The 103,393-nt window shown below is 46.2% G+C and overlaps 1 protein-coding gene and 1 long non-coding RNA gene across 12 annotated transcripts; one reads left to right on the top strand and one right to left on the bottom strand.

Moving 5' to 3' along the window:
* Positions 1 to 7,882: 7,882 nt before the first annotated feature.
* On the bottom strand, positions 7,883 to 75,709 carry Fbxo34 (F-box protein 34). 11 transcript variants are annotated; one of them, XM_063274212.1, is made up of 6 exons: positions 74,926 to 75,369; positions 39,965 to 40,042; positions 34,057 to 34,250; positions 14,954 to 15,117; positions 13,776 to 14,005; positions 7,883 to 10,579 (listed from the first exon to the last, which is right to left on the bottom strand). In XM_063274212.1, the coding sequence occupies exon 6, from the start codon at positions 10,567 to 10,569 to the stop codon at positions 8,524 to 8,526; it is 2,046 nt and encodes a 681-aa protein (XP_063130282.1). In that variant the 5' UTR covers positions 10,570 to 10,579; positions 13,776 to 14,005; positions 14,954 to 15,117; positions 34,057 to 34,250; positions 39,965 to 40,042; positions 74,926 to 75,369; the 3' UTR covers positions 7,883 to 8,523. The 11 variants fall into 11 exon arrangements, with proteins under 11 accessions (XP_063130282.1, XP_063130281.1, XP_017455150.1 ...); XM_063274211.1 differs by having other exon boundaries at positions 74,940 to 75,369; XM_017599661.3 differs by lacking the exons at positions 34,057 to 34,250; positions 74,926 to 75,369 and adding an exon at positions 75,476 to 75,546.
* A 7,246-nt stretch (positions 75,710 to 82,955) lies between these two features.
* LOC120096955 (uncharacterized) lies at positions 82,956 to 102,634 on the top strand. Its single transcript, XR_005493913.2, has 3 exons — positions 82,956 to 83,235; positions 100,768 to 100,925; positions 101,017 to 102,634. It is a non-coding gene; the product is annotated as an uncharacterized LOC120096955 (long non-coding RNA).
* Positions 102,635 to 103,393: the final 759 nt, after the last annotated feature.

Below are 103,393 nucleotides of genomic sequence, written 5' to 3'. Positions count from 1 at the left end.
CAGGGAGTGACAGTGGGAAGGAAAGGACAACCTGCTTGTGGGTGGGTTGCTTCAGGACAGGCTCTGAACCTGGCTCGGGTGTGGCGTGATGTGTGAGTTCTCTGCTGTGAGCCATTGCCTCTCCCCAAGCATCTGGTGAGGACGTATCTGGAGAAGATGAGGTGAATTTTCTGTAAACATAAAACCCACCAGGGTAACAGTTTGAACATTATTTTCTGTGCTTGTATGTGTGGAGCAGGCACACAGGTGCATGTGTGGAGGTCAAATGGCAACTTAGGTAAGTCTGCCCTCCTGTGGCCAGGGATTGAAACAGCTCTGCAGTCTTGCTTGCAAGTGCTTTCACTCGCTCTTCTTCTCTTGGCAACCTGGGGCAAACTTAAAGAATTACAACAGTAAATCAGCAAGAGCTGATTGTCTGTCTGTCGTCTAGTATTTGTAGGGAGGAATACAGAGTACTTGGGTGTGACAGAGGGTCTGATAGAAACCTTAACACACTGAAACCTTAACATTGCTGAAGCGATGCCTTAGAGGTCAGGAGTGCTTGGTGCTCTCGAAAGGGACCTTAATACAGTCCCCAGCACCCATAGGGTGGCTCACAACTGTCCAAACTCTAGTCCAGAGGATCTGTCACTTCCTGGCTTCAAGGATGTCACTTCTGTGGCATCAAGGATGCATGTGCTGCAAATACACATGCAGGCAAAGCACATATACACATAAGTCATAAAAAAAAAAAAACTGTGCAGATTTGGCTAGTCTGAAACTCTGTGTAGACCGGGCTACCCTCAAACTCAGAGATCTGCCTGCTCTCCCTCCTGAGTGCTGGGAATAAAGGTATGTGTCACCGTGCCCAAGCTGTCTTTTTTTTTTTTTTTTTTTTCAAGAGCCACTAAATTGACTATAGGCTCAAGGTGAGTCATGACAGTGGGCTGGAGCCAGCTGACATCGGTGCTCCCAGCACCCATCTTCCATGCCTCTCCTACCTTTGAATGTGGTGGTCTAGCATTTCCTGTGACTTCCAGAGAGACCTGGGTATTGAGGAAAGTGCTCTCCTACACATGTTTAATAGCACATTTTTTTCTAAATTTAAAAAAGATTCTGAAGGTATCGTTGGCATAAACAAGCACATGGCTCTTGGGTTGGGTACTTGCTAATTGGTTTGGCCTCAGTAGCCAGAAGGCATCCCCGGTGTATGGTCAGTGTCGACGGGGCGGGGGCAAGGCATATGACCAGTAAGGAGGCCATCTGGTGTTGACAGGGAAATCCATGCTTTCTGGTGAGTGCTGCTGGTGACGGTTTCAGTGAATTCTGTCCTCCTGATGGCCTTAGAGAAGTTCCTAAGAGCTGAGAGCTTCCCCAACACCCAGCCATGCCCAAGCTACTTGCTCGTTCCCTGATTCCTGCTGGATGAGCCTCTAAGTACAGTGTGAGCATCACCTGGGAGCTTGGTAGAGCGTCTGCTCCCGGCGTACTGCTCAGGCCCACTGCATCAGCCTGCCTTTTACAGCTCTTCAGACCGACGATCATGAGGTAGAGCTGCACTGAAGAGGGGGATGATAGAACTTACACGTCACCTGTCCGTGCTTTCACTAAAAGAAACTGCCTATCTGAATTGGAAATAGATATATAGAATAGTACTGAAGGCCTCTGAAGAGCCTTAAGATTTAGACACTCGGTTCCTTCTTCTAGGTACCGAGGAGGGAATTCTCCAGTGCCCTCTAAGGAGCTTTAAGTTGGGGAAAGTATCTGGCACACAGACCACATCCCTGCTTTGTGTATTCTACACGAGGCATTCTTGGGCTGTCTCCTGCTTGCCCCTCCTTCCTGCTCTGTGGCCAGGATCCCGAGTGGGTTTCTTCCATTCCGTCTCAGGCCTGTGGACCCTCAGACCCATCACCATACTCACCTCTTGGTTCTGTCACAGCCTTTGTGAAGCAAGGCTTGGACTCACCTGGGGACTCCCACTTCCAGGATGAGCCTTGTGCTTTGTCCTCCACAGAGAAGAGCCTTAAATGTTTGGCTAGACATGGCAGCCTATACCTTTAATCCTAGCACTGGGAAGTGCATATCTGAGTTAGAGGAGAGCCTGGTGGTCTACATGGTGAGTTCCAGGACAGCCAAGGAGACTAGTGAGGCCTTGTCTCAACAAAACAAACCCCCTTGAGGTATTTGAAGGTGAGGCTCTGCAGAGGGCAAGAAAAGGAGCACAGGGGATCGGGGTGGGCTGAAGGTGGGTATTGTTCTTACCCTGGGCTTGGCAAATACTGGGGATGTTACATCCCCATGTCCACATCTGATATTGCACATATGCAATTGCTTATTTTCACAGTGTAGTCATTTCTTCAGAATCTGCTAGCAGATTCAAGGAGGCCAGAGCCAAGACTGATGGTCATGGAGATGCTCATACCATGGGTCCCAGTTCAGCCTGCCTCCCATCTCTGCTTGGGATGGAGAATAAGGCCAAAGCAGAGCCAAGGACTACACTCCCTGCAGCATGCAGGCTTCCAGAGGACGGGCCGAGTGTAGGCCAGCAGCTTGGCCAGAATAAGGAAGGCCGGGTGGGCCAGGCTCCCACCAAACTAGACAGGGCTGTGCAGACAGGTCATGTGATGCCACAGTAGAACTTTCCACTTTTTATCTGGCTACTTTTTCAAAAAAGAACATCAACTTTTCATACTACACAGTGGAGGCCAGTGTCAGATCATAGATTCAGTGCTGGTTCAGTGTGCAGAAGAGGAAGGGAAGTGAGTTAAAGAGCATGGCAGATCGTGTGCCCTGCTGTTCGGGAGGTGGACTCTGCTCTTCCTGGTGTCTGCACTGCTCACCGCCCTACCTCAGCAGCCAACCCTCCCTGGCCAGCACACAGCGTGCTGTCTTCTGCCAAGTGGTCGGCACCATATTCTCAGGAGTAATTTTGGGCATATGCCACTTTCTCTCAGTGCTTACTTGAGAAACCAGTTCCCACACACCATTTCAAAGAGGAAACATTCAGGGGCCTACTTGTTTTCATTTTTGTAAACCCAACTTAAAAAATCAATCTGTACTCTGTGTGATGGCACATCCCTGTTAATGTCAGTGCTTGGAAGGAGGCAGTACTCCACGTTCCATCATGAGAACCTGTCTGAAAACCCAGTGGGGAGCCAGCATGGTAGTTCACCCAGCACTGGAAAGGCTGAGGTAGAATGACCTCAAGGTCAACCTGAGACAGTTGAGACCCGTCTCTAAATTAGAACCCAACAAGGCAAGCTTTAAACCCAACAAGGCGAGCTTTAAAAGGGTGGGGGAACAGCTCAATGGGGAGCAGTCTGCCTAGCGTGGCCCTGGGTTGGACTCCACTACTAAAGCAGAAGAAAAACCAACCCTCTAGAACAGATGCCTTTGTAGAATCCCCTGTCTCTACTCAGAGACCTTAGGACAGCAGTTCTCAGCCTGGGGGACAGTCAGTGACCCTTTCACAGGGGTCACCTAAGACACAGATTTACATTACAATTCATAACTAGCGGGCTGGAGAGATGGCTCAGCGGTTAAGAGCACTGAGTGCTCTTCCAGAGGTCCTGAGTTCGATTCCCAGCAACCACATGGTGGCTCACAACCATCTGTAATGGGGTCTGATGCCCTCTTCTGGTGTAGCTGAAGACAGCTACAGTGTACTCATATAAATACATCTTTGGAAAAAACACAAACCCTTAAAAATAGAATTTAAAAACAATTCATAACTAGCAAAATTACAAAGCAGCAACAAAAAATATGGTTGGGAGGGGTTGGAGATTTAGCTCAGTGGTAGAGCGCTTGCCTAGGAAGCGCAAGGCCCTGGGTTCGGTCCCCAGCTCTGAAAAAAAAGAACCAAAAAAAAATATATATATATATATATATGGTTGGGGCTCACCACGACGTGAGAAAGTGTATTAGAGCTCCCAGCGATAGGAAGGTTGAGAACACTGGCTTAAGAGAAGGTGGGAAAGGTTTCATGGCTTCTTTTTTTTTTTGGAGCTGGGGACCGAACCCAGGGCCTTGCGCTTCCTAGGTAAGCGCTCTACCACTGAGCTAAATCCCCAGCCCCCAAATTACTCTTATTAGAGGGAGTGTGTGTGCTTTAACAAACATTGCAGCGATCAGAAGACAACTTTGTGGAGTTCATTCTCTGTTGGCCTTTCTGTGGATCCCAGGGATCAAACGCTGGTTGCCAGATTTGCATGGCAAACACCTTTACCAGATAGCAGGCTGTCGCCTCCCTGGCTTTTAGTGGGTTTCTTCCTCTATTCCATGAGGGCGCAGTCTCTGCCCCATTCCACTTCACTTCCCAGCTCCTAACCAGTGACCCTGTTCTCCACACGTAACAAGGCCGGCCACCTAGAGTGGGAGACTACAGCTTTAAGGTTCTGCGTCAACAACTAGACACAGATAAACTTGAGGCCCCCAAAGGTGCCTAACCACAATGTTTGCTCTTCCCACAAGCCTTTGCGAGTATCAGTTGTGGCCATGAACTTCCGTGAAGTTAGGAGTGGTGTGTCAGAAAGCATGGTGCACTTCCCACACCGGCACGTCATTAGTTCTGAGACTCTAACATGAGCCTGCATGAACCCCGAGGAAACAAATTTGAGGGGTACGATTCCACTGTGTGCTCAGCATTCGATTACAGGACTTCGTGTCTGGTAGACAGTTGGCAGCATCGACTCGTTATTGGCGGTGTTCAGTGTGAAGAAGGGTTTTGTGTCAAATGACATATGGCATATATGAAGCAGTCTGTGGATGAAGAAAGACAAAGCCAGTCTGTCAGAGAAATGGCGGCAGCTGAAGGTGTGGCAAAGAGCTGGGAGGACTTACATACAGACTGTCTGAATGGCTTCAAACGGCTAACAGGCACTCCAAGTCCGCATTGCAGAGATGACTAGGGCCAGACCGTAAGCATTTGCCCACAGCCTGCTGCTGGGTACTGCTGGCAGCAGCAGTGTCGAGCAGGCAGTGGTGCAGCCACAGCTCCTGTAGGAACTTCCCCAGACGCCTGGTTGCCCGGGATCAGCGATGTCCAGAGGCAAAGGTCCTTTAAGTTCCCTTCAGGTTTCTCATCCTTCATAGGCAATTATGGAACAAGCTAGAGCTGTCTAAACCTGCCAGCGGCACTCACTGAATTGGTACTCAACTCTTTTGTTGGGAATTTGGCTTAACTGTAGAGGGATTGCTGATCAAACATGGGACGCGATCATGGTGAGGGAATGATGGTAGGTGCTCAAACTAGCTATTCTGTGAGGCCAGGGGAACCCCGTCCCCCCGTGATACAGGGGCCACCACAGCAGAAGGATGGGATTGACTTCCAGTGTTGTAGTGGGGCCAACAGTGTCTAGAATGAACAGACACATCGGCAAGCACATGCTTAGTTTTGTTAAGAAGGCCTCAAAGAGGTGGTCCTACTGTGTGCTGGGATTACAAGTTATGTACTGTCATACATGTACAATGCCCGTGCCCTTGGTTCCTTCCCCAACTGGTACAGGAGAGTCTAATAGTCTCATGGACAGGATGGGGACCCAATTCCCAGATTCAGCAAAGGATGGACTGTAGGAGCTAAAGTGGGCGTTTTCTTTGACTGGGGTAGGGTGAGACCCCAGCAAAGGAGTGTTTGTGATGCTTTGGCAGTGCAGGGTGGGAAGGAACACATGGCAGGACAGGAGACTGGCCATTTCCCTGGGACTTCTGACAGGCAGGGTTAATACTGGCTGCTCTTCCAGGACTGGGATTCATTTCCAGCACCTACAGGACAGCTAACAGCCATCTTTAGGGGACTTTAGAGGACATATGCCCTCCTGACCTCCATAGAACAGCATGCGTGTGGTATACAGATATCTACACGCAAACTCTTAAAAGCGAGTGGATTATTTTTACATTCAACACTAGGGGGCCACAGAGTCTCAGAAAGCATTCTGGCTGAGGAGTCCATGGCTGTGGGATGGGGTTGGTGGTGGTCTGGGGCTGTTGCTACCAGCAGAAGCCTCTGTTCAGCACTGGGAAGCACGTCCTGCTCGGTGCAAACGGGCATCTATTTCTGAGGTAAGGCCAAGTGACCTGGGGCCATCCCGTGCCCCTGCTCAGTGAGCTCAGCTTCACACACAGCTGCAGGGCATGTGATAACCAGGTCAGGGATGCTGACTCATGAAGACCAGAGTTGTTTATCTCCCACATGGGAGAGCCACAGGCAGCAAGGGTTGAACACTGTGTGAGGCACGTCACAGCCCTGGTTGCCCTGTGTGTCCTCTCCTTTAATCCCGTGAGTCACACAAACTTACAGGACACTTAGATTGCCAGTTTGGCACACGCCAACAGCAGATGTCGTGAAGATGAGCTGTTCCCAGCCTCGTGTGTTGGTGTCTGAGTCTCCAGGCCAGCATGGCATGGTCCATTTGTCAGGGGGTGGCCTCCCTGGCATGGGATCACTGCAGTTTCCGCCTGCTCTCGGCAGTTACGGCGAAGGATGAAATAAAAACCCAAACTCAGAGAGATGGCTCAGCAGTTAAGAGCCACGGACCCGAGTTTGGCATTCAACACTCATAACTGCTTGTAATTCCAGATGCAGGGTATCTGACACCTTCTGGCTTACACGGATATACACTCACTTGTATACAAACACACAATTATAAAATCAGAATTAGATCCCAGTTTGGAAGTCACTGGCCTCGTGCCCCTCTCCCTTAACACAGACCAAGCTGGTTCTACCTAAATGCCACCCTGCCCTCTGCTCCCTGCAGGTCCTGGCCAAATGTGTGCCCCCCCAAAGTAACCACTGCCCTTCCCTGTCACTCACCCAAATTTGTCATCTGGCCTCCCTACCTGCAACTTGTGCTGATAAGGCGGCTTTCTGTTGTTTTTGTGTGTTTCATTTCAGACCAATCTGGCTTTTGGATTTTGTTTTTAGAGCTCTGGCTTTATGTCCACAAGCCTGAAGGCTCCCAGGGGCTCTAAGTCAATCTGAGGGGCGGGCTATGGGAATCTTTGAATATTACTTCCCTAGACAGGGAATATGGCAGGCACTGGTCAAATTCAAAATGTTAAAAGCCTAAAAGACTTTAAATACAATTTAAGGAAAGGTGATTCTGTACTATAAAATGCCAGCCACCCTTCTTCTGAATAGCCTTGTTACAGGGTGCATTTGAAGTGTCTCCTCTTGTAACCTAGGCGTGCCTCAGACTCCGCACTTCTCTCTGCCTTGTCAGAGCTCTGGGATCCCAGGCCTGAGTCACTACAAGTGTCTTTTTTTTCTTTCTTTTCTTTTTTTTTTTTCCGGAGCTGAGGACCGAACCCTGGGCCTTGCGCTTGCTAGGCAAGCGCTCTACCACTGAGCTAAATCCCCAACCCCTACAAGTGTCTTGAAGACAAAACTGTAACAGGTCTCTGACGAGGGGGCTGGAGAGGTGACTCTGCAGTTAAGAGCACTGCTGCTCCCCAGAGGACTGGGGCTTGGTTCCCGGCAAGCACACGAGGGCTTACACCCGCTCAGACTCCGGTTCAAAGGGATCGGATGCCCTCTTCTGCCTCTGCTGGCACAGACAAGCATGTGATTTGACATAAATGTAGGCAAAATACCCACACACACCAGGATCTGGACAGATGACTTAGGCAGGAGAATCTGGCTCAGTTCATTGGGGATCACACAGGCACTCAAGCTCCACACTGGTGATCTGCCACCCTAGTGAGCTCACACTCGAGCAAGCACACGCACATGCACAAAATAAACCTTTGGGTGCCAGCGGCTCAGCGGTGAGGAGAACCTGTTGCTCACCCAGATTAGATTCCCAGCACAGCTTCAGGGGGTCACACCCTCCTTTGCTCTCCTCTAACACCACCTACGTTTACACGAACATTCATAAAGTTAATAAACCTTATTTTAAGACCAGACCACATTTAAAATGTTTATTTTTTATTGAAGTTTTTTTAAAAAATTTTAACCAGATAAAAGGATGCACAACATTTTAATCTATTATATGATAGTCTTATTCTGTGGTGATTATGCTTAGTCAGCTGTTCATAATATACAATACTGAATTTTAATCACGTTATTTACAGAGGGCAAAGCACTCATCTACAGGTAAAGGCGCTCTGGTTTAATGTGCACGTCACAGCCCTGTGCAAACACCCATTATGTACACTGTAAACACCACAGGGCATACCCGTCTCCATCACCATTCTCACAGGAACAAGCACACAGGGGCTAGGCTAAGGTGCCTGCTTTTTCTTTTTTGAGGCATAAATTCTCAAAGGTTTGCTTTCCTTCTCACTCACTCCAGATACAGAGCCAGTGTTGGAGCCCTTCAGGGTCCCCTTGTGGAGACTGCCTGGTGACCTCTGAATGTCCTGGATGGAGGAAAGCAGGCAGGAGTCCTTCACAGCTGGATAGGTTAAAGTGAGGCACCACCATACAGTCATGGAGCTAATCTCCTGTATAGCTGGGAAACAGTTTAAAATGCCTGAGCAGTGGCAGTCAGATCTGAGCAGAGATCCAGAAGGGCTGGGCGAGGTCGCACCCCTGAAGGCTGGCCTTCAGTACTCTTCTTCCGTTTCACTCCCTCTTGATTTCTTATGGATTGCCCGATTAAAGCTGTGGCAGGCGGGTAACCAGTGATTGTCATGAAGGCCTAACTTACAGCCCGGAAAGCCCTTCTGAGACTGGTGGCAGCACATCCAGTACCCAGGCCCATACGGCAATGCCTGGCAGTAGGGTTTGGGGTGCCACCGGCACAGGGACACGTCCCCTTTCACATACTTTTTCTTGCACTGCTTGCAAGGGTCTTCTCTATAGCGCGGGTCTCGGACCCACCGAGAGTCCGCTGGCCTGATGTTGTAGTATTCAATGATGGACTTGAAGTAGCGGCAGGTACATTTAAGGATTGCTAAGCTCAGGGTCGGGAGTAACCTGAAGATTTTCACCATGATGTGGTGAGGCAGGCATGCCATGTACTGCTGAGGTTCCAGAAGTTGCTGGATTTTAAACCTGGTCTCCAGGAAGTCCTGAGACACCTGCTTCTTACACGTGGCTGCCTCAAGCCCCTGTGAGGTGCTTCCTTCCCCAGAGGCTGCTGGAACAAGCGGCTCCAGAGAGGCATCTTTCTCCTCACGGGCACTGCTGCCCTCAGCAGCATCTGGAGGCTGACTGGCCTCTGTCGCCTCTGGTGCTGGGTGTTCACTCAACTGGGGGTGCGCCTGCTGGTCCTGCCCAGGTGACAGAAAGAACAGCATCCCAGGAAGAGGCTCTTCAAGGGGGTCTAGCGCAGATGGCTGGGCTTTCTCCACTGTGCACACAGTGATGCTAACGCACAGAGGTTCTTGTCTCTGCTCAGGACTGTGGCTTGTGAGTGTTACAAGCTCTCTACAGCTGACAGCATCTGTAGGCAATTCATCAAATTCCTCTGCCATTTCTACATCATTGCGGCTGCAGTGTTTCACAGCTGTATGCAGAGCCGGCTCTGATTCGGTGCTGTCTGTGTGGAAGCTCACATCAGCCGGCAATGAGGGACAGCCCTGAGAAGTGCCATCCCAGGCCTGCTCCCCTGCAGAACGGTCAGTTGCAGGGGGTCCTTCACCCACAGATACCAGCTGCAAGGGGTGCACCTGAGTGCCGGGCGTGTCTGCAGAGCCCTCTCCGTTTTTGTCGCTGGCCTGAGAGCCGTTTGTGAGCAACACCCTGCCTACATTCCGACGGAAGCTGTTATTCCGTGACAAGCTCCCAGGTTCCCGCTGGCCCTGGTGCTTCAGGCACTCGGACTCCAACCTGGCTACCATGTCAAGGACACGGACTGGCTCACTCTGGGATCTGCCAATCTCAGGATTTTCTCTTTCCTTGGATTCTTCACAAGTGTCTGGAGCAGAGAAGGGCTCAGGTACAGGTGGCATACCTCGGGACTGGCCAGAAATCTTCACAATGGCAGGCGAATTTGTGCAGTTTTTTGTGCAGCTAGCTAGCAGAGCAGTGGCTCTCTGCTCGAGGAAGGCAACCATCTGTATCACTGACAGAGGCCTCGCAGCATAGACACCGTCCCCACTGTCACTCATGTAATGCACAGAACAGTGCTCGACACCACAGGCAAATGGCTCCGACTGGTAGCACTGGCTGTTGATCTCCCTCATCATTTCTAGCTGTAACTTGGCTTTCTTAAGATCCCCTGATTTTTTCCTTCGTTTAGTGGCTCTCCCATCGATATCCCAGGAGCTTTTTATTTTCATAGAGCCTATCCTATTGCTGCACTGGTGGGCTGCAAAGAACGCAATTTTCTCCTTGGTGTTTCCAGGTTTGACAATAGCCCAGCTCCCCGGCAGGCCTCCTTCAGTCTGCTGCACGGCTGCAGACGGCGCATTCCTTGTGGCTTTAACACTCAAGCTGTTCTCCACGGGGCTCTTCCCACTCATGCTGCACAGGACATTTGGAGAAAGGATCCCGAAAGGCTTCCTAGATGATGCTTTGACAGGAGAGGCGGAAGGGGAGGGGGTGGGTTTCATGCAGTTAGCTCTGCCCTTCGCATCACCGTCCGTGTTTCCGTGGCTCAGAGGCCGCTCTTTCTTCTGGAGCTTCCAGTATGGCTTAAGGTGCATAACAGATGCCCTGGAACAGGAGAGAACAGAGCGGACTTAGGCCCTGGCTGCTGCTTCTAGCAAGAGAAATGTATCTCCCCAGCGTCCAACATCTTTAACCGGAAAGTTGTCTTCTGGCTTGTTTCTAATACACTGGTCAAGAAGCACAGAAGCAAACCAACCGCTTCCCGTGGAGTCAGCAGCCAGAAAATAGGCTGGTTTTCAATGATACAATATAGAAAGGGCTTTTAATGTGAATTAATCCTCTAAAGCTGTTTCCTGAAATTGCTTTTTTAAAAATCACACCTTGGCATAGAGGTAGGAAATATTAAGGACGCTCCTCCATGTTCCCTGTTGTTCGTTTTGTTTGTTTTTAGGAGATAGGGTTTCTTGTAGGCCAGGTTGGCCTTGACAACCTCCTGATCCTCCTGCCCCACAGTCCTGAGGTTTTAAGCAGTGCTGGGAGTTGAACCCAGGACTCTACAGACGCTGCTGAGCAAGTACTCTACCAGCTCCTTTCCTCCCTAACTAGTTCTCACCACCTAACCCATGCTGGTTAAACTCGTGATCCCCCTGCCTCAGCTTCCCTCAGTGCTGGGACTCTGGGCATGCATGCATGCCATGTCTGACCCTAGTAGACTGTTTTGTTGTGTGGGTCTGTTTGTTTTAGAGAGAGTATGGTATGTAATCCTGGCTGGCCTGAAATTCACAAAAGTTCTGCCTGCCTCCCAGTTGCTAAGATTAAAGGTATGGCAGTAAGTCTCAGGCCCTAGTACATTTTTAATCTTTATCTTTCCAGTTAGCCACACTCACATTTTATTGGTTGCATATAAAACAACTGTTATTTCCTCAACCGTTCCCACAGTGTGGGCTACTCTGTCTTTAACTTGTCAACTTGTCTGCCATGTGCTCTGACTTTCTAAATAATCCATTCATATGAACTGTACATCCTTACCAACCTTTTGGCTAAGACCAAGTATCAAATCTTAGTTATTAAACAGTCTAGAGCTATGTTAAATAAACACAGAGGCCATACTCCTTATTCTAAGAAAGTTTGAACTAATTCAGACAAACAAAACAAAACAAGAATATGGTGCTTTTTCTTGTCTTTCCCAGTGGGGTGAGGACGGAGGCATTTTAGAGCATGACAGAAAAGGACTACTTGCTGCTGGCCTGTGTCCTGGTCTCTACGAGATGACTAATTAGATTAGCTAAAGAGGACACAACTTGGGCAAGGTACTTGGACTTGGTCTGAGTGGAAATGTTAACTGAAGGGTGAAACACCAGATATAATCCAATAATCCACAGACCCTTGCTAAAAAGCTCCTGGGGATTGAAGAGGGTATGTTTTCTGGAATGTGTGGTCCCCTGTAACATAACCCTACCATGTGACATAAGAGAGCTGTAGTCACACGCTTGTGGGAGTGAGGCCACAACACTTTCAGACCTATGCACAGGGGAGATCCCACTCTGGCTGAGATTACTGTGTAAGACGTGCATCCCGGGCCGACTAATTATCCTTCTCACAGGTTCCACATTTACGAGCGAGCGCCTGGGACAGGGCAGCCTTGAACTACATTCAGGTATCGGTGCTGACAGTGGAGAATGGATGCATGGTCCTTACTTTTCATTTTAACTTCTAGGGTTCTCCAGCCCAGTCTCAGCTCTCTTCAAACTATGGGAACAGAAACTCTGCATTTACCGTACATGAAGTGCCTTTCAAGCATTTTTGTACATTTGTTTCTATATAAGCACACTACAAGCTGTGCAGTGCATACGGAGAACAACAGGCAGGAATTGTTTCTCCTTTCCCCATGTCATTTCCAGGGATCAGCTCAGGTCTCAGGTTTGGGGGACAGCACCTCTACCCAGAAGCCATCTTCCACATCCTGGAGTAGATCTTAAGACCATTGTGATTGGTCTCTGACACCATAGAACCTCAGTGTGGTAGAGAGCGTTCTCTTTTCTGCACCGTCAGAGTTTAACAGCTTTCTATCATATGTAATAATTTAGTCTTCCCAAAAGAACTGCCAGAATTCCTCAGGACCAAGGTGACCCATAAAGAAGAGTCACATCGAGTGCTGCCTCTGAGCCAACTACGTGCTGGGTTCTCATAGCCTCCTGTAAGTGAAATGAAGACAATGCAGGCTGGGGACACAGTGACTTATCGCAGTGACCTCACCTCAGAGCACCCGGGAAGAAACGTAAGCTTCAGCAGTGGGCGCAGCTTTGCCCTGCAGATTCCTTGCCTCCCTCGCCCACACAGTACTTTAGGTGCTGTTTGTTATGCTGCCCAGTTTTCTGTCAGCTTGACGCAAGCTGTGTCATCTGAGAGGAGGGAACCTCACCTGAGAACAAGCCCCGTAAGGTCAGGCTGTGTGCAGACAAGCCTGTGAGGCATTCCCGTACTTAGTTATCAATGGGGAGGCCACAACCCACTGTGGGGGGCACCATCTCTCGGCCGGTGGTCCTGGGTTCTATAAGAAAGCAGGCTCAGCCAGCCCCCAGGAGCGAGCCAGTAAGCAGCCCCCCTCCATGGCCTGTGCCTCGGCTCCTGCCTCCAGGTTCCTGCCCTGACTTCCTTTGATGATGGACAGTGCTGTGGAGGTGTAAGCCAAAGAAGCCCTTTGCTCCCCAACTTGCTTTTGGCCACAGGGTTTCATCCCAGTAATAGTAACCATAACTAGAACAGGTCAGTTATCAACAGACAATAATTATTAACTCAAATTTGAGAACAAATTAGTATAACTAGGGAAGGTTTTTGTTTGCATATAATCTGTAAAGTCTGCCCCACTGACAGGAACTGAATGAACAGCTTCAGTGAGGTAAACTGGAGGGATCTCAAAGGAGGAAAAGAGGAGTAACGGTGACTCTGGGGGTGGAGGCCTAGGAAGAGCCGCTGAGGTGTCTGTGGCTGCCTGTCTCTCATTGCTTATCAGAACCCTGCAAGCACTCGTCACGGAGCCACATGCCCAGTCCTCAAAATTCTACTATAGAAGGCTGCTGTGATTAGCCAGGCGTGATGGCACAGTCCTGCACCTCACGTGGATAGAGGCAGGAGGATGAGGACTGACAGGCTTGAGGACAGTGTCAGCTGGTGGACACCGTCAGCCATGGCGATTGAGAGCAGCGTGGGCTACACAGCCCTGTTTTAAACAAAGTCTGTTATTCCCCAGCCCTCCTCTCGGTACTAAGACAAAATGCAAACCAACACAGCACTTACTCACCAGCTTCTCAGGCTCTTGGAAAGGCCCTAGAAATTCATCCGCTTTCCTGGGATTAGGCCCAGATTCTGTTTTAAACCTCATACTAGGGTTAGCGAGAGCCTCGGTAACTGTGTCTGTGGCACCCAGCAAAGGGAACTGGGGGGCTTCGGCTTGGAGCTGAGGAGGTGAGTGAGGCAGACCCGTGTAACAGGAAGCCAGGGAGGCAGTCTGTGCTGAAGCATCTGTCCTAACTGGGTAAAAAATAAAAAAGATGTAGCTCCTTGTCCTTCTCCTTGGAACAAACTTAAGTGAACAGGCTTTTTAGTGCCCCAGTCTTCAACCTGCACAGATTATTTTCTTTCCTAGCTCTTACATAGTAGAGGCCTCAAGGTCCATTCTCTTTACAGACCATGAGTCCTTCCGGTGATGCCTAGATGACCACTCCTAGCTCTAATTAGCTCCCCCACATGGTGACTCTCATCCTGCCATTTCCTGTGGCATACGCTCTACCTCCAGATTCTGCTGTGTGGCAGACAAGCTCACCTGGATGTGTCACTAAAAGCCTCAAAACCCAACACTAAACAGCCTCAGGTACCCACATGAACAAACAGAAACTAAGTCACTTAGATTCCTCCTCCCTGGTCCCTACCTCGTCACTAAAACATGCCTCCTCTGCATGCTGGCACAGCTGCTAGCGAGCGTCCATCTTGTCCCTGCTGTACCAGATGGCCACAGTCTGTCAGCCTCACTCCTGCTCTGTCCTGCCACACTTCTCACTCTGGAAGCTCCTTCATAGAACGATTAGGATGGGGCCAGAACGATGGCAGCCAATCACATCACAGGTCAGAGGTAAAGCAATGAGGTTCAAACACAGACCTTATCTCCTTCTAACTACCTAGCATGAGTAATCTGTCTGGACTAGAAGACAGACACAGTGACTGCTACGAAGACACGCAGAACCAAACGTTACAACAGGCCATGACAGGTTCCACAGGGTGGTACAGGTGCTGTAAGGAGAGGAGGAGTGGGCATCTCAGAGGTGAGGCTCCTGGCACTGAGCTGAGGTGAAGCAGGTCTGAGAGGCTTTACTTTCTAAGCTAAACCCCGAAGGAAGACATACAAAGTAGATGTTTTGAGGAAATGCAAGTAAGAGAGAAGAATAAGAACTAAGAAAACAGGCAAGACTCTAATTTCATTACAGTTAGAAGGTGGAGAAGCATCAAGGATCCTCGAGTTTATGGCTTCAACAACTGCATGAAGAACGGTTCCTCTCGGTGGATGGCAGCGAGCTGGCTGGTCAGATCCGCACAAGGGGAGGAGGCGGCAGTGAGCTCAAGTTCTCAGAAACGTGCAGCTCCCGTGCCTGCAAACAGTAGATAGGAGGTCAGGGAGCCCAGAGCAAAGGAAGACGAAGACAGTGACACTGAAGCATTTCAATGAGACGTAGGCCGTCTGGACAGAAGTGTCCCAAGAGTCTTCAAGACAAACATGTATATAACCTTTATAATAGAGAAAATGTGTACATGTAACATGCTAGTGCATGCTTATCCATGCAGCCGTCGGTAAGCTGAGGCAGAAGGATGAATTTCACGAACACACACACACACACACACACACACACACACACACACACACACACAGTTTTCATCTCAAAAAGCCAAAACAAACAGGACGAGTCACTGACAAATTCTAAAACAGCACATAGTCCCTCACTCACAGGCTGGAGAATAAATGTTCAATAATCAATTAACAGGTGGACTGTGGCTGTGGTAGGAGATGAGAACGGCCCCCATGATGCTGCCCCTGTGAGGAGCCGCAGTGCAGAAAGCGGACAGTCCCATCAGAGCAGCTTTCGGAAGCTCAGCCGGGAGGGACACCCTTCACACTCCGTTTCCAGAATGTGAGATTATCTGTTTGGCACCTCAAACCCAGACAACTTCACACAGCAATGGCCAAAATCTAGTTTTCAAAAGCTCCACATATTTTGGTCAGACATGCTATATAATATATAAGTCCAGCTCTAGAAATCTGGGAGGACGCAGGAGAGATGTCAGGATTTGCACAGGGTTTGCTTCCCAGCACCACAGCCACGGCTCACAACCATATCTATCAGCAATTCCAGGGCATCCAATGCCAACAAACCTGTGTGGGCAGCAGGTATGCATACGGTCCTCACATACATACATACACACATACATGTAGGCAAACACTAATACACATACATAAAAGTAAACACATAAAAAGTAGGAGAACTGTCATCTAAAGATAGATAGTGTGCAATCATAAAGTTAAGTCGCAAGGATTAAATTTATGTTAGAAGATGGGTGGAGCGTGGCAGGTCACTCGTTGATCCTGGCTTTCAGGAAGGGTGAGGCAGGATGGATGAGCTCGAAGTCAGCCTGGCTGGGTCACATTCCATGCCGGCCTAGGCTATGATATGAGACCTACCTCACACACGCCATAACCCCAACCCCACTGAAAATTGTGTATGAACACCAAACTGTGAAAAAGCCAAAGTAATTTCTCATGTGTGTGGTGCTGAGACGCAGATCCAGAGCCTTGCCACTCAAGGTGACAATGACTGACGAGCTGTCCTGTCAGCCCCTGTGCCTGTCTCAGCCTCACATGCTAGGGCTGCAGGCGTTTACTGCCGCCAGTAACTACGAAGAGGGATAAACCTGATCCGTAAGGAATTCAAGGGAAATACATGATGAGAATAGGAAAAAAGACAGTTTCTGAGGACCCTGTCTCAAATGTTCAATAAACGCTCCCAGAAAATACGGACTTCATCTTCTTCACCAGAGCATCACACAAATGGCTAGCAATCTCAGCAACATACTTGTGTCGTGTGTGTGTGTGTGTGTGTGTGTGTGTGTGTGTGTGTGGTTCAGTTAGAGGAGGCAAGTGATTTGCATTAATTCTGATTGTCAACTTGATGGGATTTAGAATCAGTCTGCAAGGAACTTCTAAACAACGTTAACTGAGGTGGGAGAGCGACTCTGATGTGAGGTCTCAACTGCGTGAGAAGGACAAAGAAAGACAGTTCCGTAGTCACTGCTCTGCCTCGGCTCTTGGCTGTGCAGTACTAAGAGGCGTCTTCTGCTCCCCCATCCATGTGCACCGTCAACTGGAGCCTCTGCAACTGAGGATCAGAGCAAATCTACACCCTTCCTTACGATGCTCTCGTCAGGTTGTCTTATCACGATAACAAGACAGATATTTACTACACGGACTTCTCGGAACATGGCATTCATCATGACTTCTAGGTCATGATAAAATTAAGATTACATTGGGAATAAAGCTGCAAGTTGAGGACTGGAAAGATGGCTCAGTAGGTAAGAGTGCTTGGAGCCCTTACAAAACATGAGAGTTGGGTTCTGTAATTGCAATTCCATTGGATCCACCAACACCCTCTTCAAGCCTCTAAGGACACCAGGCACAAATGTGGAGCACACTCAAACAAGCAAACATTCACACACACACATACATACACACAGACACACACACACACACACACACACACACACATACACAGAGAGAGAGAGAGAGAGAGAGAGAGAGAGAGAGAGAGAGAGAGAGAAAGAGACTCTTTTACATTATGTCCCCCTCTTAAAAAAAAAAAAGAAGGCAACTTGGTATGGTGGCTCAAACCTGTAAATCACACATTTAGGAGGCTAAGCAAGAGAATCAAGAATTTAGAGGCTAGCCTGGACTATAAAGTAACAAAACAAAAATTAAAAATGCTACCACAGGTGGCTGCTGGGCATGCTAGCACTCACCTGAAGTCTCAGCCTCTCAGGAGGATGAGGTAAGATTATGTTAGCTCTGGAGCCCAGGGCCAGCCTGGACACCACGTCAGGCATCCATAAACAAACACCAAAGTAACAACAAAAGCATCTGGGCTCATGTGCAGTGCAAACAAAACCACGCAGGACGACGAGGGCTCAAGGCAGCCCTGCCTCACACGATGTCAGTTCCTCTTCTGCATACACTGGAAGAGTGATGCGCTGACATCATCGCATCAGCTAGTCTCAAAGAAAGCACGAGACACCCACTCCACCACTACTAAGTGGAAAAGGTGCCAGGACCAGGAGGGTAGGAACATAGACGCAAGAGCAGGGGAGGGTGTCGTGGGGACGTCGGCTGTAGCCTGGGTTATCCATTCTCACAGGGCTTTAAAGGAACAGTCACCAAAGCCTTTAGGCTGAACTTGTCCTGGGATGGGTAAGGGTTTAATAATGCATAGTGAGAAAATAATTAGTTATCTTTTTAAAAACAAAACCAAAAACCAACCAAACAAGAAATCAGGGAGAATGGCCTTTTGAAACATGCAGCTCTAAAGAGTTTGGTGTTCCCAGCTACCACCTTAGAACTGTCTCAAGGATGCTGTATACATTTTATACCATAAGATAAAACAAACTAAATGCCAAAACTAAGTCATTTATGGTGACTCCATGGGACAATGGGATAGCTGAGCACAGGATTTCTCTAGATTACCACACAGCCTCATTTTAAGTCATTACTCCTCTGCAAAGGCCCTCTTTTTAAATTTAGTCAAATTCTGAGGAACTGGACAATGGGCAACAGACAATGGTGGGAGCACAACTCCTAATACTAAGGTATGATATTTAAACTTGCCAGGTTTAATGTGCCTTGAAATCACACAACAAATGGTGCACCTGTGGCGCTCGCCTTCAGTCATGGCATGGGGAGGTGCAGAGAGATCCCTGAGGGAGGCCAGCCTGGTCTACAGTGATAGAAGAGACAAGCCAGAGAGGAGAGAATGGGCGGGATGGAGGGGGAAAGCAGGCAGGAAAGCTAACCAGAGACTGTATAGCCCAAGAGGACTCAGGAGCTCCCTGCTGGGATAGCGCAGGCAGGTGCCTAACTCACTGGAAAACACATATGGAAAGGAGAACATGCTATCATTCATGTTAATTAAAGTGTCTTTCCTATCAAGTACTATGATCATCTGACCTTTGAAATGCCGACCAAAGAAAGCAGACTGCTCCTGAGGAAATGGAGCATATGTCCCAAGCCTGTCACTGTTTCATGAGAGCCACAAACCACCCCTCCACAGGTCACCAGGGTCCAGACCTACATCACGGGTGCTGCTTACAGACCCTTGTTTGGGCTGTGACTCACTTGGCATAGCTCGTTAGTGTGCAGGAGGCCCTGGGCTTGATCTCTGGTACTGCAGACTGGGACGTGGCAGTGCAGCTGGGAGGGGAAGGCAGTCAGACATTCAGGATGGCCCGCAGATGCACGGCAAGTCTGAGGCCAGCCTGGACTACAGGGGACCCTCTCTCAAACACACACACACACACACACACACACACAGACAAAAAGCCTCTTAAAAACCGAGTGAGTGTGATAACTTGAGTTTGAGCCCAGGACCCACTGTGGAAGCAGAGAGTCCGTTGTTCCCTGACAGCATGTTGTGCTATATATAGCATGTGTGTTCTTATATGTACTCATAAACACACACTCAAGATTAAGAATTTAAATGCTTGTAACTGAGACTGCCTTGAAAATTACAGACAAGTAGCAACATTTAGTTACTTCTCCAAAGCACAATCATCGATTCAGTAATGAATTCTAAATAGTAGCATGACTACGGGGTAAGAGGGTTAGTCTTCAAAAAATCTAATCTAGGGTTGGAGAGATGGCTCTGTTGGTAAAGTGTGCTGGTCTTACAGCCAAAGGCTCAGGTCCAGGGTCCATATAAAAAGCTGGGCACAGCAACATGCACCCACAGTTCAGCACTGGGGGCGTAGAAACGGCGGACTATGGGGCTCACTACCAATCAGCCTTGCCTACTTGGCAAGTTCTAGGCCACTCAGAAAGCCTGTCTTCAAAGACAAGGTAGATGGAACAACACCTATCATAGCTGTTCTCAGGCCTCTACACATATGCATACATACATAAACAAGTAAATGCTCACGTGTGTGTGCACACACACATACAGCAAAGCTGGCTGTGGAGGCCAGGATAAAGAGAAAGTGTGCACTGGAGTCACTGACAGGTTATAATTTCAGCATACCAAACTCACAGCCAACAAAGACACTCTGCTGTGAAATCCTAGGAACTGGCTTGTATTCCTGCTTGAATTCCTTTAAAAGGAGTTCTAGATGTGTTCAGGAGCTGAGTCTGACAAGTTTAAAAGCTACTGCCCCAGAGCCTTGCTCTTACACTGTTTAATTTGAGTGAATGTATTTTAGTACAGAAAGGGGTACAAATGTGATGTCCATCTGCACTGTCCAAAGTGGTTCGACCAACTCACTCTGGCTTTGTATCAGACCCAAAGCATTAGACTAGCACAATGAAGCACAGAACTAAAAAGGACCACTCCACATGTACGCACACATGCGTGCACATGTACACACACATGCGTGCACACACTAATATTCAGGGCTGGAGAGAGAGAGAGCCCGATGTTTAAGAACACTGGCTGCTGTTCCAGAAGACCCAGGTTAGAATCCTAGACTCCATATGGTGGCTCACAAACATCTTGTAGCTCCAGGTCCAGAGGCTCCCATGCCACCTGTGGTGCACAAACAGGCAGGTAAAATACACACACACACCACACACACACACACACACACATCACACATACCACACACACACACACACACCACACACACCACACCCACACCACACACACCACATACCACACACACACACACACCACATACCACACACACACACAACACACACACAACACACACACCACACCCACACCACACACCACACACACCACACCCACACCACACACACCACATACCACATACCACATACCACACACACACACACACACACACACACCACATACCACACACACACCACACACACACACACCACTCTTAAGAATGTTTAAAAAAAAACACCGTAGGTTTTGTCTCAGCTTAATGTCCGCTGTGTCCTCACCAACAGCCTCATCATGTAGGCCTCAGGTGGCTCTGAGGCTAAACGAGCTCCAAAGAAGAGCATCGAGAACCGGAGGGGCGATGTGTCAGACAGCTGGCTGCTTTTACACCTCCTCAGGAAAACCTCCCCTCCGTCTCATTACACATTCTCACTGAGCTGGACAACCTCTACTTCCCCAGCTATCTGCTTGGAATAAAACCTTTAAGAGGTGAGCAGGATTCAGGACTATTCTTTCAAACACTAGAAAGGTATCATCATGGTATAAACATTAACAGGACTGTGGCAAGACCCTAGAAGTTACCAAAGGAGCCCTAGAGGCTTTAGGAAATCCAAATGGAAAATGGGCAGTTTGTTTTTTTTTTTTTTTTTTCTTCTTTTTTTCGGAGCTGGGGACCGAACCCAGGGCCTTGTGCTTGCTAGGCAAGCGCTCTACCACTGAGCTAAATCCCCAACCCCAGGAAAATGGGCAGTTATGAAGGGAAACCTTACTATAAACTAGAAAGCCTCCTTTCTCAAAGGGGGGAAGGGTGCACACACTTGTGAATCCTAGCACATGAGAGAACAAGCCGGGAAGATTGGCAGGAGTCTGAGGCCAGCCAGGGTACAACACACGGACTAAAAGCAAGTCTGCATCTTGAGAGACTAACAACAAAAACAAACAAACTCACTGTCTTCAATAAGCTGCCTATACTAACAGTCTAGACATATCTTAGACTTTACTGTTCAAACTGATTATGACAGAGCACTTGACCAGCCCCCACAGAAGAAGAACCCCAACACCATAGAAAAAGAAAACAAGAAAAAGCAAGAAGGTAAGGCCTTAAAGCAGCTAAATGTAGTATCCAGGTAAAGAAATACATGTTAATCTGAACACAACTAAACCCTATCAAGCTGAGAGGTGACTATGTAGTCCAAGACAGCGCCCTAACTGGATGAACTACAGGGACTTTGCAGTTTAACTGTTAACAACCACTCAGTATATATTATACTGAAAATCTCAACATCAAATCCTGTCACTGCTAACCAGTGTCATAAAGGATATTAACTCCAACGAGAATACAGTTGAAGACAGCAGATTCTTTAGATGAAAACGTCTTTCCTCATAGGCCGTGGTTCAGTCAGCTGGAATGACAGACTCAGTTATCTCTGTTTTGCAGCTTTTACTAAGTTAAGGACTCTAGTACAGATAAGTCACTACTAGTATTACAAACAGAAACACAATCAGACCCTAGAGGGACTCCTGATGAGAAAGAAAAGAACGCTTTCAAAAATAAAACCTACCAGTTCTAATCTGGTCAGTCCTGGAGAACCAGCCACTAATTTACAGAAACTATGGCAGAATGGGAATTAAATCTTGATTTTTTTTCATCTTCCAACTTCAAACAGAAAAGGTTGGGAGGGATCTATGCCATAAGAGACGCAGTGAACATGCAATCCTGGGGGTTGGAAGGTACAAACAGGGGATCAGGAGACTGAGCCAACCCTGAGCCATGTGGGTAATAAATGGCTGACACTCCAGTACTATTCTGTGTCTGTGCAAACAAACAGGCAGAAGCATCTGGAAAACACGAACAGACAAGCGCTGAAGTACCCGTCATGTACACAGTCCGCAGCTACAGTATGACTGACTGGGAGAGAGGGAGGTTTGGGGTGAGTCCACTCTCGGCCGCCTCACTCCTTCCCGGTTCAGACAAGGGGCAAACGTTCTTACTCCACTCCACACCCATTACTGAAAACTGAACAGGAAACAAATCAGGAAGCAATTTAAAAAGAAAGAGAAGGAGGCACACTAAGAAATCAAGTAATAAAAAGAACTGGACTGAAGGTTACAATGGCAAATGGCAACCAATTTCTGTCTGTCTGTCTGTCTTTCTCTCTCTCTCTCTCTTTCTTTCTTTCTTCCCTTCTTTCTTTCTTTCTTTCCTTCTTTCTTTCTTTCAAAGAAAGCTCAAGATGTGCTGTTTGGAGAAGAGGTCTCCCCGCTGTAGTCTAGGCTGTCCTTGAACTTGAGTCTCTCAAGTGCTTTAATTACAAGCATGAACCAACAAAGCTGGTTCAATCAACCACTTCTTAAATATGTATGGTTTTCCTTTTTTTTAAAGTAAGTGTATGTATGCATGGGGGAGGGGCATGCATGCCGCAGCACATGTGGGGGTGGGGGGTCAGAGGACAACTTGCAGGAGTCCATTCTCCCCCGCTACAATGTGGGATCTGTGCAGTCATTAAGCTTGGGAGCAAGCACTCTGTGAGCCCTCTTGCTGGCCCTACACAGGCATGACTTTCAACCCCTCGGTACACAGGCATGACTTTCAACCCCTCGGTACACAGGCATGACTTTCAACCCCTCGGCACACAGGCATGACTTCCAACCCCTCGGCACACAGGCATGACTTCCAACCCCTCGGCACACAGGCATGACTTCCAACCCCTCGGCACACAGGCATGACTTTCAACCCCTCGGCACACAGGCATGACTTCCAACCCCTCGGCACACAGGCATGACTTTCAACCCCTCGGCACACAGGCATGACTTCCAACCCCTCGGCACACAGGCATGACTTCCAACCCCTCGGCACACAGGCATGACTTTCAACCCCTCGGCACACAGGCATGACTTCCAACCCCTCGGCACACAGGCATGACTTCCAACCCCTCGGCACACAGGCATGACTTCCAACCCCTCGGCACACAGGCATGACTTCCAACCCCTCGGCACACAGGCATGACTTCCAACCCCTCGGCACACAGGCATGACTTCCAACCCCTCGGCACACAGGCATGACTTTCAACCCCTCGGCACACAGGCATGACTTCCAACCCCTCGGCACACAGGCATGACTTCCAACCCCTCGGTACACAGGCATGACTTCCAACCCCTCGGCACACAGGCATGACTTCCAACCCCTTGGCACACAGGCATGACTTTCGACCCCTCGGCACACAGGCATGACTTTCAACCCCTCGGTACACAGGCATGACTTCCAACCCCTCGGCACACAGGCATGACTTTCGACCCCTCGGCACACAGGCATGACTTTCGACCCCTCGGCACACAGGCATGACTTCCAACCTCTCGGCACACAGGCATGACTTCCAACCCCTCGGCACACAGGCATGACTTTCAACCCCTCGGTACACAGGCATGACTTCCAACCCCTCGGCACACAGGCATGACTTCCAACCCCTCGGCACACAGGCATGACTTTCGACCCCTCGGCACACAGGCATGACTTTCGACCCCTCGGCACACAGGCATGACTTCCAACCCCTCGGCACACAGGCATGACTTCCAACCCCTCGGCACACAGGCATGACTTCCAACCCCTCGGCACACAGGCATGACTTCCGACCCCTCGGCACACAGGCATGACTTCCAACCCCTCGGCACACAGGCATGACTTCCAACCCCTCGGCACACAGGCATGACTTCCAACCCCTCGGCACACAGGCATGACTTCCAACCCCTCGGCACACAGGCATGACTTCCGACCCCTCGGCACACAGGCATGACTTCCAACCCCTCGGCACACAGGCATGACTTCCAACCCCTCGGCACACAGGCATGACTTCCGACCCCTCGGCGTGTAGCATAAGCAAACAGCCTGTGGAAGTACCTAGCCTAGTTTCACCAACTTTAATGAAAGGTATATGTAAGGATTTGAATAACCCCAAAATCCACTATTTTAAACAAGAATCAAAACTGCCTGCATTTACTTAAGTGGGGACAGAGAAAAGACATTTTTATGTAAATATCATAGCAATGTAGTCACTAGTATTTACTGACCACTGACTACTTGGCGAGATACAATCAATATTCTCATTTCACAAATGTGAAACTTATCAAATTAAATTTTATGGCTCTTGGGGGCTAGAAAGACGGCTTAGCATTTAAGAGCACTGGCTGTTCTTTCAAAGGACCCAGGTTTGAGTCCCAGCATCATATGATGGCTTGCTACTGTCCGTAACTGATGGAATCTGACTCCTCCAGCAGGTGTGATTGGGGTGCACAGACATACACACACATGCAAATAAATTTTAAATAATAAAATGAAGTCACAGTCAACAAATGTCAAATGAATTATGCAATAAGGCACAGAGGCCCCTCCTGTCGTAAGCACACGCATTTGATGGATTTGATGGCTTTCCTTTAATCTACTTCTGCACTCCCTGAAAAGAGAGAGAGAAATCACAGATCAAAGTTACTGAAAGTTCATTTTAATAGAAAATAGTTCTTATCTGGATTTGGTGGTGCAGACTTGCAATTCCAGTGTGGTGGTTTGAGTGGGAATGGCCACCATAGGCTCATGTGCTTGAATGCCTGGTCCCCAGTTAGGAGAAATGTATGGGAAGGATTAGCAGGCATGGCCTTGCTGGGGGAGGTGTGTCACTGGGGGTGAGCTTTGAGATTTCAAGAGCCCATGCTAGGCCCAGTCTTGTCTGCCTTCTACTTGTGGATCAGATGGGAGCTCTTGGCTACTTCTCCAGTTCTACACTATGACTGCCTGTCTGCCTGCCACCATCCCCCCAACATGACGATCATGGACTAACCCTCTGAAACAACAAGTATTTAACCCCACTTAAATTTCCTTTTCTAAGCAGCCTTGATTACAGTGTCTCCTTACAGCAAGTGAACGAGTAACTAAGACCCCAGCTAGTGGGAAGACAGAATGATGCAGTTAGCACAGAAGTGTTCAAGTTCAATGCCTAGCCAGGCAATTTAGTAAGCCAAACATGGTGGCTTATCTCTTGTAATCACAGCACTTGGGAGACTAAAGCAAAAAGATTTGTGTCTTCTAGGCCATTGGATAAGTGCTTTTAGTTTGAGTGATAAAGATATTACAGAAAACCCAAAGGGTCAGGAACAGACCATCACTAATGTGAACTACGGGAGGAGCTAAAGCAGGTTACCCCTAATTAGAAGCCCTAATGTTTATCCAAAGTCTTGTCAGAGCTTTTGGCCTTTTTTGTTTGTTTTAATTATTTTAAGTTAAGAGTCTTAACTCTGTAACCTAGATGGCCTGGAGCTTGTTATGTAGACCAGGCTGGCCTTGAAGTCACTTGCCTGTCCTTCCTAAGCACAGGATTAATGGCGTAGGACAGCATGCCTAGCTCCTCAGAGCCATTATGTATGTGCCTGAGTGTTCTGCAAAGGGCCTGTGACTGACAAGTGATGGCTACTGCTATTCCCACCCTTCCTTGCCCAGGTCTCATTCACTGTCCTGTCCTCAACCATCACAATTACTGACCTGCATCTGTCTCTTTTAAACTGCTAGAACTGTGCTTTTCCTGGGGGCAGTTACCCCACCTGATAGCAGGATAATCCTAATTCTTTTCTGTATTCTTCAGAGTATGCACCACAATGGCTTATACACAGGAAACATGTGAAATCAATGCCAAGTGTAAGGACTTGAGCCAATAAACAGAAATCTCTTAAATGGAGCATCATAAGGATCATATTAGTCAGTACTTGAGCAGCCTCTGAAGTTGAGAAAGTTAAGCAACTTGTGCAGTTAGTTCCCCCTCGCAGGCATGAGGTGGACAAGCAAAGAAACAGAGGATGCTGTGTGGCTGCAGTCTCCCAACCTCAGTTACATGCTTGCAGAGCAGACATGTACACTAAGTGGCAGCTTTTCCCAGCATTCTAGTTACTGCAAATATTCCTATGCAATGTCAGATTGTAAAGAAAATTCGGACACTAGCTTTATGAAAACAGTCACTTTTACAATAAAGTCATATTAGTTTTTAATATTGTCAAATTAGATAGACAAAAACCCCGTCTTTGAGGCCAGGCATGGTGACACATACCTTTAATCCCAGCACTCAGAGGCAGACAGACTCTGAGTTCGAGGCCAGCCTGGTCTACAAAGCCAGTTCAGGACAGCCAGGGCTATTACACAGAGAAACCTTGTCTCAAAAAACCAAACTAAACCAAACAAAAACCCCAACTTTCACATTGCTAATAGCTTCTGGGACAGAACACTCTAGATATGTAGGCATTCAGCAACCCCCCTCCCACTTTCAAAAGCCACAAATCCTGTTTTTTAAAGTATAAAGACACCAAATTTTAACTAGAAACATTTCTTCACTATGCCAAACAGAGGTGTCTAGAGGCGTGTCTACATAGGTTCCTTTTAAAAATAAAAAACACCAGACTATTATCAGCACTGATAAACTCTAATAAACAGACTACTAAACACCAAGACTAGAAGGAAGAAAATACCAAGAAACATAAAGGACTTTGAGGCTTACATTATAAAATATAATTATTTCTGTATAGGAATCTTATAACATATAATTAACTTCAACAGGAAACCCCAGCTTCCCTGACTCTGACCACTGGAGCGCATGCCAAGATCATGCGAGCCCTTCGGTCTCTCTCGCTAGTACAATGACCGGGAGAGAGGCTGAGACAGCACAGGCCACCTCCACTGCCCGCCTACAGCAGAGCCCACTGTCACGGCTGCTCGAGAAAAGTCCCCACAGCCTCCCCCGCTGAACACCTGGTTCCAGTCGGTGGCTGTCTTGGGATGTTATGGAACCTTTTGGTCATGGGAATTAACATCAAAATGTAGGGACATGGGGCTGGAGAGTTGGCTCAATGGTGAAGAGCACTTGTTGTTACGAAAGACCTGGGTTCAATTCCCAGCACCCACACGGAGGCTCACGACCTCTTGGGTACCAGGTTCACATGTGGTAAGTGGATGTACCTGCAGCCACAACACTCGTACGCATGAAATAATAAAAATAAATCTTTTTTTTTTTTCGGAGCTGGGGACCGAACCCAGGGCCTTGTGCTTGCTAGGCAAGTGCTCTACCACTGAGCTAAATCCCCAACCCCATAAAAGTAAATCTTAAAAAATAAATGTAGGGACATGGAGACAGGGTGCCCAGGAACAGCCCAGGGCTCTTCTGAGTCTCTTTCCAGGACCTAGGAGATGTGGGCTCGCAAGCTAAGTTGCTTCTTTCAAGGATTTTGCCATGGATAGCACAGACACAGGAAGAAAAGCCAGAGACAAAAGTAACAGAAATGCGCTGAGAGGTGACTACTGCTCCTTCCGTATTGCCAATCTTACAGAAAATAGAACCATAATCGCAGCTCACAAACTTCACAAACTGCTGGGATCTGTGATGCATGGTTCCGACCTTTCCCTTCCGCACTCAAAACAGGATGCTACTTCCTTGCACTGTTTGGTGGCCAATCACAGGCCACTGGAAAAAGTAAGGAAGCAACACAGATACAACCCCATCCACCTTCCCTAAAAGTTTTCTGGTGCTGAATCACTTCTACGTGGGCGCCACTGTTAGAGGTTCTCTGTCAGCCTCTCAACATCTGTATTCATAACCTGCAGTCATTATGCAAAAAAGGAGGTGAGCATTCAGAGAACGATGCCAGCTCAAAACCACTGTGCTGGTGCATTCTGTCACCTTGACACAAGCTGCAGACTGGAGGGTGAGAGGGAACTCGATGAGGAACTGTCCCAAACACAGTTGGCCCCCAGGGCTTATCTGTGGGACCTTTTCTTGATTAATGGGCCAGCGGGCAGCCAATCATGGGTGGTCCCACCTTTGGACTGGTGGTCCAAAGATTGTAAGCAGTATTCCTCCATGGTTTCTACTTCAGTTCTTACTCTGATGTCCCCCTTAGTGATAGGCTATGCTTTGGAAGTCAAATAACCTCTTTCCTCCCCAAGTTGCTTCTGGTCTGTGTTTTTTATCACAGCAACAGAAACCTAAGACCCTCCCAATGGACAGACATAGTCACTACATCATAAACCAACATTCCTGATACACTGAAACAAGATGCAACATGTTTTGTAAACCTTTTTAAAAAAATGTAAATAACTAAAGATATACTAAACCCCTACTGTAAAAACATTCAGCATTATGGGTTTACTTCAGGAACTAATACTCAGTCCTACCAAATACCAAACAGTACTTATCTCTCAGTTTTTGACAGCTTATTATCAGATAATCTGAAAAAAAAAAACCTTACATTGATTAACAAATAAAAATTACTGGAAAGCAAAACTGAAGCCAACCTTCACTGCCTGAGGTGCTGTGAAGAAATGAAGGGCTAGCCTAGTTTACATTCAAGCAGACCCCTAAAAAGCCAGGTCTTTCTGCCAGGCACTCCGAGTGCCATGTGCCTGTAATCTCAGCATTCAGAAAAAGGCTCGAGAGTCTAAGGTCCTCTTCAACTAATAGCAAATTCAAGCCAGCCTGGGCCACATGAGATGCTGCCAAGAGAGAGACAAAGAAAGAAAAAGGAGAGAAGAAAGGGGAGGGGAGAGAGGGAGGAGAGGGACAGAGAAGAAAAAGAGAAAGGAAGAGAAAAAAAAGAAAGAAAAAGTCAGTTCTTACAGTGAAAGCAACATCATTTTGCTTCGAACAGACTGTACAGTTAAGAAAAATACTGAACACCACTAGGAACACCACATCACTAGGAAAATATTGTAACACCTAAAGATACCTAAGTCTCGATATACTAGAAGAATCTTCATTCTTCAAGGTAAAAATGGAAGCTAACAACACCCAGTGAAGGGCTCGGCAGCAGGTCCTGCCAACCGCAGCCAGACCTGAAGGCACATGATGTGCCCTGAGCCTTCTGAGGAATGTTCATGGGTCTGAGCCTAACCTGGCCAAGAGAGAGAGAGGGAGGGAGGAAGGAGAGAAGAAGCAAGGGAGGGGGTGGGGTGCTCAAGCGTGCACCACAGCACCACCCCAAACGATAAAATCCTAAGAAGAAACTGGGACCCGCACTCAGACTGCATCTGTCAACCTCAGTTTCAAGCCAGTTTGTTATAAAATCCACACACAGGCCTCAGGGAGGCAGGGGCAGGTGGATCTCTGGGTTCGAGGCCAGCCTGGTCTACAAAGCTGGGGCTATTACACAAAGAAAGCTCATCTTGAAAACTCAAACCAAACTCCACGAAAACAAAAACAAACAAAAACAAAACAAAACAAAAACCCCAAAAGCAAACATATGATCATAAAACATAAAACTAGAAAACTGTGTATGTGGGAGGATATGGCAAAAGGCACTCTAGTTTATACCATATGACTTTAGATCAGAAGTCATCAGTGCAGAAGGTGATGAGAACAATGGAGGGAAAGCTAGGAACAGATATAAACCAGGGACTTCAGAAAAACACAAGGAAGGCAACAATTTCCAAGGCACACCTCCACATCTGTGACACTGTTGTGTTAAAGCTGAAGACATCTGGCAGAGTCTGCAGAGACTAGGCGTTAGAACGCTTAACTCTGTGGGACTTTCTCCTATTTCATAGAACAAGTATAGGACAACCACAGCCTCTGATCTGGACAGTAAGTAAACTGTTTGTCCTCTGCAAACACCACAGTTCCAGCCTCAGGTTCCTGAGACCTGCCCGGTTCTTCTCTTCTTCTTTTTTTGAAGTTTTTGTTTCTCTCTCTCTCTTTTTTTAAAAATATTTATTTATTAAATATGAGTACACTGTAACTGTCTTCAGACACACCAGAAGAGGGCATCAGATCCCATGACAGATGGTTGTGAGCCACCATGTGGTTGCTGGGATTTGAACTCAGGACCTCTGGAAGAGCAGCCAGTGCTCTTAACCCACTGAGCCATCTCTCCAGCTCCAACTTGCCTAGGTTCTAATCGTACTCAGAGGCTAGCACAGCGGTAAGCAGACTCCATCGTCTTCCATGGACATGGATTTAAAAAGTACACAGAACATAAGACTGTGGGCAGCAGGGAAGCACAGTGAGAATACACACACACACACACACACACACACACACACACACACACACACACACACACGAGAGAGAGAGAGAGAGAGAGAGAGAGAGAGAGAGAGAGAGAGAGAGAGAGAGACAGACATACTTAGTCCAAAGACCTCAGAAAGCTACTGCAGAGTCAACCAGATCACAAAACAAAGTGGTGCTGTTAACACAGAACTCATGAAGACAACATGGACACTCGGTTAGATGACAAACAGAAATGGGAGGATAAGAGAGAGCCTCATGCTACCAGAGAAATAAACCAACAAGAACACCTTAGGTCTTAGACTGATCCTGGCATGCAGTCCAATCGGTTCTTAAAGTCTCAGATTTGAAGCAAATTTTAGGAAAACATGTATGGAGACCTCCAAATACTATTAGGGAGGATCAAATAATAGAGAAAGAACTCCCCCAGAGCACGTTATAAATCTGAAAATTTAAAGTTACTCATAGTAATAAAGGCAGAGAGGAACTGCAGAGTTTATTACCCTGAAACTAAATTTATATAGAAAAAGTGACATCATGGCTCTATGCTACCACTCAGAGCATGGGGATTACGAACGCGAACCACCACACCCAGCTCTTCGCTATCAATGTCTGCCTCAGTTATGGGAAAGCTGAAGTCTGAGACCACGCATACTGTCCTCCACAGGCGCTCGTTTGGGGGAAGGCAGGAGGAGAAGGCAGGAATATGGGAATTAAGGAGCAAAACCCATGAAAGGCAAGCGGTACAAACAGGTACTTTTAATTTACTGTGGGAAGAAATCAATAAAGAAAACGTCTCCAAAACCAACATGTTTCTTAATACAGATCTACTGAGAAACAGAAGAAATAAGAAATAAGATATAAGAAAGCCAAGAGAAGAATCTTTTGTTTTGAGATGGGATCTCCCACAGCCTAGGTCAGCCTCCAACTGCTCTTGTGACTAGATAACCAAGGATGGCCTTGAACTCCTGACCCTCCTACCTCTGCTTCTCAGTGTTGGGATTACAACCAGGCATCACCATGCCTGACAAAAATCTTAGATATGCTAAATTTTAAGAAATATCACATAATTGTGAATTTCCCTTTTGGTGTTTATATTTACAAAAACAGTTGGTTATAAAACACTCCTCCCTCCCCCGAGAGTGGGCAATACAGCTGGACACGGTGGGGGTTTTGGAACGGGGAGGGCACCAGGGAGGAGGGTGGACCTGGGAGGAATGGGAATCCAGTGTGAAGGGGTGCACATCAAGAAGCCTAGTTAAGGGGCTGGGGATTTAGCTCAGTGGTAGAGCGCTTGCCTAGGAAGCGCAAGGCCCTGGGTTCGGTCCCCAGCTCCGAAAAAAAGAACCAAAAAAAAAAAAAAAAAGAAGCCTAGTTAAGTGGCCTTCATCGAGCTGGTTTACTGTCCTCTTTAGGAGATGCACCTGAGTAACCTTAACATGCTGGTGCCCACACTGCTGTGAAGGGGAGAGAGTTTTCTTGACTGCCCTAAAGCTTTCTAGGTGCTCATTTAGTGAGTTATGTTTCTCCCAAAGATGCCTGATTGGCTAGGGAGTTAAGATAACCCCCAGAGCTCCAAAGCTGGCCAGTCTAGTCCAATAGTGACTGGAGAAATTCTGTCCCCAAAAAATAAGCTGGGGGAGGGGTTTGTCCACGCAGCCCGTCAGCCTTTGAAATAAATGCTATCCCACTGACTTAGTTTGTAGTGCTTTTAAACCTAACAACAGGGTATGGTTGGGAGGCAGCTTTGTTGACTCAGTACTTACCATGCACAAAGCTCTGGGTTGGTCTCCAGAGCACATAACCTGGGCATGGGGTGCAGCCTACAATCCTCGCTAGCATTTGCGAGGCACAGAACCCACACAGAAATACACAAGATGCACGCAGCACACAGCCCTATTATGCGTGTGGGCCAAGCAGACACCCTGCCACAGTGTTTTCAAGAACACTCTGCGTTGTCAGGAGGGCAGCTAAGCAGGCGGGGCCTACTCTCCTTCAGTCCACTGACGTTCTCAATGGCACCCTATGCCTCACCAAGTCACCAACCCAAACCTCGCTCCCGTTACTACACTAGCCGTCTTAATTCTCCATGTGCATGTCTGTAAAACCAGCATCTCGAACTCGGCAGTCCCCAGTGAAAAGCCTCGTCCCTTCGCACGTTCCACTCACGCGCTGAAATCTTCCCCATTTTAGCAAACAGAAACATTAGTTTTCCAGCTGTTATCGCCCAAGCCCTGCCTTGTTCTTGACTCCCCTCCCCCTCACACATCCCCCTAGGTCTGCCCTCAAACTTTAACAAGAGTCAGCCACTGTTCGCCACTGTCCACTGCTGCCACCCTGCTCTATAAGCCACGGTTACTTCATTTTGTTCCTTTATCTACTCTTGTACTGGAACGAAACAGTGCTAAGCTCTAAGAAACACACTTCAAAATCTCAACCACCATGTTTAGATGAAAGACTGTGGTGCCCACCAACATGGGCAATGCGGCCCAAGTAAAATTATTTTTTACGTTTGTCTGATGTGATTCTCTATTCTCCTAAACCGCGGCCAGTTACAGGGAGGGTAATGATACTGAACAGGAGGTTGTCAGGTGATCCTCAGGTACCTGTAAGAAGCCCACCACAGTCTGTTTTGAAGTCCTCACAAGGTGACAGAATCTCAATTCAAGGGACTGTCCCTCTCTTCTAATATACCTTAGCTGGGCTGCCATATTTGTAAGCTAAGGCTATTTAGATATATCCTGAACAGGCCACACTGTCAAGTATACAAGAAGGTATTTGGATCGGTTTTTTAAATATTCTCCCAAAAGCAAGAGAACAGAGAACCCTGACTCAGAATAAGCAGATTCCTTGTCACCATGGTAACAAGCCACTTTGCTGAAAGTGTGGAACATTCTGGGGCTTTGTTCTTATTAGGAATAAGATAGGACCAAGAGAGCCAATTTTAGAGTATATCTATAAACATAAAATGGTATTTTTGACTCTTACATAACAACATTTTAATATTTTTCATTAATTTTTATTTATATGAGTACACTGTAGCTGTCTATAAACATACCAGAAGAGGGCATCAGATCCCATTACAGATGGTCGTGAGCCACCATGTGGTTGCTGGGATTTGAACTCAGGACCTCTGGAAGGGCAGTCAGTGCCCTTAACCACTGAGCCATCTCTCCAGCCCCCCAAATTTTTAAACTGTCTGGTCTACAGGAAACAAGAGTAAGTAAGAAGACCAAAGAAAACACAAGTACCATCATGGAACTAAGTGTCCCAGATGCTCAGACTGGGCAAAACCCAAAGCTACCAGGAAATCTAAAAGGTTCCCATGCAAACAAGGATCCACTAGGGTTAGATATGGAAGCAGGGAGAGCAAAGGGCAGTGTGCAGTGCGTTGGTGCCGAGACAGTGTTGAGAAGCTGTCCTACAACTTCTTATGCAACATTTCGCACTGGTGTACGGTCACACTGTGTGTCTTATGCTGAACCCCTAGTCTTTAGGGTCATTGTATTTAGAATGAGACCTAAGGGATCATTAGATAAAGAAAATGGAGACCTCGTGAACAGACCTGTGCCCTTGTAAAAACACTTAGGTCCCTCCCTTTTTCCTGCTGACAAAACCATCCGCTCACCAGGAAGCTGCTTCCCGCTGGGCTCAGTCAGGTCTCAGGCATGAAATGCTGGAAGCAACCTCAAGAGAACATCTGTGTGCCTACTGTGGCCATTCCTCCTGCCATGACTGGGAAGTCTGTCGTTGAGACATCTGGGGATAATCTGGGAGGACAACCAGGTATTCCCGACAAGTGCAATCCTTTCTGACCAGTCACTGAGGAGAAAGCAAAGGTTCCCATCAGCTCCTACAAGCAAATGTCTCAAGACTCTTTTACTTCCCAACGTTCATGCCCTAAAATTCACCAGTGGAGAAACGCTAAGGCCATGCCTGGTTAATTCCTTTTGTCTGCTTTATTTTATTTAGAAAATACCATATGCTATGGTGGGCGTGTGGAGGTTAGGACAGTTCTCCTTCCCAACGGGATCAAACTCAGGTCAGCAGGCCCGTAAACTACTGAGCCATCTTGCCAGGCTGCTCTGTCTACTTCGTATTTGGTTTTCCTCAAAGATGAATAAAACAAGATTACAGCATTAGCAAGCTGACCCACATGAAAACTATTTCAGTGAATCACAGAGATATTTTTAATGACTCAGCCCACGCTGGTTTCTTTTTCGTTGCTTTGTTCCCGTTTTATATGACCATCTGCCACATCAACAGCCCTCCAGCTTTCACAGAAGTTTTCACAAAACTATGACTGTGCATTAAAGACGACAAACTCTCTCACCTGACAGCTTTCAAGACTGGAGCTTAGAGACAAGGGCTCAGTCTGCTACCTGAGCTAGACTCAAACCTCATCTTCCTGCCTTAGTTCCAGGACAGCCAGGGCTACACAGAGGAACCCTCAGGGGAAGATAAAGGAAGAGAAAAGCATCTACTGCCTGTGAACAGAACAAACCAACCAACCAACAAAACCATGCTGGCACAGTCCTCGCCGCACCCGTCTTTTGGAATCTCTGTGAAAAGCAACAGCAGCAGCCTCAGGTCCTCCCACCACCGCTGCCCACCTCACTCCTCAGGCCAAGATAAGCACTTGCTGAGGGCTCTGCTCAACCACACACTTGCTGTCACTTCCACAAGGCCCAGGTCCTGAAGAAGCTTTTCAAAACCTACAGTACTGGCTCAATGGTAGACTGCTCTCCTGGCACGCACAAGGCCTCGAGCTCAATCCTCACTGCAGCAAAAGTAAAATAATAAAAACCCCATGTAACTCTCTCTAGACCATGTTCTGAAAGGTCTCTCATCATTTGTAGATTCTGTATTTCAAATGTATGTTGTAGGCAATGCCAGGGCAAATGCAGGTCAGTTTCTGAGGAAAGCCTAAGGTAACCAAGAATATCTACTGTCTCACTGACTGTAATCTGCTGAACATGCAATTCAAGGTGATTTTCATATGAACGAAGTCCTGGAGAAGGGCCTTCCAGATACCACGGCATTGGTCTTAAACATAAGCTTATAAAGAAACCTGGCCCAATTCCCTTGCCACCCCTTCCTTCCTTCCAAAAAGAGGAGCGCATCTGAGGGAGTCACTGGGAATTACAATTAACTGACAACAGCAGTCAGCCACGTCTGACCTAGAGTCCATCCCGTCAACTAGGGGCAAGAACAACAACCACAAACCTCCTGCCTGCAAGAGACGACAGTGACAGTGACAGGAAAGAGGAAGAGACTCAGCTTGTGTAGATGCTTAATAAACCAGCAACTAGACCTCCAGACAATGACCGCCGTAGCGACCGACTTAAGGGGCAATGCCCCCCAAAATGGCTCACAGATTTGAATGCTTCTTTTCCTGGCTGTAAAACTGTTTGGGAAGGTTAGGAGGTGTGGCCTCATTGGAGGAAGAGTGTCACCGGAGACCTTTCTCTCTCAGGTAAGGATGTACGTACGTCCTCAGCAACTGCGCCAGTGCCATGCCTGCCTGTCTGCTGCCATGTTCCCCACCATGAAGGGCATGGATTCGCCCTCTGAAACTACAAGCCCCAGTAAGAAAAGCCCTTCTTTATAAGTTGCCTTTGTCACGGTGTCTCCTCAGAGCCAAACAACGGTAATTCACACAGCCCGTGCTGAAGGGCCTTGCAGGACTTTATGCACTTTAGTTACAACAGTTCCTGTCTTGAACCACAAATGTCTTCTGAAAAATTAAGCACGGGCACTTAGCGCAGTGGTAAAGAACATGCCGAATGTGCAGGACCCTGGGTTCAATATTCAGCCCAGAAACAACCAACCAAAAAAGAAAGAAAAGAGGTAAGAGATACCCCTCAATAGAGGAGGCTGAGAGTCTGAATCACCCAGAAGCTTACACCCGCACTTCTCCTCACCCCTTCCTTTTCAAGCTTGTTCTGAATCTGTATGATTCTCTTGCCTCCGTCTCTCATGTCTGGTTCACTTTAAAGTATCACCTTGTTTCCCATGACATTTCTTCCCTGGTCACACATGGATCTGTCAGCAAAAACAAGGCAGGAGAACGAGGAGTGGCAGACTATGAAATGGCCTGCCTGCCTGCTCTGAAATGAAGGGTACTGATAGTCTCAGCAGGCCATTCCCATGACACCTAAGACCCAAACTCTCACTAGCGTAGGCACAGTTTCTGCCTACCAGAGTGGATGTGAGTGACCGGGTCACTACAGCCAGCCACTGACGGATGACGAACTGCTAGGAATCCACAACAATGGATTGTGACTGTTCCGGTTCCTCTGAGGAGCAGGCCATGTGATCTGATGATGCTCCACCTTCCCAACATTCATAAGCAACCTAGCAACCACAGGTCATGCAGTGTCAACCACGACAGACACATGTCAGGAAAATGAAAATCTTCCTCCCAAAATAAGCAAAATCTTTTCCTGACTTACAAACCAGTTGGAGATTGGCCAGGCTTATTTCAAAATCCCTTTAATAGTTGAAATCAGTTACCGATTTTATCAAGAGTCCTAAGTAGTCATGCATACACGGATGACAGCCAGAAACTTCTGGAAACAAAAACCTGAGGTAAAAGACTCAGATGCTGAAGAACACTGAGTTGTAAGGTAAACATCAGGGAACATCATCCCAAAGACAGAGAAACAGGAAGTTAAGGGCTGGGAGCTGCTTCAGTGGATGCCCAGCCTCAATTAGGTAAACGCTAGGCAGGTGTGGGCAGCTGCCTAGCATCTCAGCACTTGGGAGGCAGAGACACGCAGACTCCTGGGGCAAGCTGGAAGGCTAGGCTAGCCAGAATTGGTGAGCTCTGGGCTCAGTGAGAGATTCTGCATCACTAACTAGGAAGTGATGAAAGATACCTCCATACACACATGTGGCGTGCTCACATGCAAGCACACACACACGCCACACACCTAACAATCAAACAAGCAAACAGCAGAAGCAGGGCTAGAAATGGAAACATTATCTGATTTCTCACTGTTTCAGGTATATCGCTGTCTGCCCTTCTCCCTTCCCCCACTTCCATAATGTTGTGGGTCCTCTGAGAGCGTTAAGACAGATGGTTCTCTAGACTTCCGTATCCCAGTCAAGGTTTGAGGTGGTGAGAGGTAACACTGCAAAGTTCGGCATGCTGACATGCTGAACAATCTTAAGCTATAAAAGCAACCTCAAGACCAAGGTCTCTAACTTTCTCGCATCCTCCGTCTCCCTCCAAGCACAGGAGGGATGCTCGCTGGAGTTCCTTATCTAAAGCTCTTCCGTGAGGAATGGCAGTCCTAAGTTCTCCTCACCTGTAGAACAGGAAAGAGTGATTTCAGGAAAAGATGGCCGGGAAAACACTATGTCCAGAACCCAGATGAACTCTGCCCCATACTGTTATCGTTTGTTCGCCGTGGCTCTTAATCTCCCCTTAAAACCATTTACTCAAAATACTCCAAAGCCACGTGTATCCCACTTCCCGCTTCTGTAGGAAGACAAGAATGCGCATGTCTTTTCTGTCATGTCACCAGAACTCAAATTTGGAGCCTTCAGGGGAAAAAGGAAGTTCCTTTAACACCTGCAAAGTGATCAATACACACAGACCCAGGTCTGTGATGTAGAAACCGTAAGAGAGCAGATGCCCTGGACTGGAGTTACACTGTGCTGCGTTCTATGTGGATGCTGGGAATTGAGCTCTTACCTGCTGAGCCATCTTTCCATCTCAAGTAAATGTTTCTGTCACATGAGCCACCTTTAAATATCACTGACCATATTTCCATCTACCAATACTCTACCCAAAAGGCTATCAGATATTCACTGTGAGGGGAATTGGAAGTCTCTGGGGAATCCAATTACAGAAAAAATGTAAGATGCTTCCAGACGCTCCCAGACCAAATCTGGCAAGTTACCCAACATGGGTGCTTAACATTCGCTGCTAAGTCCTCTATGTGTAGTTAGAACTTTCCTACCAAACTCCACCATGAAATGAGAAATCACCAAGAATTTAGACATCTCTAGCATAAAAGACTAAACAAGGAAACAGGGGAGGGAGGCGTGACTCTAATCTCAGCACTTGGGAGGCAAAGGCAGGAGGATCATCGAGGTCAAAGTCAGTCTGTGTAGCACAGCGAGCCGCCACGGAAGGAGACAGAGGGAAGACAGGATCTATGAGAAAAACTGAGGCACGGGAATCTCATGAGCCAGAAATGGGACAGGAGTACAGAGGAAAGGAAAAAGAAACTAAATCCTCAATAGAAAAATAAAAACATTGCATGGTATGTTCAGAAAATCTAAAACTAATCTTACTAAACTAAACTTTACTTAGTTCAAAGTAAAACTAAGAGAAAATGAGAAAAAAGAAGGAAAGTCAACAAAATTATCAGAAAACAGTTCCCAGATGACAGAGGCTCATCAGATCCTCGGCATCGATGCCCTCGGCACTGTAGGACTCAAACATTTCAGACACAGAGATCAGGAACTCAGGTAGGCAGGGCAGCTGAGGTCTGTGACCCTGGCACTCAGGAGACTCAAGCAGGAGAAGCCCAAACACGAAGTCAGTTCCATCAAAGAGAGCTTGAGATTGCCTAAGATCCAGAAAGAAGCTGTCTAAACAGCAACAAAATAAATCCAAATGGCTTCGGGCTTCTAGCAACGAGAAAGCAGGAGAAAAACATGAGACAAACTCAAAACTTCAAATTCGAGTCCATCCAGCTAACAAGAAGGATGGGATAAGCCATCTTCAGACATTACGGTCATGGAGAAGTAACTGTCATGTGAAGACACTTTCCGAAAGGTTTGAGCAAGTGAAGACCTGCCTGGGTTGTGTGTGGACCACGCCGTCCACAGTCCTGATCAAATGAAAAGGAACAAAAGAGCTCAACAGCATCCTTCACCCCCACTCCCCACCCTGCTTCCCGCCCGCCCGTGGGCGCAGTGGCAGCTGCCTGAGCTCTGCTGCTATGCCTTCCCTGCCGGGATCTAAAGTCAACCTTTGCTTCCTAAGTCAGGCGCTGCCACCGTGGTGAAGGGCAGCTCACACACCGTGCACACAGCAATGGCTCTGAAAAGCTCCTCCTCTACAAAAGACACTTACGCTTCGCTCACAGACCGTGCTCGGTACAGGTGCAGCTGTTTCTGGTAGATCTCTCGTTTTGTCCTTTCTGTCTATCAAGAGACCCTGGACAGAGGGAGATTACCCCAGAGGCTGCTGCAACTCTTGCTCCATGCTTACACTGAACTTCCACAGTCTGCTCCATTTTCCCTTCCCCAGAAGCCCAAGCCCCTAGCCCTCTGTCTGCTCAGCTCCACACACTCCTCAGCCCTCTTGCCTCATTTTGGGTTCCACACCCAAATACGTAAGGTTCCTCTACTTAGGTGTGTAATAAAGTTCTAGGTTCTTCGTGTTATCTACCAGTTGTCAGTATATTTGATAGACTAAAATACATCAAGTGTCTACAAAGTTTAACTAGGAGAGTAAGTTCTACTATAATCAAAGACTAAACTCGGCTGGGGAACATGGGAAAGAGTTCACCTACCATGCAGAGTCTCGGGTTCGATTTCCATCGATGGGACGGTGTCAAGAGCATGGAGGAGGACAGCTGGAGTCATGGGATCTAAACCAAGATAAAGAAGACAGAAGATCTAAACAAGAAGTCCAGCACAAGCAGACAGTGCTACCTTCACGATGCCGGGGGCAGGACATTGGTGAGTGGCACAACAGCAGATGCTCCAAACGAAAGTGCACATTCGAGAATACAGCGCGTCAGAATCCCTCAGGAGTACTGCTCCTGTGAAGAAGCTAGAAAAGCTGCACTAGCTCAGCGGACTCTCAGTCTTAATACATAAAACCACGGACAACGTAAGCAGACTCCTAATTACCTACGTTAAAAAAAACAAAGAACAAAAACATTTCTGGGGATGAGGAAAACGTTAACTCCTCACAGCTAAGGCTCTACACTCAGAATACAGGAGTGCTAGTAATGGTCAAACATGTCCGCAAAAGCTTGGGACCTCAGCGGCCAGGAGGGAGGCTGACGAGAGGTCATGAAAGGAGGTTGTGACACAGGGTGCTAATGCCCACATCTCAGGCCCTTTCCTCGGAGGCTGAGGAAAGAAGGCTGCGGGAGCTTGAGTCAGGCCAAGCTACAGAGCAGGGCCCAGAAGGCTAAGCTGCCGCGCTGCCTCCAGGGAAAGCTGGCAATGAAAGGCACAGTGGCTCACAGTGAGATGCCGTTTTCAAAGCAGCCCTTACAGACTGCTGCTGCTAAGCTGAATGCACTTAATATTCAAATTAGAAATGCAAAACACCAATGTAACAAGCATTTAACCAGTGAAGTCAGATTCCTCTCCAAAGACTTTTAGTTTTAACTGTGTATGTAGCTCTGTGTGTGTGTGTGTGTGTCTATGTGTGTGTCTATGTGTGTGTGTGTATGTGTGTGGATGGCTGTGTGTGAGTGTGTGTATGTGTGTGTGTGTGGCTGTGTGTGTGGCTGTGTTGCTGTGTGTGTGTGGCTGTGTGTGTGTGTGGCTGTGTGTGTGTGTGTGTGTGTGGCTGTGTATGTGGCTGTGTGTGTGGCTCTGTGTGTGTGTGTGTGTCTATGTGTGTGTCTATGTGTGTGTGTATGTGTGTGGATGGCTGTGTGTGAGTGTGTGTATGTGTGTGTGTGTGGCTGTGTTGCTGTCTGTGTGTGTGGCTGTGTGTGTGTGTGGCTGTGTGTGTGTGTGTGTGTGGCTGTGTATGTGGCTGTGTGTGTGGCTCTGTGTGTGTGTGTGTGTGGCTGTGTATGTATGGCTGTGTGTGTGGCTGTGTGTGTGTGTGTGTGTGTGTGGCTGTGTGTGTGTGTGTGTGTGGCTGTGTGTGTGGCTGTGTGTGTGTGACTGCGTGGGTGTGCGCTGAGAACCACACTCCATCCTCTGCAAGAGTGCAGTGTTCTTACCCACTGCCACCTCCCTCGCCCTACCTTCATGACTCCCTTTTCACATTAATAATCAAGAATTTCCCCTAAAATAATTTTTCTTTTCTTTATAATAATCTAAATTTCTACAACAAAAAAGTATTACCTGGATAAAACTAGAGCTGTCTGATCCTGTGTGATATTCCAAATTATCTGTAACTCCAGGTTGTTTTTAACAGTTTCATTCCCGTCACATGGCATACCTAATTCACCTCAGGAACAGAGGAAGTTACCTCAATAGTTCACAAATCTGGTGACACTTTAGTTCCTTCAAGACAATATTCAAAGCACTATGAGGGGCTATTTTGTCTTAATATTGTACAAGAAGTTAAAATGATCAATTCAGTAAATTCTCAAATATCCCCTAAGATGGCCACAACTTCGATCTTCTTTTCTTTTTCTTTTTCATTCTTTCTTTTTCTTTTTCAAGACAGGGTTTCTCTGTGTATCCCTGGCTGGCCTGTCGAGGCTGGCCTCAAACTCCAGCTTCTGCCTCTGGAGTGCTGGATCAAAGGTGTGTGGTCCACTGCCCAGCTAACTCTGATCTTTCATACTGTCATTATTTCCAACCCCGAGGGTAACATTGTTAGTATGTAAATATAACCTGAAATATGAAATACACTGTTTTAACTGAGACACCTTTATATAACTTCTAAACAAGTTTATTTGTATTAGTATTTCTGAGTATGTATATTAAGGCACACGGGTGGGGTCAAAAGACATCGTTTTTTTTGAAGTCAATTCGCTCTTCGACCATGGATTCCAGGGATCAAACTAAGGTCATCAGAGTTGTGCAGCAAGGGCTTTTATCCGCTGAGCCAACCTCTTTATGTAGCTTTAAAGTGGACTCCTACTTAGCTAGAAACATTACACTGGCCTGAGTTTTCTAATCACAATTCAGACAGTACCGCTGTTTCCAGACTGGATGACAGGGACCATGATGTCATCATCTTTACAGAGAAATTAGCAGAGACAGCTGCGACGAGATGCGGACTAGTCCGAGGCAGGCCCGTGTGTGCATGTATTCCCTTAAGAGTGACTCCATTTGCTTTAATCTGGATTTAAGGAAAGCTGGCTCCCTAGCTGATACGCTGGTAGGCAGGCAGCCGTAGTTAATTTAAAGCCCTAACATCGAAAACTGCTTTTGTTCTTAGCACAGAAGTAAGATAAACATAAGGGCAGCCTACCCTTCTCATCCTCTTTTTGCCTAACAATGGTAAGTAACCAGTACCCAGCGACATTACTAAGTACATTACTACTCCTGGTGTTAAAGAGTAGTGTCTGTAAGTTCATCAACCCGACCCACCCACCCCACTTTTACTCTTAACACAGAAGAATAATCCCACGGCATGAAATGCCACTTAAATTTTCTTTCAAAAGGCTGCCAGCAGGGCCTGGAAAGAGGCTCAGAGAGTCTGGTGCTCTACCAGAGAATGTGAGCTCAGTTCGGGGCACCCACGTCAGGTGGTTCCCAACAGGATAGAACTCCATCGCCCGGAAGGCAGGTGCCCTCTCTGGCTTCCTTGGGCACCTGTGCACGTGTGGTATACACTCACACAGACGCACTCACACACAAATAAGAACAGATCTTTTTATTTAAAAGAAAGCTGCTACAAGATTCTTTTTTTTTTTTTTTTTTTTTTGAGACAGGATTTTTCTGTGTAGCCCTAACTGTCCTGCCCAAGCTGGCTTTGAACTCAGAAATCCGTCTGCCTCTGTCTCCAGAGTGCTGGGATCGAAGGTGTGTGCCACCACACCCAGCTTAAATATTTTTTCTATGTAAAATTAGGTTTTCCAGTTTCTACAAAGCCTACCTCTGGCTTAGCAACTGTTATCCTTTCAGCCTTACTCAAAGCTTCCTGTTGAGCCTGCAGTATTTTGGTAAGGAGCCCTGATCTCTGGTTGCTGGGAAGCCCACTGTTTCCCTGGATAAGAGGTGGACGCCACTTCCCTCAGATCTACCTCGCCGTCCTGAGGGGAAAACAGTTTGCTTTTTTCCATCCTGAGTTTTCCCAAACTATTTCAGGGCTCTGACAACCCTGCCAGTGACTAAGTCCCCTCCTGGGAACAGCTGCCCCATTATCAATCACCATGGAAACAGTCACTCCTAACACTTGGCTGATAAGGATCTGGAAACTGTTGTAACCTGGGCAGTGCGAATCCCACCCTCCCCAGGCTAAAGATAAACTCCTTATGTTTGGAATAATGGCCTCTACCCGACAACTCCAGCAGGACTTGTGTTCCAAGCAAGCTTTTCAGTTTTCCGTATATTCTTACTAATGTTAAGATTTTTATTGCTATTTCCTTCCTTTCAAACCAGTTAATCAGGAACCACTGCCACTCCCTGGTCCCTCTCTCATTCAGGAACAAGTGCCCTGGTACTTTTAGGGTAAAGCAACTTGCCAACTGGCCTCCTGTTTCAGAAATACTTTGTATAGTACATGTGTTATGCGGTGACTTTTGTTCTTGGCAAGCTAGTCCTCCTGTCTGGAAAACCAACGGGAGATAACCTCAAGAGTCCTTTTCCTACACCCATCAAAACTACTTACCTACTTACGACTACTTACAAACTGAATTCTTCCAGAAAATGTATCCCAAATAGGGATAAATAAAATCAATGAAAAGAAACAGGAGAAAAGTGGATAGTCCCAGGCACACCTTCCTCTTTAATCCTTTGCCTTATATTAACTCAGTTCTTATAGGGAAATGTGACATAGGATAGATTATCCTTCTGGAACCCCTAAATTCACTCTGCTAGAGGGAACTCCATAATCCATTCACAGAACACTACCCCTAAACCAGAATTAACCTGAGCCATTTAACCCCTAATCTTTAATCCAGAGGAGTGCAATAAATTCCTCCGGCTGAGCCTTCAGCTCCTCTCAGCGTACTGTAAGGAAATCAATTATCGCGACGGAGGAGCTCAGTCATGCCAGCAAGCAGTCTAGTACCGAATCACAGGGCCGGCTCAGTCTCCCACTCTCCTCCCCAGACAGGGTCCACTGAATAATCCTGACTGGCCCAAAAGTCAGAGATCCTGCTGTCTCTGCGTCTGCTTTCCCTTTTTTTAACAAATTAACCAGCAGGCTCTAGTAAGAGTTTATTACGTTAATTTTTTTTTTTTTTTTTGGTTCTTTTTTTCGGAGCTGGGGACCGAACCCAGGGCCTTGCGCTTCCTAGGTAAGCGCTGTACCACTGAGTAAATCCCCAGCCCCTACGTTAATTTCTAATTTGTGACTAACATAAATATCCATAAGGTACTGTAGCAAGCAGATGTGACGAGAGATTACTGCTGCTCACCAAGAGGGAGCCATGACCAGTACTGGAAACCTAGCTAGCTACTCAGTCCTAGTGAAGTCACTGGTACCAGAGAGAACCCACTACCTTACTAAACCAACATGATCCTACCAACAACCGAAACAGCTGTCCTTATACCCACAAGGAAGTATAGTTTTCCCCCCTCATCAAGCAAACTTCTCTTTACAACAGATAGGAGACGACCACAGAAAACTAGAACCAATCCAAAGGCACAGTGGTAGAGCACAGTTCTCACGGATACGCTATAGAACACTCCCAACACCTAAGACTAAGCCAACATTGCAGAAGAGGAGGTGGAGAGACTGTCACAAGCTAGGTCAGGGCGTCTACTGTGAGACTGTGTCTGCAGTGATATCAGAAGCCACATCCGTAACTCTCGCCAACATGACTGCCTAAATGTGAGCTGAAAAGGGACACCAAAAGAAAGGACAAACTGGGGGAGGGTGGTGGCCCACAAAGCCTCAACCCCACACAAAGAACTGTAGGCAACTAGAGAAAGCCGGAGTGGTCGTCCCCAGTGAAGAGCATAGGAACTGGTTAACCAATATCACACACCTGGTCAGCCCTGAAACATACATGCAAGTAACATTGTACAGACCGTTTTATGTTATATTTAGGAATATATATGCTCATGCATATACATATATGCATGGAACAATTAGTAAAAATACACCATGGATTTGAAAGACGGCAAGGAGCTCTGCATATATGGCAGGTTTGAAGGGAGAAAAATGAAGGGAGAAATACAATTACATTATCTCAAAAATAAATTTTTAAAAGGAAATAATTATACTTTCTATTGGTGACAATGTCAAATGTATTTCTAATACTGTTAAGAGTTGGAAGAAAATACAGTTTTGTTAAAAATTAGTGAAAGCAACTACTGTTTTGTACTGATTTTCACCATCCAAATACAGGCACCTCCACCCCACCCCTGCCAGCTCTTAAAATACACTCAGCAGGCCAGCAAGATGGCTCACTAAGTCAACGAGAGCTCACCTGATACCCAAATTCACTTCAGAAAAGCTTGGGGAGCAGAAGAGAACTGGATCCTGAAAGTTGTCTTCTGAGCCCTGCATGTGCTGGCGCAGGTACACACACACACACACACACACACACACACACACACACACACACACACACACACACAGTAAATGCAGTAAGATTTAAAAATCCCTCGTCGGCGTGTCACATTTAAGGAGACAATGGATCATCGTCCAGGCTCTTCACTCAAACATTGGTGAACTAAGCTAGAGTGTCTGACACTGACTGCCTCAAGTATTTCAGCCCCTAAGTACTGGATGTGTTTTTATAGTAAACCATCATTTATGTCTGAAAGTCTGATCCTCAAATCTAGTAATAATACATACATTTGACACAGTGTAAAAAGCAATATACTTAAGCTGAAAAAAAAGTCTTAGCTTGCACCTTAATTCCATACATATAAAATGAAGATAATTATCAGATTGTAATTTGAAATGTACACTGTAAAATCTGATTATTACACAGTGCTGCTCTCTCTCTCCATCTTCCCCCCCACCCCCCAGTTTCTCTGTGTAGCCCTGGCTGTCCTAGAACTGTAGACCAGTGTCTCAGTTAGGGTTTTACTGCTGTGAACAGACACCATGACCAAGGCAACTCTTATAAGGACAACATTTAATTGGGGCTGGCTTGGGGCTGGGGATTTAGCTCAGTGGTAGAGCGCTTACCTAGGAAGCGCAAGGCCCTGGGTTCGGTCCCCAGCTCCGAAAAAAAAAAAAAAAGAACCAAAAAAAAAAAAAGATATAATTGGGGCTGGCTTACCGGTTCAGAGGTTCAGTTCATTATCATCAGGCAGGAGCATGACAGCATCCAGGAAGGCATGGTGCAGTAGGAGCTGAGAGTTCTACATATTCAATCTGAAGGCTGCTAGGAGAAGACTGGCTTCCAGGCAGCTAGGACTAGGGTATTAAGTGACACACCTACTCCAACAAGGCCACACCTCCTAATAGTGCCACTCCCTGGTCCAAGCATATACAAACCATCGAATTCTACTCCCTGGCCCCCATAGACTTGTTCAAACATAGGAGTCTATGGGGGCCATACCTAAACTCAGCGTAATGCAAAATACATTCAGTCCAACTTCACAAGTCCTCATCGTCTATAGCAGTCTCAACAAAGATAAAAGTCCTAAGTTCAAGGTATCTTCTGAGATTCATCCAATCACTTAACTGCCATCTCCAAAGCAAGACAGGAAACCAGCTGGGCAAACTCCAAACTCTGCATCTCCATGGCTGATGTCAAAGCGGTCTTCAGATCTCCAACTCCTTTTTCCCTTTTAGCAGCTTTCCTCAACAGATAGCACATGGCTCTGGCACCTCAAACAGCTTGGGGTCTCCAAAGCAACTTTAATGTTACAGCTTCTTGTTTCAATGTCTGGGATCCACACCTGATCTTCTGGGCTCCACCAAAGTGCCGTTGTCACTTCTCCAGCTCTGCCCTCTGCAGCACTCTAAGCTCAGATTGATCCCCTCCACTGCGGCTGCTGTTCTTGGTGATCATCCCATGGTACAGGCATCTCCAATACACTGGGGTCTTCCACTGCAACTAAGCTTCACCAACAGCCTCTCACAGGTTCTCTTCATGGTTCCAAGCCTCAAATCCTTTGCATGACCCCTTCAGTCCTGGGCCATCAACTGCAACTGAGGCTGCACCTTCACCAATGGCCTTCCATGGCCTCTCACAGTGCCCAGCCTCAGCTGCTCTTCATGACCCCTTCATGGCTGCAAAGCCAGTACCACCTGTGTACTCTCACACATTACCAAGTCCAGCTGCAGCATAAGGTACAACCTTGGCTATCTCTGGAACACAGCTTCTTTGTGCTCTCAGAAAACACCTCCCAGAAGATTTCACCTCAATGATGCTGGTCTCCTTATCACCACTAATTTCTTAGCTCCAGCTGACCAGCATTAATTGTCCTAGTAGCCCCTTCTATTCTTAAGTCTAAAGCCGGCGCCACGTGGCTTTCTGGGGCTAGAACGTCCCCACCCCTTTATTCTCTCACCAGCTTTCTGTTTTCTGACTCTCTCTCTCTGGCTAAGCTTGGCTTTTCCCTAACTTGCTCTGTACATTGACCTGAACTCAAGAGATCAGCATGGCTCAATCGCCTGAATGCTGGATTAAAGGTGTTAACCACCATGCCTGGATCTAAATTTAGCTGGGTAGGATCTTACCCCAACATCCCCATCCCTTAATCTATTATCTCCTAGAACACAGGATTCGGCTCCATTTCACTTCCTGGTGCCCCTTTAATACTCAAGCCATGTATTTTATACTTTTCCTGTCTAAGCTCGCTGCACTTGTTCAAATGCTCTTGAAGACACCTTAGCCAGAGAACAAAGTCTCTGCTGCGCCTTTAGAGACTTCCTTTGTCAACGCAATTAATATCTCTTCACCTTAGCCTCAGGCGGACTCCAGACAAGGGCAAAAAACAGCCACGTTCTTCACAAAAATACTACAAAAACAGTCTCTAGGCCACATATTGAAATTTTTCACTAAAACCTCTTGGGCCAGGTCCGCACAATTCCTATCAGTCTCAGTCCTACTAGGAGAGTCCCACTAAGCCCCACTTGAAGCAGTCCAGTTCTTTCCAAATCCAAAGTCCCAAAATCCACATTCTTCCAAACAAATCATGGCCAGCCCCTCACAGCAATACCCAGCCTCTGGTACCAACTTCTTTCTTAGTTAGGGTTTTACTGCTGTGAACAGACACCATGACTAAGGCAACTCTTATAAAGGACAACATTTAATTGGGGCTGGCTTACAGGTTCAGAGGTTCAGTCCATTATCATCAAGGCGGGAACATGGCAGCATCCAGGCAGGCCTGGTGCAGGAGGAGCTGAGAGTTCTACATCTTCCTCTGAAGGCTGCTAGCAGAAGACTGGCTTCCAGGGAGCTAGGATGAGGGTATTAAGCAGACCCCCACAGTGACACATCACCTCCTAATAGTGCCACTCACTGGCCCAAGCATATACAGACTGTGACAGCCAGGCTAGTCTCAAACTCTGAGAACTGCCTGCCTCTGCCTCCCCAGTGCTGAGTAGCCTAGCAAGTGCCACCACACCCCTATGCTACATTCCCAAGCCACCGTTATTATAGTGTGTCTCCTGAGAAACCAAAGGTGATACTCTTTCTATGTGTATTAAGTCATCAAATTCTGGTTTGCCTCATATATTCAATATTTTGTCATCCAGTGATTTCCCTAGAAATCAAACTGACCCTAGGAATCAGTTTCTTAAAGTTAAGAAGGGAGAGAGGCTGGGACTTAGCACCTCAGTAGCAAAGCTGGCCTAGCAAGTGCAAAGCCCTGGCTCTCACGCTCAGACGACAGAACCCTATAAACAGAGCACATGAAGGTAATCTGATGAAATACATGAATATATGGATGAACTGCCTTTATGTGCCTGCAACTCTAAGCAAAATATGTTTGCTCTGACTCTCTGCCTGTCAGTCAATAAGATGGGAATAAATACAGCTACAAGGGTGCCATGAAGGACTCCTGCCTAAAGGGGCCGGGAGCTATGCATTATGGAAGTAACCTAAAGCAATAAGGAGGCTTTCCTGCGCTCGACACTGTAGATGCTTACCTTGTTTTTCTTCATCATTTACTAGATATAATAAAGGGTCAGGTGCTGTGCCACATGCCAGTAATCCTAGCTTAGCAAAGGCAAGAATATCACCACAGGCTTCAAGCCAGCCTGGTCTACACAGTGAGTCGTCCCCTAACAGAAGTTTAAGAGAAAACAGAACTATAATAAAATATGGCATAATTGTCTCATGTCACCAACAAATGTCTCCATAACTTAAATTCAGTAAACGATAATTACTTTTCCATAGAGTCTGATGTCTTTCCATTTTTATGTGTATGAGTGTATTGTCTTCATACATGTCTGCTCCACACGCATGCCTTGTGCCTGTAGAGGCCACAAGGTGTTAAAACCCCTGTGTACCAGAGTGACAAGTGGGCTGAGTTGCCCACTGAGTCCTGCGGTCCTGGGCCCTTGGGAAAGCAGCTGGACCTCTTCCCTGCTAAGCCAGCTCTCCAGTGAATAACCACTGGGCACGGCGGGCGGCACACATCTGTGAGCCCAGCCCTCAGGGCCTACGGTGGAAAGACCCTGACTCAAGGCCTGCCTAGGTGTACCAAGCCAGCCAGGGCTAAGTGCAGTTACCCCTCCCCCGCTCTGACTGATTGATTATCAAGTAGGGATGTACACCAATGAGGGAAATCACTAGTCTAGTGTGTTGACGAATGCCTAATCCTGGCACTCAAGGCTGAGGCAGGAGTTCTGGGCTACAGAGGATGTGGGTTTGAGTCAGAATGGTCCCTACGGGCACATAAATTTGAATGCTTAATTCTTAGTTGGTGGAACTCTTTTGGGAAGGATTAGAATGGGGGTTCTCAATCTGTGGGTTGTGACTTCCATGGCAAACCTCTGTCTCCAAGAGTTACATTAGGATTCGGGGATCGTCACATCATGAGGACTGTATTAAAAGGCTGCAGCGTTAGGAAGGTTGAGAAGCACTGGGTTAGGAGATGCGGCCATGTTGGAGGAATAGCATTACAGGGCGGGCACTGAGTTTCAAAAGCTACTATGCTCTCAGTCACACGGTCATGGACTCACCCTCCGACTGTAGGGTCTCCGACTAAATACTTTTAAAAGTTGCCTTGGAGGAGAGGGGATGGGATAGGGGGTTTATGGATGGGAAACCGGGAAAGGGGATAACATTTGAAATGTAAATAAAAAATATCCAATAAAAAAAGAAATGTAAATAAAGAAAATAAGCACTGCAAAAACAAAAAGCAAAGAATCATTTAGGGGTTGCCTTCATAAGTTAGCTATGTTATTGATATATTAATAATAAAGCTTCCAATCAACTGATTTCTACTGCATGATTCTACTTAACATGCCATTTCTAATGCCCTACATGTTTCAAGTTCACAGAAAGAAAATATAGACGGGGTGATTCCCCGTGGCTGAAAGAAGACAGGATGGCCAGCTGATTTATACACGATAAAGGCTGGGGCTTCTGAAGATCCCTATATACAATTATGTTTAATACTTGGAAGGTAAAGTTATTGTTAAGTAGCTTTTGGTATACTAAAAAAGTGCCAATAAAATAATTTTGATTGATGGGTTAATAGTCAAAAGTGTATCTTTTAAAAAAAAATGGTTAAAAAGGAAGTTGCCTTGGTCTTGGTGTCTCTTCACAGCAATAGAAAAGTAACTCAGAGAGCTACACAGAAAAACTGTCTCAAACAAAAGAAAGCAAACACAACAACAATAAAATCGAAAAATAAGCAGCACACAAAGGGGTTGGATTCTAAACCAGAAAAATAAACAAACACTGGAAGGACAGGAGTCACACCCAATTACTCAGTGCTGAAGTATTTAAACACACATTAAATTCCCACAAGTAAGGCCATTTAAGTGCCACACATTTGCTTTGCTTGTCACTCTGAAAAGAATTCAAAGAGAGACTAAAGCCAGCCAGGGCAACACAGGAAGACCTCATCTTACAAAAAAAGGCTAGAAGTAGTATACAGGTTAAAGTTTGAGTGACGACACAAACACATTTTAGTTGACAGAAAACGCAACAGGTCGCTCAAGGAACACACCAGAAGTGCAGGACAGTTTTTATTAAGCCCTGGGAGCAGAGCTTTGACCTCCCACATCTCCTGCTGGGCCGTGTTATTCGTGGTAGTAACTACAAGCTGTTTAAAAGACAACAGGCAGTTGTTATTAGGGGGACCTTCACGGAGTGCCAAAGCACACACACACTGCAGTTCTGAATAATCAGTCTTCCTTTCATGAGAGCAGAGGCTGTGGCTAAACGAAATGGGTGTGGAGATCAAATTTAACAATTAACTAATGACAGAAGAAAAACTGACCCTGCTGCAGACAAAGTGCCCTTCCCCTTTACACACACAGTAAACATTCTACCACCTGAAAAGCAGTATCAGTGAAAGGCTTTCTTTTTCAAAGCTGTAAGTCCTGTTTCTAAACACAGAGAGCTGAAAGATCATATATTACTTCCTTATATAATTTGTACACTTAAATTACATACATTGAATGGTACATGTGAGATAGAATTTTCAAAAGGATGCTTTGCAGATGCTAGCAAATGCCTTTCAAAATATTCAGGTGCTCGATTCTACCTCCGTTCTCACAGCGAGATGAGGCTTACAACATTGAGCAACTGCTTCTATGCTATTCACAGAACTCAGCTCGATGGGGAAAAAAGATGACCCTGGGGTAAAAAGCACTGGCTGCTTTTCCAGTTTCAATTCCCAGCACCCACAAGGAAGCTCACACACTCTAACTTTGGTTCCCCCTGTAACCCTCTTTTGACCTGCATAGGCACCAGATGCCCAATTGATGCACAGACATAAATATGCAGGCAAAACAACCATGTTGGGACATGGTCTGTTGATATACATACAAATGCTAAATCCTGAACCCCAAGATCAGGTTGCCCTCTATACAGTGCATCTTCACATGCACTGGCCTTTGTTGTGTAAAACCTTGCTCCTCAAGTGAGTGAGTGGTCTCAAGACTGCCCACAGGAAAAAAGAACAAAGAAGACAGTGGGAGCAGGAGGTTTCCATTAGGCCAGAAGGACCAGAGAGAGCCCAGGCGAGATGCAAACAGCAAGTAATTTGGAGAGTGCTGCTGGGAAATGGCCAGTCTAGGGTGGGAAAATACCTTAGGGGTAGTCGCCCTGTGACTGTGCTAAGCTGATTAAATGAGTGGGTAAGACTCTGCCTCAATTATTGGGGGCTGGCTGGGGCATTAGAGAGCTAGTAAATAACTTACGACAACACACCAAACACATAAAGTTTTAAAGATTTTAAAAGAAAAGGCCCCACATGCTTACCAATCTGAGGCTCATTCTTCCCAGATGACTTTAGCTTGTGTCAAGTTGACAGAAAACTGACCACAGCAGCACTGCCAGTTCTAAGGTCTCATCAAAGGCAGCAGCAGGCACAACTTTAACTGTGCCCCCTCTTCAGAAGCCACAAGAGTTACCATCAGGTAATCAGTGTACGTTGTGTGCACACATGCATTCAGAAGCCAGGGGTCACTTCCTTCCTTTCACTGTGCTCTTGGATCCTAGGGATGACCCTTAGGTTGTCAGGCCTGGTGGCAAGTACCTTTCTCCACTCACTGAGCCCTAAACAATGACTTCTTTGTTCAATGGACCTGTCCTTATGACAGCCAGCAATGGATGCTCTAAACATCTCACAGCCACCTGGAAAGACTCGTGATCCTTTTCAACAGCTACTGTAACCACATAACCATAAACCATGCCTCAGCCACACTCATTCCCAATGTGCTGCCAGACTCCTAGGAAACTGCCCCCCGCCCCCACTCGTCAGCCCCCATAAAAGCCTCTACTCCTCCCTGTACCTCCGACTCACAGGCGACAGGATAGGCAAACTAGCACTCCTGTGCAGCCTATGCACTCTACATAGTGTGATTCTGCAAAAGCTTGTGGTTAGCAGATCTAAGACTAACGCACGGATGGCTATACAGTCAGCCTTCCCCTCAGACGGTCCAGTCCAGGAGACATCCCACGTGTGCACTGCCTCCCTGTGCTGTAAAACAGGCCCCCAAAAGACTGAGTTCAGTGACCTGACTGGTTTCACTGGCTCATGACCTTTCACTGTGGTTAGAGCAGGCTGAGCTGGCTGCATGGAGAACAGATGACACCAGAGGCTGTTGGCTCTAAGCACATCCACCTGCTAGAGTGGCCCTGAGAGCAGCCGGGAGAGACCACACAGTGGAGCAGCTGAGGGACTGGAAACTGAGCTGAGCGAAAGCCTGCAGACAGCGAAAGGATCGTGACTACACTACAGGGTTCCACTGATAAACAGTCACCACCGTGGCACTCGGGACACAGTAACACTCAGAGCTTCCAACACTAAACAAACTTCACTTTGCCTATCAGAGATGTCTACTAAACTTGATCAACAACCCCTCCCTACTGGTGACTGACTACCTCCGGATTCCTCTTCCAGCCCCATGTTTCTAACCTCTCTCAACAACGTCTGCGTGTTTGTGCACATGTGAAAGCAATGAGCAACCTTGGAAAAGAGTCACCAACTATCTTTCTTTCCAGATAAGGCCACTTATTGGCCTGGAACTCATCATCTGCCCGCCTCTGCCCCCCAGCACTAGGACCCCAAGCGTGTGCCACAGTGAGCAGCTTTGAAGCAAACGAACAAAAGACCACATGTTCTAGGACTGAGTGCAGGTCCTCATGCTTGCAAGACAAGTACTTTATCTAATGAGTCATCTTCCCAGCATCTTCAAAAACATTTTGAAAAAAAAAATCACTTTACACACACAGTCAGGAGAGATGATTACAACAAAAATGAAGAGGCCCCCAATTATCTGGTATTTATGGTGACTTAAGAGGGAAAAGCCAACATGAGAACGAGCCTGCTAATAAGCCTGGAGAAGTAGAAAGTGAGAACAAATCAAGCTTCATCAGACACGAGAAGTGAGTGGGAGCGTTTGCTTTACGAGTTTTCACTCAGGGTCTCACTGTGCCCCAAGTTAGCCTGTAACTCATCCATATAGCAGGCTGGCCCAAAACTCACTCAATCCCCTTGCCGAATCCTCCCAGGTCCTGGGAGTGCGGGTGTGAGCCATCAGGCCAGGCTTGGAAGTAATTCATCCTAGAATAACAAAATAAGTAACTTAAAAAAAAAATCAGTAGTCTACACATTTAAGACCAATTCAATGGTCTAAAAGGCAGCTTAACTGACAGAACACAGCACACAAAAGACTAACCATTTCAACCAACGCCCACCACACACATGCACTGTGAAGAACAGAAACTGCTATTCTCTGGACACCAGGGAAGCTGCGGCTTGCATATTTTGTAGTTGACTTCTATGAATCAAAGAACACTTATAATGTCTAATTAGCACCTCCAAATAGTCTTGGGAATATTTCCACACATTAGAGCAACAGTAATTGTGCCGGTGCCCAGGAGGACTCCCGCTTCCACTCTTGAACACACTCCACTACCGACAGCATGAACGTGCGACACTCAAATGCAACAGCTTTTTAGTTTTTTCTAAGAAGGAAACCCACAGCACACACTTCAATTACAAGCATAACCATACGCCTGGAGCCAGTTCCATTAGAATGAAGGCGTTCATTAAGCCTCCGTGTCACAATAACTCAGCAATAAATCTAAACATTCTTCTGGCAGAAAAAAAATCACTTATATAATTTTCTTCGAATCCTAAGTTTAATACATGTAGTCTTTTAAAAAGATGTTTCAAGGCCTTTAAATTTTGGATTTTGAAATATACATGTGCATATATTAAATGAGGGCATCTATTTCTCTATGATTTAGCTTAATCCTAGAATCCTTAAGTCCTCTAATGACTCCATGTTTAAAACCCGGCAGTGTACCTGCATTAGCTTGGTTAACGCATTCATTAAGTTACTTTATAATACCAGTCTACTGATCACCACCATCACAGCAATGCCCCTGCCCCTCCACTTGAGTCCCAGGCAGGACCTGACCTATGAGATTATTTATCAGCATGAGAATTCTCCTCCTCCAAAGATTAAGGATGCAGATTTGTGTGACAAACCCTATATCATTGTAGGGGTGGTTCTGATGCTAAGGTCCTATTCCCAATTGGTTCTTGATCTATCAGTAAAGATGCCATTGGCAAATTGCTGGGTGGAAGGAATACGCAGGACTTTTGGTCCCTCAGGCAAGCTGGCAGATTCAGGGAAGAAGAAAGGTGTTTGCCATGCTTCGGAGGGAGAAAAGCTAACCAGCCATGTGATATCCTGGCTGAGCAGCCATGGACCACTTCTCTAGGCGGAGGTTGGGGATGTTGAGCTGGAACTGAAGGTGGCTGAGTGCAGATTTAGGGTGCTGAGCTGGGAGTTCTAAGAAGGGCACACTAGCCAAGGTAGATTGGAGGTGCCCAGCAGTTGAGCCAATAAGGCAAGCAGAAATTAAACAGCTGTGTGTGTCTGTGTTTTTCATTCGAGGATCCAATACTCTCTGGGTAGGGGGTGGTAGCGCAGCCCATGCCCAGAGGTTAGGCTGGTAGCAAAGCTACCCACTACACATCATTCTTATTTCATTACAGTAGTCAGAGGCAAAAGGAAAAATCTTTCAAATTCTACTGACATAAACTGTATCACTGCAGAACAAAGAATGGTAGCATGCTAGGGAATGCAAGCTCTCTCCTAGTGAAATATAATTAGAAAGCTATCTCTTGGTACTGAATGGTGGTGATGCCCAGTGGCCTAAAAGTTGGTGATAGTTTGATTTCTCAGAAGGGAACACAGAAGCCTGTAAACATGGGATTTTTCCAACTGCCTCACACATTAATAATCTGGGCAAAGAGTAACAAACTCTCCAAGTCTGAAAGTAAGCACATTAAAACACACAGCTACAAAGTGCAGTCATGTAAACCCAAAGAGACCAAGTTCTAAGGCCTGAGAAAGACAATGATAATATTCACATTTAAAGTCCCATCATTAAGCTATAATTAACTCACGGCAAAATTCATATTTTAGTGCCTACCTTTAAAACTAGAAAGTGTGTTCAAATAGGTGTTTAACCATTCTCCGTTTCATATGAAGGCTCTCTCTTAAGTTCTCAGACTTGTTTCTTGTTATCTCCTTCAAGTCTGCCTTTCTCTTTGTTCTACCTGAACTGGACAGGCTTTGAATATGGGTCCCAAGTGTTACAAGTGTGATCCTACTCCAGCACCTTGGAAAGTGACATGGACTATGAAGAGGTGCTCCTGGGTGGCTTTGCCTCTGGAAGGATTAAGACAGTTCTCTAGCAGTAAGTTATTTGTGGGGGAAAAAAGCAAGCCCAATCCATTCCCCATTCCTGTCTCCAAAAGAAATCCCTCCCTCCCAAGCCTTCCTACTGTTGTAAAGCATTGACCAGGTGGTCCTCACCAGAGCTAAGCCATGTCCAGAACCGTGCTCTGAACTCCAGAACTCGGAGCAAAATAAACATTTCTGAAGTCTTAGAGCTGAACCTGGTGTACATGTTTCTAATTCCAGCACTCAGAAGGTGGGCCAGGAAGTCAGACGTTCAAGGCTTGCCTGGGCTACTTAGGACCACTGCAAACAAAGGTACTAAGGTACTAAGGTGCTTACAATCAAGTTGGCAGAGTACTCACCTATCACTCTTTTCTCCCCCTTTCAGGGGAGAGCGTGAAAGCAGTCCCCCACTACCACAAATTATGCAGTCCGGTTCCCACATTCGGGAAAACCCTAGAGGTCAGCATATCTGGAATCCAATGGGTAAGTCTCACCCTGGGAAAAGCACCTCTGTGATCATCAGTTAGGTATGGCTTTCTATTCTCAAGCCTTTGGTTTGATCCCCTGCACCATACCAACCAGAAGTAGTGTCACACCTTTAACCCCAGCACTTATGAAGAAGTAAGAATATTGGAAGTTCAATGCCATCTTCCTCTTCACAGTGAGTTCAAGGACAGCCTGGGCTACATGAGATCATGTCTCAATGAAACGAAGTATAAATAAATGTTACCTAGTCTCAGTTATTTCATGACAGCAATGATGACAAACTAAGAAACAGTGTTCTAGGCCTTACCCTGGCTTAGGACAAGTGAACACCAACATCATCCCAGATGAGTCTATGTAACCTTGCCCAAGTTATCCCTGATGGTAAATAAAGATGTGTGCAGCCTATAGCTGGGCAGAAGAGAGAGAGGCCGAGGCTGGGTTCCTGGGCTTGGGGTTGGAGCAGAACCACGAGGAAGGCAAAGATGGAGAGAGGACAAGACTACGACGGAGTAGGAATCATGAAAACATGGCTGAGGGCTGGCCAGCTGAAATGAAGAGCTGCCCAGGAGGACCACAGCATAACTGGGGTTACTGTGGGAAAGTAAGTTGTAACAGCTTCGAGGGCAGATATCTGCCCAGCTCTGGTGCATTAGAGACTTATTACAAATACACAAGTTGTGCGTCTTTTATCTGGGAACGGAATGATCTAAGGTGGTATAGGAATCCCCAACTGAAATTAAATAAACCTGACGACAGAAAGCCACCACAGTAACCATCGAGACCCTGTTTCACAACTTAAGATGATTTAAAACGCTGAGGGAGGATGCAGCTGAGAGACAGACAACGGCCTGGCTTGCGCGAGGCCGAGGAGCTGCTGCACTAGGGGAAAGGTCTTCAACACACGGGGCCTGGGGCATTCAGACTTAACGCACGGCTCTGGGGAGTTACTCACACGGTCACCGTCACCATCACCGCTGTTAAAGCTGCAGGGCTCCGAGAGGAGATGCTCATTTGTACACTGGGACAACTGAAACCTAGGGAGCTTTTCCTCACTGTCCCGTTAAACTGAAAAGATGCCACACTAGGCGCAAGGCAGATTTTATATATGTATGCATGCATATGTATGTATGTATATGTGTATATGTGTATGTATGCATATATTTGTTTTTTCAGCTTTGTGTGTGTGTAAATGGTACATGTTTACACATACACACGTCTGAGGCCAGAAGTATCATTTTTTTGAGACCAGAGTCTCTCACAGAACCTCAAGATTCAGCCAGGCTGCCTAACGGGCAAGCTCTACCCGCCTCCCTAATGCCGGGGTCACAGCACTGCAGGGCCCAGCTTTTGTGTGAGTGCTTGGAGTCTGAACTGAGCCATCAAACTAAAATTCAGTCCTGCTAGGCGAGGCCGCACACACCTTCGATCCCAGCACTGGGAGAAGCAGGCAGATCTGTGTGAGTCTGAGGCCACCTCAGTCTACAAATCAAGTCCAGGACAACCAGGGCTACCTTTCAGAGAAAAAAAAAGCTGTCGCAAACACACACAAAAACAACAACAAAAACTGCCCAGTACCTTGTTTACCAATGGTCTTTGCTGGGGATGTAGTCTAGTGGAGGAACACTTGCCCAAATGTGCAATCCTCCGGCTTCAGTACTCAGCAGTGCAAAGTGAGAGGAAACAGAATCCACCGTCACAGTCCTAAGCGAGCACGGCCTGTCTGCCTTGCTATCATTAAAGAACACAGTGGTTTCCAAAATAGTCTTTTTTATTATACTAAGCTCCTAAACTAAATTTTAATTGATGAAAATACTTTTGAGCACAAATATTTTTATATAAGCTATTTTATTACTAACATTTCTTTCGTCAGATGACAAGTATCTTCTGAGCATCTATCAAGTACTTAGAATGCGGACAACAAACTGGCAAACGCTCTCAGGGGCTGCCACACAGAGTGAGAAGGCAATGGGCAGCACACACATAAACATCAAGACACTCTAGGCTGGGCACAGGGCTCCATCTTCAGCTCCAGCACTCAGCGCTGGGAGCTAACTGCTAGAGAAAATGGAGCACAGACCTTCCCTTTCCTCTTCCACTTAACTTCCACTTGTTATACACACTTGTGGCGTTTGCAGGCTCAAAGAGCAATCAACAGTGGCAACCTAAAGAGTGTGGTCAGCACGGCCTTTCTTGAGGTGATGTATGAGGAAAGAGCGTAAACAAGTCAGACTTATCTAAGCACCGAGACACACCACAGGGCAAGTGCTGGCTGCTCTGATCAGTCAGGTAGTGGCGGATGTTAACAAATGACTGAAACATCAGGTGCTCCCATTAGCCTCTTCTATCTCGTTTCCCTAAGAAGTATGTGCTAGCGAAACAAGTCACATGCATTCGTTTGATCTGACACAGAGGCTTGTGCCACCATCAGTGTAGCATTCATGGCCACAGAAAACCTCTGGAAGGTCTTAAATTTAACTACAAAGTCCACTGGTGGAGAGAATGCTTTCTGACTTTTGTTGTTGTTCTTAAAGAAAGAAATACATAGAAATTCGGCCTGCAGCCCAGTGACATTAAAGTCGAAGCATTCTGAAATCCCCGTTTGGGGTCCTAGGCCAGGCTCTCATTAAAGCTGCTTTGCGGTCCTGGTACCGTAATAGCTAAGTTCTTCCTGACTCAGACCCCAAGTAGCTGGGGCTATAGAGCACTTTCCATTAACTGCCCCAATCCTGTGTCAGGAGTAAAGATAGCTTATAACACTCTATACGGTATTAGCTGGAATAACACTATGAAACTCTTCCTCCCAGTCCAAAATCCCTATTTTAATATATATGTATAACACACACACACACACACACACACATATATATATATACATATACATGTACATTTGGTGTTTGGTGTCTTGTGAGGGTGTTGGATTCACTGGAAGTTGAGTTACAGAGCTGCCATGTGGGTGCTGGAATTGAACCTGGGTCCTCTGGAAGAGCGGTCAATACTTTTAACCATTGAGCAATCTCCCAGTCTCTGCACTTTTTTAAGTTAAAAAACAAAAACCCAAACCAAAATCAAACAAAAAACTACCACCAACAGCAGTTATGACACGCTCCATTAATCCTAGCTCTTGGGAGGCAGAGGCAGGCAGATCTCTGAGTTTGAGGTCAGCCTGGTCTACAGAGTGAGTTCCAGGACAGCCAGGGCTACACACAGAAACCTCACTGGCCCAAACTGACCCCAAATTACAATTTCCTGCCTCATCACCTGAGAGCCAAAATGACAGGCATCCACGACACCCAGCAGAGCACCCAGCAGATCACCCAGTACGCCTGGAATGCTCATATTTTATGATACCTGGATCCCTCTGACTGGAGAGGAAAAAGAAAACTTAGAGAATCACGACAAATATAATTATATAGAAATATGCATGTCTGTAAGAGAAAGCCAAAGCGAACGTGTGTCTGTTACTGTGACTTTCCCCTGTGGGCTGAGAACAATGACAAGTCACACCCAGGGAGCTGAAGAGGTGGACGGACCGTGAGTCATGTTTCCACAGGGGAAGAAGGTACACGGGGGAAAAACAGACAAAATAGCAGTAACGATAAACGAACCTGACGGCCTAATCTAGTTTTCATTTCTCTGACAGAGGCCTCCAGCTCCTGGTCTCCTCTCACCCTCCTCTGTAGCTGGAACGACAGGCACACGGACACTAAGTTTACTTTACTCTTCAACCAAGGTACTGATTCCTGGAAACTCTTCCTTCCCATCTTCCCACCAGCCCAGTGTGAGGTGCTTAGTCTTTCTGCGTTTGTATGGCCCAGTGGCGTCCGTCCTGTTAGGACTGAGTACAGCACAAGTGAGCCGCGTGTATCATCCGACTGAGCACGACATCCGCTTCACGCAGTTTGCATTCTCAAGGTATTGTCAATACACCGGGGCGTTAGGATAAAATTACTTGTCTACCTATCTTATTGGGCAACTAGAGCTGGCCTTGGCCATAATTCTTTTGTACTTATGGGAATGGTAAATAATAAAAACTGTGACAGCAAGGAAAAAGCAGGCGTGCTCTCCGGCTGCCGCTACTTTGACTGAGTAGCTCAACTTCTAGGGATTCATCTACAAAACAGCACTGAAGCAAGGGCTCACTGTGGCACTGTTTGCAATAAAGAAAGATGGTAATGCCTACACCTCCCAGCATCCTTTTCTTCTGATATGGCCACAACATTCTACCTAACAAGACCGCTGTGGATGGAAACTTCTAGAAACCGTCCTGTTAAACTAGGTTAGCACACAGCCTTTGCTCTTTGACCCACACTGCCTGGAGTGAGTCCACCTGAAGATTCAGACAGGTCACTGAGGACTTGGTCAACCCTGGAAGAGAAAAAGCCTACACAACTTGAAAGGTGAGGGCTGGGGAGGACAGACGGACAGACTCGACGCCTCTTCTCACGACTGCAGCACTTGTTACGTGACAAGAGAGAGCGCTGAGCCATGCATGCGTGTATGTGCATCTTCTGTGTTATACCTTCTCTTGCAGACAGGGAAGAGCAGGCATTACAAATACTTCCCCAGGCCTACATGCTCCCGAACTCCCACGTCAGAAGTATTTGTTTTTAACCCGCTGGTCAGGCTTCCTATCTCACAAATACTTTGTGTAAAGATTGACAAAAATGTTAAAGGAAGAAAACCTAAGAAAAGCAAAGTGCCATCTATTTCTCTAAGAATTTTTTGGTTTTATTTTCCTCTTACGTGTATGAATACTTTGCCTGCATGAGCGTGTGAGCATCACGTGCACGCCAATTAGAACCTCTGGAACTGGATTGGTAGACCTAGTACATGGATGCCGGAAACTGAACACAGGTCTTCTGAAAGAGCAACAAGTGAGTACAGGAGTGACAGGAGCAAGGACGAGGGAGGCGTCCTCTGACAGAGCACTGGGAAGTGCTGACTCAGCACTGTGAGTGTGGCCCAGCACTTACCCCTCACAACAAGCCCATAAGCCATACTGAGGCCCGCCCAGCCAGCCAGCCCCTGCTGCAGACAGGCAGTGTACGCCCAGGCTCTGCTGACACATGAAGGACAGCCATCGAGAGATGGAAGTAAAACACAGGCTAATGGTGGGTGGGGAGATAATGAAGGCTACAGTGTTTAAGGAGAAGAAGAACAGACTGTGTATTGAAAGAACAGGCAAGACACAAGCAGTCCTGCTGTTCCTACAGAGGGGATGGGCACCCGACAGCCAAAGGAGGAAATGTACAGTTGGCATTCAACCATTTAAGCACAGGACCTAGCCAAAAAACGTTTTCTCAAAAGCCATACTTTTAGATAATTCTGCATGGAGCTTAAGAGCCACTATGTCTTAGCCAGTGTTCTATTACTGTGAACACCATGACCATGGCAACTCTTTCTTTAGAAAGCATTTGATTGGGGCTGGCTTACGGTTTCAGGGGTGTAGTCCACTATCATCACGGTGTGGCAGTGTGCAGGCAGACCAGGTGCTGGAGAAGAAGCTGAGAGGTCTACATCCAGATCCACAGGCAGCAGGAAGAAAGAAAGCCCTGAGGCCTGGCTTTAGTTTCTGAAACCTCAAAGCCCAGCCCCAGTGACACACTTCCTCCAACAAGGCCACACCTTCTACCCCCTGGTGACTGGGCCGTGGGGGCCATTCTCATTCAAGCCACCACACACCAGATAAAGGGATTCACAGTGTTGGAGAGGACAAGGGGGTGGGTGGCACTGCCATGTCTGTTCTCATGATACGAGGGAGGCAAGAGCACATGGCCTGCTCAGCGATAAAATGCATCCTGTCTCTCATCACCTGCTCTGAATAGAGATAAACAAAACAACCACATACAGCTAAACAGCCAAGAGGGGGCTGAAGAAATGGCTCGGCAGTTGAGAACACCTGATGCTTTTCCAGATGACCCCGGATCCAAATCCTAGTGCCTACATGGCAGCTAACAACTATGTGTACCTAACGCCAAAGGATCTGACCGACGCCCTCTTCTGCATTCTGTGGGCACCGCATGCATATGCTGCATAAACATACAGACAGGAAACTCACTGTGGAAGGCAGGCTGTCTTCAAACTCCTGGTGATCCTGCTGCCTCAGCCATTAAGTATATATACTTATTGTCACTGTCTTAATGCAAGGTTTTACTGTGTAGCTTATGCTGGCTTGGAGCACAGATTCCCCCTACTCCAGCCCCCACGAGGTTAGGCTCGCAGATAAGCACCATCATACACGTCTAAACTAACTATTCTTACATCATCTAAGACTGGGTCTATTTTTGAATATATAATTTCAGACTTCATTTCCTACATATTTCTATGTAATAATTATAATTATACTACATGAAATGTTCCTTTACTTTAAAAATATACATAAAATGTAGGATCTCTGGCACCAAAGACTACTGGAGGCTTGCAAAGGCTATGCACACGGAGAACTACAGCAGCAGCAAACCCTGGTTTTTGGCACCAGTACCAGGATGACAACTAAGACACAGAACTCCACTCAAGTATGGATCCACCCAAGATACAAACGACCTTTTAAGCTAAACATAAATACTTTTCAACCCAAAGGAGACGTCATCTATCATTTCAGGTTGTCGGGAGCAAATACTACATGCTGGGCTAAAACTGTAGCTCAGAGAGTCCACCCAGCATTTGTGAGCCTCCAGTACTACAGAACAAAACAGAGCTGAACGTCGCACTGCTTCTCATAGGCTCGAGAAGTTACAGTCAACCATCGACTACTTAGAAGTCCTTAATAAGCAGTGGGTCGTCTGGACTACAGATTGGCATAGACAATAATCACCAACCTTTTCAAAGTAAACACTCTCAAAGACAAGGCTGTACTTTCCAATATATTATCATCTTATAAACCAGAATCTCAGCAACAGAGAATAACGGGACATTCAGGTACAGAAGGATCAAAGCAGTCAGTCACACATTTGGTGAGTGCAATGAGCAGAAACAGTTTAGAAATAAACACACCAAGCCAACAGAATCAAGCTAAAATCTCTAAGATGTCTATACTAACAGCCACATAATACCAATGGGAAATGTAAAGAAAACTGAACAGTCACACAATTACTGCAATTCTAGGCCAGCCAGGGTTACAGAGTTAAGACCCTGTTTTGGATGAAGAAATGAACAAGCAAATAAACAAATGAATAGGTAAGAACAGAAGCAGTTAAATGGAAGGATTCAAGAGTTCAGTCCAGCCAGAGGAAGGTCAGAAAGCACTCGAGACTCATGAACAGATCTTTACCAAACAAAGTATATAATTTTTATTTATGTATTTACCACATTTTTATTTCATGTGCATTTATGGGCCACAGCATGGCTGTGGGTCTGATGACAACATGTGGAAGCATATTTTCTCTTCCTCCATGTGGGTTCTGGGAATTAAACTTAGGTTGTTAGGCTTGATGGAAGGTACCCACTGAGGTATCTTACCAAACAAATTATCATATCCTTTTCTTCCCTATTTCTTTTTCTGAAGTAGATCTTACCATGTAGTCCAGGCTGTCCTCAAACTCAAAAATCCTCTAGTCTTGGGCTTTCGAGTGTTGAAATTACAAGCATGGGGTACCGTGTCAGGCCGATAACATCTTCCAGAAATATGTACTTCACTTCACGTGCCTCTTAAAGCAGGTTGGGGTAGGGCAAATCTCATTCCCAATGGTAAATAAAATTCAAGGGCTGGGAAAATGAATCATCAGGGTAAAGTGTTTCTTACCCAAGCTAAGGAACAGAGTTCAAATCCCCAGCACACCCATAAAAGCAAGCATTGCAGACTAAGCCTGTAATCCCAGCGATGGGGGTAGGGAGGGCTGGGCGAGGCAGACAGGAGGCTCTGAGAGTGCCTAGTCAATGGATGAGGCCAGGTTCACCATGAGACCTTGTCTCAGAATGTAAGGTGGACGGAGGTAGAGAGAAAGCTTAGCCCTTAAGAGCACTTCGTGTTCAGGTAACCCATGTTCAGTTCCCAGCCCCTACATGGGAGCTCACAACCATCCTTAACTCCAGGTCCATAGGGATCCAAAGCCTTCTTCTGGCCTCCACAGGCACTGTATACACATGGTACACAGACATACTTCTAGGCAAAATAAATCTTTAAGAGTAAATAAGGTGAAAAATGACCAAGAAAACACTGGTGTAGATCTCTAGCCTCCCCTATGTGGGCATTCAACCACACACCACACACAAACACATTTCAAGCAACACAGGCAAGATAAACATTTCCAAAGTCATACAACTACAGTAAAAACAAGTGATTTTTCTAATAGCTTATACAATAAATACTGAGTTCATCCATAATACACTCTTTAAATCAAGAGATTTTACAATAATTCATCTTTTAGAGACCATCAGACTGTTGTTTTGAAAAGTCCTAAGCCCTTTTATTGAAAGATTTAGGGTAACAATATGCCACTAAAATGTCAAGTTGCACATTAATTTGAAGCAAAGTTTTAGCTAACCAGCTTACAGAACAAAAATGTAAGCCCTCCAGTAAAAGGAACCATTTATCTGGCTGTTGACAATAAATTTTGAAAATTTATAACCATCCATATGTATTTAGCAAAGGAAGTGTTACATAAGGTATTCAGGGGAAACAACAGCAGAACACAGGAGAATTCTTAAAGTCTTGCACTTGTCTAAGAACAGGAAGTCTATAAACCTGAAGTAAGAGAAGAGAGACAGAGCACAGCCAGGTCTGACCGGTATGCCTGCCATGCAAGCTTTAGAACAGGGCAGGGGCTCACGGTTTAGGCCAGCCTGGGCTACATAGGAAGCTACTGTCTCAGACAAACAACCAATGCACTTAGCATCAATGCACTTAGCATCAATGTGTACTTTACAGTCCCAGGAAATAATTAATGGGTCTTAAAATTCCACAAATTAAAAATGGCAATGTATTTCTATTGCACCAAGCTAATCATTAGCACATGCTAAAGAAACTGGGTGGGAAGGGATGGTTCCTTAGAAAGCTTCAAGTCCTCAGAGCCTCTCTGAACCACTCTCCAAGGGTTCTTCACCTAGAACAGCAGGCAGCCTGTGACAGAAACTCACACCCTACAACTAAAGCGAGTGGGGCCGGGAAGGTCCTAAGAACCCAGAGACTGAGCCTGAGGCCTGAGCTTGAAATAAGATCTCCTGCCCTCCTTTGGAAACTGGCCTGCCTCTCCTGGTTCTTCAGCAAGAAAGTGAATGGGTCCTCTGAGCTATCCTTATCACACACAGATTTCATCTTAAGAAACTCCAGCTAATCAATACTTACCTCTGTAGTTCCTAGAGTGGTTTTATGGCTTCAAATAAGCAATTACATAAACATAATTGTTTTAACTTTTAAAGCACACTCTCCTAGCACATGTGAAACCCTGGGTTTAGTTCCCAGCAACTAACACTCACTCACTCACTCTCTCTCTCTCTCTCTCTCTCTCTCTCTCACTCTCTCTCGCTCTCTCTTACACACACACACACACACACACTCTCTCTCTCCCTCTCCCTCTCTCTCTCTCACACACACACACACTCTCTCTCTCTCCCTCTCTCTCTCTCTCTCTCTCTCTCTCACACACACACACACACACACACACACACACACACACACACACACACTGTCCTATCCACACTTGTAAAGGTCCGTATGGTCCACAATGTGTTCTTATAGGACAGTACTACCTACCCTACCGAGCTACCCCAGCTCATTCTGTTAATCACTCATGAAATGAAGGAGTTTTCTTTCTTCAATCCAACTATCCTTATTCCTCAATTAGAGGGTCAGGACAGTAGCAAAGATTAAACTGGAAAAGGTAAATTCACTAAAGGGAACAATGGGAGCAAGGAAAGGTGGACTAGAAGTGCACAATAATTCGCATATGCTGTTTGCATCTACTGCCCCTGGCCTCAGGAACGCCCTCTCCATCAATGCTGTGTAGGTGCTAGTTAAGTTCTTCCCAAGAGAAAGGGTCTCAGGCTTCATGCTGCCAAAGGTATTTGTGGAATGGCCTAGGAGCCCTCCCATAGCCTCTCCACAATTCCCTCCCTCTGCATGTCCTCATGTAGTCACATGACACGAGGACATGATCTGAATGATGACAAATGTACTATGACCACAACGGGGCGAAAGGTATAAAAGCTGAGCTCAGTAATGAAGGAAAGAAGCAAGCAGAAAAGGAGGTCAGACACATAAGGACTCAGTCAAACTTCATCTTTAGATTCCTCAATTGTGCTAGCCTGTGAATGACTTAGTTTTCCGTTTTAACAACATTTAAAAAATTAATGTTACCATTGACTTCATAGACTCACTCAGAAAACTACAATCCATGGGTTTGTTGAGAAGCAACAAAATTAGAAAGGCTTTATCGTCACACAGAAGACAATCTGAGAAAATGAGCTCAGATCTTCACCCAGTGCACTGCACACAGACTCCATCCATGGCCTCACATGAAAGCAAAGATCTCACAGAGACAGAAATAACATGACATTTCTCAAAGCACTGCCATCAAATACAGTGGCATCAGCTTCTGGTTCAAACGTTGGGCGTACGGTCTGAGCTGGCAGTAGGCACTTGGCAGGCAAGTTCTGCACTGTCATTCCGGTGTTTGTTCCCTGAAGCTCAATTTAACATAGGTAGTCACCCCAACATTCACAAGTCCATTCTCATTAAATCCCATTTGGTACCACTCCTACTGAGAATGCCACACGTCCTTAGCAGTGATCTGAATCAAAGATCCACAGAAGATGCTCTCCTAACAAATTAGGGTCTACGGGGTACAGATAGAAGCCATGTCTTCTCAGAGATTACAGCTAAGAAGCCCCCAGAGTGTCAGAGACACAGGACAGTCTGGATCTGGAACAGAGAGAGCCACTGGCAAAGGTGAGAAGGCAGAGGCAAGCAGAGGGAGGAGCGAAGTCAGCCAAACCTTTGACTGACAACAGATAGGACAAGATTTCCCTGGCAGGTTAGTCTTTCCTCAAATCATGTCAGTACAGGAGGCTGGAGAGAAGGCTCCAGGAGTCAAGTCACTGGCTACTCTTCTGTTCTCAGCACCCACATGGCAGCTCTAACCCTCTCGAACTCCAGTTCTGGGGTTTCCGGCATCCTCTTTCAGCCTCAGCAGGCACCACACACAGTACACAAGCACACAACAGGAAAACAGTCAAATACTTGGAAACTAGATAATTTTTTTTAAAAATTCTCATTAAATTCTGGCCCTAAAGTCCTTTCTAATACTTACTTTATAGCAAAACTTCCAGCCTTTAAAAAAAGCAAACAGAAGTTCTTTCTTTTGTCTGATGATGACTAGAGTGAACAAGTCAGCTGAGGCTGGGGAACTATAACCGGCAGTAAGTGCAGGGACAGAGCACTTACTATGTTCTCAAGCTGTGGAAGGGTCAGGGATTCCTGTGAGACTTGTCTAAAGGCACGAGCCTCTTCATGAGGGCACACCTAACCACATCCTGAAGCTCCTACAGTCTCCACTGGAGCTTAGGATTCATCCCAGAACCTAGGGGGACATTCACACCTCGTCTTCCCAAGGTCAGACAAAATACCTTCTCTCCTTTCTAGCAACAGCCCCATATATCTTAACTGCAGCAACGGCTCCAGAATCTAAAGTCCAGACTTTCATCTACATGGGTATGGATGAGAATCAAAGGTGAGCTTCGTCATGAAGCAAACTGCTGACTCGACAGGGGCCTGTAAAACCGAATAGCTCACATGCTTCCAAAAAACAAGGGTGGGTCAGGCACAAGTCCAAAGGGAGTAGAACATGCATTAAAATCAAATCTCCCGGGGCTGCGGATTTAGCTCAGTGGTAGAGCGCTTACCTAGGAAGCGCAAGGCCCTGGGTTCGGTCCCCAGCTCCGGAAAAAAAAAGAAAAATAAAATCTCCCCTTAAAACAGTCACTTAGGACAGAATCTCCCACGAGCATGTTAAACCTTAAAGTTCCACAGTCTCTCTGACTTGAAAGTCTGCTTTCCAAACTATGCTGGGAACTGGGAGCCTAAGGGGCCAAGCAGTAGCCACTCCCATGGCTTTTCTGGACACAGCCCAAGCCACAAATCTCTTCAACCTAGACTTGTTAGCTAAAGGCTCTACAGGTCTTAGGGGTAACCCCATCCCTAAAACTCCACTGAACTTTGCCTGGTGAGGGCACTCTCCATCATGGCCACCTCCTGGGGATGGGGGAGGGGCCTGTCTGGACTCCAGAGTTCTCCAGAGCATCTGAAATATAGGCGAATAGTGAATATCTTCACAGAACCCACTAGTGTTCATGACTTCACTCCTCTCCCCAGCCCCCACAGGCACACAGAGTCTGCTCTGAAGGAGCCTGAGCCACACGGATCAAGCCAAAGTTTAAGACCTCCAGAGAGATGGTCATTGTGACTTAGACTGCACCTGGGTTACTTAGACACGGGGATGTGAGGACCAGAACGTTGAAGCCACACAGGGCCCATGATGGGCAGGGCAGCTGTAAAGCTCTGGCATGCCTTAGGGACTACTGTCTTGATGAACAGCACCTGGCATCATCGACCTGCGCTAATCTCTTCAGCCAAAGTTCACCTGGCTACACCCTGCATGCTCTCTACTGAATCTCCTCATTTAGAAAATGGCCAGTCTGAACCGTGCTCCACTCTTCTTCCCCTTCTGTCCCTTTAAGTATCAACTGTGTGACTGCTTTTGTCCCCTCATGTTACTACGGGCCGTTCAGAGGCCCTGTGCACGACAGTGCTTGCTTCTGCCACATGCTTACTGCTCGGAAGGTGTTTCTGGAAAAGCACGGCACACAGCATAAGTCTACCCAGTTCTGTCTCTACAATTCCCCTCACCCCCGTTTCCAACACACTCCTCACTTCCGCCTGAGTCCACAGCTGTCCTTACAGTTCCTTTCCTAGCAGCCCACTCCCAAACCAGTTCTGTTCTCTACCTCTCCCCCAACTCCAAAGCCAGCCCGCATTTTCAGCCACTGCTTCTAGGTGCCTCTCTCTGCCCTCACTGCTGAACTGCTGAAGCAAAGCACCCTGCCTGGGTTCTGTACAAACAGGAGTTAATACTGAGCTCTGGAGGCTGGGAAGCTCAGGGTGCCTGACACCTTGAGGAGTCACAAGATGACAAGGTCAGACAGCTCTCAAAGCCTCTCTCAGGAGCACTCTGCTCCCATCACCTCTGACAGACCACATCTTTATATTCTTCTCTCCCAGCGGGGTCCTGCCCAAGTGTGCTCTAACACGGGTAAGTGGTCTGTTGAACAGGTTTACAAGAAACTAATGAATGTAAATACAGCAAAAGATTAAAAACCACTTACACTGACTAGAAACATTCTGTGATCTTGACTGGATACATGAATATGTACACATAACATTTTTACATTTTACTATAAATGTTACCTAAAATTAAGTAAATAAGTAATGATATTCTGGTGTGTGTGTGTGTGTGTGTGTGTGTGTGTGTGTGTGTGTGTTATAGTCACTATAAACTACAACAAAAATTAAGATTGGCCGATACAAGGGAGGGAGGAAATATGCAGGTAGTAAAATAAACGCAGCTAACTATTTCACAGAACATTATACATTATGGAACTATAGAATCTACATGGTGGGTATGTAGGTATTCAATGTTCCAATATTTTCCTGTAATGATTAACGATTTCCACATAAAACATCAGGAAAAGAGAAGACTAAAAATGAAGGCCACAAACCAAGAGAGCACACACCAATAAAAGGCACAGGTCTGAGAGTGAAAACAGGCAGGCATGGCGAAGCATGCCTAGAATCTCGGACCTCAGAAGGCTGTGGCAGGGAGACTGAGTTTAAGGCCAGCCTGAACCATTTGATAATATCCTGCCTCAGAAAGTCAAAGCTTGAAGGGGAAGAATGAAGGGGAAGAGGGCAGACAGCTGATGCCTCTTCATCTACGGAATCTGATCGCCTCCACACACAAGCTGTGGCCTGAGGCATGCATCCGTTCATGTCCATTCATTCTGGGACAACACAGCTCAGTAACATATTGGTGCACATCCTGGTCTGAGGCTATAAGTACCTGAGTTCCTAATTCCTCCTTAAACTAACATCTGGACGAAACCTCTGCCCAGCCAGTGTAGCCACAGTCGTCATCAGTCTGACTAATCCTGCAGACACTGTGCTCTACAGTCACGTCAATGTTAAACAAAGGTGAAGGGGCAGGGTCACAGCTCACAGATGAGTAAAAGAATCTGCTACACAAGTGTGAGGACTGAGGGCGGATCCCCAGAACCCATGCAAAGTTGTGCACAGTGGCACATGTCTGCATGCCTGCTACTGGGAGAGGTACGGATCCCATGGACTCACTGGTCACAAAAGTCTAGATAAAGTAGTGACCTCAGTTCTAATGACACTCCGTCTCAAAGATTAGAGTGTGGAAGTGACTAATGGAGGCATCTTGATATCGACACCAGGTCTGCACACATCTTCCCATGCAGGAGGGTACATTAGGGTGCTTACACACACACACACACACACACACACAGAGAGAGAGAGAGAGAGAGAGAGAGAGAGAGAGAGAGAGAGAGAGAGAATATGCAGTAGGCATCATCACATCATGCACCAGTCCCTGCTCGCTGGCCGACAGTGTTACACAGCACACTAGCACAGGTTTGCACTCACAGACTTACATTGTGACTGAGGTAGGAAATGGACAAGACAGGTTGCGAAGCTAAGTATTTAGACAGCACGCACTAGAGCAAGGGTTCTCAATCTGTGGGGTGCTGCCCCTTTGGAATCAACCAACCTTTTCACAGGGGTCACCCTAAGACCACCAAAAACAGACGTTTATTTTATGATTCGTAACAGTAGTAATAACATAACATAGCAGGTGACAGTTATGAGGTAGCAGCAATAATTTTATGGCCAGGAGTCCCCACAACATGAAGAACTGTGTGAAAGGGTTCCAATATTAGGAAGGCTGAGAAACACGGCTCTGCGGTCTCCTGTGAAGCAGTAACTAGAGGGTGAAGCTGAAAATGAACAATTACGTAGTTTAATAAACACCAAGGATCGGGCATGTGTGAATTATTAACACCGTCCTGGATGATTATACGGTAGGCTCATCTGCTTCAAAATCCCATAAACATAAAGAGAAGTGGGAAGATAAATTAGACAGAGGACTGTAGGCACCCGTGTCCAATGCCCTGTAGTGCCTCGGAGCTTATCCATCCCTTTCTGTTGTTGCTCCCAGAGGACTGCACGCAGATTATGCACCTACTGAATTCTGCCTGACAAGGGAGGCGTTCATCACGTCCTAGGCACTTCCTCCAACTACCTGGTTTGAAGCAGCCGCAACTTCTGGAAAGTAGCACTAAATGAAGCCTCTCGAGATAAGCATGTCCCACCAACAAATACTGAGACAAGAGTAAAATCTGCCGGAACTTCAATACTATGGAAATTAAACTAAGTGAGCATAAACTAAGTTTAAAATTAAAGTAGAAAATGCTTATAGGACATTAAATTATGCATGTTGGTGAGATATCTGACACAGCACACGTATCCTAAAGTCTTATCCATCAGAAAGATGCCATGTTACCAATGACCGCTTCAGTCCCTTCAAGTGCATAAATGAACGACAGATGTCTCAAAATTCACTTCACCTCAAATCTCCCTAAAACCATTTAAGAAGTAAAGGCTGCTTCCTAGACCCAAAACTGCAAAGCGTGGGTGAAAGGCAACCTGCTAAAAGTAGAAACAGATCAGACAATGTTCCCTAGAGTTATGCCTGGTTATGCAATGGCACACAGTAAGTAGGCTTCCTCATGCCCACCAGCATGCCTTAGTAACAGCACAACACAGGAAGGCTTTTATTCCCACCCATTAACTCTTTTTCCACATAAACATAAAAAATAACACCTTAACAAGATAGGCAGTGAGGTGGGCAAGCACTGCCAAGCATAGCTACTGCCATCACCGACAGGGTTTTCAAGTCCCGCTTATGGCTCAGCAGTTAAGAGCACTGACTGCTCTTCCAGAGGTCATGAGTTCAAATCCCAGCAACCACCTGGTGGCTCACGACCTTCTTCACCATCTGTGATGGGATTCGATGCCCTCTTCTGGTGTGACTGTAGGGCAGCAGTTCTCAGTCCATTTGAAGATGAGGATGCAGACCAGAGATTTATTTACGTTACAGTTCATCACAGGAGCAATATTACAGTTATGAAGTGGCATCGACATGGTTGGTAAGGAACCATATTAAGGGACACAGCATCAGGAAGGTGGAGAGCCATGCACACAGAGCCATGAAGGGGCTACTGTCCAGCAGTGACCCCCTTGGGTATCTATTTTATATAATGTTCAACTTTAGGACATAGTTCCTGTAGGTTGATTGACACCCACTCATCCCACCCCCACAACAGCAGCTTCCCCTTGCTTGATCACTGTGTTCTGGAGGCTCAAATTTTATTGTAGGAGCCTTAACACTGTTACCATACAGTTTCTAATTCCCTTAAAGGGAAAAATCCTGCTCAAAGGTTCGCACAATGACTGCTGAATTACCACGGTTTGGTGAACACAAAATGTAAGGTTTATGAGAAAGTCTCATCTTAGGAACTTCCAGTCCAATCCAACAATAAGGGCCTGGGGAAAGTGGCTCGGGGCCAACACATGCAGAAGACCCTGGCCTTGAGTCTCAGGACACACACCCCCAAACCAGCAATAACAGAGATGATCTCTGCTTCGTTTCCTTTCCTGTGTTGTTGACATTCCGTCTGCAAACTGAGGCAAAATCCAGAGTCACTGAAAGTCTTCAAGGAGCCAAGTGTAATGGCACACACAGGCGGTGACTACCGGGCTGCACACCAAGTACTACATCACTCAGTTACTGTGAGACCTTGTCGGAAAAACAAAGTTATTAAACAAAGATATATTTGCATTTTAAGAATGCAAATATTTGAAGAACAAATGACAAGTAGAAGGTTGTGTGTGTGTGTGTGTGTGTGTGTGTGTGTGTGTGTGTGTGTGTGTGTCTGTGGGGGGGAGGGGGTTCAAGTAACTGTCCCTGAGGAAGCAAGGACCAAAGCTCCCTATCAAAGCTTCCTGCTGAAAACCCTAACTGTAACTATGCTTCAGTTTCAAGTCCTCTCCCTATCTTTTTGAACCAGATTCTAGAAGGAAGAAAGGATGAGAGGACCTTCTGAATGTCCCCAGCAGGTTAGCACACCACCTTCTACGCAGGTCAACCATCCTTTCAAAGCCAGGGAGAAAGCAACATTCACAAAATCACCTGCTAAAATTTATAATTTCACATTCGGAAGCACTACCGACAAAATTTAGTCACCTGACCTGGAAAGTAGTCTTCAGACGTGTTATTATATTAAGTTACAGCCCAGTCTTGGGGGGTGGGGGTGGGGCGTTGCAAAGAAAAGGCTTATCGCTGAGTTATAATCACAAAAAACCAAATGTCCCTGATGAAACGGGGGGGGGGGTGTGTGTGTGCAAAAAACACCTGGATAAATTACATCATCAGGTGATTATTATTTAAGGAGAATTTGGATTAATTCAAGTTCCCCCTCTTTGCAAGACAAAGTTCATTCAAGATCTGCTTGCCTTGGCCATTCGCTAACAAAAAGGCTAAGCAGCAGATCACTGCACCCCCCCCCCCAAGATAAAGCCAACAGAATTATCAGCCCTCCAGTTGGTTCAGCCCCCGCGCACCGCTCCCCAGCAACTGCTACATCAACCCATCAAACTGAGTTTAGCTTCCTGAAGGCACTTAACAGTGAACACCCCAATACCCTTTCCACGCCCCACCCCCCAAGGTCTCCCCGTGATTTCTCTATTTCTAAGCTGAACGTCCTTAAACTGTACTATAGATGCTTTCCGAAACGAAGTTTAAGCACCTGACAATTATTACATTCAAACTGTACGAAGCTGAGATCCCACGATTTCGGTTCAAATCTGCAAGGACCGAACTTCCTTTTTCTCCCCGCGGGTCCTCCCAGCCCTTCCGCGCGCCAAGGTCGCCACTCGGGGCCTGCGGTGACATCACGGTCTATCTCGGTAGAGCCCTGACATCACCCGCACGCCGAGCCTCGGTACTGTGACCTCACCGCCGCAGGCTCGCACGCCAGGGCCCCCCGGGGAGGGAGGAAGAGACGCGCCGCTCACCTGAGCGAGGACCCCCCCCCTTCCTGCCCCGCGCCCCGCACGCAGCCCACCCGCGGCGGCCTAGCTCCGGTCGCCCGACTCCGGGCCCAGGGAGCCGCCGGGCGCACGACCTCGGGGCCAGGCCGCGCGGACGGCTCTCCGGAGGACGCGGCGGCGGCACCCCGAGCGCGGCGAGCCACGGTCCCCGCCCCCAACGCCCGGCCCCGCCGCGGGAAGCAGCGGGAGCCGCCACGGTGTCCGCCCGCCCCGCGCCCCGCAGCCCCGCGCCCCCGCCTGGCCCACCTGTGCGTCTGCCCGGCCGGGGCCTGGCCCGGGGCTGCGGCAGCCCGATGAGGCGGCGGCAGGCCTGACTCGCTCCCCGAGACTGAGACGGACCAGGAGCTCAGCGCTGGGCGGCGGAGCCCAACGCTCGCCCCGAAACCCATTTGTTTGGCTAAACCGGCGTGACATCACGCGCCGGCCCAATCGACGGTTGCCCGGGGGCGGGGCGGCGGAGCCTGAGTGCGCCAGCGCCCCCTGCCGGCGGCCGTGAGCGCTGTGGGGAGAGGTGGGAGCTGCCGGGACAAGCGCCTGTGAGCCCTGAGAAGCATTGCGGGAGTTGGAATGTCACCACATGGCAAGGACCCTAACCCTAGAGCACGATTAGAGTGACAAGTTCATTAATGCTCCCAGGTAGTCCAGAAGCCTTAATATATTTGACACTGTTAGATATCCGACATGCCTGCTCCTAAACTTGGTCTAACCACTAGCATATGGCTCTATTTCAAATTTGTAAAATGTACTACTTAGCAAGCCCATGGCCTTGAGTTTGATCCCTGGTGTCATTTATACACTGGACATGAACCCAGAGTTTGGGAGGTAATTGTAGGTGGACCACAAGTTCATGGTCATCCTCAAAGCAAAGCAAGTTTGAGATTAGCGGGGGCTCCTCTGTTAAGAGCACGGACTGCTCTTCCAGAGGAACTCGCTTCAGTTCCCAGCACCCTCAAGACTGATCGCAACTTGTCTGGTAACTCGAATCTCAAGGAATCAGATGCCTTTTTCTGGCCTCCACAAATGCAAGCACGTAGTGTGCAAACATAGGCAGACAAAACACTATATACATAAAAAATTTTAAAACTACAAAAGAATATATTTTCCATGAAATTATGGCAGAAGTACCTACCAGAAAGTACATAAACTTTGAAGTTGAACTGCTAATCTACAAGAGCCCTGTAAGCTTATCAATGAATTAAAAGAGGCTTTAACTACTTCAAGCCGCTGAATCAATAAATGGCCTTTTAATCTTTAAAAAATATTGTTTCCTTTGAATAATTTTAACCACATTGGACAATGTGCTGGCTAGTTTTATGTCAACTTGACACAAGCTAAAGTAATATGAGAGGAGGGAACAGTGGGCATTTTCTTAGTTGTTGATGGGGGAGGGCCTAGCCCATGGGGGATGGTGCTATCCATGGGCTACCAGTTCTGGGTCAGATGAGAAAGCAGGCTGAGCAAGCCGGAGGGGCTAGCCTCTGCATCAGCTCCTGCCTCTAGGGGTGCAGTGTGTGTGTGTGTGTGTGTGTGTGTGTGTGTGTGTGTGTGTGTGTGTGTTGTGTCTGTCTGTCTGTGTCACATGCGTGGGTTCCTGAAGAAACAGGAAAGTGTCAGGTACCCTGGATCTGAAGTTACTGGTCACTATGAGCCTTTCAGGGGTGTTGCTGAAGGGTTGAGCACAAGTTATCAAGTGAAAGGCCATGGGTTCAAATCCTAGCATCAGAAACGTGGGTTGGGAGGTGTGGTTTTATCTAGCCCTTTATGAAAAGGAGGGGCTGGAGAAATGGCTCAGCAGTTAAGAGCACTGGCTGCTCTTCCAAAGAACCCAGGTTCGATTCTCAGCACTCTCACAGTGGTTCACAATTATCTGTCACTTTAGTCCCAGGGGATCCAATGCCCTCTTTGGTCACCAGACACAGATCTGGTACACACACGTGCAGGCAAAACACCTATGCACATAAAATAATTTTTTTAACAACCTGAGAAACAGGAGAAAAAAAACTTTTGTGAAACATATATGTACGGCATGTACGAGAAGTCTTAAAGAATCAAAATGTAGGAATAGGACCAGTGAGATGCTACAGCAGATGGAGGTGGTGGACATCAAACCTGACAACCTGAGTTCAATTCCCACGACCCACCTCACGCTGTGAGAGAACTGACTCCTGGTCCTTTGCATGTGGGCTGGGATATATGACTACACACACACACACACACACACACACACACACACACACTTACAATTTCTAAATATAAAAATAAGCCAAGCGTGGTAGCTTATGTAATCCCTGAATCTGAGAGGCTGAGACAAGAGGTTGCTGGCAGTTCAAAGCCACTCTGGGCTACGTAGCATATACCAGGCCTACTGGGCTGCATCGGTTACTTTCTTACTGTGGTGATCAAAATACTTGATTAAGAAATGAAGGGCTTGGGGCTGGGGATTTGGCTCAGTGGTAGAGCGCTTGCCTAGGAAGCGCAAGGCCCTGGGTTCGGTCCCCAGCTCCGGAAAAAAAAGAAATTAAAAAAAAAAAAAAGAAAAAGAAATGAAGGGCTTATTCTGTGGGACTGGGGAGATGGCTCAGTGGTTAAGAGCACTTGCTGCTCTCACAGAGGACCTGAGTTTGATTGACTCCCAGCACCCACCACCGCAGCTCACACCCTGCTGTAACCTACAGCTTCGGGGGCTCTGGCACCTTCTTCTGGCCTCCTACGGCACGAGGCAGATGTGATGCGCAGATACAGATGCAGGCAAAGCACTCATAAAATATACAACAAAATGAATAAAGCAAGATGTTTTCATTAAAGGGGGTGGGGCTTATGGCAGTGAATGAGGTAGCTGGCAACTACAACCAGGAAGTAGACCGGAAGTTCAGGTGGATGATGGTTTTCAGCACCTTTGCATCCGGAGCCCCAGCACATCCAACGGTGCCGCCTGGCGTTTGGGATGAGCCTTTCCCACTGAGGCGGAGTCTTCGGTTGGTTCAGTCGCTCAGCAGCACAAGGCTTTGTGTGTAGGAGTGTAGGCTTCAGGGATGGAACTCGGGTCATGAGACTTCTGCAGCAAGATGTTTTACCCACTTAGCCATCTCCCTAGATGCAGTATCAGATTCTTAAAAGAAAAACAAAGCCCTATGTTTGTTTGTTTTTTTAAACCACAGATACTGCACTACAGCCCAGGAAACCAAGAACATTTGATAACGCTACCAATGTGTAAGCCATTGTCGTCTCAGTACAGCGGCATCTATGCTGTGCTTCGAAGTGTCAATTCTCTAATGCACGAAACTCCCAGAAACAGCACAGTAAGGTGGGGTGGCGCATGCCCATTAAATATTTATATTAGTGAGACTGAGGCAGGAGGACTTCGGTGAGTCCAGGTCATCCTGAACTATACAGTGAAGCCTTCTCCCAAAAATCACAGACCGGATTAAACTAATACTATATGTAAATGTCTGTAATATCTAAATATAAATGCGATAAATGTTGGATCTTAAACTGCAAGGCTAAGGCATGTGCACCTAGGCAGGCATTTAGAAGACAAAGGCTCGATTGCTGCAAGTTCCAGGCCAACCTGGTCTACATAGCAAGATTCTGTCTGAAAACAAACCAACAAGCCAAAACAACAAAATCTCTAAACTGAATGCAAAGCTGGGGAGATAGCTCAGTTGATGCTTTGCAAACATGAGAACCTGAACTCAAGCCATGGAACTCACATTAAAAAACAAACAAACAAACAAACAAAAAAGTGAAGTGTGGTGGCCTGGGCTATAATCCCAGAGCTGAGGAGACAGACAGATCCCCAGGGCTCACTGGCCAGCCAGTCAAGCATACTTGGCAAGTCCCAAGCCTGTGAGAGACCCTGTCAAAAAAGTTTAAAAAGGAGAAGCAAAATTTAAATCTGTCATCCAACCTTCCCATGCCTGTATGTCCATAAATGTTGAAAACATTTAAGGAGGACTGGAGAGAGGGCTGAGCCGTTAAGAGTGTCTGTTGCTCTTACAGAGGGCCCGGGTTTGATTGTTAACATCTAGGTGGTCGTTTGTGACCATCCATAACCCCAGTTCCAGGGGATCCAACACCATCTTTTGACCTCTGAGGTCACCAAGCCTGTATGCAGTACATGCAGGCAAAACATATACAATGAAATGAATAAATCATCTATTTAAATTTTTAAAATTTAAATAAGGTAGAGAATGATTGAGAAAGATACCTGACATAAGTACACATGTATGTGCACACAAACACACACACACACATGCACAAACACACACACATAGAGATCATCATGGACACATACTTCCACACACACAGAGACAATCATGGACACACACGCACAAACACACACAATCATGGACACACACAAACTTTGCAAATGGTCTGGCATGGTGATGGCCACCTTTAACTAAGTCCTCAGGAGGCAGAGGTAGGAATATTACAAGTAACAGGTCAACTCAAGCTTCATGAAACCCTATCACAAAAAAGGTGGGAGTTATATTTTTTAAAAATAATTTTGTTTTTTAAGACTATCTTTTGGGCCAACAACTTAGTTTATTTAGTTCATACCCACTTGCAAATATTTAGTTTCAAATATTTAGTAAAGAACATATGGAACTGTGACTGACAAGATCATGGAGGAGCTAGTCAAGCATCTGGGTCTCCATATTCCTATGACATCACCCTCAGAAGAGCATCCCTCTGACATCACTCTCAGAAAGCTTCCCTGTGACATCACTCTAAGAAGTGTTCATTGCCATTGATGCACTAAGTCAAACCTCCCAGTGTAGCTTTACCCTAAAATATAAGTCATGACTTCAGTGCCAAAATAATGTTGTGGTTAACCAGGTATAGGGAGGAACCTTCCAGGCTTAGGAATAAAGATGGGTTTTAAGCGTGAATAGAGATGGTTCAACTTGCAAGAGGCAGAAAGAAAGAAAGAAAGAAAGAAAGAAAGAAAGAAAGAAAAAAAGATGGCTTCATTGATTTCTGCTGTGCTACCCTTACTTAAACTTGGCTAGGTAAACAATTTCGTTCATTAATATATTTAAAGACAAGGTGTCATGTACCTCAAACTGGCCTTGAACTCACCAGATGCTGAGCACAATGCCACAGACCTGAAACCACAGGACTGTAGACCAAAGCAGGAGGATCTTGCACTCCAGTCCATTCTGAGCTGCAGTGGGAAACCTGTCACAGCAAACAGACAGACAGGGAGATAGAGGCAGGGGATTGGTCATGGAAGGCCAGTGTCTCAAAATCAAACCAAATAGTATGAGACTGGCAAGACTGAAGATTTCTGCCTAAGCCTAGGATTCTAGTTAAAAGTCAAATGTGAAGGGACAGGATTGGAAAGTGCTGTATTCTGTTATCAGAACCCGCGCCGATGCTAATTTTGATGATAGGATAAGTCTCTGTTCTAATTCTTGCATGGAATTCTGTAGCAGAAGGAGGCATGGAGACACAGCTAAAGCCTCGAGTCAAGACCTACTTAGTCTCCCGGAAATATGTTCTTTCACAAAACTGTAGAGTGGAATTCACAACACAAATTCCACTCACGTCGATATATCATTTCCTGTGGCAAGACTGCTCAAAGAGGTGGGGAACTGAGTTTTAGTCATTATCATATCGTGTAACTAACCTCAAGTTCCGAAGCTTAGAAGCTACTCGGTAAGCAAAGGTTGAAGGGGAGGATTTTAAGGATTTTTTTCTGTAAGAATAACTGTGAGTTATACGAAGAAGTATTTAGTCTCTGCAGTCACGAGAAGTGGGGGTTATTTGAGAAACAGATGGGAAGGCGAGAGGCATCTTTTAGATCCAAAGAATCCTCCTCAAACTTCCCAGATGGCCTCAGACAGTGAGGTCAGATGGGAAAAGTCTGTGAAGACATGGACCCTGAGGTCTGAAGTCGATCTAGTAGAAACCCAGAAGTGAGGACTTCTTACAGCAAAGGGCCTAAGAGTTGCACCTAGAAAACCAGGATAACAATGCTGCCTTAAGAATTAGAGGAAGGGATTGGGGATTTAGCTCAGTGGTAGAACGCTTGCCTAGCAAGCGCAGGGCCCTGGGTTCGGTTCCCAGCTCCAAAAAAGAGAAAAGAAAAAAAAAAAAAGAATTAGAGGAAGAGGGGCTGGAGAGATGGCTCAGCGGTTAAGAGCACCGACGGCTCTTCCAGAGGTCCTGAGTTCAATTCCCAGCAACCACATGGTGGCTCACAAACATCTGTAAAGAGATCTGATGCCCTCTTCTGGTGTATCTGAAGACAGCTACAGTGTACTTATATATAATAAATGAATAAATCTTTAAAATAAAAAGAATTAGGGGAAGAAAATCACAAAAGGTGAATGCAACCTTGTGTATCCTGATAAATAAATTATTATAGCACACAAAGAATTAAAGCCACTCCTATTCCAAGGACAAAAATATATCAGGTCCAAGGTAGTGGACTCACCATCATCATCACCACCACTGCTATCATCACCATCATCACCGTCTTCATCATCACTGTCATCATCACCACCACTATCCTCATTATCACCATCACTACTACCATCATCATCACTGTCATCATCAAACCCATCACCATCATCACCGTCTCCATTGGTGTTCCCAAGCTCTGTGACTCTTCAGTCTGCTCTCAGAAGTGTGACCTATCCATGCCAGACAAACTTCTCATATCTTAGCTAGAATGTCTCTCCTCGGAGAGCTTTCCCTAACTCTCAATTCTAGTAATTTAGCCTGGTCATTTTCCTTTATAATACACATCCCCAGATCATGTCAGGTACCCAATACATAGTTGTTAAATTAATTAAACTATTCATACTTTTTCTCATTAAAAAATAGTTGACTCTAGGACATAAGTACTAATCCCCAGCAGATGGTTGACAGAAGTCACAAGAATTGAGAAGCTTTGGATGTTACACAGAAGACGGCCTTAACAAAGGCAGATCCTGAATGACTGCAGAGACCCACAGATGGTAGGGACACCAGAATCTCCTAAAGTAAGGGTGTTGTTTTGATACAAGATATACTACATTAAATATTCTCCACCGACGGATCACAAAACCATGTGTTCTACTCAGCGAGCATTTAGACAGACTAGCATTAGTTGGGAAACCACAGGTAATTCCTCTCTGCTTGCCTTCCTGGGCTCCAGCGACAGTGGATCTGCAACCACAGGGTAAATAATGATTAACCTAAACCAACGAAGACTTTCCTTCCACAGAAGACTCATTTCACCTCCAAAAGACAGACCATTTCTAGAGACCAATGCCTAAGGGGAGAGCTAAACAGTGCTGGCCAAGCTCCCTGTGAATGACTGGCTCCAGTGTGTGAGACTCAAATCATAGCAATAAAATTTAAAGAGAAGTTTGCTGAGACATTGTTGGAAGGGGGGTTTTGTTTTGTTTTGTTCAGACAAATCTTGTAGTATAGCCCGGGCTAGCCTGGTACCACTGTATATCTCAGTCTATCTGCAAATTCCCAGCAATCCTGGCTCAGCGTCCTAACAGGCACATAGCTCCATGCTGAGGTGGAAGGACTTTGCTCACCTTAAAGAAGATTGATAAAATGCATTACACACTTTCCTGCTTGGGGAAAGAGGAAGAGGGGGGAATTAAAAATGGGAGAGGAGGGGGAGAGGGAGGGGAGAGGGAGGGGAGGAGGAAGGGAAGAGGGAGGGAGGGGAAGGGGGAGAGAAAGGGGAGGGAAGGGAGAGAAGGAGAGGAGGGAGAGGGGAGGAGGAGAGGGAGGGAAGGGGGAGGAAAGGAGAGAGGAGAGGAGGGAGACGGGGTAGGATATAAGTCACAGATGTAGGTTCCAGCTCAGCTGTGAGATGCATGTCTGAGGTGGTGATGTCTAGAACAGTGCTTGTCAGGAATCTTGGGACCTCAGCGTGGTTAGCAAAAGAAACTTAGTGAGGATAGATAGCAAAGCAGAAAAGGGAAGTTACCTGCGTCCTTCGTGGGATCCATGAAGCTCTAATTGCCCACCCTTGAGACTTCTTGTCATCTGAGGTAATAAATACATCCTTTTATTATTATTACTATTAAAGACTTTGTGGAGCTTAAGAAACTATGACTGAAAACATCCTAATGTACGTGTTGTACATTTTTATTTTGTTTAATAATGTCGAATAGGAAATAAAATATGGGGAGAAAGATTCTGGCCTATTCTTTTGGGAACAAGTCTGATGGTTGCCTAATAACAGAGTAGTTTTTATTTTTGTTGCTTCCAGAACATTGCTGAATTAATTATAACAAGGGCTAATAAAAAACAGTGAGGAGGAGAACTTTTTCTATTTACGCGTAAGGCAGTATTCTCTAAATAAACCATCAGGAGCCAGTGTGCTATTTTGAAATCACTAAAAAGATGCTGGCATTTCCTAATGTTTACAGTTTAACAGGAGGAGCCTTCTGCATTAGCGGGAGGCCAGCCAGCCTGCCCTCACTCCTATTTAAGCTCTTGCACACCTAATTAGCAGGCACCTGCCCCAGCAAGAAGTTGTCTGGCTAGAATAACCTAGTTGTGTAGCTCGATAAGATAGTTCAGAGAGTGGATTTTATGCAGAATTGAGTTCTTTGAAAACGCTAGCAACTTCTGGTGCAGTTTCCGAGTTTGCTGACATTTTTTTTAGCAGCCATAATGATGGTTTTAATGCCAAATCTTGCTTTGAAAACATCACCAACAGTTTTCAAAAAACTCACACAGTCAAGAGCACACGCGCGCACACACACACACATACACACACACACACACACACACACACACACACACACACACTGAATAAATGTGACAAAAATCAAAATGAATTTACAAAGACCTATGCCAAAGGCAGTGCTCAGCATAAAGAAGCCATTCTCTCACCATGTTGAATACTGAGTAAGACTGGAAGCCAGTGGCAGCAGAGTGAGTTCCAGCCGAGAGAAGCCTGGACCAGCACAGCAGCCGATCTAGTCTGGCTTCATGCTACTCTTTACTTACCTTGCTGGGGGTGGGTGGGAGCGGGGCAGGCAGGAGAAGAGAAGTAGACTGCAGACATTGCCCTTGACCAGGTGACTGGGGAGCTCTACATCAGTGACGCCCACATCTGACTGAAGAACAAGGGAGAATTGCTCTCCAGGCGATGGACCTGTGGATAAAGAGGATTTGGAGGGGGAGCTGGAGGAGCACTGCAGCCAAGCTTCACTTGGACTCACACAGCACTTGCCTGTATAGTAGTGTGGATACTCCCGCCCCGGGCAGTTTCAAGCTGATTTATGTGTCAGAGTCGGGAAGGGAGATTCTGAATTGCGTCTCCGCGGCTCCTGGGTGTTAGCTCCCGGCCATGGGAACTGTTGATGGGGAAGCTACAACAAAGAGTTAGAAAGTAACAGATTACATTGGGCTTTGCTGTAACATCAGATCCCTGAAGAGGATAAGGGAGGAACCACTCGGACCAGCGGCCTTCAGTGCGGGTGGGACGGAGAGATAACCTTGAACATCCTGATAAACACTAGGATTCTCTAGAAGATGGGCATTAGGACAGACCGGGTCAGAACAAGTGAAGAATCCTTGGCCAGGGGACCCCAGCTCTAGGGGGTAGCACGTGATCCCATATAGAACTCTAGACCCTTGATCTCCATGACATTGTTGGATAGTCCTTCTTCCTTGGTGATATAGTCTGCAAGAGGGTTGGTTCCTTCGTGATTAGTCTTGGATCTCTGACCAATTTGAAAGCTAGGAGGAACTTAAGGGTATTTTCCAAACACCTAATTTATAAAGGCATTTTCTCCTCACAAGCTATCAAGGTTTCTCCAGCCTAAATAACTCTCAAACAATTGCTATGAGTGTTCCTTTTTGTAAAGAACAAAGTAGCTTTGATGATATTTCACCAATCTTTTTCAGTCTCTTTGGAAGAAATTTTGGTTTGGGCTTTGGACTTTAGCACCTCATGGCTTCCTCTCCTTGAGCTCTCAGCACTGGTCTCCGTATTTGCTTGGGAAAGAGTCTGCGTTGTGTTTATTAACTTAGTTGCCTCTAGGTTTGTTTGTTTGTGAAAATTCATTTCTTTTCCTTGAAGTCGTTCTGAAAGAACATTCTGCCAGCGCTTTGGTCTCTCCCGTCCCAGGAGCTCTGAGTTCCACTCTTCCCGCACCTTCCTTTACTCTGACGGCTGTCAAAGTTCTTTGGCCCTAGTCTCCTGAAGGGTGAAGTTCTAGTACAAAGAGGACCATCTATTTTTAAAGTGCCATCCTGTGGGCAAGAAGAGTCAAGAGAAATAACCAGAGTGGGTCCTGGTGACAGTAGGAAAAGTTCCCAACTCTGGAATAGAAGACCTGAGTCAAAGGTTTTCCCCTCGTGTTTGCTCAATCTAGCCCTCCATGTGGAGTCAGTTTCATCTCTGAGCTGAGGATGCCTTTTCTCTTTTTTCTCTGTATCAACCACACCATTTCACAGCCATAGTGCCTCTCTGGGTCAGCTACGCCAGGACCTCTAGTACACTTCTAAGACTTGCCTTTCTCCCTCCACTTTGCCCACGGTGAGCAAAGTGTCTCTCTGTCTGTGAAGCTGCTTTCTCTGAGGTTGGAGTGGGTTCCATTGTACACGGAGAAGGGACCTTGGCCTCCATTTCAAACTCAAGCGTTATTTAACACCATCTTCCTTCTTCATGACCTTAATGTTTGAGGCTTTCTCTCCAGGTCCTTGTAGCAAACGAGTAATGGCGGACACAGCCACTGGAACCCCTTCTCTCTCCTTTCCCCTTGTTTGTCCTCCATGCCTGCCCTGCTTTAGATTTCTTGGTTGTCAGTTTGTGTCATGTCCGATGATTGCTGTGGTTTCTACTCCCTCTCTAATTGCCTCAGGGGCTCAGAACCCTGACATTCCGACCTTTTATTGCCTTCTTTTAAGGACATAGATGTAAGGGGGCTGAAGTCACAGGAACAAAGCAGATAAAATAATCAATAAAGAAGAAAACACCAAGCTGCAAAATAATAATTGTGAGAAAACAGTTTACTGTGTGGAAACTTCTACTATGGTCACCAACTGATCTTACTGATTCCTTCCCTCCCATCTGTTAACTTACTATATACATTTAGCTTTGTTTTTATTTTGAATTCAAAAGCCTCTGCACAGTAAGTCAGTTTAGCAATCGATTTTTTTCACTCTCCACTCAGGCATCCAATCCCAAATTTCTCATATTGTGAGGGTTTCTTCCAATCTTTCTACAACTGAGTCCAATTTCTCATGTTTGGCCAATTTAACCCATACGCTTGCCGTTTTTTAAAAGTAATTTAAAACATGTTCCATATGTCCTTAGCAGTTCTAGACTCTTCCCGTGTGATAAATGCATTCAATCTTTCCTTCCATTCTTCAGCTTCTTGCAAGCACAGCTTCACGCTTTCTTGAAAATCCGAATTTTCATCCAAAATTCCGTTTGGCGCCTCTGAAGTCGCTTGCACTTCTGCCACACATTTTGAATTCTGTTTTGGTGGCAGCCTCATTTTGTTTGTCACGCCTTCTAAGGACTGAGCTATTCGCACTCTGTCCGTCACATCTCTGTTTGTTTTGAATGCTGTGTCCTTTCTTTCCTAAGTTCCTGGCTTTAAACTGAAGGAAGGAGCTGGGAAAGCACAGGTCTTTACCAACTGGCATAGGGCTGGAGAGATGGCACAGTGGTTAAGAGTACCAACTGCTCTTCCAGAGGTCCTGAGTTCAAATCCCAGCGACCACATGGTGGCTCACTACCATCAGTAATGGGATCTGATGCCCTCTTCTGGTGAGAAGACAGCCACAGTGCACTTATATAATAAATAAATCTTTAGAAAGAAAAATAGTGAACGTTTCCTGGTACCTTTTCCTTCTCCCCTGGAGGGGACCTGAGTTTTTTCCCGTATAGAATATTATTGGAACACTTTACGAAATCTAATGGCAGCTCAGGGATGAGCAGTGACGTTTACCGAAGTTAGCTCTGAGCTCGATTGTTATACTGTGTAAGATTTTATTATTGATGTATTATGTGGCTTTGTTCCCACCACCCCCTCTTCAGACAGGGTCACACTCTGTAGGCCAGGCTGGTCTGGAACACAGTGCAGAGCTCAGCCCTTGAACTTACAGCACTACCAAGTTCTGAAACTGTAGATCCGGGCCGCCTGGCCTCCTGGTTTAAGATTTGTAGTAGTAGTAGTAGTAGTAGTAGTAGTAGTAGTAGTAGTAGTAGTAGTTGTTGTTGTTGTTGTTGTTAAGTTTTCTGTATTATCCTTACAACTTTCCTAGTAAACTTAAGATTTGTCTTTAAGTTAGCAAATGATATTTTTGAGGGAATTCTTAGATTCACAACGCAGTTAGATGGGAAGTGCAGAGTGCTCCCATCCATGCATAGCATCCTCCACCATTTAACACCGTGGCACATCTGTTACAGGGATGATCCTACACTCGCACATGCCTGTCACCTAGTGTTCATCATTTACATCAGCGTTATCACTCGGTGTCAAACATTCTCCTCCACCTTTGGTCCAGTGTGTAACGATATGCTCGTATCATTGCAGTGTTGTGTGGAATAGCTTCACTGCCACAAAGCCTCCTGTGGTGGTTTGAATATGCTTGGCCCAGGGACAGACACTGTTAGGAGGTGTGGCCTCGTTGGAGTGGGTGTGGCCTCGTTGGAGTGGGTGTGGCCTCGTTGGAGTGGGTGTGGCCTCGTTGGAGTGGGTGTGGCCTCGTTGGAGGAAGTGTGTCACTGTGGGGTGGGCTCTGACCTCTCTAGCTTCCCAGAAGTCAGTCTTCTCGCCTTCGGAACAAGATGGAGAACTCTCAGCTCCTCCTACACCAGGCCTGCCTGGATGCTGCCATGCTTCTTGCTTTGATGATAATGGACTGAAGCTCTGACACTGTAAACCAGCCCCAATTAAAAGCTGTGCTTTATAAGAGTTGCCTTGGTCATGGTGATTGTTCACAGCCATGGAAACCCTTATTCAGACAGCCTTCTATATTTGGTCTGACCATCCTTCCCTTTCATGTACCTGGTGATCAGTAAATTCTATTGTTTCCACATGTTTACCTTTTTCAGCATGGGATCTAGCATGTAGCTATTTCTTACTTCTTTTTAAAGCATAAGTTACTTTACTTTTTTTTTTTTAGTACTAGGAACTGAACTTGGGTACAGTGGCATCAGTCACAAACCCTAGTAGAGGTAATGCAAAGTGCTTAGGGAAACATTGGCCAATGGCTCCTTCCCTTTTGTAATTAATTTATTCTCCAGCCCTGGAAACCTTACACTATTCCTAAAAGGAAAAATAAGGACACCTCATTGTATTAGTCAAGGTTCTCTAGGAGAGCAATGAGAACATAGTTTAAAGGGACTTACAGGCTGGAGAGATGGCTCAGCGGTTAAAAGCACTAACTGCTTTTCCAGAGGTCCTGAGTTCAAATCCCAGCAACCACATGGTGGCTCACAACCATCTATAATGAGATCTGATGCCCTCTTCTGGTGTGTCTGAAGACAGCTACAGTGTACTTATATACATTAAGTATATAAATAAATCATTTTTTAAAAAATGGGGGAGAGTTACTGGAGTTCTTATAGGTTATGGTCCAGTCGGTCCAACCATGGGTGTCCACCAGCAGAAAATCCAGAATTCAGTGCTTGTTCAGCCCACAAAACTGGAAGTCTCAGCTGGTCTTCAGGCTCTAATTCCAGTGAAGGAGTGAAGTTGCTAGCAGGAGCCAGGGCAGGCAGGCAGGGAGCCAACGGTTTCCCTCTTCCATGACTTTTATAGCGCCTGCCACCAGAAGGCATGGCCCAGATTGAAGGTCTTCCTACTTCTAATTATTTAATTAAGAAAAACCCCTCGGGGGCTGGAGAGATGGCTCAGTGGTTAAGAGCACTGACTGCTCTTCCTGAGGTCCTGAGTTCAGTTCCCAGCAACCACATGGTGGCTCACAACCATCTGTAATGAGATCTGATGCCCTCTTCTGGTGTGTCTGAAGGCAGCTACAATGTGCTCATATACAATAAAATAAAAATCTTAAAAAATAAATTAAAAAAAAAAGAAAAAAGAAAAACCCCTCACAGTTGTACTAGCTGCTTGGGTTTTGATTTTTAGTTAATTCCAGACGTAGTAAAATTGACAACCAAGAACAGTCACGGCAAACTCACGCTTGTCAAGTTGGTACGCAGTTAATCATATCTTCTTGTTTCACGCTTAATCTCCAAATGAAAACAATAACCATAATTATGCCTAAATGATACAGCTATCCCAGGTACAATCACAACTGCATTATACGTTTTAGAATAAGTGGCCATGCCCTTTGAGGGACATTTTTTTTTGGATCTCAAAACTTAAATATGATAACCATTGATACTTTTTCAATTAATATACATTACCTGATGAGGAAATCAAGAAACGAAAACCCAATATCTACTCAAGCATATTCTTAGCAAAATATGACAGAAACACGCATGTCATTTCTGCATCTGGTCACGCGGTCTTAGTATTCGTGACTGCCTTCCTCCACTACCCATTCAACGTTTTCCTCCATTGTGGAGAAGCAATCCAATTCCCGCCTGTAAATCTGGATCAATCGCTTTCCTAATGCTGTTATTACTTCTTAGCCTGTTGGACTAAGGGCATCAGAAACTCAAAGTGGGGGCTGGAGAATGGCTCAGTGGTTAAGAGCACTGACTGCTCTTCCAGAGGTCCTGAGTTCAAATCCCAGCAACCACATGGTGGCTCACAGCCATGTGTAATGAGATCTGATGCCCTCTTCTGGTGTGTCTGAAGACAGTGACAGTGTACTCACATACAGAAAATAAATAAGTAAATCTTAAAAAAAAAGAAAAGAAAAGAAAAGAAAAGAAAACAAAAGAAACTCAAAGTGGCTAGGGGGAAGTCTGAGCTTCCAGTTCAATGGCATGTTTTATGGTATCCCCTAGCAGGAGCTCTCCCTACTCTGGAACTAAAACTTCTGGGCCATGGAAACATGGGTCAGGAAGCGGTAAGTTTCCTAGTAGTTCATTAGGGGTAACAGTGAGTGGAACCATCACCTTTCTCACCCCTTGATTCCCAGACTGTGGATCCTGGCTATGGAAGAAACCATATCATCCATTAGATGCTCATTCTAAGCACGTGCTCCAGCCTTCCAGCTCCTGCCACCTGACTGACCCCGTAATTGTGTCTTCAGTGTCCCATTATTCTATCAGGACAGCTGCTTCAGGACGGTGGGAAGACTGATAAAAACCGGTAGATACGCCTACTGTCACACTCCTTTGGCTATGAAGTGAGCTCCTTGGTCACAAGCAATACTGGGACCAAGTATTGTGGGATACCATGACAGTGGATAAGGCATTCTGTAAGTCCATCGACAGTGGTTTTGGCAGAAGAATTACGTGCAGGAATGTGGACAACCTGCCATGAGGAAGGGCACCCAAGGAATGGTACCATATCCAGGGCTCAGTGTTGGTCTCTGCTGTTGGCAGATCCTGCACTCAGCAGTAGCTGGAGGCTGGGTGAGTGGAAGTCCATGTTGTCAAGCTCAAGCATAACTTCCATCCCTGCAGCCCTGGCCATGGGCCAAGATCATGGGGCAAGGCACTGGGCAATGGCAGGGGTGGCTGGGGAAAGAGACTGACGAGTTCATGCCTTCAGTGGCAGTCACGGCTACTCACCATCTGAGGCATCTAGTCTTGTGGACCCAACAACGACTGGATGATTGGACAGCCATTATTGGAATGATTGACCCCCCAGCCTGTAAGCCACTCGAATAAATCCTGTCTGTACATTTGGGATGGTTGAAGACAACCAAAATCCTTCTCTAGGCCCCTCATACCTGTGATAGGCATGCTTGCACAGCTGTACATATCATACACCATACATGCGTGTACACACACATCCGTGCATGCACGTGCATGCATGCACACATACACACGCACACATACACATGCACACACACACATGCACATACACGCACACCATACCCACACATACACACACCATACACATGCACATGCACACACACACACACATGCACATACACACACACCATACACACACATGCACATACACAGACACAGACACAGACACACATACACACACATGCATGCACATGCACACACACAGAGACATATACACACACATACACACACCATACACACGCACATGCACATGCACACGCACACGTGCACACACACGCACACACACACATACACAGACACACATACACACATGCACACATGCACACACACACCACTGAAACAAAAAGCATGGGAGACAGCTTATGAGTGGGAAGCAACGAGCCACAGTCACCTGATCCAGACACATCATCTACAAAGCACTTGTGGTGCCTCTAGGATTTCCACAGGGGGCAGACAAAGATCTTAGGTTTGAGAATTTAACACAAAACTCCCATCCCATAAAAAGGCCTGGATACTGCTCTGCTCCTGAACTCTGAAAACATCAAACCCACTGACACAGATAAATGCAGCACAGAGGAGACAATTCTAAGTGCTCAAAGATTGCCTGCTGGATGTAAATTCTTAAAGGGACCCTCGGCTAATTCTTTTGCGTGTTGCTCCAAGCATCTAGTGCTCCTGGGAACTTGAAGGGTGTGGTTTTTGGACGCTGAGATGGAATTTGTGGAGTATGCGCAGTCCTGTATTAGAGTTCAGACTGTAGCTGTTAGAATCTCAGCTTGCTACATCACCTGGGTTTACTCCTGACCCATCCTCTGCTTTCTTGCCTCTCCTCTGTGCCTTAGAAAGATGGAGCCCAAGGACCTCGGACCCTGGGCTCCCTTATTTTGTGGCTTTCAAAGGGAAAGACTGGATTGCTCCCCAGAAGTGGGAAATGAGACAAAAGTGAAGATTTACACCCTGTGTGCCTCTGGTCATGGCTGTGTTATGATATGGCCACAGTTGTGGCTGGGGAGTCCCTTCCCAGCTCCAGCTTCCGGGGTCTCGGGGGCTATTGCTCCCTCTCTGGTCTCTCCAGGTTTACAGCAGCAATAGATTCCACCTGTTGCTAATCCTGAGTCTTTCTCTAGCATTTGTTGACCCCTTAACCTGGCCCACACTTCTGAAAATAGTGTCTCCATTAAACCCTTCCTTACAGCCCAGTAAGTGGGTCATCCATTACAGCCAGAGGCTGACTGTGACAGACTGACTGTCACATTCTGTTCATATTCCAGAAGGGAGTTAACTGTACTTCTTACTGCCCGACCTTATCAAGCAGGTCACGTTCACACAGTCAGAACAAATACACAAAGAAAGGCCTTTTGTACCACTGGAGATAAAGGATGCCTCTGCTTCTTTCAGTATTTACTCCCCAGATTTTCCCACCGGGGCCAGATCTCAACCTTCCTCCCCACTCCTTAGTGTAGTTGCCTCCTGAATCCCAGCACCAACTGTCTTCTATGTCAACAACTCTTCTGATTCAGTCTGCTTCCAAAAGGGATTAGGATTTCTAGTTCTGGAGAGCAAAGTAGAAAGGGTGAAAGGAGAGGCTAGGGAGGACTTATCGATGTTTTCCCTTCATGCTGTATAATCTATAGGGTCCCCAGATCCTGCAGGCCAGGTTAGGTACCATGACACTGCTTCTTACAATAGCTAGAAAATTTGCTGAAGATGACCTCTGATAGACTGGCCCAAAGTGTATCTGATTTGGGGGATTTGGGGAAGAGAAAAAGTAAAACCAGGCAGTGGAAGCATATCCTTTAATCCCAACACTTGGGAGGCAGAGGCAGGTGGATCTCTGTAAATTCAAGGCCAGCCTGTTTTACAGAGTGAGTTCTAGGACATCCAGGACTACATAGAAAAACCCTGTCTCAAACACACACACACACACACACACACACACACACACACACACGAAGTCACACATTCCATAGCAAGGGTTTCAAAGGGGTCTTCAAAGACTCTTCGCAGGATATTATAATTCCATATATGAGTTGAACTGAAAGTGAAGAGAGTGTCACAAGCTTAAAAAAAAAAACCCAAATATCTAGATGTCAGGCAGTGGGCCTTGAATTCATTGCAGAAGAAATGTATATAATGGGCTAAGTTGAAAGGGGGGAAACTGGAAGATAAGGTTGACTTTGAATTTGGAGATGCAGAGAGACTGAGAATAATGTTTTGGGAAGTTGAGGTTAGTGCACAAAGGTCGTCATTGTACTTCAGGAGTGTGGAGCCCTGGGGGCTAAAGGACAAGGAGAGCTGAGCCCTAAAGTATGAGTGAGTAGCTCTCAGGGATAGGCTGCACGTGAAATCGGGACAATTCGCCATGCTAGGAGATGCCATGGACCTTGACTACTAGTCGTGAAATAAGCCAGTTACAAAAAGACATATAAACATCTCCCTCATGGACGTAGTCTGAAAAAGCCCAAGTGAAGTAGTGGGCAGAAGAGGCATAGCGGAGGCAGGACTGGAGGAGAGTTGGAAAATGTTGGTCAAAAGATACAATTGTAGTTGTATGGGAGGAGAAGGTCCAGGCCATCTGATGTAGTTAATAACAATGTATCACTTACTTGAAGATCACTAACACAATACGTTCTCAGTGCTCCACAGAAAGTGTGTGTGAAATAAAGTACATGTTAATTAATCTCATTTTAGCCATTTTACAATGGATACATATTTTGAAATCATTGTCTACCACAAATACATTTTTGCTTGTCAATGAAAGAGAAATATTTCAAATGAGGAAAAACCAAGCCTTTGAACATGCCTGTCTTCCTGAAGCTTAGCAAAATCACCTTTAAGGAGTTCACTACAGACAACATCCAAGAAATGGGCAAAAAAAAAAAATGTAGAAAAATAAACAACATAGGATGTCTAGGTGTGATATGGTACCCTATAATCTCATCGGTTGTAAAATGGAAAGCAGGGGGATCAGGAGTTCGAGGCCAGCCTCAGCCATATAGCCTGTTCGAGACCAGCCTGAGTTACATAAGAAGGGAATCCAACACACGCCTTTGACATATAACAGATCTTGTGGAGCAATTTGCCTCTAATAAAAAGAAAAAGAAGACAGGCTAAGGGATCGCTCACTTTACTGAAAGTGCCTGCTATGCGACCATGAGGCCCTGAGTTCAGATCCCCAGTACCCACATAAAAGAAAAAAAAAAAAAACCAAACAGGTGTTCAGTCAATGTCTGTAATCCTAGCACTGGGGAGGTATAAACAAGTGGATCACTGGGGCCTGGTAGCCAGATAATCTAGCCGAATGATGTCATCAGTGAGCGTCAGGTTCAGTGAAAGACTTTGACTCAAAAAATAAGGTAAGTGATTAAAGGAAACACCTAATATCGGCCTCTGGCCTCCAAATTCAGTAACATCAAAACACACAAGCACACACATACACACACACACACACACACACACATACACAAAAGCACATACATCATACTCACATACATGCATGAGTACTTACATACACACACATTAGCACACAGGAGCACGTAAACACACATGTGCGAACACACACATATACATGTGTGAGCACACACATACACATGCATGCACAACGTAAGAAGAAAACAAGGTTCCAAGTTCTCAACCTGGAACTTTCTGCACAGACTGGGCTGGCCTCAAGCTTGTATCTCTCCTGTGTCTATCCCCTGAGGGCTGAGAGACAAGTGTTTGACATCATGCTAACCAACTTCTTCATCTTTTAATTTTTTTTTAGAGTCTCAGGTAGCCTAGGCTGACCTTGAACTGGCTATAGAACCAAGAATGACCTTGAACCCAAGGTTGGGATCAAAGTCCAGACCTCAGAACCTCGACTACCTCAGGGACTACAGGTGTCTGTCACTATACTCAGCTTGCTGAGAGCTACTGAACACTGAAGTCACTGGAAAATGTGACAGGAGCTGTCTGTCTTCTGCGCTATTAGCACAAAAACCAATGCAACTGAGCTTAAATTATCTGACCATATATTTGTTGGCCCATTTTATTAAGATGACCATATGTTGTCTTAGGGTTAGTCCAATCTGAGAGAAACCACTCACAGTTCTCTTGGGTCTACATTTCTCTACCAACTAACATTCTCTTTAATTGGTTTCTCTAAAGCTGGAAGCTTCCATGTTTACATGTGGAGCTGCATGCTCTCCTGAGGAGGAGGTGGCCTCTATACAAACTTCCGATGTTTGTGTCAGCAGAACCAATCACCAAGGGCCCAGGAAGGCTGGAGGCTGATTGTCACTAACGACCGAACACGCTCTTTATTGAGCCAGTTCCTCACACCCTACTGAAGTTCCCTGTAGTGGTCCTAACTCCAGGAGGGTAGATCTCTAGAAATGGAGTGTATGATCACCCTCTTTCACTGGCCAAACTGGCTGATGACAACCGAAGGCAGGAGAGCCCAGACGAGAAAATGAATAAGTTCATAAGGATGTGTCTAGGTAAGTCAAGCTACTAATGGATCAGACAGAGTATCTCTCTCTTCTAAAACCTACACTGTGGATAGTACAGGACTGGCCCATAGCTCTCTCTCTTGTCCTTGGGAGCCTTGAGTCCTGACCCCAATGACAGTCTTAGGATACAACCTTTGTTTTCATGAGCCTCAGCTCCAGGCAGCAGGAGGGAGAAGGAGCATGGGTCACATTGAAAGCAGGGATACCAACTGCTGTGCATGTGGATGCCTTTATCACATAGCCACGCCCACCTCAGACATGGTCACGCCCACCTCAGACATGGCCACGCCTACCTCAGACCTATGCTTACCCTGGCATGACCACTTTCCTGTAAACATTCTATGACTATGCAATAGGGGAAATAAACTTCGGGAACGATGTTCATTTTCAGCTTCTCTAAAGAAATGAGATTGGTGGAGTTAGGAGAATGATCTCAAGCCTGGTGTCATAAGAAATGAATTATTAAAACCCGGGAAAGCAATTCTCCACTTCTAATCTAGCAAATGAGACAGGTAGGAGAAGAGAGAGGAAAACCCCAGTAGCGAAAAATAAAATAATGAAAATCGACCAATAAATTATGAGATAAAAGAACTGTTGTTTGGGCCCTGCAAGGATCATTCAACTCTGTCTAACAGAGGACCAGGGTTCAATACGCAGCCCAATATGGCCACTAACAACCACATATAACTTCAGGTCCAGGGATCTGAAGTCCTCCCTGGCCTCCTCAGGTACTAGGTACATGTGTAGCGGACAGACTTTAAACACCCATCACAAAAATAAAATAGTTTAATTTAAAAAAAAGAACTGTGTCTGGGTTCTAATTCTAATAGCTGAGTGACCAGTTACAAGCTACATTCTTAAGCCTGTGATGTATCCATTAAGTAAGGATAATTTCAGCTACGGCACAGACCCAGGAGAAGGTAATTGAGATGTTGGCTCTTAAGTGTTTTGTAAACCTCGTTAGTCGTGCAGAGAAAAGCTATCTTTATTAACAACAATGCTTACAACAATGTAGTAAACCTTTTAGGAACACACTGAGTTAAGGGTGAGATTTGAGATTTTTCATTACCTCTTCAACATTGTTCTTTTAATGTGATTAGTATCTGTGGCTTTAATTGAATTTAAATTTTTCTCACTGTCTTTTTTTTTTTTTTCCCTACTGATCTGTGATGGTTTGCATATGCTCGGTCCAGGGAGTGTTGCTATTAGAAAGTGTAGCCTTGTTGGAGGAAGTGTGTCACTGTGGGGTGGGCTTGGAGACCCTCCTCCTAGCTGCCTGAGGATGCTCAGTCTGTTTCTGACTTTCTGTGGGTGAAGATGTAGAACTCTCAGCTCCTCCTGCACCATGCCTGCCTGGATGCTGCCATGCTCCCGCCTTGATGATAACGGACTGAACCTCTGAACCTGTAAGACAGCCCCAATTAAATGTTGTCCTTTATACAACTTACATTGGTTATGGTGTCTGTTCACAGCAATAAGACTCCAACTAAGACATGATCACATATCATTTGTGAAATTTTATATCCAGAAAGTGAGAGGACTGAGTTAGCCAGAGCCAGGCTGACTCCATGACAGGCTGCAAACCGGAAGCTTGAAATACTAGGCCTAAGTTTCAGTTTGCCAGAAATGAGAACCAGGATCCGAGAACCAGGGGTCAGCCAACCACAGCCTTGGGCAACCAATCTGAGGACACCTTGTCACCTGGCCTGAGGTAAGAATAGGTAGCTAGAATGAGTAAGCGACCCCTCAGGGAGGTCTCCAGAGCCTAACCAATTGTAGGACTATCAGACCTCTAGAGATAGCGCTAACCAATCCAGATAAAAGGGCACACACCCCTCCCTGGGATTCCCCTAACTGACAATAAAAGCCAGGCCTATGAGTCCACCAGGGGTCTCCATTCCCAAATGGGGCGACCCCTGCATGTAGGAAATACAGCTGAATAAAGACTGCTGTTGCATACTGTTTGAATCTGGGTCTCCTTCAGCTATTCTTGAACCCTAACAAAAGGAGTTGTACGACCACTTCCTTGCAGTAAGTCTGTAAACAGAGTCTAAGTGTCAGAGCAGAGGATAATCCCAGCTTTAATACATATACCATCAATGTCTAGAGTAAAATAAGTTTTCCATAGCTATAATAAACGGAATTCTAAAGCTCTCTGTAAACGTTTACATAGGAATCACTTGAAAAGAAAATGTTTCATGTTTTGGATAATGGATTTTACAAGTTACAATAGGAACAGCAGACCCCGTTGCCTCTCTGTGGAGGCATTTCCACTCCTGGGCAGCCACAGTTGGTGTTGTCTTGGTCTGCAAGGCAGCTAGTGGTGGGGAAATGGTTTACATGCAGGAAGCTTAGCTGAGGACATTGTGATCATGGGAACCGTCTTTGTCAGAGTCAAAGAAGAGAATTCGTACAGGAAGAGAGCCTCATTCTCTAAAAAGAAGATCCGAAAATCTACAAATGAATGGCTGACTTCAAGGCTGGGACAGGGCGAAGCCAAAGCGCTCCTGGGACATCTCACTGGGCAAGAAAGTAACACAGCACTCAGAAAGATGATAAAAACCAAGAAAATAACTAACACAGGGCTCAGAAAGACAATAAAAACCAAGAAGGAGAAGAACTAGTCTGAAGGTCTCACATTAGCTAAATCTAAAACAATCTGAATGTCAAGTCGTGAGAGCATGGATTGGATTCCGCTGAAATCCGCACTGTGAGCATGTGGTAAGGCTTTCGGAAGGAGCTCACGCTCCTGGGCGTGGCTAGCCGCGCTTCTACCTCTCCATTATACAGAGCCCACTTTAGAGGCCGGACTCCCCTGCCTCTGGCCGGGCAAATTCAAATAAGACTGTCAAAAAGGGGACGGAGGTAGCAAAGAATCGGCATGGTGGAAGAGAATTGTAAGCCCAGTATTTGGAGGGCTGAACAGGAGAATCAAAGTTCAAAGTCTAACATAGCTAGGCTCTCTCTCAAGCACACACACAAAGAGCATGAGACAACGGATTGAACTTGAGTCGATGATGCCTCTGGGCCTAGCGCCAATTTCTAAGGAACGTGGAAGACAGAAGAAGCAAAACAAAACGACGAATCTAAGATCAACAAACCATGGTAAGGGAATCCGAGTCAGACACACGGCATCCTGCAGTAAATAAATATGAGGGGAAGAGAGAGAGAGAAGAAACTGGTAGACCAAAAGAGACTCTAAAGATACTACAAATGTTTGAGGGGCTTCCCCCAACCACACACACCAGACATTTGCTAAGGTTTGCGGAGTTGATTCTAACAAAGACCTCAAAAGAGCTCATTCGCATTTTATTAATTTGTTTTTTTTTTTTGTTTTTTTTTTTTTGTTTTGTTTTTTTTTTTGGAGCTGGGGACCGAACCCAGGGCCTTGCGCTTCCTAGGTAAGCGCTCTACCACTGAGCTAAATCCCCAGCCCCTATTAATTTGTTTTTAAGACAGGGTTTCATTATATGACCCAAATAACCTGGAAGTCACCACAAATTCTCAGCACCACAAATTCTAAGAATCCAGGCCTCATGGTACCATGCCTGCCTCGTTATTCTTTCTTCTTTTTCTTCTTCTTCTTCTTCTTCTTCTTCTTCTTCTTCTTCTTCTTCTTCTTCTTCTTCTTCTTCTTCTTCTTCTTCTTCCTCCTCCTCCTCCTCCTCCTCCTCTTCCTCTTCCTCTCCTTCTCCTCCTCCTCCTCCTCCTTTTCTCCTCCTCCTCCTCCTCCTCCTCCTCCTCCTCCTCCTCCTCCTCCTCCTCCTCCTCCTCCACCATTGACAGAGGTAGAATACACTCAGGACACATATATAGCCAATGAGACCATTAATCATCTGCACCTAGGTTGACCATCTTTATTAAAATCTAAAGTTCATCACATCCAAAGACAAGAGCGATACAATGAAACAATTTTTGGTGCATGATTTTTGGGCAAGAGTAAATTGGTGTATAAATACACAGGCAGAAGTGAAGGAGTTGTGGAGAAATGCCAGAGAATGACTGAGAAGCCATGGGAGAAGGGAGGGGGACGTGATTAGCTGGACCACTGTAAGGGAGTCCTAAGGATGTTGGGTCACTTCTGAGTTTGGAACTAGGTTATGATTGCAGGGAGAGCCATCTTACTATAATACAAAAGCTCTGTGTTTGTGCTGTTTCACTGTGTATTTCTATTTAATTTAACAAATAAAAGGTTTTGAGAGGAGGGGATTGGAGGTGTAGATTTGATCAAAACATATTCAATGCATGTATGGAATTATTTTTTTCTTTGATTGAAAATAGACTTTTTATGCAGTATATTCTGATTATGGTCCTCCCCCAATCCCAACTTCTTACAGTTCCTCTCCAACTCCCCTTCAGTCTGCATCTTTCATTAGAAAACAAACAAGGCATCTAAAAAATAATATGAACTAAAATAAGATATAACAAAGCCAAACAAATCAAAATAGGATAAAACAAATACAAACAGAAGAAAAAGAACCAAAGGAAAAGCACAAGAAACAGAGACACACATGTCGTAAAACACAAAACCAGAGTTCATTTTGTGTTAGCCTGTAGGGCGGTTTGCTCGCCCCTCAGAAAGTGGCGCTATTTGGAGGTGTGGCTTGGTTGGAATGGGTGTGGCCTTGGAGGAAGTGTGTCACTGTGTAGGTGGGCTTTGAGGTCTCCTAGTGCTCAGGCTCCGCCCAGTTTGGAAGGGCGCCTCCTCCTGGCTGCCCGCTGATCAAGATGTAGAACACTTGGCTCTTCCAGCACCACGTGGGCTTGGAAGCTGCCTTGCTTCCCACCTTGATGACGATGGACTGGACCTCGGGAACTGTCAGCCCAGCTCCAATTAAATGTTCGCCTTTGTCAGAGTTGCCTTGGTCATGGCGTCTCTTCACAGCAGTGGAAACCCAAACTAAGACAGCCATCTACTGCTAGACACGGGCCTACTTTTAAGAGTGGATTGTTTCACCAGTGAGCTCCCTTGGAGAAAACCAACTTAACGTTTACAAGTGTGGTCTGCGTTAGGGATGGGGGTTGTGCCCACGTCGCAGCTCCAGCACCCCATACCTGTGCATGCTGCCCCAGTCTCTGTGAGTTCACATGTGCTTAGAACCTGCTTTCCTTGGTCTCCTCCAATCCTTCAGGTTCTTACATCCTTTTCACCTCCACTTCTGCAGAATCCCCTGAGTCCTGAGAGGAAGGAATTGATGGAGACACCTCATTCAGAGCTCAGAGTTCCAAAGTCTCTCACACTCTGTGCACTATCTGGTTGTGGGCGTCCGTATTTGTTCCCATCTGCTGGAGAATGGAGCTTCTCTGGTGACAGCTGAGCAAGGTACTGATCAATGAGTAAAGCGGAAGGTCATCTGGGGTCATTTTACTGCTACGTTCCTTTAACAGAACAGAAGTGTTTGGTTTTCACCTAGGTCCCTTATTGGAACACAGTCCGAGCATGGAGTCGTGTGAGGAGATCTCTGCGTGCTCTTGTGAAAAGTCCAAGAAAGCAAGACAGGAGTCCTGTGACCTCAGTTTCTCCGAAACACAGAACTGTTCTTGGCACGTGTTCTCATGTTCCTCCCAGATGTGGCACTGTTCTTCATATGCCTTGACTGAAAGCCTGTTTTTGCCATGCCTGGCTTGTCCTTGTACATGGCTTGAACTCATGAGAACCTGACTCAGTTGACCTTTCGTAACCCTCAGGGTATAAATTGTCTGACGCTCTGAATAAAGTCCCCTATTTCACAAGACTCTAGGCTGCCTCATGTTCAGGGCCTGCTCTCCCAAGTTCACGCTGCCAACTGGAACGGTAAACAGTCCCTGGTCTATTTAGTCGCAGGTTCTTGGCCACCCAAGCAGCACTGGATATTGGCTCCATCTCATGGAGTGGACCTTAACTCAAATCAGATATTGGTTGGTTATGCCCACGAGCTTGGGCAACGATTACATCAGTGTATTTTGCAGGCCTGTCACCATTGTGGACTGAAGGGTACGTAGCTGAATTACTGCTCACCTTTCTGCTTTCACAGTGTGCAGAGTATCTTCTAATACCAAGACCACTAGTCCATAGGATGAAGGCTCTAAGAGGCACCAGCCCGACTTCTCTGTGTTCAGTGAGTTATGTAGGTGTTCTGTTCAGCATGGGCCTTACCATCAGCCTGTGGACAGCCACCAATAGCCTTGGCAATAGCTTGGGTTGTTTAGGGAGCCCTTTGGCCAACTTGATTAGATGTAATTCACTCCTGGTACTGGAAGTTTCATTTTGTGATAGGTCCAGTTAGGGCTCTGTCTCCCCAATTATTGGATGATTTCTTATAGATCACTTTCATCCACGCATATGTTTTAGAAAGGTTCTAATGTGTTAATAAGTTTCCACATGACCCTTCGAATGGCCCTGAGTTTTAGCCGTCCCTTCCTATACTCCCTCTCTTACCCTCCTCTTCCCTTCCCATTCCCATTTGATCCTCCTGGCCCAGCCCTCCCCAACCCCACCTATCAATATTCTATTTCCCCTACCTAGGGCTCTCCATGCTGTTTTAATTAATATATCTCTGAAGTACGATTTGAGGTCGGTGTGGTGTTTCATCCAGCAGTTCTTTTATTATCGAGGAATGTTTTATCAATGCTGGGGGTTTTGTATTTGTATATGAAGCTGAAAATTGTCCTTTCAAGATCTATGCAGAGCTGTATTGCAGTTTTAACGGGGATTGCATTGAATCTGCTTTTAGTAGGACGGCCATTTTTACTATTTGAATCCTACCTATCCACAAGCCTGGGAGAGCTTTCCATCTTCTGAGATCTTTCATTTCTTCCTTCACAATATCAAATATTAATATTTTATATTATATTGTGAAAGGTGTTGTGTTCCTGATTTCCTTTGTCGTTTGTATATAAGGAGGCTAGTGATTTCCGTGCGTTAATTTTGTGTCCAGCTACTTTGATGAAAGCGTTTATCAGCTGTAACCTTCCTCTGGTAGAATTTTGGGGGTCACATATGTATACTATCAGATCATCTGCGAATAAAGATACCTTGACCTCTTCTCTTCCTGTTTGTGTCCCCTTGCTCTTCTTCAGTTGTCCTGGTGCTCTAGCTAAGCCCTCAAGTACTATATTGAGTAGCGATGGAGAGAGTGAACAGCCTTGACAGTTGTGAGACACCACGCAGGCACCGAGAGCTGAGCACAGGTCTTCCGGGGGAGCAGCCGGTGCTCTTTCCTGCTGGGCCGTATCTCCAGCCCCCAGCATATTTTTCTTCATTTCCAAGGATATAAGCATATCAACGGGCAGCAGGCCTAACCTAACAGCAAAAGAGGAGCTCTCCTATTTCTATCATTTTATAATGCCTTCTGCATAACGAGACCCAGAGCCCTGCTCAGTTTATCGCTCTGTTGCTAGTGCCTAAAACCTCACTGATAAACAGGGAACGGATGGGTGATGTAATTCTCAGTGCGGGAGAGAGATGTATGCAGTTAAAGACTTTCTGCAGAAAATCTAAATGAATCTGTAAATTTCATAGAAAACCAGGGCAATAGCCTGATTAACAAACAGTAGTCTGCCGGGCAATTGCCAGTGTCCTCCCCAGGCCTCACAGTAGCCCAGGGTTCATTGTTCATATTACTGGATTTCTTGCAATGAAACCACAGGGAGGATTATTTAAGGGAACCTAGAATATGCAAGTGCTAAGTCCTATTACTTAATGAATAATGGATAAATTAATTGCTCCTGGAAAACTGGCGAAACTTCCACTTTGCTGCTTACAAATTTATGTTGACGCCTTACACTCCTCGCGAGGCACTAACACATCAG

The sequence above is a fragment of the Rattus norvegicus genome, chromosome 15 (assembly GCF_036323735.1).
Source record: "Rattus norvegicus strain BN/NHsdMcwi chromosome 15, GRCr8, whole genome shotgun sequence".
Lineage (NCBI taxonomy): Eukaryota > Metazoa > Chordata > Mammalia > Rodentia > Muridae > Rattus > Rattus norvegicus.
This window is presented reverse-complemented; position numbering and strand designations above follow the sequence as displayed.

What these genes read in the sequence shown, in the direction of transcription:
- Fbxo34 (NM_001107257.1), bottom strand. Translation starts at nt 75,618, where the DNA reads ATGGGTTTCGGGGCGAGCGTTGGGCTCCGCCGCCCAGCGCTGAGCTCC. An exon ending in CCGGCCGGGCAGACGCACAG is followed by an intron (nt 10,580 to 75,475) that starts GTGGGCCAGGCG and finishes CTCCTGTTCCAG; the next exon opens with GGCATCTGTTATGCACCTTA.